Source organism: Capsicum annuum, chromosome 12 (assembly GCF_002878395.1).
Source record: "Capsicum annuum cultivar UCD-10X-F1 chromosome 12, UCD10Xv1.1, whole genome shotgun sequence".
Lineage (NCBI taxonomy): Eukaryota > Viridiplantae > Streptophyta > Magnoliopsida > Solanales > Solanaceae > Capsicum > Capsicum annuum.
In genome coordinates this window covers 31,821,820-31,938,007 of record NC_061122.1, presented here as the reverse complement: position 1 = coordinate 31,938,007, position 116,188 = coordinate 31,821,820, and the positions used below count along the sequence as shown (strand labels likewise).

At 35.3% G+C, this 116,188-nt stretch overlaps 1 protein-coding gene and 1 pseudogene across 1 annotated transcript; both read left to right on the top strand.

Annotated features, from left to right (window-relative positions):
- Positions 1-24,110: 24,110 nt before the first annotated feature.
- Positions 24,111-27,319, top strand: LOC107851475 (probable pectinesterase/pectinesterase inhibitor 51). The gene is made up of 2 exons (XM_016696510.2): positions 24,111-25,311; positions 26,411-27,319. The coding sequence occupies exons 1-2, from the start codon at positions 24,255-24,257 to the stop codon at positions 27,094-27,096; spliced, it is 1,743 nt and encodes a 580-aa protein (XP_016551996.1). The 5' UTR covers positions 24,111-24,254; the 3' UTR covers positions 27,097-27,319.
- An 812-nt stretch (positions 27,320-28,131) lies between these two features.
- On the top strand, positions 28,132-97,822 carry LOC107849322 (annotated as a pseudogene).
- The last annotated feature ends 18,366 nt before the right edge of the window (positions 97,823-116,188 follow it).

Here is a 116,188-nt window from a genome sequence, read left to right as displayed (position 1 = left end):
CCACCCATACCAAGAGAAAATTGCCCCTCTAGAGATTAGGAATGAAATTTTGGAGTTTGGGGACTGAAACCCGTCAAAAATGAATCATAAACTAATGTAAATGTATCTATAGCAACCTGACCTGCTACAACACCCTTAGTTTTTCAACACAGATAGTGTTCAATAAAACAATCATAACTTCTTACTCAAGAAGTGGATTAATAAACGGTGAGTTATGTTAGAAAGAAAAATTAGAGATATTTTATTTGGTGGGTATTGGATCCCTTAACTCTTTATATTCTAGGAGAAATTCTCATTTGAATTTGACCCTAGTTTAAAATTAATCCAAAACTAAATCGGTAAAGATACTTTAACTTAATTTTGTGCTAGGAGTATTGTATGACCTTAGTGCATAAAATGAACTCTCATACTAAAGAATTGATCCAAACACTTATGACTAATGAGAAGCATATGCCTTTATCACATTTTCAGTAACTACAGAATCGGTCTTTACATTATAGGTCCTTACCAAACTAATTTATTAAAAAATAGATAAGCTGTTGGCAACATTATTGTTATTCAAGAAATCATTAATCATTTAGGAGAATGAAAGGGACAAAAAGAAACTTTCTAATGAAAATTGATCTTGAAAAAACTTTCGACAAATTAGAATGGTCCTTTATAAGTAATACTCTCAACTATTTTAATTTCTCTCCAAACATTGTCAACCTTATTATGTCTTGCAGTTGCATTAGTTCCATTTCCATACTCATTGGGATCAAAATCAATTTTTTTTAATCCCTTTAGGGATATACACCAAGGAGATCCCATGTCATCCTATCTTTTTGTTCTTTGTATCAAACTTCTTTCTTATAATATTAATGATACCGTAACCTCTGAGACTTGGAAACTTATTAAAATCTCCAGGCATGGGCTTTATATTTCTCATTTCTTCTTTGCAGATGGCTTTATCCTTATGTCTAATCAAGACCTCACTAGTTGTAGAAATATTCAGTCAACCCTTTGCAATTTTTGCTCTTTGTTAGGACAAAATATCAATCACAGCAAATCAAAAATCTTTTTCTCTCAGAATTTCTCTGAATCTATTCAACTAAGAACCTCCACCCTTTTCAATATTAAGATTAGTTAAACTTTCGGTAAGTATCTATGCTTTCTCGTTAAAGATCCTACCAACAATGATTATCATTTCATACTGGATAGTCTCAAATTCAAATTAATTGGGTGAAAATCAAGTTTCTTAATATCGCGGGGAGAACAACTTCGTAAAAATCTTCTCTTAATAGTATCCCTACTCATATTATGCATTATATCAAACACCTAAGCCATATTAATAAATTAATAGATCAAATTCAACGAAAATTTATTTCAAGCACTATATACACGAAACAAAAGATCAATCTCCTTAAGTGGAAGGGGGATTAAATATTCAAAAATGCAGCCAAAAACCAAAGGTCTCAAATCTAAGCTTGCCTGGAGACTCAATCAATACCAAAATTCCCTCTAGGCTAGTCTTATCTAATAAGTACACTAATGGGACAAGTGTATCCGCGACTAACAATTATATTATCTCTACTAGCTCTATCTAGAAGAATACTATGGAAGGTTGGGATCTATGCAAAGAGTGTATCCAGTGGAAGCTAAGGACGGGAAAAATCAGTTATGGATTAATAAATGGATCCCCAATAGTGAGCCCTTCTTCTCTTTAATTATGGACCCCTCAATATCTATAACCTAAAAATGAGAGTTCATGATATCATTGTTAATGAGTCATTGAATTTAAATAGGCTCTCTTATAAGATTCCTCTAAACCTTGAACTTAAGATAAAATCTATACCCATTCCTCAAACTAATAATTCTATAGGTTTCCAATAATGGGCTCTCACACTTCATATGTTGTTCTCTATGAAGAGTGCTTACCTTCATCTTATGGAACCTTACTTAAACATTAGCTCTACTAGGAAAAATTTCTCTTGGTGGATTTGGAAGCTTCAATGCCTTAACAAATATAAAGTTTTTCATTTAGTTGTGTCATCATGATAGGGTTCCTACTTTCTATTACCTTAGCTCGATTGGCATTGATTGAACCAAATTGTTCATATGTAATTAACCTAAAATTGCTATCCACATTTTTCTTAAATCTAAACATATCCACATATTTTAGAAAAAGTCAAATATGACTCTCCCGATCCACCATGTAACTCAAATGTTCAATGAAAATTGTTATGATTCAGACAGAATAATCAAACCAAAACTAAAAGAAAATAATAACAACACATAGATTTACATGAAAACCTTTGCGAAAAAAACCACGGGCAGAGGCTGAGGAGATTTCACTATAATAGAGAGAGAGTACAATATGGAGAAGGCTGAAATTTTTTGAATACCCAAAACAACTCACTAAATGCACTTATATAATATGTGCATACAAATAAGTCCTAAGGTCCATATCGAACCTATCGGCCCGATCCCTATGCTACCACCACAGATCTATTGAAAATCACCAACATGGGTTGCACCGCGAAACTTTCTGGGCCAAATCAACAAAATTTGGGTCACAACTCTAACAATCTCTACCTTGACACGAATTCTAATTTAGAACTCAAATCTATTTCAAAATAAACTCTTCATCTCTTCCACCAAAGCCTCTAAGGGCACATCTTAGCAGCTAACACTAACCAAGTCCAACCAATGCTCAAACTTCGCACTTGGTAGTGTCTTGGTCATCATATCAGCAGGATTATCATGAGTATTAATTTTGCTCACCACAATATCACTACGAATAATAATTTCATGCACAAAATGATACCGAACATTGATGTGCTTTGTCCTCTCATGAAATATCTGATCTTTCGTAAGGAAGATAGCACTCTGACTGTCGCAAAAGATCGTAGTAATCTATAAGTCTTTGCTAAGTTCACCAAATAGACCCCTCAACCAAATAATATCCTTGAAAACCTCTGTAATAGCCATATACTCTGCCTCAGTAGTTGACAAAGCAACCGTAGTCTGTAAGGTAGCATTCCAACTAATAGCACAACTACCAATGGTGAAAATATAGCTTGTACGGGATCTCTTTTTATCATGATATCCTGCAAAATTAGAATCAACATACCCGATTGCTCCATCTCTGTTTCACCCAAACTGTAAACAAATATCAGCAAATCCATATAAGTATTTGAAAATCCACTAAACTACTTTATAATGTTATTTACCAGGATTTTCCATATATCTGCTAACTGCACTGACATCATAAGATAAATCTGGTTGGGAACACACCATCACATACATAAGAGACCCGACGATACTAGAGTATGGAATTCGAGACATACAGTCACGCTCATCATCTATCTTTGGAGATAAAGTGTCCAAGAGTTTGAAGTGAGCTGCCAATAAAGTACTAACAGGCTTGGCATTTTTCATAGTGAACCTGTGAAGCACTTTTTTAATATATCTTTTCTGACTCAAATAACTTACAATTCTTTCTATCCCTCAGAATCTCCATGCCAAGAATCTTCTTTGCTGCTCCTAGATCCTTCATATCAAACTCCTTACTAAGTTGGGATTTGACTTTTATCATTTCTCTTATATCCTTTGCTGCAATCAACATATCATCAACATACAAGAGAAGATACATGAATGAACCATCACTTACTTCTTTGAAGTAGACACAACTATCATAGTTGCTCCTCTGAAATATATGAGAGATCATAAAAGATTCAAACCTCTTATAACACTGCCTGGGTGACTGCTTTAAGCCATAAAGAGACTTTTTCAGCAAGCATACATAGTCCTCCTTTCCTGAGACTACAAAGCCCTCTGGTTACTGCATATAGATGTCCTCCTCAAGTTCTTCATGTAAGAATGCAATCTTGACATCCAAATGCTCAAGCTCAAGATTATGCATGGCCACAATACTAAGCAATGCTCGAATTGAACTATGCTTTACAACTGGAGAAAACATATCTGTGAAGTCAATACGTGGAACCTGACTGTAACCTTTAGCAACTAGTCTTGCTTTGTACCTAGCATCTTCAACTCTCGATGTTCCTTTTTTCTTTTTGAATACCTACTAACAACAGATAGCTTTATTATCTTAAGGCAATCTCACCATATACCATGTGCTATTCTTATGAAGTGATTTTATCTCTTCATGTATAGCAATCATCCATCGGCCAGAATCATCACAACTAACTGTCTTTGAGTAAGAAGAAGAATCTTCATCGAAATCAATACCTTCTGCTACACTCAATGCATAAGTAACCAAATCAGCTTCAGGATACTTCTTAGGAGGTCTAATATCTCTTCTAGGACTGTCTTTAGTAATAGAATATTGTGGCACCACTGGTGGTGAAGAAGAAATAGTATCACTGTATATCTCTGAGATAGATTGAGAGGTAGGCACTGGTGTAGACTCTTCTCCAATCTACAATTCAACATGGGTGCTTGACTTTTGCTAATTCATGTCACTAAACTCATCTGAGGGCGAAGCACTAGATTCGGAGGAAGCCCGAAGCATGGCAGTTTAATCAAACACAACATCTCTGCTAATTATAACCTTTCTGTTTTCTGGACACCAAAGCTTATAACCTTTAACACCAGGCTTATAACCCAAAAATAAACAGTTGACAGATCTAGGCTCCAACTCTCTATTATCAACATGAGAATACGCAGGACATCCAAATATCCTCAAATCAGAATAACTAGCAGAAGTACTAGACCATACCTCTTGTTGAGTCTTTTTATCAATCGCGACTGAGGGAAAGCGTTTAATAAGAAGACAAGCTATGAAAGCAGCTTCAGCCCAAAAAGACTTAGGTAAACCAGCATTAGAGAGCATATAATGCACTTTCTTCATTATAGTCCTATTCATTTGTTCAGCCACACCATTCTGCTGCGGAGTATGAAGAAATGCCAAGTGCCTCATAATTCCTTCTGACTTGCACAGTGCATTAAATTTATTAGAATAGAACTCTAAACCATTATCAGTCTGAAGGTATTTTACTTGCTTCCCTATTTGTTTTTAAATCATAATATTTCACTCCTTGAAAGTAGGAAATACATCATTCTTTTGCTTCGTGAAGAACATCCAACTTTCTTGGAATAGTCATCAATAATAGTAAACAAATAATTTGCACCTCCTCTAGAAGGTAGTCTAGAAGGATCCCAGAGATCAGAATGAAGGTAATCAAGTGTGCCTTTAGTTGAGTGGATGCCTTAGTGATCTCTTTTGCTCCCCAAAAATGCAATGCTCACAGAACTCCAATTTGGTAATACTCTGCCCATCAAAAAGCCATCTCCTGCTTAGTTCAGCCATCCTATTTTCACTTATATGCCCCAGGCACATATGCCAAAATTTAGCAACGTCACTTTCTGATAGAGAAGAGGTAGAAAATGTTGCATCTCCTATAACTATAGAGCCTTGTAAGACATATAAATTTGTAGAATTTCTCTGTCCCTTCATTAAAACAAGAGCACATTTAGTTACCTTTAAGACTCTACCTTCACCAGTGTACCTATATCCATTCGAATCAAGGGTAATCAAGGAAATAAGATTTTTCTTCAGGTCTGTGACATACCGCAAATCACCAAGTGTCCTCTTAACCCCATCAAACATCTTAATTCTAATTGTTCCAATACCATCTATCTTGCAAAGTAAGTTATTTCCCATCAACACAACACCTTTAGAGACTAATTCATATGTAGTAAACCAATCCCGATTGTGACACATATTAAACGTGCAAGCTAAATCAAGAATCTACTCCTCATAGAGTTTGGAGTTACTATCAGAAACAACCAAGAGTTCTCCATCACTACCACCATCTGCAACAAAACTATCTTCATCGAACTTATCTGGTTGGTTTCTGTTTTGTTTTGGAGCTTCTCTTCACTCTTTATTCTGTAACTTCCAACACTCAGATTTGATGTGACCCTTTTTCTTGCAGTAATTACAGGTTTTGTTTCTATTTTTGGATTTTGATCTGTTTCTATCAACACCCCCAGAGTTCCTCTCATGATTCCTTCCTCGAACAAGGAGACCATCTCCTTGAGTCTCCGACCTATTCACAAAATGCTTCATCTTCTCCTTAGTGAACAACGCATCATAGACTTCATCTATGGTCAAGGTATCACGACTATATAAAATCGTATCCCTAAAGGTCGTGTATGATGCAGGCAGCGAACACAACAGAATCAACCCTAAATCTTTCTCATCGTACTTAACCCCCAGAGTCTCTAGATTAGAGATGATTTCTTTAAAGACAGATAGGTGATCTTCCAAAGACATACCCTTGACATACGATGGGAATAAAGTCACTATTTGAGATGCAACTTACTTGTCAGGATCTTCGTCATACACAATGATTCCAATTTCAACCACAACACAACGGCAGTGGTCTCCTTCAAAATATCCTGTAGAATCTGGTTGGATAAATAAAGGTGGATATGAGATAAAGCCTTCCAATCCTTTCATTATTTGTCCTTGTCCATCCACGATGAGTGCATCTTGTCAAACCCTAATAGATCATCATCCAAATCCATCTACGCGAGCACAGCCCGCATCTTAACCTGCCATAATAAAAATTTGGTGTTGCGATCTAACAGCGAAATACCACATTTTATGGTTTCCATCCCTGAGAAAATAATTGAATAGGCTTTGATACCAGTTTGTTATGATTCAGATAGAATAAGAAAACCACAAGTAAAAAAAACAAGAACAACACACAAATTTACGTGGAAACCCTTGCGGGAAAAATCACGGGCAGAGGAGATTTCACTATAATGGACAAAGAGTACAATGTGGAGAAGACTGAATTTTCTGAATACCAAAAATAACCCACTAAATGCACTTATATAATATGTGCATACAAATAAGTCCTAGGCCCAAAAACATAAAGGTTCATATCAGGCCTGTCGATCTGATCCCTATGCTATCACCACAGACCCTATTGAAAATCACCAACATGAGTTGCACCGCAAAACTTTCTGGGTCGAATCAATAAAATTTGGGTTACAACTCTAACAAATTGGTTGATCTATTAAAATATTAGTACGTCTAAGATTAATAGACTCCTTCATTGGAAAAAAGCCTTTTCTTTTTCTCTATGGATTATCTGGCTTACACGAAATCACAACTACCATAGCAAAAATAAGATTGATATTCTTATTTACACTCTCTTTGAGTGTGCAATAGAATTCATACACTAGACTAAGAACAATTATATTTTAAAAAAATCATGAGAAACAATCTTGGATTCCGCCTAAAAGGGGCCTAAAACTTAACATAGATGGGTCCTTTAACAATATTTCTAAATTTGGAGAAGCGAGTGGAGTAATTTGAAACAGCGATGGACAATGGGGAAAGAATTTAGTGCTAGTATTAATGTCTCATTCCTTTTGAAAGTTAAATTGATTGCTCTATTTTTTGGTCTTCTGTTGGCTAACAAACTGCAATTTACACCCTTATAGATTGCTACAAATTAACTTGAGGTGATAAATGTGCTTAATCATGGCCTAGTGACTAACAACATGGTTTTATCTTGCAAGGATATTTTCCATAGGATGAGGAACCTTCTGATGAAGCATGAGCATAGACTCCTCAAAAGAGTAGCAGACAAGCTAGCTAAAGAGGTTCAGACGTTTGATGTTGATCACCTTTTTGAAGAATGGATGATTTTTTTGATGTTTTATAGGAACTTGCTAAACACAGAGATTGAAGGAACTTCTTTTGTAGGGCATGTATATAGACACATAATTTTGTCCCTCCAAATGTCAAATTTCACCCATTTACCCTTACCATACCATGTACCTTACCCCCCGTGTGATGATTCCTCAACTAAAAACAAAACAACAAATTCTTAATAAGAAAATAACAACCTACCCTAACTAATTTGGAAATATCACCGCCTCACCCGCCTTACCCCACCATCTCTACCCATATGCCCCTCCTACCTCTACCCCTTTTTCATATTTTTCGGCCTTCCTCTTGAACAAAATACAAACCCAGTGGAATACAGATCGATACTCACAATATATATCCACACATGGAGACTTCTCCAGGGAGAGAATACTCATTTATTATTGAGATATATACACACATAGAAAACTATGGAGTGAATTTAGAGAGGAAACAGAGGGAATTAGGCGAGAAAAACAAGCAGCGAAGGGATGGAAGAGATTAAGATTTTGAAATGAGAGAGAAAAAAAGAGAGAATAATGAAAACTAATAGATAATTGGAGAGAATAGAGAGAATATAGAGTAGGAAGAGAGAAAACAGGTAAAGGAAAAGAGTTTGAGATTTTCCAGCAAAGTTTCACCAAAAACGACACTTTCCACTGTCTATTCGTGTCAATTTTAGTGAATTTCTTCCAGAAAATGCTTTCCTAAATCATCAACTTCGATTTATCCCCAAACTCTCCTAAAATTAGTAATCAAATAATCCCATTCATGAAAACAAAATACCATTAATTCACCAATCGAACCCATTCCAAAATAAACTCGTTTCTATCAAAATCCACCAAAAAATAGTCCACCAAACACACAACAGTTCTGGCCAGCATCTGTCACCGCAAAACATTATAAAATCGGAGAGAGTCACCGGGTTTAAGGCAAAATAAGGGAATTTGAGTTCCACCGTTTAAGCCTCATTTTAAAATCTGGATTTGGTTTTTTTTTTTGAAGTTTCTTCAATGATTCAAATTTTATCGATTTAGGGTTCGTATTGAGGCTTGATTCAAGGTTTTTAGGTGTGATCTCGTCTTTTAATCACATAATTTGCTGCAATAAAAGCTTCAATTGAAGTCCCACTCTATTCTTTCCCTCTTTTTATTTCATTGTTTATTATATTTGGTGCATTGAATTGAACATTGTGTGTTGATTGATCCTTGTTGGTGGTGAACTGTTGCTTGGTGTTGATTCGTTGGTTTTTCCCTTGGTTATGGATTGTGTGATGGGATGATATTTTATTTAAGAATTAAAATCGGTGGTTTGAGGCTGGAATTGACCTTGATAAAAGTGAATATGGATTAACTTGATTAATTTCGATGTTGGTAAACGTGATAGTATCATGATAGATTGAAATTGGTAGGAAAACGATAGATTGGGTAGGCAAATTTAGGGATTGTGGATTGTTGAATGATTTTATCTATCGCATTTGAATTAATTGTAATCATTTGACCAGGGAATGCTCATAGAAAACTTGTATTCATCCACCAGAGAATTTTTCAAAGTATCATGTACGTAAAAAAGGCTCGTGATCAAGGCCCGAGGCATCAAGTAAAGAATAGCTAGGCAATTAGAACAGTTTATATTTTTATTTTAGCATTATTATTTTTGGTTTTAATAAATTGGACTGGACATTATGTTTTTAGACTTTTGATTGTTTTGGTTTCTTGTTTTCTTGTTTATGTGTTTTGTTGGTTTATACATTTCATAGTGTCGAACTAGCCGATATACTCCATAAAGCAATCGTAGTTGAAACATGGGACTGAGGGGTTTCTAAAACCTTCCCCTCAGTCAATAAATTCCTTAATCAGAATCTCTGTTCGTGGATCAATTTTAAAGAGTCAAAAATAATTTTAAAAAAGAATTTTCATAGGTGACTTGGCACACTAGATTTATGTCAAGTGACGACTTTGAATTTGATTGTAAAAGTCTTTTTTGAAATAAATTTTTATTTTTTTCACTTTAATAATATAAGAACTTTTAAAATAAAATTCTTCTTTTTAGTAAAAAAAAAGGGGTGTGACAGCTCTGGCAACTCTACTGGGGATTTTTCAGAATTCGAGCTTATTTTTTTGAGTTGTATCAGCTTAGTTTGACACTTTAGGTGTATATAAATTATGTTTGTGTTATTGTTTTATCATTCTTGGATGCGTATGTGCTACGTGTTTATAATTTTTTCTTATGTGTTACCGCTTTATATCTGACATCATATGCATTACCCCAAGTCAGTTCTTTCGCAACAATTCTCGAAATACACGTCATGTACACGAATTCTAGTTGAGTCATCCTTATTTTAGGAGGGTGAACCGTCGGATGTATGGAGTAGGTAGAAAGCAATCGCAGCCACTATCGATCATATGCTCCCCTGAACAATCTTGTTAGTGGACCCCAGCCTAGATCAACCTTTAGGTCATACTTATCTTCATCATATTGAGACCTAGCGGGACCCACTTGGTCCTTTGTAGGAGAATCACCTCTGAAACATCCTAATATGCAAATTATTGCATCCTTAAGGGTAACAGGGTCATTTGACGGATTGATTTGGGGGAAAGCATTTGTTTAGACAAGGAAAAGTTTGAAAAAAAGAAAAGAGTCATGGTTTTTAGGAGTTTTTATGGATTTTGTTTTCTACAATAAAAAATTCAAAAAACAAATTACCTTTGGCACGCCATTTTCTCAAAAAAAAAAAAATCAAAAAGATTTTTCCTTTGTTTCCTTTAGCAAACATTCATAATTCGTAAAATTTAAAAATAGAGAGATTTTTTTTAATAGGAGTTTAATGGTAGAAGTTTTGTATATTTTATATAACGACAATACCAAAAAAAATTTTCTTTCATAGTTGTTGGTGTCAGTTTTATGTGAAGTGTCAAATTAAAAACTCAAAAAAGATTTATTGAAGTTTTTCATCATTTGTCTTTATTCGTATCTCTCAAGTAAGAGCTCAGTTTGTTATTTAATATTTTATTACACAATCTGGAAGAACTACGCACACCTGATTCTCCTTTTTTGAAAGTGAGATACGTAGGCAGTCCTTCTAGGGTTCGGTGATCTTATTTAAAAATTTCAAAAAGATTTTCTTCTTTCTGCATTTAGAGTAGGTGTTTCATATTTGCCTTGAAAAGAAAAGTATAAAATTATGTTCCTTAATAGTCTTAGGTTTCATTCTGGGATCAAATTCAAAGTTGAAAATCCAAAAAGATTTTTTGTTAGTATTTTTTTGAAAATAGTGATAAAAGAAAAAGGAAAAAAAGATGACTTTCTCTTCATTTTAGATTAGTTGTATGCACATGTTGCTTCATCTAAAAAATACGAAAAAAAAATTCTTTGATAATTTTAGGTTTCATTCAAAAAGATTGTGTAAATATCTTTCGAAAAAAGAAGAATTCATTTGGTAATAGATTAGTTGAGTCATGCATTTCTCCGTATGAAAATACAAAAGATTTTTCTTGGTAATCACAGGTTTCATTTTTGCATAGAAAATTTAAACCTGAAAAATTCAAAAAAGATTTTCGTCAATTCTTTTTAGGGTTGGGCGTTCGGTATTTCGATTCAGATTTGTTTTTTTTTATTTCATTTTTTTTGTTTTGGGCTATGAAATTAGGTGTACCAAAAACCAAATCGAATTATTTTGGTTCGGTTCGATTTATGTAAATTTTGGTTTGGTTCTATTACAGTTTAATAATTTTAATTTTTTAATTTTGGACCTATTTAAGGGGCTAAATTATATTTGTAAATTGGACTAGTTTAACTATCTTACGTTAAAGAAAAATTAATATAAACTTATTGTAATACCCCATATATTTCTAAGCTAGAAAATGAACCATTGTTCCTACGTATGAAACTTCCTATCCTGTGATTCATATTTGAGTACATGACTTACAATGAGTATCCTAGTGAGAAGACAGCTTATGATGTGTTAAGCATGTTCATAAGAGTCACTTAGAGTAAGGCAAGCTAAGAGATTTTGAATCCATCAAGTTTTAGTGTTTGATTTTGTAAGAGTCATCTATGAACGAGCATAACTTGATGTATATATGGTATTTTAGCAAATTTAGACCCACCAAATTGTATAGGATTAAATTATCTTTCCAATATACCAATTTTACCAAGATCCAATTCCCGAGCAAGAAGTTATAGCTTTGCAAAGTAGAGTGCGTCGCCTAACAAATTGCCTAAGGCTACTGAAATGGTTATGCCATAAGTTGTGTGATGCGCAACCTAACTTATGCCATAAGTTGTGCAATGCACAACCTAGCTTACGCGATAAGTTGTGTGCCGCATATCTTATGGCCCAAGTGACGTAAACACCCTATTTTTGAGTTATTTTAAGGGTAGAATGGGTATTTTCCACCTCTATATAAGACTACAACACGGTATTTAGCCCCAAATCAACCAAAATATAGTCACTTCTCTCAAAATTCTCTCAAGAACAAGTTAATATTCTCAATTGGGGATTCAAATTCAAGAAAATTCCACCGTAAATCTTTGCGGAATCAAGAACTATGGTATTCATAGTGTTCATTCATGGATTTCTTTCGTCCATGAAGCCCAAGAATCAAGTTTTAAACTATGGATTATGATATTCATAAAATGGGTTGATTATGTTCATATGGTTGTTGGGGTATGATTCCCAAGTTGGAATCTTTATGTGTTTTTAGGAAAATATGTTAGCATGTGAGTTGAAAACCATGAATTTTAGTTGGTTATGGTATGTTAGTTTGAGGATTACGCCATGCCTTAAGTCATGCAACCTAAGTGTTTGATAAAATGCATAAGAGACTAGAAATTATGTAATATAGCTCAATTGTGATTTATATGATGGATTCATATTTTATCCTTATGTTCAAATGACTCCCATGCTATTGATGTGCAATGTAGATGTTTGTTGGAACACTCATGATGTTAGAATATGAAATTTTGACATTGAGTATATGCATTCCTACCATGTACAAGATTATGATAACCATGTACTTCATAAAATCCCCAACTTATTGTATTATGGATTGCTGATATTGGTAATGTATTCAAGAATGTCATGCCTTGTCAGTTTTCTTTTATCGAGTTCTAGGGGTACTTGTACCTGATAATTTAGTTGTGTGCCTAGAGCCAGTGTCATATTTTCACGATATCCCCAGTCAAGCTATGTTCAGTAGAATTCAGTCAGTCATATGACTCAGGAACACTCAGTAAATTCAGTAATCCCAATAATCTTAGAAAGCTCAAAAATTCAGTAATCTCAGTAGTATATCGTTAGTCAATGAAACTCAATAAACTCAGTACAGTTCACTTCAGTTAATTATGTTCAGTGTCTATTCAGATGGGAGTAGGATTTAGCACCGAGTGAACCCAAGGATGAGGACACACACTGATAGTTGAGGGTATAATCCTTAGAAGCAATCCTTGCGTTCTAGAACTATGCAGCCAGCATAGGTTGAGACATCAACACTGACAGATGAGGGTTAATGAGGTGGATAAACACTGTCAGATGAGGGTCCCACTGTTCTCTTTTGGGAAAACTGCCAGATGAGGATCACCCACAGCTTGTCTTTACCAGTGGAGCAGTATTGACACCCTTCCAATTGGGGTTATAGATTGAACCCCAACTCAGCTATAATGCATTATTTGGGGCATTTCAGTTAGATGACTACTTCCCACAGTCTCAATCTCAGTAAAAGAACTCAGATAGTCCTTCAAATTTTAGGACTGTCAGATACAGTCAACTCAACATAGTATGGAACTCAGCTAGTTCCATCAGAACCTAGACTATCAGATACAATCGCTCAGTATCAGTTATATCAGTCATCAGTAACTTATGTTATCAGTAATCAGACTTAGTAGTCAGTACCATCACGAATTCAGTTACAGTTACTTATTCATCCATGTATTCTCACGTTCATGTTATACAGACAGTTAGCATTGTTCATACATTTGAACCCTTTGCATTCATCCTACCTCACATGCATACCAGTACATGCAGTCGTACTAACGCATTTACGCTATGGTGTTTTATTCTATATTATAGGTTCAAAGGCATGAGCTACAGAGCATCAATAGCATTCCAGTTTCAATAGTCAGAGTTAGCAGTAAGTCCTCATCCTTTGAGGATATGAAAATTACTTTATTTCTTCATTACTTAGTTTTTTCAGTAGTTGTAGTTAGTTGGGGACATGTCCCATCAACTCCTTATTTAGACAGTTTAGTTTTAGAGACTTTTTAGACTACAATATGTTTAGACAGTTTTGTTTCAGTTTGATTTGGTATTGATATACCGTACTTTCAGATGTTATGTTTTATCAGTTTTAAACCTTATGGCCTTTCAGACTTTATTTTCACATTTATACAATATATTATGCAGTGTTTAGGTACATATATCAGTCATGGGTTAGCTTGTGGTCCTTTGGGGTCATGAGCATCATGTAGCGCTCCGGGTACCAGATTCGGGGCGTTACACTTATAAAGTCTTCTAGGTGACAAATGTTAATAATCACCTCCAATGCAAAAATAACCATGCAAAAATCAGATGGACGACTATATATTAATTTTTGATTGCTAAAAGTAACTTTCGGTTTCAGTTGCTGGATGTATTTGGATTTTGGGGCTTTGGGTTGTAGGTAGCAGTGGGCTGTAGCTAAAATTTAAATAGCTAATGGTCTTAGATATTATAAATATTAAATAATAAATATATATATTATATATATTAATATATATGTATATATATATATATGTACGTAATATATATATGTATATATATACTATATATATATATGTATATATATATATAATAATTAAAAAGTATATTAAAATTTTTGGTTTATTTTGGTTTAAACCAAAAATTAAATTATGTCAACCTAAAAATTGAAAATCGAACTGAAATATAGAATTTATAAAAAAATAAACCAAAATTGAATCGAAAAACCAAAGAATAGAAACTGAAAAACCAAAATAATTCAATTCGGTTCGGTATTTGGGTTTTTCGGTATTTATACCCACCCTTAATTCTTTTGATACTTTGTTATTTTCTTTTCTTCTAAAGTTTCAAGAAAAAAAAGCATTTGACTGTCCATTTTGTGGTCAAATTTTACGAACTGCGCATACCTGATTCTTTCCGCTCGAGGGTGGGATACGTAGGCGCCCTTCTTGGGCTCGGTGATCTTTTCAAAAGAAAAAATAGAAAAAGAGTTTGAGAAAGTGTTGAACTCTAACGCATTTGTTATCTCTTATTCAGTTAGTTTAAGGTGGTTGGTTTGTGGCATTCTGGCTGGTCCTCTATATTATACCAAAGTCAAAATGGGGTTAGTTGGGCCCAAAAAAGATATAAAAAGTGACATCATGGATCAAACAAAGAGCTAGGAAAATGAGAGTTTAAAGCAAAAGATTGTGAGACTAAGGCAATAAATGATGAAAATGTATCGAGCTTGGGCCATTGGGTTGCCTCCTCCTTCGTTCCCCACTATTGACCCTACGAATACCTTGAGTTTTCCATCATAATTGCAAAGTTATTTTCTACTATTGTTGATGCACCACAATGCCAACAAGATCCAAACCATTCAACCAATCATACTCTAGCTCCTCAGTATAAGCCTACCACATTCACAACACCACATACTGTTTGTACTTTTGTTGCCCAGCCTTCTACTGAGGCTTCTTTTTTGTCTATCTACCAAACGGGTGAGCTTCCTGAATCTGTTAATAAGTTTATGTTCAACATTCTTGATGATTATTTCTATACTCCTGGGCCTACATTTAAGTTAACTGGACCACTAAAATTTCTTACCAAGAAGCCTGGCATGCCAAAAGACCAAGAGAAAATGGTTAGGAAATAAATAGTGTAGAAAATGATATGAAAAGTTCTCTAGGACTTGAGGGTTATGAAGATGTTTCATATAAAAATTGGGGCATGTCTTCAAGTTTTAACCTTCCTCCAAGATTTGAGATGTCGAAATTTAAGGAGCTTGATGGACATGAGGATTCTGTCAAACATTTGGGATGATATTGCAATCAATTAAGGGAAACTGAATAAAAGAAGAAGAAAAATGCACCCATTGTTGTGCCAGGGCCAAAGCAGAGCTCGAGAGGTCCAACTCACCAATACTGTTAGTCTCAATCTCGATCTTACACATCAGATCCATATACTCACTTGCAACAAGGTTTCTTTTTTTCAAAATCCAAGATATTACATTCTACATCCTCAATATCCTTTGAACAATGCAGAACTGTATACTCATTCATCTTTTTATCCACAATGGCATGCATCGGTCCCTCAATATCATCCTCGATCCCAACAAATTTACGAAGAAACCTCTAAATTCATATTTTAAGCTAGGCCGGAGTTCGCAAAGAGGAGGAAGTCAAAGGATAATTTTACACTAATTAGAGAATCGTTTGCCTTTTTATTTCAGAGATTGAGATAGTTAGGCATGATAACTCCTCTCCTTGGGTACAGTCCTGACTAATATTTAAGAAATTTTGATCCTCATGTATATTATACTTATCATTCTGATGTTCAGGGTCACAATATTGAGGATTGTTGTGCTTTGAAAAGAGAAATAGAAAGGATGATTCAAGAAAAAATTATCACAATGAAAAATATTGACAATACAAGTGTCACACGAAATCCTTCACCAACATACGGTAATGCACAATACATGGGAAACAATGAGTTAAGTAGGGGGATTCAGAACTTATTTGTTGAAAAAAATATGTTGGACAATAGTGGAGACTATAATCATCCTTATATGCAAACTGGTGGCTAAGATGTCAAGCTCAGCAATTGGGAAGACACTTATCTCCTTACTATGAAGGTGGATTTGTATGTTTGACAAGTGTAGAAAAAGAAGTAAAACACATGCTTAAGTAAAGTTAGTGCTGTAAAAATGTCATAAAAGATCATTTATCTTCCACTTTCATATTGTATGTTATGTACATATATTTTTAAGGATTGATATGACAAAGATATTCTATTCTGCTATACGAACATTGTGTCATCCTTTGTTTATCCCATTTAAGCTTTAGTGTTTTTTTGCTTTCATACCCCTCTTTTGAAATCAAGATAAAGTTAGCAAAGTTAAAAAAAGTGTCAAGTAAAAGGATATTAGAAAGTTTCCAAAAAAAAGAAGAGAGAAAAAAAGTGTTAAGAATAAAAAAATGAGATGAGTGTCAAGAAAAATAAAATCAGAAAAAGTTTCCAAGAGAAAAAGAGTCAATAAAAGAAATCAGAATCAAGAAAAACAACAAAATTTCAGAACTACGTGTGACCTGATTCTCATCTCTTGAGGGTGAGTTACATAGGTAGTCCTACTCTGGACTCAGTCCAAGCAAATGAAAAATTTAGAATTACCTAGTCAAAAAAACTGGGGCATGAGTCGATCTTCGTTGTTTGAGTCAATTCCAAAAGTTGTAAGTCCAACCTCACTTCAATTTTCATTTGAGCCTTATGGGATCCTTTCTTTCTAACCCTATCCAAAAGTCAAGTTATAACCAAAGAAAGACCTTTAGATCAATCTTTGAGAATGTTAAGGCTAAGCATACAATGGATATGATAACGCATTCTGGGTACTACTTGTCTTCCTCAGCATAAGAAATCAGGAGAGAAATAAAAATGAGAGAGTCTTATCAGTGAAAATTCTCACGGGCACCGTAAGGTGATGGTAAGTTGAGAAGATAAAAATGAGAGAGTCTTATTGATGAAAAACCTCATGGGCACCGTAAGACAATTGTGAGTTAAGAGAAATGAAAATAAGAAAGTTTCATAGATTCCTATTGGTGAAATTATCATGAACACTGCAAAACGATGGTGAGCTGAGAGAAATGAAAATAAGAGTCTCATTGATGAAAATCCTCACAGGAACTGAGATTAAGAGAAATGAAAATCCTCACGGACATCATAAGGTAATAATGAGCTGAGATAAAGAAAAATGAGAGAGGCCTGTTGGCAAAAACTCTTCAAGGTGTCACTAAAAGAATGAGGTCTATAAGTGCATTTGACCTAAGGAAGCAACTCAGTTTCAGGGATATTGATTCAATAACAATTGGTGAGAGTTTGGATTAAAAGATCAGACAATTTAATCCAAATGTATGCCATAATCATTAGAGTTGACTACCATTTTTAGATAATTTTTTCTTCTATCCTTTTTTTTAAAAAATGACATACATCATCTCTTCTTTCTTCTCTATTTTTCTATTTTGTGCTTTTAATCGGTTATTCAAATAGAAAATTATTGTCATTTTCCTCGTGTCTTTCAGTCAAGTCTATGTCAAAACAAGTGAGAAAGAATTTCAAAATTTGTTGCCAACTTCTTTAATTGCACAAAGCAAGACAAAAGGCCAGCACAAGAAAGAAACATGATTGTAAGCCAAAATAAGTCAAGCACAAAGTTTTGTTAGAAAACAAGTTTGGGGAATCAGGGAATACCAAGGTTCGATGAATTTATATAAGAAACTTAGCAAAATAGACATATTGTGTTTGTTTCAAGAGTCAATCTTAATAACCTGAATTTGGATCAATGGTGCTGCAAGACAATGGCACATGCCATTAGTTAAAAGCAAAATTGAATGGGACAACTGCAATAGCAATCACCTTAAAAGACAAAACCGCAAGCCAACCACCATATTTTAAACTTACAAGTTTTCTTTGTGTGATCAAACAGGAACACTTGCTACCATCGAATCAAAGGCTTTAAAGCGTAAATATTCATAGATGCATTTCCTCATTTTTACAAATGCAAGAGGCAGTGTTGCTGTACAAGTTTGGTAATCACAATTATGATAAAACTCATCATCTTGTAGCCTCCAAGAGACACACTCTCTAATTTGTGTCTTTCATGTCTCATGGCTAGGAGGTGTACTTTCTAATTTGAGTTCTTAATCCTAAAGATGAACTTTTAGTCAAAATTTCTCACTTTAATCTTAAGATATGAACTTGTTGGTCTTGATCATTTAATTTTATGCTCGGGAGGTGCATTTATTAATTAGAGTCTTGATTCACCTTTGCATTATGCATTGTTGCAAGTAGTTATGATTGGGTTTGAGACCCGCAAAATTAAGCTTTTTGATGACAAATTGGGGCTAAAAGAAAATTTAATCCAGTTGTTTGGAACTTCACTTTTGGACCATCCTAGAAAATGAGACTTTATTTTTCTGGAAAATGGAATCTTTCTTTATGAAATTATAAGTTGGGATCTCACCCGTAGAATAGAGTGATGAAATTAAAAGTTAGGAGCCCACCTGAAGAATAGGGTGATAAAATAGAAAGTCCGAAATCCACTCGAAGAACAGGATGATGAATTTGTAAGTCGGCAGCCCGCCTGGAGAACAGAATGATGAAATTCCAAGTTGGGAGCTCGCCCATAGAACAGAGTGATAAAATTAAAAGTCAGGAGCCCGCCTGAAGAACAGGGTGATGAACTAGCAAGTCGGGAGCCCGCCCATAGAACAGGGTGATAAAATTATAACTTGGGAGTTTGCTCGGAGAACAGGATGATAAAATTGAAAGTCGGGAGTCCAACTGGAAAACAGGGTGATGAAATTACAAGTTAAAATCTCACCCGTAGAACAGAGTGATGAAATTGAAAGTAAGGAGCCTATCTGAAGAACAGGATAATGAAATTGTAACTCGGGAGTCTGCTCGGAGAATAGGATAATAAAATTAAAAGTTAGGAGCCCGCTTAGATAACGGGGTAAGGAAATTGAAATTCAGGAGCTTACCTGAAGAACAGGGTGATGAAATAGTAATTGAAGAGCTCGTCCAGAGAATAGGGTGATGATATTGTAAGTCGGGAGTCCACCTGAAGAACATAATGATAAAATTATAAGTCGAGAGCCCGCTCGAAGAATAGTGTAATGAAATTCAAAGTCAGGAGCCCGCCTGAAGAATTGGGTGAGGAGATTGCAAGTCAGGAGTCTGTCTGATGAATAGGATGATGAAATTACAAGTCGGGAGACCACCCAAAAATAAGGTGATGAAATTGAAAGTCAACAGATTAAAAAATAACAAGTCAAAAGCCCACCTAGAGAACAAGGTGAAGAAATTAAAATTCAAGCAACAAGGTGAAGAATTTTAAAGTCAAGCAATAAGGTGAAGAAATTGAAAGTCAAGCAACAAGAAGAGGAAATGGAAGGTCAACAGATTGAAGAAATAGCAAGTTAGGATTCTGCTTAGAGAACAAGGGGAAAAAAAATTAAAAGTCAAGCAATAATGTGAAGAAATTGTAAGTCAGGAGCCCACCTGGAGAATAGAGTGAAGATTTTCAAATTCAAGTTCAAATTCAGAAGTACCGCTAACAGAACACAGTCAATTTTCTAGTTCATCTCCAACACCAAATTTTATATGGGGAAAGAATTTGTTCTCATGTTCAACCCAAAGAAGATCAGACCATTTGTCACTTTTGAAAGCATCGGAGACTCAAGTCAAGAGTCAAAAAAAACTGCATAGATAGGACTTTTGTAATACAGTTGTCTTTTTAACTTGTAATTTTTATTTTTCTGTAATGACAGAGTCGTGGACGAGAACCTCAACAAGGCCTTACTCGGCTCTCTAACTTAGTATGGTCCCTCTCCTTTTCAACCTTGGAAATACATTTGCCTTGACTCTCACATAACTTGAGACAAGTAGAATACCCAAAATCAGGACTCGGTTGCCCTTCTTCCTTCTATTTCTTTCTTTTGAATAATGATCGAGATAAAATACTATCTCGTTCATTACTTCTTTGTTTGAAAACACATTGTGTTTACATCCAAAGAAGGGCATGATGTAGACACATAATTTTGTCCTTTCAAAAGTCAACTTTCACCTATTTACCCTTATTGTACCATATACCTCACCCCCGTGTGATGATTCCTCCACTAAAAATAAAATAGCAAATTCTTAACAAAAAATAACAACTTACCCTAACTAATTTGGACACCTCACCACCTCATCCACCTCATCCCACCTCCTCTACCCATGTGCTCTCCTATCCTTATCCTTTTTAACGTTTTGGGGGGCGTTCTTCTTGAATGTACCCTTACCCATTTTAATGTTTTTTGGGGCCTTTCTCTTGAACATAATACACACTCACTGGAATACGGACTGATACTTATAATAAATATGCACACACAGATACTCCTCCAAGGAGAGAATACTCATTTGCCATTGAGATATATGTACATAGAGAAAACTATAGAGTGAATTGAAAAAGGAAATAGAGGGAATTGGAAGAGAAAAACAAGCAGTAAAAGAGGGAAGAGATTGGGATTTTGACATGAGAGAAAAAAAAAGTAAGAACAGTGAAAACTAATAGAGGATTGAAGAGAATAGGGAGAATACAAAGGAAGAAGAGAGAAAAACGGGTAGAAGAAAAGAGTTTGAGATTTTCTGGCAAAGTTTCGCCGGCAACGACACCTTCCACCATTGATTTGCGTCAATTCTGGTGAATTATTATCGGAAAATGCTTTCCTAAATTGTCAACTCTGATTTTTTGCCAAACCCCCTAAAATTATTAACCAAATCGTTCCATTTGTGAAAACAAATTACCATCAATTCACCCACCGAAACCCACCCCAAAATAAACCCGTTCCGATTAAAATCCACTGAAAAACTGCCCACCAGAAAGACAGCAGCTTCGGCTAGAAACTGTCACCGCAAAACACCATAAAAATCAGAGAGAGTCACCGGGTTTGAGGCAAAACAGGGAATTTGAGTTCCACCATTTAAGCCTTGTTTTGAAATCTAGATTTGGGTTTCATTTTGAAGTTTCTCTATTGGTTCAGATTTTATCGATTTGGGGTTCGTATTGAGGCTTGATTCAAGGTTTTTGGGTGTGGTCTCATCTTTCATTCACATATTTGGCATAATAAAAGCTTTAATTGAAGTCTCACTCTATTCTTTCCCTCTTTTTATTTCATTGTTTATTATATTGGTGCATTATTGAATTGAACAGTATGTGTTGATTGATCCTTGTTGGTGGTGAATAGTTGCTTGGTGTTGATTTATTATTGGTTCCCTTTGTTATGGATTGTATGAAGATGATATTTCATTTGAGAATTAAAATCGGTTGTTTGGGGGCGGGAATTGACCTTGATAAAAGTGAATATGGATTAAATTGATTAATTTTGATGTTGTTGAACGTGATACTACCATGATAGATTGAAATTGGTAGGCAAACGATAGGTTGGGTAGGCAGATTTAGGGATTGTGGATTGTTGAATGTTTGAATGTTTGTTGAATGATTTTATTTTATTGCATTTGAATAAATTGTACTTAGTTGGCCGGGAAATGCCTCGAGAAAACTTGTATTCATTCACTGGGGAATGCCCCGAAGTATCATGTACGTAAAGGAGGCTCGTGATCAAGGCCCGAGGCATCGGTTAAAGAATAGCTAGGGCAATTAGAATAGTTTAGGGTTTTATTTCAGCAATTTTATTTTTGGTTTGTAGTAAATTGGACTGGACATTATGTTTTCGGACTTTTGATTGTTTCGGTTGTTTGTTTTCTTGTTTATGTGTTTTGTTAGTTTATCATTTCATAGTGTCGTACTAACCGATATACTCCATGAAGTGATCGTGGTCGAACCACGGGATCGAGGGGTGCCCAACACCAATTCCTCGGTCAACATAATTCCTTAATTGGAGTCTCCGTTCGTGGATCACTTTTAAAGAGTCAAAATTTTTTTGAAAAAGAATTTCTAAAGGTATCTCGACACAACAGATTTATACCAAGTGGCGATTCTAGAATTTCATTGTAAAAAGTGTTTTTTGAAACAAATTTTCATTTCTGTCACTTTAATAATATAACTCTTTTAAAAAAAAAAAATCTTCTTTCTGATAAAAAAAAAAGGTGTGACAATGTACCTTCGTCCCCTACCCCCACTCCCCACCTGCCTGTGGATGTATTAGTAGCACTAGCCCAATACTATATCTTGTGTAACTACTACTATTTCTTATGATGCATAATATAAATAAATAAATAAATCTCTTTTTTTTTTTAAAAAAACAAAAGTTATTAAAAAGGAATTTTTCAGACGAACTAAAATAAGCGAGACAGACGAACTAAAATAAGCGAGACAAACAAATTGAAAAAGAGAAAGTAATTTTATCTAATGAGAAGAAGTCAAACATAGTTTGCTACAGTTGTATACATTATAAGTAACAGGTCATGACAGTACTTACAATTGAGAAGATTGTCTGCATGTTCGAATAAGGTTAAAAAAGATAGAAAATAATTTCCGTTTGCCAGAATAACATTTAAAGTACTAGAGCCGACAGCTTTGAGAAGAAGAATAAACACCACCTTCCAAAACCTCTATTACGTCCCGTGAAACTTCCTGCTTGCCCACCTCTCACTCCAAACCGTGACTTGTAATTGATTGTTTAATTTGGAAATAAGTTATTTCCGAATAACTTATGTTAAAATGGTTATTTTATTTTTAATTTGATATAAAGTAATATTATAATTTTAAAAAAAGTTATTTTGTAATTTTATTTTTATTAAACATTGAATAAATTCATCTCAAAAGTAATTTTAAAATTAGTTATACTTTATTCCTCGTACCAAACAAGTCCTAAGGTTTTGGCATTATTTTGTTTCACTGCTCAAAGTTTATATAATTTGAAGTTTCGTAATTTATATGTCATGATGTTTTTTAGTAGTAACAATATATGAAGAGTAGAAGCAAATTTTGAAATAAGAAAATGAAATGAGAAATATCGTTTTTCGGAACAAACGAGTAAGGAAATTAGTGCAACATAAATATGTATATATCCATCTATTTAATTTCATATGTTATAATTTGGTTGGACACAAAATGTAAAAGATAAAGTAAGACTTTTGAATTTATAATAAGTATCGAATATATTGTAACTTTTTTGTGGTTATAAAATCTTACTATTAAAATCATATAAAATGAAAAGTTTAAATCAAATTGCATAAAATTTTCAAAAATTATCTAAAGAAAATACTGTCAAAAAGGCATCTCGGTGCACTAAAGTTATCGCTATGTGCGACGTTTGAGGAAGGGTCCCACCACAAGAATGTATTGTACGCTGTCTTATCTTGCATTTCTGTCTGAGTCTGTTTTTAAGGCTTGAACTCGTAACCTCCTGATCACATGACAACAACTTTACCAATTACTCTAAGGCTACCCTTCGAAAGAAAATATTGTCATACAAATTAAATTGAGATGGAGAAAGTATGTGTATACACATGACTTATTATATTGTTTGGTAGGGATGATAATAAAATTAATTTTGAAATATCTCATGACATTATTTCCTTTCAAATTTGCTAATGAGTATTATTGAGTTCCAGAATTAACTTATCTCACACCATTTCAGCATAAAGTTATCCCACAAAAATATTTTAAATTCATAAAATATTCTTATTTATCCTATCTTACCACCGAGAACCGGCCCATACTATCTTATATTCCATACGTAATTACTTAATGGCATACTATCTTCTGTCATTCAATAAATTTATTGCTTACCATATTTGAAACTAACCCCAACGGCCAACTCACCTAAACCATGCACCAGAGAAGAAAACGTTATCCCATTTAAAATGGCTATACATACCAATTCTCCAATCACATGTTATAACTTCACAAAAATATCTCCTCATTTCAACTCAATGACATCTCAATATTTTCCTCTAGCAACATTCTTCTCCATTTTCCTCTTCTTTTCTTTTTCTTCCTCCGAACGCTCTTGGTCGAAAAATTCACTTACATCTATTTCCGTACCTCCTTCTCCTTCTCCATCTCCGTACCCGAATGCTCCTTTTGAAATTCAAGAAGCTTGTAAAGCCTCACGGGACCCACCAACATGCCAATCCGCATTAACGGAACCTCCATACCTACCGTCAAATCTAACGGCCGTACAAATCATCCTCTCCGCATTAAGCATTTCATCCCAAAACCTTACTAATGCTCAAATAACGGTGAAGAAACTCCTCGATACCGCCACGGGCAATGTCAATGTCACCGTGGCCTCGAAAAACTGCCTCCTGGGATTGAGTTATTCTGCATACAGATACAATAAAACGGCTGATGCAATGCGGCGTGGTGAAATAAAGAATGTTCGCGCATGGATGAGCGCGGCTCTAGGCTACCAAATTAGTTGTTCGTCGAACTTACTTAGAGTAAATGGAACCCTTCGAGTGGTAAAGACATTAGAGTTAATGAACACGTTAATAGGGTTTACTACTAATGCTTTATGGATGATGGTGAATTATGATATTCACGGAAATGAAATCGAGTCGTGGGGCCCACCAGAAACAGAGCGAGACGGGTTTTGGGAAGTCGGGTCAGGGTCAGGATCCGGGTTTGGGTTTAAAGGTGGGTTGCCATTGGGTTTGAAACCGAATGTGACGGTGTGTAAAGAGGGTGGGTGTGATTATAAAATGGTGCAAGAAGCGGTGAATGCGACCCCGGATAATTTGGGACCCGGAAAGTTTGTGATATGGATTAAAGCCGGGTCGTATGGTGAGATAGTTCGGATTCCCTTGGAAAAGAGAAATGTGGTATTTTTGGGTGATGGCATGGGCAAAACCATCATTACAGGATCACAAAGTGTTGGCCTAATGCCTGGAATGACCACTTATGAATCTGCCACCGTTGGTAAGTGAATTATCGTTTGACACTTTACTATTCCCTTAAATTAATTTAATTTTAAATTTCTTATTTTATTTGAGATAATATAAATTCGCAGCAAGAGAAATGTGTTGGTCATAGTTTTAAATAAAGGTTTCGATTAGATATCGTCACATAAATTGAAATAGGAGGAAATTATAATTTCTTTGGACGGCAAGAAAATTTTTAGAAGCAGCCAATTTGTACTTATTATCTCGTCTCCTTGTTATTGTCGTACTGTTTTTGTTACATTCAGAAGGAATCAAAGCTGATAAGCTTTGAATGGCTGGCTAAGAAATTAAATTATTCGTACCTTTTCATAAACAAATTGTTTTGCACAGTTGACTAATTTGAGGAAATGTTTATTGTTTTATGGTCTAACAAAAGACTTAATTGAAGCTTAATATTATTTTCATAGTTTACCACTACTAATTATATAATAGTCTAAAAGGTAAATTGCCTTTAAATACACTCAAATATTTTAATATACGCATGTGCCGACTGTTCCTGCATGTTAAAGAAATGGATATTTGGTCTAACTCAACCTCAAAAGCTAGCTCATGAGAGGAGGATTGCCCAAGACCTTATAAGGAGATCAGAGACCCTTTAACCCACCGATGTGGGACTCAAACACTTTTAACTTTCGTAAATGAGAAATTAAAGAAATAATACGCTAGATGCTGTTGCTTACAATATCGAGAAAAATTATGTATCACCTATGTTAAAGTGGTTTTTCGAGACTACTGTGTGTTCGCGCCAATGATCCAACAAAGAGGCAAAGTAATGGTATCTTTCTTTCCATTACATTCTCTGCTCCCCTCGGAAAACTCCATTACAAAACATGCTAGGAAGATGCTAGTTACAATATCAAGAAAAGATGTATCACTTTCTAGCTCTGCCCCGACTTGATGGTGGGAGAAAAAATTATTTTTACTTTGGTCATAAAATTAGTGTTTATCATGTAATTATACTTTATAAATAATCTGATTATATAAATTATCTTTTATACTGTCAGTACATAAAAGCTAAATCAGTTTTTTTATGGCTGAGTTCTTGATCTGGCCTTCATTTTTTCTTTCTAAAATAGGAGTAAGTGGTGATGGATTCATGGCTAGTGGCCTAACAATCCAAAACACAGCCGGTGTTGATGCTGGACAAGCAGTAGCCTTCCGGTCCGATAGCGACCTCTCGGTGATCGAAAACTGTGAGTTCCTAGGCAATCAAGACACGCTTTATACCCAATCATTACGCCAATACTTCAAATCATGTCGCGTTCAGGGGAACGTAGATTTTATTTTTGGTGACGCGGCTGCATTTTTCAAGGACTGTCACATTCTAGTCACACCTCGGTTGGTTGATCCCGTAAAAGGTGAAACTAATGCAGTAACGGCTCATGGTAGGTTAGACCCTGGACAATCAACTGGATTCGTCTTCCAAAATTGTTCCATCAATGGAACGAAAGAGTACATGAATTTGTATCATAGTAACCCGAACGTGCATAAAAATTACCTTGGAAGGCCTTGGAAAGAGTACTCGAGGACAGTTTTTGTGAACTGTAATTTGGAGATTTTGGTCCGCCCTGAGGGATGGATGCCATGGAGTGGTGATTTTGCGTTGAAGACGCTTTATTATGGTGAATTTAATAGTAGTGGTGCTGGGGCTAATGTAACAGGGAGAGTGCCATGGAGTAGCCAAATTCCAGCTGAACATGTTCATTCTTATTCACTGAAGAATTTTATTCAAGGTGATAAGTGGATACCTTCAACTTCTTAGAATGCTGCTATCCAGGCTTACTATTTGTTACAAATTTAGTGAGATTTTTATCGGAAAAAATTACACAGATAGAATAATTTAATAATTACGTGGTATGATTAATGTTTTAAAAAATTACAATTCATAGTTAATAATTTTTAATAATTACATCGTATGGTTAATGTATATATTAAAGGCAAGTAAAACTTTCTCTCTCGTAATTAATTTTTTGTTTTATCTCTTAGCTAATTGGAGTGTTTAGCAACAATAGGTCATTCTTTTATTAAACGTTTTTAGCGGCAGTTTCCTCCTAATTCAACAGGTCTCAAAGTTTATTCTAATATATATCAAAGAATATTTTTCTTTCTATTTCTTCTTCCAAATTTTCTAGTATTTTGTGTTTTTTCCTACACATTGTTATATTTTTTTCATAGAAGATTTTCTTAATTCAACTAAATCGTTATCAATTGTATATTATGTGTCAATTATACATGCTTATATGTATAAGTTGTATATTAATTGTATATATGATGTAATTGTATAAGTCGTATGTGTATAAGTCAATTGTCTAAGTCGTCTATGTATAAGTCATACATGTCAACTGTATATATCAATTACATAAGTCTTATATGCATAAGTTGTTAATTGTATATGTACATATATGTCGATTGTATATGTCAATTATATAAGTCATATATGTATACGTTGTTAATTGTATATGTACATCTAATTTCTGTTTTTTTTTTCAATTGTATATATGAATGTTTGTATATTATCATAGTGTATATTAAATAATATATATCTGTATATATACATTTGCAGAATGTATATTGAGTGTGTATATATACATTTTGCACAGTATATATACAAATATACAATTCTTGAAATTATAAAAAATAAAAGAATGAGAAAGAGGGGGGGAGCGAGATAGAGGGATGAGAATGGAGGAAGGAAAGAGAGAAGGAGGAGAGAGGAGAGAAAGGGGGAGAGAAAGGGAGGAATTTAAGGTATATGTATGTTTTGTAATTATACAAACTTTAATTATACTTTGTAATTATGGACAAAAAGTTACCTATATCTGAAGGGAAGCGAGATAGAGGGATGAGAATGGAGGAAGGGGAGAAAGATGAGAGAGAGACCGAGGAGAGAGGTGAGAAAGAGGGAGAGAAAGATAGGAGTTTAAGGTATATCTATGTTTTGTAATTAGCTAATTATGCGAACTTTAACCATGCCTTGTAATTATGGACTAAAAGTTATCTACATTTAAATTTTTGCCTTTTTAGAGTATATTAGTATCCAAAGTACTAGACTTTGATGAATTTAGTACTTGAAAAAAAGAAAGAAAGACAAGTATTTTAGGCCCCAAATTTGAGGGACTCATTTTCTTTTTAGCAATAATAGATTTTATAGATTATTTTGAAGAAAAATATTAGGTACTATTTGTAGAAAAGTAAATTTATATATAAAAGGAAAATTTTTTTAGAAGAAATTTGTCATATCTGGAGCAGTGTTTTTAAAGGCGGAGGCGTAAAGAGAGACGTTTTACCTGGACGGAGCGAGGCGTAAGCCCCAAGGCGATGAGGTGTAAGCCCCATAGATCCTTTATTTTTTTAATAATTTATAAATTAATATTATTACAAATAAATATTTTTTTAAAAGAGATAAATCATCCAAAAAGATAAAATATATATCAAAATAATAAAAAGAAATAAGTGGAAGATGCATCTAAAACTGTTTCAACAAAAAAATAATCAAAATCACATAAACAACTAATATATAAAGTCACCTAAGAAAATTGAAGGAAAGGTGTCATTTAAGTCTTGAATGAAGGATTTGTGACATTGACCAACTTAAAAAGTCAAACATAGTTAGAAAACTTGATTAAGTTAATTGTGGACTTAATTAATATTTTCAAACCTTTCTAATTTTTCAAAAATACAAATTAACTCACACCCCTCTCATTTCTAAATCAACCGTCTCTCTCTCCTCTCTCTCTCGACAGTCTCTCTCAACTCTCTCCCAACCAACAGTTTTGCAAAATTTCTTTCTTCAATCCCCGACGTCTTCAAGTTCCGGCGACAAATAGTTGGGCGAGTTCTTTTCAACTTTCAACTGTCAATCGACGTGACAAGCAGTGTTCTCCGGCGACAACAACTTTGTGTTCTTCTTCGTCCCATTTCTTCTTTCACAGGTAAAAAATTATGTCTTCTTAGTTATAAAGAAACAGAGGAACTTAAACCAACTTCTATTCTAGTATTGGTTAAAAATTTCAATATTTTTTGCTTAAATTTGAAATATGGACTGAATAAAATCCTAATTTCTAGTATTTCTTCTCTACTCTTTTCGGTGTGAAATATAATTTTTTGTTGTTATTGTAGTTCTTATTGTCGAACTGTTGATTTAATTTGTTGTTATTTTTTTTTATCACCGTTGATGTTCTTAGTGTGTGTGTGTGTTGTATTGGTGTTACTGGGTTGATTTGTTGTTTTTCTTGGTAAAAATAGTGTTGAAATAGATGAATCATCTGACGCAATAGATGAACTATCTGGTGCAATAGATGAAACACCTGATGCAACAGATGAAATATCTGATGCAACAGATTAGACATCTGATGCAACAGATTAAACATATGATGTAACAAATTAAATATCTGATGTAACCGATGCAAATCTGATGAAATAATAAAAATTTGATGCAACAGATGAAATATCTGATGCAACAAATTAGATATCTGATGCAACAAATTAAACATCTGATGTAACATACGCAAATCTGATGAAACAATAAAAATCTGATGGAACAGATAAATAATCTAACAGATCATTCATCTATTGCGACAGATGACTCTTCTGTTTGGAAGAAATCTAAATAATATTGATCCAATAAATAACTCATTTTACAAAAGATGAGTGATCTATTTAAACAGATGAGTGATTTATTTTTATTATTTCCAACGGATTACTCATCTGCTGCAACAGGTTGGTTATAGGTTGCAACAAATAACCTACCTGCTACAACTGATGAGTGATCTATTTTTACCGTTTCCAATGAATTACTCATTCGCAGCAACAGGTTGATTATAGGTTGCAATAGATAATCTACCTAGTGCAACAAATTAGTGATTTGTTTTTATTGTTTCCAACGAATTACTCATCCACTGCATTAAGTTGGTTATAAGTTGCGATAGATAACCTGCTTGGTGCAACAGATGAGTGATCTATTTTTATTGTTTCCAACGGATTACTCATCCGCTGGAATAGGTTGGTTATAAGTTGCGACAGATAACCTACTTGGTGCAGTAAATGAGTGATCTATTTTTATTATTTCCATTGGATTACTCATTCATTGTAATAGGTTGGTTATAAGTTGCAACAGATAACCTACCTGGTGCAACAAATATGTGATCTATTGGAACTATTATTTTACTGTTGTACATGTTAGATATACTGTTATCCCTTTTTAATGATGCATTATTCAATTATCATCTATTTTATATTCCTGTTATTTTTAGATTATATGGCTCATAAAAGTCCAAGTAAAGGAACAAGTGAAGCAGCTAGGCTACATCCATCACTCTATGAGTTTACTTTACAATTGTTATCTCAATTAGGAGCAAAATACGATGAACATGGGGGGAGGAATGTTTCAAAAGAGATGATCCAAATGATAATAGCCCTTCTATCAAAGAGTTAGTCCAAACCTTCAGCATTGATCTTTATCCTGTTAGAATGCAGTACGATGGTGCCACAGATTTAATGAGTGATTTCGTGGTTAAGTCAGCCATGAAAAAATCTTTTGACACCTTCAGAAAAATACTTTGAGAATAAAAATTAGATGCTTATTTCAGGGACAACTGCTTTGGGTAATATCTTGATTTGCCAGAGGACAACAGTGCTTGTTTCCAAAGAAAAATGGTATATGATTTTCTCAAGCGTAGGTTTATGTATGAAAATAAAGATAAGATGAATGAGGTGTGGATAAATTACTATGGCATGCCTGTTTGTTTTGGTTGGAAGGAGTTTGCCATAGTTACTGGACTAAAATATTATCCTCCATCTCCTTCTCAAGTTATACCTATTCTAACCTAAAAAAGCACTCCACACACCCAAAAAAGACAAAGGCAAGTCGAGTGATTGTGACGACTTGGTGTCCATTGTTGGTCCAAGCTTCAAAAATAAAAATTGATAAAAACGTTGAAAGGTAAAAGAGTTTCAAAGAAGCACAAGCAATCATTGTGCTTGGTTTGGTTTTTTACATAATATTCTTTGGGCGAGAGACGTTAACAACAACATACCACTTGGTTTGATAAAAATCTCCGAGGATCTTGAGGCATTTAAAAACTATCTTTGGGGTTATGAAAACTTTAAAATAACTGTCAAATATTTGTTGACTCCGTTAACGCCAAAGACAGTCAACTTATATGGCTTTCCATATGCTTTCATGGTAAATGTTTCTTTTATTATGATATAATTCATTTTTTATTCAATAATGGTTTTGATTTATTAGCGTTATTTTATAGGCTTGGGCGTTTGAAGCCACTCCTTATTTGAGACAACAAGTGAACTACCAGGAAGAAGTTTTCTGTCCAAGAACCTTGAGATGGTTGTTGGCCAAAACTGATGAAAATGCAAAATTTCTTAATCTCTTCAACCCCCCGAAGGATGCAGTAAATATAATTATAATTAAGTTTTTATTTTAATTAATATTTTTTTGAATGATCTAATTATCATTCTAATATATGTAATGATTTATATTAGATTGTGCATCCGCCGCTTGTTCCGACCAATTGAGAGTTGAAGATGTCATTTTTTCTTACTCTTAGGTCTGTGCAAGCATTATCGGACCCTAAGGTCATTAAAAAAATAAAAATGAATTGTTTAGAGCAACAACCATCATAAGAAAAATAATTTTGGAGGGTGGGCTTGTTGTTGTTGATGGCTATAGTGGTGATGGAGCGGTTGGTGGTGGTAGTGGTGCTACTATTGTGTTAATGATAATCCTCTTACAGTTTTTAGAACAAACCATTATGAGTATGATCATACTGGTTATACAGATTTTGTTTCTCCTAGCGAATGTTCTGCATACAAATGTCAAGACTGCAAGGCGAAATATGATGTAGTGATTAATGCTATTAATGCTTTAATTGCTTCTGCAAAGGAATTGATAATGAAGAGGGGTGTCATTCCATCAAATAGAATTTTATATCCATCCACTCTATTAAAGATTAAGGCTAAAAGGAGAAGGAAAGTAATTTCCAAGGCATTATCAAGCATCCAAAAAAGCGAAATTGCAACTCATCTGTCCGTGTGTTGCACTATTGAGCAATGTACAAGGGCCACAATAGAGCAGCACGAGCTGAAGAAGGTGAATATATATAGTCTATTCCAACTAACAAACAGACACATATCTGTTTCAACAGATGACACATCTGCTGAAAATTATCAAATAGATATATACATTTATTACAACAGTTGACTAACCTGTTGCATCAGATACATTATCTGTTGAAACATATGTCTTGTTTGTTTTAGAAAATCAAACACCTCTACATACTATTTTTATTTGTACCAAAAGATGACCTATCTGATACAACGGATGGGTCATCTGTTGGGACAAATTAAATCAAGACTTCCCACTATTTCAGTTTTTCCAAATAGATGAGTTATATGTTGCAACAGACGGTTCATCCATTGGAAATTATCATACAGGTCTTCCTCATGTTATAATTTATCCCAACAGTTAATCCATCTGTTGCAACAACAATACAATCTGTTTGAGACTATTTAAAACAGGAGGAGGACCTGTCTGATTTGCTAAAACAGACGAGTTATCCTTTTCTTTTTTTTTATCTGTGATTAGCATTGACCAATTCTGGCTTTTCAGGTGGATGTCACTGTACAAGCTACTTCTGACCAACATTGATAACATGCGACTCTTTTTATGAAAATACGGAGAAGCGAAAGCGTAAAATCCATATGCAAGCAACATTAAAGATCCACGATGACCAAAGCCAAATTTCATAGCACTGGATGAACAACAACTTATCCATATTGAGTAGATTTTTATAGCTTGAGTCTGTAAAAGTAATAACCTCACCCCTCTTCAAGAATTGTTGGCATCAAAACTTAAATTCTTGATTTATTTGTTGAGATCTGTACCCATAATAATTTTTTTATATTTCATTTATTTGTTGATTTATTTCATGTAATTTCCATGGGCTTTGATTTATTTTTTGCCTACGAATTTTATTTTATCATTAGATTTGAACGTATTAATTGAAATAGAATACTAGATTCCAATATTGCAACAGATAAGGTATTTATTGCAACGGGCAACATATCTGTTGAAAAATATCAAACAGATTTATACATATGCTGCAACATGTAGGTAATCTATTGGAAATTATCAAACAGGTCTTCCCACTATTGCAATAGATAGACTTAGATAGAAACATCAATATAATGCAACAGATGACCAACCTGTTGCAACAAATAAACTATCTGTCAGAACAGGTAGAATATCTGTTACAACAGATGGACAATCTGTTGCATTATAAAAAATTTAATTTTCAGCAGACATAAAAAATTATCACTACATGTAAAGTGAAGTGACTTGAAATAAAAAAGGGGAAACCCATCGACAGACACCTAAAGTTGTAGCGACCTTTCACTTTGGCAGCTCACATGTAATTCACGCAACCAAGGCTCGTTGAACCCCCATTTTTGCTGACTTAGCGTCTAATTTGGCCCCCAATGATTATTTTTTCCTCTTCTATATTCATCTTCTTCCTAAAATTTAATCCTAAATTCTCAAATCTTCTTCTTCATCATTTTTTTCTCTATCCAAATTCTTAAAATTATTTGTATTTTTTTTTCGCATATTTTTTTTTATTTTTTCCAATTGAGCTTGAAAATGTCGAGCTCATCTTCCACTATTTTTTATGATAAAGATTTTTGATATTGTAAGTATGGTCATGAATATCTATTGAAGACTTCTTGAACTCAACAAAATCCAAGTCATAGGTTTTTTACTTGTAAGATTTTAAAGGTAATATTTTTTTATTTAATTAGTTTATTAATTATTCACTTGTAATTAATTTGTAATTGTGGTCTTATTTTTATAGAAGTTGGGTGGATGTGATTACTTTGATTGGTAGGAAGAATGACACCCTTCACAAGAAAATCGTGTAATCTGAAGTTTATTGAAGAAAGTCAAGGCTTTTGAAGAGAAACAAAATCGAGTAAGAAGATACTACATGGTTGGTGTTATTGCTACTGGTTTGGTGTTGTTGGGCACATGAATATTCAAGCCTAATTACTGAAATTTTTATGGTGGTGTATTCGTATTTTCTACTAGTTTGGTGTTGTTGAGCACATGGATATTCAAGCGTAATTGTTGTAAAATATCAAAAAATTGCCACTACATGTAAAGTTATGTATGTAAAGTGAAGTGACGAAATAAAAAATCATTATTTCTGAGGCTCTTCTTTATACACAGGCTCCAAGCATCCAGTTAGTACCCCATAAGCCTAGACCTCTTGCATGTTTTCCACAACGTTATCGCATAGAAAGATCGTTGGCTCAGCACTTTTTGTGTCAGTTAGCAAACATTTGATGTGTGCAAGCGCGTGTGACCCGCACGTGGCACCGATTTTTATTTTTTGGAAGGTTCATGTCTTTGTTTCGACCTTCAAAATCCCATGGTTTCTTGATCAACAAATTCACTGGCAAATTGCTACATGATCTTCTTTATACACAGGCTCCAAGCGTCCAATTAGTACCCCATAAGCCTAGACCTCTTGCATGTTTTTCACAGCGTTGTATCACAGAAAGGTTGTTGGCTCGACAATTTTTATGTCAGTCAGCAAACATTCGATATGTGCAAGCACGTGTGACCCACACGCGACATCGATTTTATTTTTTGGAAGGTCCATGTCCTTGTTTCAACCTTCAAAATCCCATGGTTTCTTCGTCAACAAATTCACCGGCAATTGATCCATCAGTTTATTCTTCTTCAACAAGATGGGGAACAACTCCAATAGTAGCTGCATGTGGGTAAAAAAATCGGCCTCGTCCAAGGCAGGTAAGTTTCAGTCATAAACCTTGATCTTTCTCTCCTTGAGTAGTATCTCAAAAGCCCGATAATGTATGTCGTCCATGTTCATGACTCCAAGAATCCTCTTTGCCCCATTCCAGATCTTGCCATGTGGATTTGACCTCTTCCCTCTAACATATTTATCATTTTTTAAGTCCATTGGAACCCAAAAACTAACGAATAAAATCCCGTACCACCAGGAGTTGGCGCTCACTTACTAAGATCATCGTACCTATTCTTGAAATTCTTGTAGAAGTCGAGGTCCATTATCCTATCGACAACATCATAAGCCTCCGAGTATGCTAATTGCCTGCCCCTCATGAGGCAAAGAATTTCTTCAACATACTGTGATATAAGAAGTCAATTTTAAATAGGTTAGTAATTTTAAAGGAGGAAAACATAGTGGAAAGATGCAAGGTATGGTCCATCTGTTGCAGAGGGTTCTCTGAATCTGTTTACAGATTATCCATCTAATGCAACTTATGCAAGAGATGAGTAATATGTTGCAATAGAACTACCACAAGTTGCAGCAGAATACATAGCTGTTGCAATATATAATACATCTATTACGTAGTTTCTTCTTCATGGAGTAGATTAGAAGGCTAGGTTAGGAAAAGTAAACTTACCCTGTCCACGTACTGCGTACATATATTTGTCATACTCTTGAAGTCTTAGGCGAAAAAGGTATAGATGGGGTAATCTTGTGAGCCTTTCTTGGTATTCTTGGCCCATCGCAGACTCATCTTCTGTTTGCCCCAAGTTCCGCGTATATGTCCACCTTCTTGAATGACTGCTGAACTTTAGCAAATTTTGGAGAGGGAGGAGTAGTAATTTTTTTTTTTCTATTGGAAAGTACTTGGCTGATTACTCTTTTTTTTCTCCCAATCTCCACTGTAGGAGTGTATGGCTCCCTTACCTTCTTGGATGGTATGACACCTCTCCTGGATTTCAATTCCTCAATAGCTTTAGCGATAACCTCTATTTTTTCAAAGAGTTTATCCTAGCTGTCCTTGTACTCTTTGCATTTGCAACGAGAACATGAGGATAAAGAGGGTGAGAGGGACTGATGTAAGGGTGAGAGGGGCCTTTGGTAAGGGTAAGAGGGACCTGTGAAAGGGATATTTTCAAACATATTTATTTTTTCTCGAGCATCAACATGCTCATTATCACGAATGGCATTAGCATAAGCATGCCTGCCACTAATATCAACAACTACACCAGCAACACCCCCTGAAAAACACCCAGATCTATTGTAGTAGGTTGGTCATAAAGAGCCTCAACATTAGGCTGACCTTGCCTAACTGCTCTTCTTATGGCTGTTGTTCCAAACTATTCCTTTTTTATTAACTCCACCGTTGGTTATGCTATTGTATTAATAAGACCTAGAGTAATAATAGAAGTCATCCCCAAATATTTCTCAGTAGGCACGATCAATGGATGCACAACCTATAAAAAAGACAGATACATTTAAATCATATAATAATTTGCAGTTAGTTGAGTTACATGTTAACACGAATAACTTATGCAACAGATGATCTTTCTGTTGCAATAGATAATCTTTCTATTGCAATAAATTAATAATATGTTGCATCAAATTACCCATCTGTTGCATAATTTGCTATAGATAGGTAATCTGTTGAGTCGGGTTCAGAGAACCAAAGCAACAGATAGGTAATCTAATGTGAAATATGAATCATCTATCGTTACCTATCTGTTGTACCAGTTGCAGTGGATGGGTACTCTATTGCAATAGATAACCTATCTGTCGCAACAGATGGCACATATTATGCTATAAATGATGTTTTTACCACAATAGCTAATTTGTCTGTCGTAATGGATTAGCAATATATTGTATTAGATTACCTATTTATTGCATAATTTGCAGTAGATGGCTAATCTGTTGAGTTGGGTTCAGAGAACCAAAGCAATGGATAGGTAATCTAATGTGAAATCTAAATTGTCTATCATAATAGATTACCTACATGTTGTACCAGTTGCAGTGGATCGGTAATCTATTGCAACAGATAACCCATCTGTCATAATATATGGCACATATGTTTCAATATCTTTCTTTGAGTCAAATTATTTCACTTGAAATAAGACGTACTACCTCATCTGAAGGGTTAAAGATATCAACCTCCTTAATTCTTATGTTGCTCTTTGTAGCCAACTACCTAAGGATCCTTGAATGAGAAACCTCATTCGAGTAATCGTTGACCTACTTTCGAAGGTGAGGAATGGCTTCAAATTCCCAAGCCTAAAAAATACAAACAGGAGGCAAACAAATAATTATTCAATATAAATTAATGTATAAGTAAACAATAGTGATCAAATTTACCATGAAAGCCCAATGAAAGACGTATAATGTGATCGTCTTTGGGGATAGCTTTGTCGGTAAATATTTAACAGTCAAGTAGTAGTTGTCATATCCCAGGGATAATTGTTGAATTTGCCAAAATCCTCAGCAAGCTTTAATAAATCATCTTCTATGACTTTGTAGACGTCTCTCGCCAATATAACGGAATGAGCAAACTAAACTAAGCATAATTTCTCCTTGGAATTCTTTGATATGGTTTTATTCTTGAGATGTTCTCTCAAATTATTGTCTTTGTACCTACGTTCAGCAATGTCTAACAACCCATCTATTTTTTTGTTGCATTTGTTGGTTTTGGTGGGTGGTCGCTGGGATAATGCCTTCCTTGTATTTGATGGTGGTGGTTTTGCTATGTTGTTTGCCTTGGACCTTTTGCATGGTGTTTTCTTAGTGAGAGGTTCTTCTGGATGATCATATCTCAAGCCCTTCACTATGGCAAACTCTTTCAAGCCAAAAGAAACCGGCATGCTGCAGTAGTTGATCCAGATTTCATCTATTTTTTTTGCCCTCCTTCGAATCTTCATCATCCCCCACGTACTTGATCGTGTGATTGAGAAGACCATATAACATACTTATTTGGTAAGGGGCAGTATGGTCCTCAGGCAGCTCAAGAAATGTCTAAAGCAGCTCTTCTTAAAAAGTCCGTCTATGTTTTCGTTCTTCATAATATTCCTAAATTCATCAAAAGTTTTCCCCTACTGACATTTAAGTACAAGATCACCTGTTAGTTTTGCAAGGTCATCTATCAATATCGTAACTTGAAACCTATTAATACTAATAGTTTTGACAGCCTCATGCTGGGATTTCTATCTTAATTCATGCCCTATTGGTGATGTATTATCTTCATGTTGATCATCAACCTCTTTCTCACTTTCTACTTCCTCCTCTTCTTGTTTATCTTCTTCTTCTTTCTCCTCACTTTCATTTTCCTCATCACCATCTATAGACCCTTGTCCATCTCCCTCAACGTCATTTTCATATCTTTCCTCAGCTTCACTATTCCCTGGCTGAGATTGTTCAAAAAGCTCCTCTGAATACCTCTGTACTGTAGCCTTTTTTGTTAGGTGGTCAGAAGTTGATCCACATTCACTTTCTTTTCTTTTAGGAGACATGTTTTACCTACACACAACAGAAAAACAAAAATTACATTACAATTGATGTATGCAGAGATTTTAAAAAATACATTACAAACACCACCAATAGCCACCACAAACACCACCAACCAATGCCACCAACAACACCACCAACAGCCACCACAAAAACACCACCATTGCCACCACCACTACCACCAACATCCACCACCACCAATGCTACGATAGTCAACAGAACATTGCGACAAAAACTTGGGTTTTCTCGGGTTCTTCCTTGGATTTTACCATCAAAACTCTAAACTGTAAACCCATTCTCGAAGAAAATACAACTAAAAATTTTATTTTTCATCATTAACTTAAAAACTGTAATTTAAAAAAAAAAATATAGAACTCTTCTTGAACTCTGTTACCTACGAAGATAGACAAAACAATGGATACAAGCAAGAATGAAGTAAAAAATAACACCTATGTGGTCGAAAATGGGAAGAAAATTAATCTGTTGTTAATGGTTGAGCAATTTGTTGAGTAGTTGTTGTCTATATTGTTGAGAGAGAAAAAAAAGTGAGAACTCAAGATTTGAAATGATAAAATATTTTTTGCTGCAAATGAATGATTTATAATTTGGAAAAGAATGACAAGTTTCGAAAATGTTAATTTTGTCCGAATTGATCTTAATTATTTTTTTAGATACTAAAAGATATACTTAGTTTTTAACCATCTCATCATAATAAAGTGTATTAAGTTCAACTCGAACACTGATGAATTTTAGGGATTAGCTTGATAATGAGGTAATAAGAATCGTTTCAACTGGAGTAATTGATCGACGACTCAGGTCGGGAGGAACGCAATACCAACATCATGCAATTGCCAAAGACTCAATTAAAGTTGTAGTTGATCGTAGATCTAGCTAAATAAATTTAGGTATTACCTTGATAATTAGTTAAGTTAATAAGAATTGTTTCAACTTAGAGTGATCGATCGGCGACTCAGGTCGGAAGGAACTCAATAAAAACATCATGCAATTGCCAAAGACTCAATTGAACTTGTAGTTGACCCCATGAACTCACCCCTAGTTCTAGATAAATCAATTTAGGTATTAGCTTGATAATGATTTTATAAGAATCATTTCAACTCGGAGTGATCGATCAGCGACTTAGGTCGGGAGAAACGCAATACCAACATCATGAAATTGCCAAAGACTCAGTTGAAGCTGTAGTTGACCCCATGAACTCACCCCTAGTTCTAGATAAATCAATTTAGATATTACCTTGATAATTAATTAAGTTAATAAGAATCGTTTCAACTCAGAGTGATCGATCGACGACTTAGGTCGGGAGAAACTCAATACCAATATCATCCAATTGCCAAAGACTCAATTAAAGTTGTAGTTGACCCCATAAAATCACCCCTAGTTCAACATAAATCAATCTAGGTATTATCTTCATAATGATTTTATAAGAATCATTTCAACTCGGAGTGATCAATCGATGACTTAGGTCGGGAGGAACTCAATACAAACAAATGCAATTACCAAAGAAACAATTGAAGCTGTAGTTGACCCTATGAACTCACCCCTAATTAAGTTAATAAGAATTGTTTCAACTCGTAGTGATCAATTGACGACTCAGGTCGGGAGGAACTCAATAACAACATCATGCAATTGCCAAAGACTCAATTAAAGTTGCAGTTGACCCCATGAAATCACCACCTAGTTCTAGCTAAATTTATTTAGGTATTATCTTGATAATTTTTATAAGAATCATTTCAGCTCGGAGTGATCGATCGACAAATCCGTTCGGAAGAAACGCAATACCAACATCATACAATTGCCAAAGACTCAATTGAAGTTGTAGTTGACCCCATGAACTCACCCCTAATTCTAGATAAATTAATTTAGGTATTAACTTGATAATGAGTTAGTAAGAATCGTTTCAACTCAGAGTTATAGATCGATGACTCAGGTTGGAAGGAATGAAATACCAACATTATGCAATTGCAAAGACTCTATTGAAGTTATAGTTGACCCTATCAACTTATCCTTAGCTGTAGCGAAATCAATTGAAATTGTATTTGAACATATAAACTCAATCAAAATTGTAGAAAAATAAATGTTGATCCTGTTGCAACAGATAACTTATCTGTTGGAATTTACCACTCAAATTAAGTCATCTATTACAACAGATTAACAATATATTGTAAATTATCAAATAGGTGTTGCTATCTATTACGACAGATGACTTGTCTGTTGGAATTTATTTAACATATTAAGTCATCTGCTGCAACAGATTAACTATCTATTGTAAATTATCAAATAGGTGTTGCATCTTTACGATAGATGACTGAGCCATTGGAAAATTTCAAATAGAAATTGTCATATGTTGCAACAGATGACTGAGCCATTGGAGATTTTCAAACAGAAATTATCATCTATTGAAACAGATGACTTATTTCTTTTAAGATCTTTTTTTTATCTTAAAGCAATTTCCTAATTTCCTATCCGAGTAAAAATATATTACTTGGATAACTCAAAAATCTCCTCATTGAGTAGTCTTATCTTGTCTTTTTAATGTCACCATCTCCTCATGCCCTTCAAAAGTTATTAATTAATATTTAAAACCCATCTCTAGAATTCTCTCTCCTTCAGTCATAAATTAACTCAACTTATCTTTCTTCTTTATTTTGATTCAGAATTCTCTTTATCTCCTATTTAGGGTAAACACAATTATCTCCCTTTTTCCTCTCTTTTATCTTTTCTTTCGCATGAGGATCCTTTTGAATCTCAATCGATCCCCCTAATATCTTTGATAGACTGAAATGGATGTTCTGATCCCTTTGCTTTTTTGACATTGCAGGTATGGTTCAATTTTACTCTTTCCTTCTCGTCTTTTTCTTTGTATGTTATTTAAATTAGATATTAAATCTATTATTATTATTGTTGATTACCTATTATGAGTTTTCTATTTATTATGAAATGGGTGTTGGTGTTGTTGGAATATGTGGTATTTGTGTTATTGATGGTGTTGGATAATATGGTATTATTTCTTTGTTGTTGATGTTGTTAGTGGTATTGCAACAGTTTCCTTAACTATTGCAATTGATAAATCAGCTGTTGGAACAGACGAAGTAACTGTTGAAAGAAATCAAACCAGTAGTAAGGCTGGTTTGATTTATGCCAACATTTGACCCATCTGTTGCAATATGTCATCCATCTGTTGCCACAGATGCATCGCCTGTTGCAGCGAATGACTCATCTGTTGAATAGATAGAGAATTTATTGCATAAGATGGTTCATTTATTGAATCATTCAATTTTGTGTTACCCTTTTGTAATTTTCATTTTGTTCTTATCTTGTTTGACATCAAATGTTTTTCTCTTGTTTGTTGATAAAAGAAAGTAAAATTGGATAAACTTTTTCCTGACCAACATTAAAGGCTAGAGTAAATATGGGTTCAGAGGAATAAGCTTCGTGCATATGGAACTATTTCATATGTGGGAGGTATGTATTACTGATCAACCTATCATAAAAATATACATGCAGTACACTAATTTTGTGAATGTTTGTTCTTTACCTATTAGGCGTTAAATATTTTAAACAAGACATGACATTTTACAGTTCAGATTGTTAGGTTTGAACTGGTAAGGATGAGGGACCTAGTAGGTGGTGTCGATGCCTTGTTATGGTTCAATGAAGATTTTGATAATGTTTATGTATCAAGTTTGGATAAGGGTTTAAGTTTTTGGTAGCGGTATAAACATTCAAATAGTGATTGGACTGATTTTAAGGTTCAATGGACTTTTGAAAGGCCTCCGAAGCCTTACGCTGCTGCAAACAAGAATGGAAATAAATAAAGTTATTGCTCTGGTCCAAATTTATATGGATGGGTTACTTGAGGAGACTATTATATAGCAGAAGGTGATTGGAAGAATACCTGTGTGGGAAGAGGGAGACTAAGAAGACCATAGATCAACTCAGACCTTATTTAAGAAGAAACAGAGGGTTGGAAGAAAAGTGTAGCAAAACTGGCTGATGAAATTGACAAGAAAAATAAAAAAATTGAAAGAGCTGCAAATGTGAAAGTGTATCCAAAAATGAAAATCCATCAGTCCATTTTGAAAAGAAAAATTCTTAAGTGGACTGGAGCTATGCACTTTGTTAGGGGACTGATACTAGCTAGTGTGGCCTGATTGAAGACCAACAAAATGCAGGACCAGAACTCTAAGGTTGCTGCTTTGTGAGCACCGATGATGGTAAGATTGTTGGTCAGGATTGAAACCTGAACCAACAACTCCTAAAGTAAAAATAAGGGATCAAGCCAAGGTGGCGATTTTTGAAGTTACACTTGAATCCCAAACCTTCTGCTTGCGGTTTTGGTCTGGTCAAAGGCAGTGGAAGCAACAAGGCATAGGATTTTTTTCCAAGTTCAGACCTTTTTATTTCTACTGCCATTGACCTGATCATAACCATAAACATAAGTCATAGGATGCAAGTTAGACTTCAGAAATTGATGCCTTGGCTTTTCTTATTTTTACTTCTGGAGTTGTTGTCTTAGGTTTTATTCATGACTGAAAATCTTACCAATCCTCTGTGCTCACCAAGATGCTTTCTTAGTGTTCTGATCCTGCTCTTTGTGTCTTCATCGAGATCATGCTCTCTAGTCGCAGTCCCTAGCAAAGTATCCCCAGCTCCAGTCCTCTTCAACATTTTTCTTTTTCAAGATTGACTGACGGATTTTAATATTTGGATAGACTTTCACATTTGTAGCTCATTCAGTTTTTTTGTATTTTAAGTCAATTTTATTTTCCCCGTGTTTTCTCTTAAACGAGGTCTGAGATGATATATGGTCTTCTCCACCTCCTATTTTACGCATAGGTATTCTTCCAAGCACTTTCTGTTGTATAATAGTCTCCTTAACCAACCCATCTATATAAATTTGGACCAGGGGAATTTCTATTGGTTTTCTATTCTTGTTTGCTGCAGTGTGAGGCTTTGGAGGCCTTACAAAAGTCCATTGCACCATTAAAATTGGTCCAATCACTATTGGATATTTACACTGCAGACAAAAACTTGAACCTTTCTCCAAACTTGACACATAAATATGGGCAAAACCGTCATTAAATTTTAACAGGGTATTTGATGTTGGGTGTATTTATGCATTCTAGCGTTGCTATTCTAGCTTATTTAGCCTTGTTTTGAGGATGATTCATGGGAGATATATGTTGATAATTATATAAATAATCATATCAGTTTCCAAGTATGTGTTTACAAAGTTTAATGGTGTTTTCACATGAATTTTGATTCAAATTGTTCATTTAGAGTTCAACCGAGAAAGCTAGTGTGACTAGCTTGAGCTAGGTGTTTGTCTAGTCTATCGTGTTGGGTTATAATGTGTTTAATGAGTTCCTAAGGTTTTTATTGTGTATTTATATGTGAAAAAACTTGGTTAAAATGTTCAATGGTCAATTGGATCAAGACAAGAGTCAAAACAATAAGCTTAAGCTCAATGTGAATTTAGCCTATGCTTAGCTCGTGTTTCAAGTTCACAGTCTTGAATGTTGTGTTGTTGTAAGCTCTAAATTATTGTGTTTAATTCTATAGGATTCTTCTTGAATGGATTATGATGATATATTAAGTATATATAAGCTTCAAATCAAGTTGAAACAACTTTAAAAGGCTAGGAATGGCTTAATGAAAGCACAATACACAACTTGGACTCAATTTGGACACCTGGAATGTCCAGGGAGAGTGTGGGCGTGTACAAAGCTCTATGGGGGCATTCTACATACCAAAATACTTAGAAGACAGCCAAAATAGTGTAACCTCGCGATGAGGTGGCCTCACGACCCCTACCTAAGTCAAATTATCCTCGCGACGCGACCCTATTTCAAATACGCGCAAAAGTGCAGATTTTAATCCTACACAGCTTGGGACTTGTTCTTTACTATAAATACATCTCTGTACTCATTATTATTCACTTTTGGACATCTTACAGGATTAAGGAGGCTACCACAACTTCTTTTTAGGGTTTATATCTATTTAATTTTAATTTCTTTAATGGTTTGTATCATCAATCCAAGGGATTGGATGATGAATATTTTCATTAAAGGCTAAAACTCACTTTCTGGGGTTAAGGCAAAGATCATGACTACTTTTATTTTAAATTAAGTTTGTTGATTTGCTTAACATTATTGGTTGTTTGTTTATTCTTGTTTTACTATTTTAAGGAGTAGCTAACCTTAGGAATACATCAATTTTCAACCTTTTGATATCGGGAGAGGGAATAGGGCAATAGAACACAGAAATAAGCAAGGTAAGGTTCGTAGTCTTTTTATAAAATAAAGATTTCAAATTAGTGTCTAGGACAGGGATGTACCTAAAAGCCTTACTTGAATCTAATGTAGGATGTTAGATTAATACACTTAATTGGATCATTACATCCCCGCTCAACAATGTAGGTGTGAGGTCCAAATTAGGTAAAAGGATTAGAGGTTGGGAAACCATGATCATGCAACTAACCCTACAAATCAACAACCACGATAAGCAACTTAATGAATAAAGTTCCATAACGTAGTATGATTGTTCATAAGCCTTAACCCTGGGCTTCTATCCATTTGATTGTCCGGAGTCATTAAATTTCTGCATTTGTTTAGTTTCTTTTCAGTTTTCAATTCTAAATCTTTTTTGTTTATTGTATCTCAATTGTTAAACTCGAATTGGGTAGTTGTCAGCACAAGTTCCTATGGGATCGATACTTGGCTTCTTGAAGGCCATTTTACTACTTGATAAGACCACGTACACTTGCGTGTGCGCTTGAGCGCTGTCAAGTTTTTGGCGCCGTTGCCGGGGACTTGAATTGGCAACTATCTTATTTTTAGATTTTCTATATTGAGTTATAAGTAGTTTTGATTTTTTTTAATTTCTTTGTATTTTATTTTATTTCTATTTTTCTCACACTCTTCTTGAGATGTCAGTCTTGGATAGATGGTTTTCGAGGGATGATGATTCTTGTCATTATTGTGGAGGACCCCACCATGAGGCTTATTGACCTGATTTTGATCCAAGAGTTTGGAGGGGACCTGCTTGTTTCCAACCTATCGAGCAACCAAAAAGCTGTTATATGGTTTGTTACAGTCTGTATCACTCTAAAGATATGTGTGATTTTAAACCTAATTCAGTCATGTTTTTGGGCAATGCTCAATAGACAACTAAGGAAGTAGATGCAAAGTTGACTTCCCAGCCGGTTGCAGACAAAGTTGCTGATAATTTGAGGAAGTCTAAGTACTTGAAAACTAAATATGTTGAACAGGTTAAGAGGATACAACCACCACTACAAGAATCGCAACCACTCAGTTGTCATATTTATTTTGAGACTGAAATTAAGAAGGTGAATATGAGTGAGGGTGTTGAAAATAGTGTAAATTGTGAAGTGGGATTTGTTGGGCCTCACTCGAAGCACTTTTCTACATTATGTTTAGATGATGTATTGTCTGTGGAATCATCTTAAGTAGTGGAAGAGTGTGAAGATGAGGAACAAAAATCCTATGTTCTTGATTTTACACCGGTAAACAACATAAGAACAGACCTTACTTTAAGGACGAGTGGTTTACTATGCATATTCTATTACTCGGTTCCTTAATTTTTGTACCACCTCCCTATGATCAAGGCAAGAAGATAGATGTGAAGTTGGGAGTGAAATTCATATCCTCAAAATGGAGGAAAAAGTTGATGTGGGTCATGGCGCGACACTAAAATAGGTGCTTCTTGGGAGGCAACCCAAGCTAAGGTATGTTTTCTTTTTCTTTTTTAGTTTTTACTTCACATAGTTTTTGTTTTTGTTGAGTCACAGGTTTATGAGAAGGCTGAGTACTGGAAATCTGAGCTAAAGAGCATGGCAAAGACTGAATGTGGGGTCCCCTAACCTTCTTGATGCAAAAATATACCATTAGCTAGGACTAGAGACCTCAGGGAGTATTTCTATCTCTTACTCTTAAATTTACTTTGGGGAAAAAATAGATTTTTAAGTGTGGGGTGGGGAAAATTTCTATTTTTTTGGATCAATTTAAATTTTTTTTGAATTGGAATAAGTGAGATATTCTTGTTGGTGCTCTTTTTTATTGCATGATACAAGTGTTTTATTTGGTAAAAGCATGTTGATTGAGGAAATTTCTACTTTTGAGACTCTTAGGCTCATGTTTGTGACTCTTGTTCTTGTTGGCTTAAAATTGAATTCATGGTATTTTTTGTTTAATAGTCTATGATGATCCTATTGAGTTGAGCATATGCCATATGTATGTGAGATTTTTGTATATTCCTTGTTGCATGTAATGTATAGAACTTGCCCGGTGTGTGTGTGAAGCAAAATAAAGAATGTGGGTTTGGGAGATGATTTAGGCATTTCTTTGATAGCCTTATTTTATACCTTCTTTTACCTACCCTTGTGTTTTATCCTAGTTAACCCCCATTGAGCCTTCAGCTTTTCTTTGGCAACCTCATATGTAGCCTAATCCCTTCTTTGATAGACCATAATTTTTTCTAAAAAACTCCTAAGTTCTTCAATAAAAAATTGATTTAGTAAAGATTTTGAGAAATTGAAGGAGAAAAAGGCAAAATTCATGCCTAAGGTAATAGTTATTGGTGTTTATATTTGATGTGTGGTGGATCGGTGTGATATAATTTATACTAGAAATATTGTCATGGTTGTGAAAAAAGAGAAAAATCGATTCATGTGGTAGTAAACTATACGCCCACTAAGTGTTTATGAAAATGCTTAAAAGAGATGGGGCAAAACAAAAGATATGGATGCATGAAAAAGTGTAATTTGGTTGTTGAAGATTGGTTTTAAATGTATAATGTAGTGTATTAAAGTGCTTAGAGAGGTTAGTCACTATTCTTGGCCAAAATAGTTCCTACCCATCCCTTAGCCTACATTACAACCCAAAAAAGACCTATTTGATCCTAAATTTCACATTCTAATATTAGTGGAGTATGATTCTAAGGGCAAGCCTATGGTTTATAATGTGTAACTCGTGAATTCTTTGTGAGAGTGAGTGTAATTTGATTTATATACCCATTGTTATAAATTACATTATTATGAGTGATTATGGGTAACTCTCTTGTTGTGAGGGCACATGTTTGATGAATGTGGATGATTTGTATGATATCCTTGATTGAACAAGAAGCATGAGTTTTCCAACTAGGTGAGTCAATTTTTGAGGCTAGGTTGTTTTGGAGTAGTGTTCTTGATTTTTCAATTGTGTTGTAAGATGCTTAGTGTAGTAACTTGCATTCTGTGTAGTCATTGTAGTACTAGCTTGAGTATCTTTCATGTATTGGAAGTGTGGAGTCTCCTCAGCTCATGATTCTTAGAGTTAAGAGTTGTTCGAGGACGAATAAGGCTTTAACTGTAGGGTAGTGATGTCGGGTGTATTTATGCATTCTAGCGTTGCTATTATAGCTTGTTTAGCCTTATTTTAAGGATGATTCATGTGCTATATATGCTGATAATGATATAAATAAGCATGTAAGTGTCCAACTAGGTGTTTACAATATTTAATGGTATTTTCATATGAGTTTTGATTCAAATTGTTCATTTAGAGTTCAATCGAGAAAACTAGTGTGACTAGCTTGAGCTAGGTGTTTGTCTAGTCTATCGTGTTGGGTTCTAATGTATTTAATGAGTTACTAAGATTGTTATTGTGTATTTATATGTGAAAAAACTTTTTTATAATGTTCAAGGGTCAATTGGATTAATACAAGAGTCAAAACAATAAGCTTAAGCTCTATGTGAATTTAGCCTATGCTTAGCTCATGTTTCAAGTTCACCGTCTTGAATGTTGTGTTGTTTTGATCACTAAATTGTTGTGTTTAATGTTATAGTATGCTTATTTAATGGATTATAATGATATATGAAGATATATAAGCTTCAAATCAAGTCAAAACAACTCAAAAAGGCTCGGAATGGCTTAACGAAAGAACAATACACAACTTGGACTCAATTTGGACACCTGGAATGTCCAGGGAGAGTGTCAGCGCGTGAGAATCTCTATGGGCGCGTGCTACATACCAAAATACTCAGAAGACAGCCAAAACAGTGTATCCTCTAGATGAGGCTGTGTCAAGACCCCTACTGAAGTAAAATGACCCTCGCAATACGACCCTATTTCAAATACGGGCAAAAGTGCTGATTTGAATCCTATACGACTTGGGACTTGTTATTTACTATAAATACATAGTTTTACTCATTATTATTCATTTTTGGACGTCTTGGAGGATTAATGAGGCTACAAAAACTTCTTTTTAGGGTTTATATCTCTTTAATTTTAGTTTCTTTCGTGGTTTGTATCATCAATCCAAGGGATTGGATGATGAATATTTCCATTAAAGGCTAAAACTCCCTTTTCGGGGTTAAGGCCAAGATCATGACTACTTTCATTTTGAATTAAGTTTATTGATTTGATTATCATTATTGGTTGTTTGTTTATTCTTGTTTTAACTATTTTATAGAGTAGCTACCCATCGAATACATCAATTGTCAATCTTTTGATCTCGGGAGAGGAAATAGGGCGATAGAACATAGGAATAAGCAAGGTAAGGTTCGTAGTCTTTTATAAAATAAGAATTTCAAATTAGCATCTAGGACAGGTATGTACCTAGAAGCCTTACTTGATTCTAACGTAGGATGATAGCTTAATACACTTAATTAGATCATTACATCCCCGTTCAACGATGTAGATGTGAGGTCCAAATTCAGTAAAACGATTAGAGTTCCATAACGTAGTATGATTGTTCATAAGCCTTAACCCTGGGCTTCTATCCATTGATTGTCCGGAGTCATTACTTTTCCACATTAGTTTAGTTTTCTTTGTAGTTTTCAATTCTAAATCATTATTGTTTATTTTTTCTCAATTGTTAAACTCGAATTGGGTAGTTGTCGACACAAGTCCCTGTGGGATCGATACTTAGCTTCTTGAAGGCCACTTTACTACTTGATAAGATCACGTACACTTGTGTGTGCGCTTGAGAGCTGTTAGTATCGACACCACCGTCTTGGAACCCTTCGGCCTTATTAGTTCGCACCTACCAAGCTAAACTATAAAATACAGGATCTTATTTGAAAGATCAATGACTAATCGGTAAAAACTACATTCACAAGATCATTGAACTTTATGTGTGTCTATCATAATAGCCTGATCAATAATACAGAACTCACACGCATGAAAGTGGATCCATTCATCTGCATGCACCTTATTTTTCCTACCCCATCAATGTCAGACAATGTTATTCATCTGCACGCAAGTGATAATTATTAAAAAAGAGGTAAACAGTCGTGACTTTTTGTCTAACATATTTAAAATAGCTGATGAATTAAATTTCCCATCTATTGCAACTGATGAATCAACATCTGTTGCACACACAGACCATTTATTACAATAGATGGTAAATATGTTACGATAGTGGGTTAGATGTTGTGATAGATGGACGATTTGTTTCAACATCTTAACAATAACAGTTGTTATTAAGTATCAAACCATTTTAAAAAGGTGAGAAGTTTGAATGTAAAATAAAAAGTCTTAATTTTTCACCGAAAAGAAAAATCCAGCAGTTTGAATGTAATTAATACAATGGAGTTGAACAGTAGTGCCTTTTTGCCTCACATTCAGATTCAATCCTCTATAAATAGGTCCTTCCTAAATCTTTATTCTACTCCACTTTTGTTTATTTCTTGCATTTTTTCTTTTTGAATTACATCTTCAACTACTTCTATTCAAAGAGCATATTCCTTTCTCGTTGAGGTAAGTTTTTTTTGGTGTAAATCTACCAGTTGGTATAATATGCTGTATTACATCTAGACTCTTTTCTTTACTTTTGAGTTTACGTTTTTTGTAAATTCATGCTTGTTCTAGATATGGATGATTCTTTTTAGGACATTGCTATTCTACACGACACCGTGTGGGAACTTCAGAGGCAGGTTAACAACCTGCAGAGAGAGTTGGTCACCGTGAGAACAAGGATGTTCAGAGAGATGTAGAGGCTGATGAGGGCCCTGCTTGTAACACCCCAAATTCTCAACCCTGGATGGTACACGGTTCTTATAATTCTGAAGGACCACAAGCTAACCCTTTTCTGGAACTTGTAACTGAGAACTGCATAATATACTATAAAAATGCAGAAAACAACTGGCGGAAACTTAAAATAGGGTTAAAAACTAAAATACAACATAATAAAGTATCAAAAATACTAAAGCAACTATCTAAACATCTAGTCTAAAAGCCTCTAAATTGTATGAATAAGGACTTGACGGGATAATCCCCTAACTAACTCCATCTACTAAAATACTTATTCTAGAAATATAATGAAATAATAGAACATCCTCGAATGATGAGGACTCACTGCTAAGTCTACTACTTCTGGCTGAATCTAAACTGCTAAGGGTAATCTGGATCTCGTGTTTCTGAACCTATGGTATAAAACACCATAGCGCAAAAAAGTATGTGTCAGTACGTAAGAATGTACTGGTATGCTAGATGAGGTAAGGCTAAATTCAAGGGTTCATATGCATGAATAATACTGACTAAATAATCTGAGTATACTAAATGAGGATACATGCATGGATGCATAAACCATAATTGAAATCATAGTGACACTGAATACTAAGTTTCAAGTGCTGCTTTACTGACATATGATCTTACTAATTCTGGGAAACTAAATAACTGAAACTACTGATGTTGATAACTGAGGATTGAGGTTGAGATTAGTCCTATCTGGCGGGTGATCTTTGAATCTAATGATAATAAGAATAATTAACTAAATCTGAGATCAGTCCTATCTAATGGGTGATCTCTGAATATACTGATAATGAATATGATCTGACTAAATCTGAGATAAATCCTATCTAGCGGGTGATAACTGAGTTTAATGTTAATAATACTGATCGACTGTATCTAACAGTCCTGAACCTGTACTATTGAGCTGAGTTTTTTTACTGAGACTGATTCTGAAACTGAGACTATGGGAGGTAGTCATCTAACCGACATGACCCCAATATGAACTAGTAGAGTCCAACCAAGTAAGACCCCGCAAAGTTACCTCATAGTCTGAGCCTTAGAGCGTATCAAGTGAAGTGTAATTCCAGTCCTAAAAGTTTGAGAAGTGAATTCCAAAGTGAATAATGTTTTAATATTGTTGAATTTTCCTAAAAAAGACTTTTTATCATGTGGGAAATTAAACTATATTTCCAACGATACATATTTCATTAAAATCCAATGTCAGAGTAAGAAGATATGGAAAAATTACAGATGGCAATTTGAACCACCCAGGTGCGACGGAAGGGGTCGACGGACCATCAAACAAGCGACGGACCGTCACCCAGACCATCACAATGAGGAAGAAGACCGACTCACTAGCAAAGTGCGATAGAGAGGGCCGATGGACCGTCGAGCTAGGGACGAACCATCGCACCCCATCATCGCAGTTGAGACAAAAAGTAATTTTCTGGCCCAGGTTCGACGATCAAGACCGATGGACTGTCAGGCCTCTGACGGACCATCATACCCTGCTTAGTCCTCAGTATGTTGGCTCGTATAGAGTTTTGAGCCGTGTTAGGAAAGTAGCCTATGAAGTAGAGTTGACACAGAATTGTCAGCTATTCATCCTATTTTTCATGTCTCCATGCTTAAAAAGCATATTGCTGATTCCCCTGTAGTAGATCCGTCAAAGAGTGCTGATATTCAGAATAGTCTTTCATTTGATGAGGTTCCTGTTGAGAGTCTAGATTTCAAGATCCATAGACTGAGGAACAAAGAGTTTCCCTTGATAATATTTTTGTGGCGGAACCAGTCAGTTGAGGGCGCTACTTGGGAGGCAGAAGCTGATATGTGAGCCAAGTACCCACACCTATTTTTCGTGAGTTTATATCAAGCCGAAGCTATTATTCTTCCTTAATTCAACCCTTCTAATCTAAACTTCAGCTATGTATCTATTCTTACACGAGTTTTTGCAATTTCCGAAGTATTCAAGATTTTAGAAAGATTTTGAGCCCGTTTAGCAAATTTCTTCAGCTATGTGTACTCAGTTTTTCCTGTATTCCTAGTCTAACTAGTGACATTCGAGGAAGAATGTTTCAAAGGGGGAGATATTATAAAACCCCACAAATTTCCCTCGTAGTCTGAGCCTTAGAGTGTGTCAAGTGAAGTATAATTTCATCCCTAAAAGATTGAGAAGTGACTTCTAAAGTGAATAATGTTTTAACCTTGTTGAATTTTCCTAAAAATAACATTCTATCATGTGGAAAATTGAATTATCTTTCCAACGATACCCATTTTGTCAAAGTTTGATGTCAGAGTAAGAAGATATAGCCAAATTAAAGAAGGCAGTCTGAACCGTCCAAGTGCAATAGAAGGGGCCGACGGACCGTTGGAGAAGAGACGGACCGTCGCCTAGACCATCGTAATGAGGCAGAAGACTGACTCACTGGCCAAGTGTAATGGATAGGGCTGATGTACTGTCAGGCTAGCAACGGACCATCGCACCCCATCATCGCAGTCGAGATAGAAAGTAAGTTTCTGGCCTAGGTACGACGATCAAGACCGACGGATTATCGGGCCTCCGATGGACTGTCACACCCTGCAGTCACATATCCCGTTTAATATTTTCAATTCATTTTTAAAAGGGCTTGTTGGTCTTTTCCCACCCTTTTTACAATCAGATATATCCAAAATGAGGCAGATGGCTTCATTATTTTCCAAAACATCCAAAGGCTAGGGTTTCTTCATCAAGAAAAAACCCAAAATCCTTCTCCAATAAATTCATGAACTCAATATAGATTTTACAAATTGAGTTGAGATTTGAGTTCCCCAAGTCAAAGGCTTTAAGAACCTCTCTCAAGAGTAAGAAGAAGAGTTTCAAACAAGCTTATTCATTTAATTTCCCAATCTAAGGTATGTGGGGTTTTGAACAAGGGTAATCCTTTTAACCTTGTGCCCAAATGCTTATTTTAGACTACAAGTTTCTGCAATTTATGAGATTTTACATGAATTGAATCAAGGTTTTTCACCCATTTTCATAAATTGCAAGATTTTGATGTTTCCCATGAATTGAAAGTCAAATAACATGATTTTACTTGTTTTCTTAAGAAATTGAAGCTGGGTTTATACCCTATGTTGTTATTCCTTGAGATTTTAATAGTTCTAATGTTGTAGAAATTGAAGTACATGAGTATGTAGAGATTTCAAGGCAAATTGCTAAAAGTTCTAGATTTCTATATGATTTATGAACCGTTATGACATCTAGTATGCATTTTGATGAGTCTTAACTTGAGATTTAATTATGGGTCATTAAGCCGCACTTGAGGTTTACAATTTTATGAAATTTTGTGCTATAAGCACCCATGAATTGAGTACTTTGATATTATGGAGACTGATTTGGCCTTTTTGGTCATAATGGAGTTGAAATCCACATTGAGTATGATTTAAATCAAATAGAATTATGTTTTGGTATTCATTATAGACCCTCGAGTTATTTTGAGGTGGATTTCCTAAGAGTTCTGAGCTGAATCTGGAGTAGTATTTAGCACCAAGTTGGGTATGATTCCAAGGTCTCAAACCCCAAAACTATGTTCCATCGTAGGTTTGAGATTCATGGGCCCAAGTTCGAGATAGTGATCACTAAATATGAGGTTCTACTCTGATGGTAAGGATAGAATAGCTCACCCCAACGTGGGGGAGACGTTGGACTCTATGTAGCTTACATGGTTTATCTCGGTTTAAAGAAAATCCTGAGTTTCAAGTATCCCGAGTCTAAAAGGGTCCTAGAGTTCCCAAAGTTATGCAATTCCAAGAGTCACAGAGTTCCCAAGTATTAAAGTTTCTTAAAGTCCTGAGTTCTTAAGTATTCAAAAAGTTTTACTCTTCATGAGATAAAAGTATGAATTTGAAAACATTGTTTAAAGTTTCCTTTAGTCTATGAGTACTAAGAATAAGAGGAGAGTATAGATTTTAAAGCTAAAGTATAATGACTCATGAGATTTGTGATACATGCTTCACTATCCATGATTTATGAGTTTTACATTTTGGACTTATTCAGGCTATGTGAGTCATTCCTAATTGCATGCATGATTTTATTAAAGAGTATTGATATTGTTTTATGTAAATTCATACACCCCCATATACTCAATATATTCCCAAAGTGCTGATCCACATATACGTTTATGTGCTATATTATCTTATAATGTAGGTCTAGGTTCTCAAATTTAGCAGTGACTATGATTCTCGAGTGCATTTGCCTACATCCCACAGTTGGTGAGTCCTCATGGTTTGAGGACCTACTTTTCTTAGATTATCAGTTGTTATTGCTTTTATATCAGTCTGAGTCAGCTGGGGGTTTGTCCTAATGAATATTCAGTTTGAGTAGTAGAGGCTTTGTCAGACTAGACTACCATTTGTGTTTTAGACTTCCAGTATTGATATTTCAGACTATGTTCCCAGTTATTTCAGTTCGTGAGATGATAAATATATATTATAGTTTTATTTCTTGACATGATGTCCTAAAGCGGGAGATAGAGGTAATAATATGCATGAAGGGTTAGCTTGGGGCTACCTTTAGCCTTAAGCAACGTGTGATGCTTCAAGATGAGATTTCGGATCGTTACAAACTTGGTATTAGAGACTAAGGTTTTAGGAGTCCTAGGGAGTCTGACAAGCCACGTTAAGTAGAGTCTTGATCATCGGTGTGTAGTGCGCCACATCTATAAGCAAGGGGATACAAGACGTTTTAGGAAAAAGTTGTTTCTTTCTTTTAGATTCTATTGTGCCTACAGTTGTCCCTATCATCCAATAATTTGTGCTCTCCTATTTTCAGAAAATGCCTCCCTGAAGAGCGAACGCCCACAGAAACAACAATGAGCAACCTCAGCCTGTTGATCCCTTGACTGAGACTGTGTCTCATGCCGAGTTTCAGGTGGCCTTTCAGGCGTTAGCCCAAGCAGTCACCGCTAATGTTCAAGCCAATAACTAGGCCATAGTTTCCAATCAATAGGGAGGTGATTTAGCAGCTGCTAGCATTCGTGATTTCGTGCGGATGAATCCGCCAGAGTTTTATGGGTCTAAAACTCAAAGACCCCCATTTATACCTTGAGGTGGTGAGGAAGATCACATAGGTTGAAAGACATTGCTTATGACTGGGTTGTAGCATGAAAGAAGGGTAGAGGTAAGGGTGTTGCTTCTATGACTTGGCATGTATTTCAAGATGCATTATTGGATAAGTTCTTTCCACTTGAGATGAGGGAAGCAAAGATTGAGGAGTTTATGAACTTAAGGTAGGGTTCCATGACTATTAATGAGTACTGCTTAAAGTTTAACCAGTTAGCTAAGTATTCTCCTAATTTGATTGCTGACACCCGAGCTAGTATGAGCAAGTTCGTGATAGGTGTTCCGATTTGGTGCTGAAAGAGTGTAGGATTGAGATGCTGAATAGGGATATGGAGGATCTAGGTTGATGATACATGCATAACATATAGAGGTAGATAAGATAAGGGAGAGAGATAGAGTGAGGGGTAACAAGAGGGCTAGATCTGAGTAGCATGAGTATAGTCAGGCTAGGTCCCATGGAAGGAACCGCCCACAGTTCCAGAGTTGTACGTCTATGCTAGCGCCTTCATCAGCTATGCTCTCATGCCTAGAGACAGGCAGGAGCAAGGGAACAGGTCTTCTATGTCTAGGTTGCAGAACAGTATAAGTAACAGACCCCACTATTCTCCTTGTGCTAAGTGTGATAGGGACTATCCCGATGAGTGTTTAGCAGATCAGAAGGGTTATTTTGGTTGTGGAAAGCTGGGCCACAGACTTAGAGATTGTCCGCATGCTAGGCAAGGGAACAGAGATGCCCAACCTCAGACATAGACTACTAGTGCTCTAGCTCCTGTAGCCCGTCCTGCCTCTGCTCAGGGCGCTTTATCTAGCACTGCTGGCGATTAGCGCCAGAACAGAGTCTATGCCTTACCATTCCATCAGGAGTAGGAGGATTCTCCCGATGTTGTTACTGGTATGCTCCATGTCTTTTGCTTTGATGTTTATGTGTTGTTGGATCCCGGGTTAAGTTTCTCTTATATGCCCCCACTTATAGCTATGAATTTGAAATGAGTCCCATGAAGATTCCTGAGCCTTTCCTAGTTTCTACTCCAGTAGGGGAGTCAGTTATTTCTAAGCAAGTGTATAGAAATTGTCCTGTTACTTTTTTTCATAGAGTCATGCTTGCCGATTTGATAGAGTTAGACATGGTCGATTTTGACCTTATTCTTGGTATGGATTGGCTCCATTCTTGTTATGCATCTATAGACTGGCGTACCCGTATGGTCAAGTTTCAGTTTCTTGATGAACCAATTTTTGAGTGGTCCGGGAGTCCAGTATCTCCCAAAAGTCATTTTATCTCCTATCTTAAAGCCAAAAAGCTAATGTCCAAAGGTTGCATCTATCACCTAGTTAGAGTTAAAGACACTAAGCTCGAGGCTCCAACTATTCAGTCGGTCAACATTGTTAATGAGTTTCCTAATGTGTTTTTAGAAGATCTCCCAGGGTACCTCTAGATAGAGAGATAGAATTCAGGATTTACTATCTTCCCAGCACTCAGCCTATTTCTATCCTGCCATACCATATGGCACCTGTGGAGCTTAAAGAGTTGAAAGAGGAACTTAAAGATCTTTTAGATAAAGGTTTCATAAGGCCTAGTATTTCTCCTTGGGGCACACGTATTCTATTTATGCAAAAGAAAGATGGTTCTTCGCGTATGTGTATTGACTATCGTCAGCTTAACAAGGTCACAGTAAAAAATAAGTGTTCTCTTTCGAGAATTGATGACCTGTTTTATTTGTTGCAAGGTGCAAGTTATTTCTTCAAGATAGACCTCAGATCTGGCTATTATCAACTTAAAGTGAGGGAAAGTGATGTTCCTAAAATAGCCTTCCGAACCAGCTATGGTCACTTTGAATTTCTAGTCATGTCTTTTGGGCTAACCAATTCTCCAACACCTTTATGGATCTCATGAATAGAGTGTTTAAGCAATATCTTGATATGTTTGTCATAGTGTTCTTAGTTTATATTCTTGTTTACTCCCGTACTGAGGATGACCATGCAAATCATATTAGAATTATCTTGCAAACTCTTAGAGATCACCAATTGTTCCCCAAATTCAACAAGTATGAATTTTGGCTAAGATTAGTAGCCTTTCTGGGTCATATCATTTCAGCTGAAGGCATTAGAGTTGATCCCCAAAAGATAGAAGCTATAAAAAATTGGCCTAGACTTACTTCCCCATCTGAAATTAGGAGTTTCTTTGGTCTAGTTGGCTACTACTGCTATTTTGTTGAAGGTTTCTCTTCTATTGCATCTCCCATGACCCCGTTGAACCAAAACAAAGTTAAATTCCAGTGGTCAGATTCCTGTGAGAAGAGTTTTCAAGATTTGAAGACTTGACTTACTTTAGCCCCTGTGTTGACTTTGCCTGATAGTACAGATAGTTTTGTGGTGTATTGTGATGCCTCTAGAGTTGGTTTGGGTTGTGTGTTGATGCAAAGAGGTTAAGTTATAGCCTATGCCTCTAGACAGCTGAAGCCGTATGAAAAAAACTACCCAATCCATGATCTTGAGTTAGCTGTTGTGGTCTTTGCTTTGAAAATGTAGAGACACTATTTGTATGATGTTCATATTGATGTGTTTACGGATCATAAGATCCTGCAGTATGTGTTTACTTAGAGGGAGTTGAATCTTATGTAGAGGAGGTGGTTACAATTGTTAAAGAGCTATGATTTGAGTGTGTTGTATCACCCAAGCAAGACTAATATAGTGGCAGATGCCCTTAGTAGATTGTCTATAGGTAGTGTTATTCATGTAGAGAAAGGTAAGAAAGAGTTGGCTCATGATGTGCATCGTTTGTCTAGACTGGATGTTAGGTTGCTTGATTCAGTTGAGGGGAGTATCTTGGTGCAGAGTAGTTCATAATTCTCTTTAGTTTCGGAAGTGAAGGAGAAGCAAGACAGGGATCCTAGTTTGGCCAGACTGAAGAAGTTAGTTAAGGACCAAAAGGTAGAGGTTTTGTCCCAAGGAGGAGATAGTGTATTGAGATTGCAGGGTAGATTGTGTGTTCCGTGTGTTGATAATCTGAGGCAGAGGATTATGGCTGAAGCACATGGCGTGAGGTATTCTATTCATCTCGGCACTACCAAGATGTACCGCAACTTATGGGAAATCTATTGGTAGAGTGTTATGAAGAAGGATATAGGTGAGTTTGTAGTGAAGTGTGCAATGTTCCAACAGGTTAAGGTAGAGCACCATATACCTGGTGGTGTGATGAAAGAGTTTGGTATACCCACTTGGATATTGGAAGAGGTGAATATGGATTATGTAACTGGTTTACCTCTTTCACGACATCATTATGATTCGATTTGGGTTATTGTAGACAGGCTGACTAAGTCCGTGCATTTCTTTCTTGTGCATACATCTTATACAACTGAGGATTATGCTAGATTGTATATCTGAGGGTTAGTCAGGCTGTATGGAGTTCTCTTTTCTATCATTTTGGATAGGGGTACTCAGTTTACTTTGCAGTTTTGGAGAACGTTTCAGAAGGGTCTTGGTACCCAAGATTATTTGAGTTCTGCTTTTCATCCACAGATAAATGGTCAAGCTAAGAGGACCATCCAGACTTTGGAGGATATTCTGAGAGAATGTGCTCTTTACTTTAAAGGTAGTTGGCATGAGCATTTTCCATTGATAGAGTTTGCTTATAGCAACAGTTATCATGCTAGCATTGAGATGGCATCAGTTGAGGATTTGTATGGTAGAAGATGTAGATTACCCATAGGTTGGTTTGAAATGACTGAAGCTTTTTTGGTTGGACTTGATGTAGTATTTGAGGCCATAGAGAAGGTAAAGTTGATTAGAGAAAGGTTGAAGACAACTCAGAGTCATCAAAAGTCATACGCCTATGTGAGGAGAAAATATCTTGAGTTTGAGGTAGATGACTTGGTGTACTTGAAGGTTTCACCCATGAAAGGGATGAAGAGGTTTGGGAAAAAAAGGAAGCTTAGTCCCCGTTATGTTGGCTCGTATAGAGTTTTAAGTCGTTTTAGGAAAGTAGCCTATGAAGTTGAGTTGCCCGCAGAATTGTCAGCTATTCATCCTATTTTTCATGTCTCCATGCTTAAAAAGTATATTGCTGATTCCGCTATAGTAGATCCATCAAAGAGTGCTGATATTCAGAATAGTCTTTCATTTGATGAGGTTCCTGTTGAGAGTCTAGATTTCAAGATCAATAGACTGAGGAACAAAGAGGTTCCCTTGATAATATTTTTGTGGCAGAACCAGTCAGTTGAGGGCGCTACTTGGGAGGCAAAAGCAGACATGTGAGCCAAGTACCCACACCTATTTTTCGTGAGTTTATATCAAGCCGAAGCTATTATTCTTCCTTAATTCAACCCTTCTAATCTAAACTTCAACTATGTATCTATTCTTACACGAGTTCTTGCGATTTCCAAAGTATTCAAGATTTTAGAAAGATTTTGAGCCCGTTTAGCAAATTTATTCAGCTATGTGTACTCAGTTTTTCTGTATCCCTAGTCTAACTAGCGATATTCTAGGACGAATGTTTCAAAGGGGGAGATATTGTAAAACCCCGCAAATTATAGCCTTAGAGTGTGTCAAGTGAAGTATAATTTCATCCCTAAAAGATTGAGAAGTGACTTCTAAAGTGAATAATGTTTTAACCTTGTTGAATTTTCCTAAAAATGACTTTTTATCATATGGAAAATTGAATTATCTTTCCAACGATACCCATTTTGTCAAATTTTGATGTCAGAGTAAGAAGATATAGCCAAATTAAAGAAGGCAGTCTGAACCGCCCAAGTGCAATGGAAGGGGCTGACGGACCGTTGGACAAGAGATGGACCATCGCCCAGACCGTCGCAATGAGGCAGAAAACTAACTCACTGGCGAAGTGCAATGGATAAGGCCAACGTATTGTCAGGATAGAAATGGACCATCGCACTCGATCATCGCAGTCGAGATAGAAATTAAGTTTCTGGCCTAGGTACGACAGTCAGGATCGAGGATTGTCGGGCCTCCAGCGGACCGTCACACCCTGCAGTCACATATCTCGTTTAGTATTTTCAATTCATTTTTTAAAAGGGCTTTCTGGTCTTTTCCCACCCTTTTTACAATCAGATATATCCAAAATGAGGAAGATGGCTTTATTATCTCCCAAAACATCCAAAGGCTAAGGTTTCTTCATCAACAACAAACCCAAAATCCTTCTCCAATAAATTCATGAACTCAATATAGATTTTACAAATTGAGTTGAGATTTGAGTTCCCCAAGTCAAAGGCTTCAAGAACCCCTCTTAAGATTAAGAAGAAGAGTTTCAAACAAGCTTGTTCATCTAATTTCACAATCTAAGGTATGTGGGGTTTTGAACAAGGGTAATCCTTTCAACCTTGTGCCCAAAGGCTTATTTTAGACTACAAGTTTCTGCAATTTATAAGATTTTACATGTATTGAGTCAGGGTTTTTCACCCATTTTCATAAATTGCAAGATTTTGATGTTTCCCATGAATTGAAAGTCAAATAGCATGATTTTACTTGTTTTCTTAAGAAATTGAAGCTGGGTTTATACCCTATGTTGTTATTCCTTGAGATTTTAATAGTTCTAATGTTCTAGAAATTGAAGTACATGAGTATGTATATATTTCAAGGCAAATTGCTAAAAGTTCTAGATTTCTATATGATTTATGAACCCTTATGACATCTAGTATGCATTTTGATGAGTCTTAACTTGGGATTTGATTATGGGTCATTAAGCCGCACTTAAGGTTTACAATTTTATGAAATTTTGTGCTATAAGCACCCATGAATTGAGTACTTTGATATTATGGAGACTGATTTGGCCTTTTTGGTCATAATGGAGTTGAAATCCACATTGAGTATGATTTAAATCAAATAGAATTATGTTTTGGTATTCATTATAGACCCTCGAGTTATTTTGAGGTGAATTTCCTAAGATTTTTGAGTTGAGTATGGGAGTAGTATTTAGCATCAATTTGGGTATGATTCCAAGGTCTCATGCACCAGAACTCGTGCCACCGTAGGTTCGAGATTTATAGGCCCAAGGCCGAGATAGTGATTACTAAATATGAAGTTCTACTCCGATGGCAAGGATACAGTAGCTCTCCCCAAAGTGGGCGAGATATTGAACTCCATGTAGCTCACATCGTTTATCTCAGTTTGAAGAAACTCCCGAGTTCCAAGTATCCCGATTCTAAAAGGGTTCTAGAGTTCCCAAAGTTATGTAATTCAAAGAGTCACAGAGTTCCCAAGTCTTAAAGTTTCTTAAAGTCCTGAGTTCTTAAGTATTCAAAAAGTTTTACTCTTCATGAGATAAAAGTATGAGTTTGAAAGGATTGTTTAAAGTTTCCTTTAGTTTATGAGTACTGGGAATAAGAGAAGAGTACAGATTTTAAAGATAAAGTATAATGACTTATGAGATTTGTGAAACATGGTTCATAATTCATAATTTATGAGTTTTACATTTTGGACTTATTCAAGCTATGTGGGTCATTCCTAATTGCAAGCATGATATTATTAAAGAGTATTGATATTGTTTTATGTAAATGCATACACCCCCATATACTCAGTACATTCCCAAAGTGTTGATCCATATATATGTCTATGTGCTACATTGTCTTATAATGTAGGTCCAGGTGCTTAGACTTAGCAATGACTGTGATTCTCGAGGTCCTTTGCCTACATCCCACAGTTGGTGAGTCCTCTTGGTTTGAGGACCTAATTTTCTTACATTCTCAGTTTTTATTGCTTTTATACCAGTCTGAGTCAGTTGAGGGTTTGTCCCAATGGCTCTTCAGTTTGAGTAGTAGAGACTTTTTCAGACTAGACTACCAGTTGTGTTTTAGACTTTCAGTATTGATATTTCGGACTATGTTCCTAGATATTTTAGTTCGTGAGATGATATATATAGATATTATAGTTTTATTGCTTGCATTGATGTCCCAAAGAGATAGAGGTAGTAATAGGCTCGAAGGGTTAGCTTGGAGCTACTTGTAGCCTTAAGCACCGTGTGACTCTTCGAGATGAGATTTTGGGTCATTACATATAGGAAGGCATGCTATTGTCTCATAACTCATTCAAGAAGGAATGTACCAAACACTTAACATGCATTCAAGTGCACATAATTTGGGGATTTCTTGTCAACATGCTATAATGACTCTAATTTCTTCACATAAGCAATTTATCAAACATATGGGGAGCATGCTTTGGTTATTCAACAATTTCTACACCTAATTATCATGGATACATCAATCAACATGCAACTTGAAGAGGGTTTATCATGAACATCACACAATTTATCACATACTAGAATCAATTCTAGAAACTTGTAGTCTAATTCATAAATTTAATCTCAACAATACATAATCATGAACTTTAATTCACATAAATCATGAAAGCTCATAAATACATAAACTTTAAAATTTTGAGAAGGATTCCTGAACTTCTTGGGTGGAAGGAACCCAAGAATCAACATCTAACATACCTCAAAATCTTGAATCTTGAAAGATTACTAATGTTCTTTGAATGTTCTTGGATTGGTAAACACAGATCTTGATGTTTTCTTGATGGTTTTTGAGCTTGAAGAACTTGAATTTCTTAGTTTCTTGAAGAAGGGTTTGAATATTTTTCTTGGGTTTTGATCTTGAAAGAAACCCTAATTTTGATGTTATGGATGAATGAGGAGTTATGTGATTTGATTTGATGTAATTAGGGGTTAAAAATGGTGGAAAAAAAAAATCCCAAAAAGCCCTTTAAAACATCATTTCAGCGCTGTTTCGGACAAAGTTGATGGTCTGGGCAATGGACCGTCACTCTAGTGACTGAACGTCACTTCAACCATCATTTCTGGGCCAGAAAATGGCCTTAATGCCTTAGTTGCAACAAGAAAAGTGACGGTCCATCGCTGACTTGACGGTCCGTCAGCTTGCCCGTCGCTCCTGGGCAGCTTGAATAACTCTCAGTAAAACGGCTATAACTTTTTACTCTGATAGTGGAATTTGGTAAAATTGGTATCGTTGGAAAGTTAATTCAATTATATATCTATTGGTAGGTCATGAGATCAAAAATTCATAGTATAATATTAGATATTCTCATTTGAATTTGACTATACCAAAATCCTTCTCTAGAATTCAATCAGTAAGGGATGTTTTGATTCTTCTAATAGCTAGGACGTATTTAAGGAATTAATACGCATCAAACTTGATCATAAAACTACCAAAACACTAAGATTTATTTTTCATCTGCTTGAAGCATGGTTATACTATCGGTTGGGATTCTTGGGGTATTACAATATCTCCCCCTTGGGAACATTCATCCTCGAATGAGGTTGGTTAGGCTAAGAATAATAGCAGGCTGAACTTACTTACTGGACATGAGCATCTGAAACATGACTATATGATTGGAACTACTGACATTTTGAGTTTTTATACTGAATATGCATATCTGATGCGTGATTGAGTTATTTTCATAAAAGCCTTTCTGAAATTTCTGATAAGATGAGCTTCTTCTACTGAACATGCATATCTAATGCATGAATGTCTGACTGAACTGACTCTTGAAAGAATAACTGACTATGTAATGATATTTGATGTAAATCTTGTAATGAGGATCTGAGCATAAAACTGAATAGGTTTAAGGAATGAAAACCATCGGGGAGTTATAGGGTATCTCCCCCTTGGGACACTATGTCCCTCTAAGAACACTTACTTCAATGACATACTTGATAAAACTGAGGCGATGCACAAGGAACCTACGACCTGTATCATAACTGAACCTCGAGAATCTGAAACTAATGCATGACTCATGAACTGAACTTATCTTGCAACTACTAGGACTTTCTACCTTGAAATAGCTATCTTTTCTTGAGATTTCAGATAGAATTATTAGATGAAAAGATGAGAAAACAAACTATACGAATCTGACTGTCTGACTGCTAAATTGCTAAGCATAAATATAAAGGACTTATAACGTACCCGAATCTATGTTAGGGGAACCTTTCAGATCATGACAGGTCTGCAGTGGATAAAATCTATTCTGACGCTGACCACTATTGGTGCCTTGCTGACGTAAATATTTTCCCTTCTATGCTAGCACTCTTACTCCCGAATCCTATGGCCTGGCTTACCACATCCAAAACATACCTTGCTTCCTGCTTTACACACACCTAGGTGATTCTTGCCACATTCTTCACAAAGCAGATAGGTATGCTTACTTCTCATGCTACTTTAGGCTTTGGAGCCTGGCGCTTCATCATAATTGAAATCCCTGAAGTTTTGTATAGGTACACTAGCTGAGGATGGAGATGGGAATAAAAACTTCTGACTATGTTGAGAATGGTTACCACCCTGTGATCCTGCCTAAGAGAAAATATACCTACTTGTTCTGGCTTTCTTATTCACTCTTTTTTTTTCTTTCGATTTATCAGCCTCAATCTACTGAGCATGCATCATTAGTCTAGCAAGATCCATATCTCTATTAAGCATAGCAGTCCTACACTCCTTCAACACCAACCCGGATACACCAATCACAAACTTGCTCATGCTAGATCTAGGGTTAGCCATCAATTCAGGAGCATACTTAGCTAACTGGTTGAACTTAAGGAAATAATCCTTCACTATCATGGAGCCTTGCCTTAGGTTCATGAACTCTTCTACCTTATCTTCTCTAATATCAAGTGGGAAAAACTTATCTAAAAATGCATCTTAAAACACCTGCCAACTCATGGAAGCTACATCCTTCCCCTTCCCCTTCTTCCACATCGCTACCCAATTATGAGAAACATCTTTCAACCTATAGGATGTTAATTCTACACTCTCCTTCTCAGACATATGTATAATTTGGGTGATCTTCTTCACCTCATTAAGATAAAGTTGTGGGTCCTCACTTACTACTAATCCAAAGAATTTTGGCGGGTTTATTTTCATGAAATCTCTGATTCTGGCTGCAGTTAAACCCTTATTTTGTAGAGGTGGGGCTACAGCCTAATGGTTTCCCTGACCACTAGTTGTCACAGCTTGAGCTAGCACCTGAAAAGCTGCCCAAAACTCTACATGTGACACATTCTCATTCTCAGGATCTACAGGCTGAGGTGGATGACTAACATCCATATTTTTCGGAACCAGAATGCCACACGGTGCTCATGATATCGAAGGACCACAAGATAACCCTCTACTGGTACCTGTAACCAAGCACTGCATAATATACTGAAATAAATGCAAAAAACTAGCGGAAACTTTCCATAAGGTTCAGAATGTCTAAAATACTCAAAATTGAAAACTGAATACTGATACATCTATCTGAAAAGCCTCTAAACTATCAGAACTATGGAGTTGATGGGACATGTCCCCAACTAACTCTATCTGCTGAAAATAAATCAAATCTAATTCAATAATAAAATATGAATCAACCTCGAATGAAGAGGACTCACTGCTATGTCTACTGTTGCTGACTGAGTCTGGACGGCTATGGCTGCTCTGGATCTCGTACGTCTGAACCTATGGTATAAGACATCATAGTGCAGGAAAGTATGTGTCAGTACTTTGAATGTACTGATATGCTAGATAAGGTAAGGCTAAATGCAAGGGCTTATGCATGAATATAACTCTACTGAATAACATGAGAGTACTGAATGGGGATATATGCATGAACGCACAAACCAAAACTAGAATCACAGTAACATTGAATATGAATTCTGAATACTAGTTTTTGAATACTGACTTACTGATGACTGGGTCTACTAATACTAATATCTGAGTTTAATAACTCTAGAATACTAAATAACTGAATCTACTCATATCAATAACTGAGTTCTGAGTTTTCTACTATCGACTGACTAAATTTGAGATCAAACTCTCTAACAGATGATCTTTGAATCCACTAATAATGATAAGGAATGATTGTATCTGGGATCAAACCTATCTAGCGGAAGATTTCTAAATCTTTTAATAATAGAAATGATGGACTGAGTTTGAGATCAGGCTTATCTAATGGGTGATCTATGGATCTATTAGTACTGATACTGATTAACATTATGTGAAACCAGGCCTATCTAGCGGGTGGTCTATGAATCTATGGAACTATCTAAGTTCCTTACTGAGATAGGTGACTGTATCTGATAGTCCTAATTTCTGAGTTCTACTCTGAAGACTGCTTCTAAAACTGCAAATGTGGGAGTTCTCAGTTAACCGACATGCCCCAAATCTGAACTAGTAGGGTCCAACCTGTAACCCCAGCTGGAAAGGTGTCAATATCGTGCCATGGGTAAAGACCTCTACTGTGGTCAAGCCTCTCTAACGGGTAACCCTGAACAGGAAGTCAAGCCTAAGACAGTATGATAGTCAATCCTTAATCTAATGGGTGACTCCTAGTCCTACACTGGCTACGCAGTTCTGGAGTTCAGGGACTATTACTAATGACTTTACCTCTCTAATGGGGAAGCCTCCATCCCTGCACTCGCTCGGTGCTAGTTTCTACTCCCAATTGAAGGACTCTAAACTGATTCTTAACTGAACTTAGACTGAGCTGAATCTATTACTGTTCATATTTCTTGACTGGTTTGACTGAGTTCACTTGGTTCCATTATTTGATGAAATGATACTTGGATTCTACTATCTGGATAAAAGCTACTAAATTCTTATTAACATACTGAGTCTCACTGAAGTCTGAGTTGAATACTGAATACTACTGAGTACTACTGAATACTGATTACTTCTGAATATTATTGAGTCAGAACTAAATACTAAGTTGGATTTGACTGATACTGAGGCTGGATTGCACTTATACTGAGATCACTGAATTTCATTAAGTTTTGTAACTGTCTGAATTCTACTGATCATAGCATAATTAAGATTATCTTGAGACTGACTCAGCTCTAGAAAAGCAACTAAATTTGGGTATTAAATACCTCCAGGACTCGATAACATAAATATCATAAAATAGGACAACTCGTACATGAATTGACAATAGGCTAGCATCCACAACATAATCACTGCGACATCTCACCAATCACTTGAATATCATGAACATGTAATGGTATAGGAAGTGCATACCAATATCTCAAGGTTCACTCAATAAGGAATACACGTGAATGGGAATGCATACAACCTATCATAAATTATTCAATAAGGCTTTTTAACAAACACTTGGCTTAAACAAACTTATACATAATTGGGGATTTCTTGCTAACCATGCTATATTGATTCTATTTCCTTCACATAAGCATTTTGTCAAACATGTGGGAAGAATGATTTAGTTATACAACAATTTCTACACCTAATTATCATGGATACATCAATCAACATGCAACTTGAAGAGGGTTTATCATGAACATCACACAATTCATCACATACTAGAATCAATTCTTGAAACTTTTAGTCTAAATCATGAATTAAATCTCAACAATACATAATCATGAACTTCAATTCACATAAATCATGAAAGCTCATAAATACACAAACTTTAAAATTTTAAAAAGGATTCTTGAACTTCTTGAGTGGAAGGAACCCAAGAATCAACATGTAACATACCTAAAAAACTTGAATCTTGAAAGATAACTAACATTTTTTGAATTTTCTTGGATTGGAAAAACACAGATCTTGATGTTTTCTTGATGGTTCTTGAACTTGAAGAACTTGAATTTATTAGTTTCTTGAAGAAGAGTTTGAATCTTGTTCTTGGGTTTTGATCTTCAAACAAACCCTAACTTTGATGTTATGGATGAATGAGGAGTTATGTGCTTTGATTTGATGTAATTAGGGGTTAAAAATGGTGGAAAAAAAAATCCCAAAAAGCCCTTTAAAACGTCATTTCAGTGCTGTTTCGAACAAAGTTAACGGTTTGGGTGACAGATCGCTACTCTGGTGACTGACCATCACTCCAACCATCATTTTTGTGCCAGAAAATGGCCTTACTGCCTCATTTGCAACTGCCAAAGAGACATTTCGTCGCTGACTCTCAGTAAAACAACCATAACTTTTTACTCCGATACCAGATTTTGGCAAAATTGGTATAGTTGGAAATATAATTCAATTATCTATCTGTTGGTGGGTCATGTGATCAAAAATTCATAGTATAAAAAAAGATATACTTGTTTGAAGTTGACTATACTAAAATCCTTCTCAAGAATTCAATTGGTAAGAGATGTTTTGATTCGTCTAATAGATAGGACGTATTTAAGGCATTAATATACATCAACCTTGATCATAAAACTACCAAATCACTAAGATTTATTTCTCATGATCTTGAAGCATGGTTCTACTATCAGTTAAGATTCTCGGGGTATTACACTGCTGCTGCCGGTTGATTGGCCGGCTGGCAATAATAATGATGATGATAATAATAATTAGAATGTGTTTTTTTTAGTGTATGTATTTTAATTTTTCTATATTGGATCTATACCTAATGTGTTTTATTTTTTGTTTAATGAAAAAAATATTTTTAGTCGACTTTGGCTTTCTAATTCTTATTTAATTTTCATTCGGTCTAATTTTTCTTCTAAACATACATGTTAACATATCAAAGGTCAGAGATAAGGAGAAATTTTGAATTCAATAGCAATAACAATTTTGGCTTTTGAGTTATTTCAATAGATTGACCATGTGTTGGAATAGATTGGTCACCGATTGGATTTCTGTCAACAGATTATCCATCTATTACCACAGATTTGTCATCTGTTGGAGGAAAACATTCCAATTTGATGAAATGTATTGTGTTCTTCTAGCTAATGTCTATCTGTTGCAACAAATGGGTAATCTATTGAACATAATTTTGTGGTCTGATGTATTTGGTTCATGTTTTACCTGTTTTTATTGATGTACAAGTTTGTAAAAAAGATATTTTATATATAATAAATGATAATATTTACTTTCACAACAATGAGTTAAATATATAAAAGTCCACAACAAACAGCAACTCAAGTTTTTGCAATTACAAAGATCATGATGGATTACGATCCGGGCATATAGTTCTTTTTTGGCCAACACTCTTACATAAGGAGCACTTGTTTCTTCTTGATGGAAATGATTCTCCGACTTCACTCCTCCTCTTATATGGACTTCTTCCAGTTTGATAGTGCTTGGTTTAATATATAGGGGAGGTATTAATCTCCCCATAAGCTCTGCAAGAACAACCCAAGATTCTTCGAGAGGCACCAGAGTAATATGCCCACTATAGGCCATTGTATATTTTTCTATCGAATAATATGGAGAGGAGTACTCATAAATTTTAGTTCGACATTTTGCACCGTATTGAGATCAAAGCGCTTCCATAGCATGTGGACAGGGTATTTTGTCCAAGTCAAAAACTCTTCACTTACAAGATCTTGTTTGAAGATCAACCATGGCAACATCACCACGACCGTTGATACTAAACTTGTAATCTGCTTTTTGATGAGATAATAACCTATTTCCAAGACTGATGTTCGTTGATATTATTTTTTCTTCTTCTATAACAAATGGGGTTCCTGCGTCCTTGAACTCCACACTCCTTTTGTTAAGAAATTGGCCATACATCTTGTTTATTATTTCAAACAGAGCCTTGATGGAAAATTCTCTTTCAGCACCAAACAATGAATTCACCGATTCAGCTATGTTTAACGTCATAATATTGTATCTATACAAAAGAATCACTTAGTATGACATCATACTAAACTTGTAACTCAAACAAGACATTAAATTTATACGAATGTACCTATTTACCGGATAGAATGCCCAACTCCATCTCTCAAAATTGACACGTATGAGATGTTCTACTGCCTTGGGATGTATATTCGCTATTTGATTGAAATGGTCTAAAAACTCCTCTCTACTATATGCTTTAGCTTCTCCATAAAAAAGGATCACGACCCTTTCATTGTGATAGTGGGCCCGAATGTTCTCTCCAAGATGCCTGATACAACAACCAAAGTAAGTTGAAGTGAAGAAAATTGAACCCATCTTTGGAATACTTGGATACCTATCCGAAACAAAACACAACTCTTCGGTATCTTCGACATAGCTTCATAGTTGTTCAAAAACATCCATAAGAAGCATCACATTCCTTGTTCGCTACACAAAAAGTGACAGGAAAGATGTGATTCTCCACATCCTGCGCCACCCCGCTAGCAAAACTCCATTATACCTGCTCCTCAAGAAGGCACCGTTGATGGCTACTCCTTTTCTCAAATGTCAAAAACTGTGAATCCAAGCACCATAGGATACAAAAAAGTACTTGAACCTTTCATTTTCAACAACATGCAACGCCATCTTACTTTCGGAATTTGTGGACTCAAGCATGTAACGGTAGGCATTGAGGACTGCATACCCATGCTCGGTTTTGCCCCTAACCAAGTCATTGGCAATCTCCATGGCCATATATATCTTCCAATAACTGACCGAGACACCCAATTCCATAAGGAGTCGATTGGCCATAACCCCTGTATAAGGGGCTTTGCCATCGGGGAATCCATTCTTGAAATTGTACAACTGTCTATTTGGGCCAAAGTCTGTTGTAGTTTCTATTGTTGTTGTGGACTAATTTAATCGGCTCAATCTGTGATGAAGGCCCAATGTATTGTTTCTCAAATAACTCGTGGCTCTTCTTCTTGTTAGTGATAGAAGATAAAATCTTAACTCTATCAGGTAGGCCTAAATTCACATGGAAGAAAGTCTTCCCATATAAACTACAAACCTTTGGTGTCAATTCAGTATTAAGACAGAATACAAGAAAGCTCCATATATGTGATATCTAGTTATCTACTAGTTGGGAATTGATTTTTAAACTTGTTAGACCTTCGACTATGTATATATATACACACAAAATGCCCTTTAATTTTGTGCTCCTAGTATGTCACATGGAAAGTTAAAATTAAAGACTTGCCAAAAAGGAAAGACATTCTTTTTGAAACGGACTAAAAAAAAAGTAGACAAACAAATTGTAAGACTAGCCGAAAGGTTGAAAACCAAAATAGTTTCATTGAATGTGCTTTTGAACAACTTATGTTCAAACTTTAGCTTGTAGCTTTATCATTGGCATACTCTAGTATTAGTTCTAGATTTGGCTCTCTTAAGAGAGTGAAGCGTGAATGTCCTTATCTCGTGGCTTTACCATGTCATATTCGGTCAAGATCTCTTGGTAACTTAAAATGCTGATATCCTTAATTATCTTACAGACGCTTCTCGTCACTATCTGGCGTTGCCTGTGATATTGAAGGTCATTGATTTTAGAGACGGATCTAGAATTTTAAACTAGTGGTTCCTAGTAAAATTAGCTACTATGTAGTAATAATAAAAAAACAACTCTCATTAGGGATCAATCCCATGTTAACGGGAAACCATAAGTAATTCAAGGATCACTTCTATGCCATCAAGCCAACCTTTAATTTGTGTATGAGTTACCATCTATAAAATTTTATTGACTTCTACTTTTTAATATTTTTACGGGCTACAGTAGCCGGTGAGGATTCCTGGGAACTCCCACTGTAGATCCGCTCCTGATTGATTCGATGGCTTATGCAAAATTGGTATAGTAACACTCTGGCTAAATATAATGTACTAATTTTCTAGACCTCTTGATAATCTTTTACTTCATCTCTCTCTCTCTCTATATATATATATTGCTTATCCTAAATATTGTTTGAAAGTTCACCAAATAAAACTTGCTAAAAATTAAGAAAGTTAATATATGTCTTACAGTTATATATAATTCTCAAAAATAAAGTTCACCAATTTGAAAAAGATGTGCCTTGCTCAACTTTGTGTGGGACATGGGTGGTGTATCTTCCTGTTATTCAAGTTCTTATTACAAGAATAATAACATACCCAGCGTAATCCCACAAATTGGGTTTGGGAGGGTAGGATGTAGGCTAACCTTACCCTACCTTTGCGATGTAGAGAGGTTGTTTCCGATAGACCCTCGGCTCAAAAGACATGTTTCCGAAGAAGAACTGCAAGAATAATATGACAATAAAAAAGAAAGATACAAAGCAAATGAGACAACAAGTAGTAATACACACTAAAGAATAAGAGACTTCACGCCTACTAAATATCAACCTACCTCTCGCACATTAAGTACGACCACACTCGAATGCTTATTGAATTAGCAATTTGATGATGTCTCTGGAAACATTCCTAAGTCTGCCAGCAGCACTTCACAAATGAAATGCATACATCTTACTTCTTGTTGATTACATTACGACTACACTCGAATGCTTATTGAATTAGCAATTTGATGATGTCTCTGGAAACATTCCTAAGTCTGCCAGCAGCACTTCACAAAATGAAATGCATACATCTTACTTCTTGTTGATTACAAGACTCTGATCCTCAAAATGAAATGCATACATCTTACTTCTTGTGGATTACAAGACTCTGGTCCTCACAATTTGCTCTATTCAGAATGTGCTGCACTGGCACATTGTAGATACGTAATCGTTCCCACTTGAGATACCTTCATATCCGGAACTGTGGGATGGTTCTTACTCAAGTTCAGAACGGTATGCTGTGGCTGATGCTGCTGAGATTGTCAGGCAAGTTATTTCTTACATGCTTCTTCGTTATTCTTTCCTTGGCTTTTGATGTGCAAATGACGTTTTGCTGACCATATGACATTTAAGAGTTGCAGATATGTAGGAAGACGTGGAATCAATGTATTAGCTGAACTACACGTTCCGGGACATGCTAAATCATGGTATGGGGTGGCGAAATCACATTCTATTTGGATATTAGCTAGTTGAGTGAAATTTCAACAAGATTTTTTTTTCATCGTTATTTAGCCAATCTAACAATTATTCAATTTCACAGGTATTGGTTATCCTTCTTTATGGCCGTCAAAATACTGTCAAGAACCACTTGACGTGAGCAATGGTTTCACTTTCAAATTGATAGATGGGATTCTCTCAGGTAATGCTCAGTTGCATATCACTTTATGACCTGATCCTCATGAGTCAAAATAATAGTCCATTCATGGTTTTGAAACTTTCCCGTGTTTCAGATTTTAGCAAGATATTTAAGTACAGATTTGTTCACCTAGGAGGTGATGAAGTGGATACAAGTAAGTTTCGATGTTCAGACAACTGTCGTTTTTGCTTTAATAAATATTGTTCTCTGATGATATATGATTTCATCTAGTGTGAACATAAAAGCAGGCTGTTACATTTGATAGTGAACAGATTAGTGTTTGTGTCTACTTAACTGACAAGTCCTTGAGTTGTGATATACTTCTAGTTGGTAGCATGTTGATTTTAACTTCTAACATAGTCCAAAGGAAAAAACTTAAACCTCATATTAGATTCTGAAAGCGTAGGGGTTTAGTTGATATTTGTTATTCGCTGTCAATGTATAGGTAAAGAGATTGATTCTGTTATTTCAGCAACTTGAAGGTAATATTTACTGAACGTGCAATTGGATGTTTCCTGCAGGTTGCTGGACGTTAACTCCTCATATAAGCAAGTGGTAAAAAAAAATTGCGATTTTATTTTCAATGCTGTACTAGCTATATTGCATATCTTCCACAATCATTTTTCCTAGTTAATCCTCCTTTGAAGCTTTTATTATTTTCTTTCCTTTGAAACTTCGTCCATCTCTTAATTTTATCATTTTTTCATAAATTCTATTCTTCAATGCTTTAGTCATATGAACTTTGCGTTACGCTCAGATAATGTAGACTCTCGAGAAAATTGAAGGAAAGGTGTTTTTTAAATTTTGAACGAAGGATTGGTGACATTGATCAACTTAAAGGGTCAAACATAATTAGAAAACTTGATTAAGTTAATTATGGACTTGATTAATATTTTCAAAACTTTTTAATCTTTTCAAAAATACAAATCAACCCGCACCCCTTTTCAATCTAGATCAACCGTCTCTCTCCTCTCTCTCTCGACAGCTTCTCTCAACTCTCTCCCAACCAACAGTTCTGCAAAAAATTTTCCTTCAATCCCCGGTGACTTCAACCTCCAGCGAAAAATAGTCGAGCGAGTTCCTTTTCGACTTTCAACCGTCAATCGACGTGAAGACTTCTTCGGCGACAATAACTTCGAGTTCTTCGTCGTCCCATTTCTTTTTTCACAGGTAAAAAATTATGAAGAAACAGAGGAACTTGAGCCAACTGCTCTTCTAGTATTGATTAACAATTTCAATATTTCTTGCTTAAATTTGAAATGTGGACTGAATAAAATCCTAATTTCTGGCGTTTCTTCTTCTTGTTGTCAAACTGTTGATTTGAATTTGTTGGTGATTTTTGGTCACCGTTGATGTTCTTAGTGTGTGTGTGTGTGATGTGGTGGTGTTGCTTGGTTGATTTGTTAGTTGTCTTGGTAAAAATAGTGTTGCAACAGATGAAACATCTGATGTAATAGATTAAACATCTAATGTGACAGATGAAACATCTGATGCAAAGATGCAAATCTGATGCAAATATGAAAATCTAATGCAACAGATGAATAATCTATTAGATCATTCATCTGTTGCGACAGAAGACTCTTCTTTTTGGAAGAAATCAAAACAATATTGATCCAACAGATAACTCATTTTGCAATAGATGAGTGATATATTTCAACAAATTAGTGATCCATTATATTGTTTTCAACAGATTACTCATCCGTTGTAATAAGCTGGTTATATGTTGCAACAGATAACCTTCCTGGTGCAACAGATAAGTGATCTATTTTTACTGTTTAATGAATTACTCATCTATTGCAACAGGTTGGTTATATGTTGCAACAGATAACCTACTCGGTGCAATAGATCAGTGATCAGTTTTTACTGTTTCCAACGGATTACTCATTCATTGCAACAAGTTGGTTATATATTACAGCAGATAAATAACATGGTGTAACAAATGTGATCTGTTTTTACTATTTCCAATGGATTACTCATCGATTACAACTGGTTGGTTATATGTTGTAATAGATAAACTACTTGGTGCAATAGTTTAGTGATCTGTTTTTACTATTTCCAATAGATCACTTATCCATTGTAGCAGGTTGGTTATATGTTGCAACAGATAACCTTTCTGGTGCAACAGATGAGTGATCTGTTTTTACTATTTCCAACAAATTACTCATCCATTGCAACAGGTTGGTTATATGTTATAATAGATAAACTACCTGGTGCAACAGATTAGTGATCTATTTTATGGTTTCCAATGGTTTACTCATCCGTTTCAACGGTCGGTTATATGTTACATCAGATAAACTACCTGGTGCAATAGATTAGTGATCTATTTTTATTATTTCCAATGGTTTACTCATCCATTGTAATAGGTTGGTTATATGTTGCAACAGATAATATACCTGGTGCAATAGATGTGTGGTCTGTTGGAACTATGATTTTACTGTTGTGCACGTTAGATTTACTGTTATTCTTTTTTAACGATGCATTGATCAATTATAATCTATTTTATGTTTCTGTTAATTTAAAATAATATGGCTTCCAAAAGAAAAGAAACTAAATCAAGTCCAAGTAAATGAACAATTAAAGCAGCTCGGCAATATCCACCACTATATGAGCTTGCTTTACAAGCGTTATCTCAATCAGGTGCAGAAGATAATGAACATGAGAAGGACAAATATTTCAAAAGAGATAATCCAAATTCTTCCGCTGAAGAGTTGGTCAAAACCTTCAGCATTGATCGTTATCCTGTGAGAATGTAATGCGATGGTGCCACAGATTTAATGGGTGATTTCGTGGTTAAGTCAGCCATAGGAAAATCTTTCGACGCTTTCAGAAAAATACTTTGAGAATAAAAATTAGATTCTTATTTCAGGAAAAGCTGCTTTGGGCAATATCTTGATTTGTTGGAGGACAACAATGCTCGTTTCTAGATGAAAATGGTATATGATCTTCTGAAGCGCAGATTTATGTATGAAAATAAAGATAAGATGGATTAGGTGTTGATAAATTACTATGGCATACATGTTTGTTTTTGTAAGACCTCGTAAAAATTGCATGTCATCTTCAGCTCATAAAGCTCTATGAGAGATTCCAACACTCATAAAAATTTTTCCAAGTATTCAAGTTCAACACTTAATCTCATTTTAGACCTCCTAACTTTGGGAATTTATTTGACGACCTTCCCAACCTCCATTTTTTGATTTTCAAGTTGCGTTACGATGGGGAAAGCCCCTAGTATGTATTGGACACATTCCGGGCGCATTTTGGGCTCATTTCAGTGTCTAACTCACTGGTTTGAAATGCTCCCACATTTCGGGCGCATTTCAGGTCAAAATTTTAGTCAACTTCAAAAGATCATAACTTCCTATATATAATGAACTGTGAGAGATGCTATATATCAATAGAAATATATTTGAGTCTTCTTTCCAATTCAATTGGTTTCATCCAATTTAAGCATTGGAGTAAAAGGTTATGATCAATTTACTTCAGCCTGTCAGACAGTCAACAGAGGAACAACTGCGTCTTTCTCTCTTTCTTTAGAGGTATTTTGGTCACCTTCCACCCCTATATATACTCCATAACACGGGATTAATGACATTTGAGACCAGAATATACTCCTTTTGCTCAATTTCTCTCCAAGATTATCAAGAAAAAGTAAAGGTTCAATTGAGGATTTCAAGATTCAAGCCAAGATCACCGTAAATTTCCACGGATTCTTAATCTAAGGTATGCGTAGTGTTGATTTATGGATCCCTTACATCCATAAAACTGAACAACCCTCTTTTAAATTAAGAACCATGAATTTATGTTGTTGAAGTTGGATGATGCCCAAGATGGGATCTTTGTATGTTTGTGTGAAACCATGGTGGTATATGATGTATAAATATATGAAATTAGTGGTTGAATACTTGTAATCTTGATGAATCCACCTATGCCTAAGATGTGCATGTAAGGTGTTTGTGAAAATACTTAAGAGACTAAAACTCATGCTTTTATGGCATAATAGGTCCTAAATGACTAGTCCATGCTCCATGCTAATGTTCAACATAATTTCCATGCTATTGTCTTGAATTAAAGATGTTGTATGAGATGCTCATGATATGGTTGTGAATGTTGATGGGATGATCATGAAACTAGATTGATGAACTCATGGCATGCTGATTATATGAAATACCTCTCATTTATAGGATTTACAAGAACCATGCATAGTATGAAATCTTCAAGTTATGATGTTATGAAATGTGCACTTTAGTCCAATGATCAAGAATTGTTATGTTGTGTCAATTTTCTTCCATTGAGTCCTGGGGGTACTTGTACCCGAAAAATATAATTGTGTGCCTAGAGCCATGTCATGTTTTCACGATATCCACAGTCAAGCCATGTTCCATAGAACTTAGTCAGTCATGTGACTCAGGAAAAATACAGTAACTCAGTATTCTCAGAAATCTCATGAACTCAGTAAGTCGTAAGTAGTATTCCGTCAATGGAACTTAGTAACTCAGCTCAGTATTCATGTTCAGTATCTATTCAAATGGGAGTAGAATTCAACACCAAACGAACCCAAGGATGGGAATCCACACTACCAAATTGAGGGTGAGATTCCTAGAAGCAATCCTTGTGTTACAAAACTATGTAGCCAGCATAGGTTGAGACATCAACACTACTAACTTTAGAGTTGATGAGGTGGATACCCGCCGTTCTCTTATGGGGACACCGCCAGATTTGAGAGTCACTCACAGCTTGTCTTTACCCATGGCACGGTATTGGTATCCTTCCAATCAGGATACAGATTGGACCCAGATTTAGCTATTGAAGCACATTCAAAGCATGTCGATTAGATGAATTCTCCTACAGTTTCAGTTATAGAATCAGGACTGTCAGATATAGTCATTTAGGCTCAGTTATAGAACTCAGATAGTTCTTCAGTTTTTAGGACTGTCAAATACAGTCAACTCAGATACAGTATGAAACTCAGATAGTTCCATCAGATTCAGGACTGTTAGATACAGTCATTCATGTTATCAGTTATATCAGTTTTAAGAACTTACTTATCAGTCATGCTAGATATCGGTAAACCATGTTATCAGTATTCAGTTTCAGGACTATCAGATACAGTCAATCATACCAGTTCTTTATAATCAGAACTGCCAAAAACAATCATTCACTTATCAGTAATATAATATCAGTCTCTCAATATTCCATAATATTGTATCAGTTCCTCACTTATTAGTGACCCAAATATCAATATCAGTAAACTCAATCATTTAGTATCTCAGTATCGTTAAACTCATATGTAAGCATTCAGACTCAGTAGTCAGTATCACTACGAGGTCAGTTACAGTTATCTATGCATGTATGTATTCTCACATTCGTATTAGTCAGCATTGTTCATGCATATAAACCCTTTGCATATAGCCTACCTCACTCATGTACTCAGTACATTTAGTCGTACTGATGCATTTGCGCTATTGTATTTTCTTTTAATATTACACCATAGGTTTAGAGGCACGAGTTTCAGAGCAGCAGTAGTATTGTAGATTTCAGCAGTCAGTGTCAGCAGTGAGTCCTCTTCATTAGAGGATGATATGATTATTACTTTATTTATCATTTCAGTTTAGTTTTCAGTTGATGGAGTTAATTGGAGACATGTTCCTTCAACTCCTTATTTAGTACAGTTAGAGGCTTTCAGACTACAGCATATCAGACAGTTATTTCAGATTTGTGTTGGTATTGTTATACCATTTTTAGACATTATTTTATTAGATATTTATTCATATTTGAACCTTATGGCCTTATAGTATTATGTTTCCGCATATTTTACAGTATGGTTATTCAGTGCTCAGGTACAGATATTAGTTATAGATTAGCTTGTGGTCCTTCGGGGTTATGAGAACCGTGTAAAGTTTCAATTCAAAAAATTGGGGTGTTACAGTTTTGGTTGGAAGGATTTTTCTATAGTTACCGGACTAAAATCTTATCCTCCTTCTCCTTCTCAAGTTATGCCTACTGTAACCAAAAAGAAACACCTCTCTCACCCAAAAAAGGCAAAGGCTAGTCGAGTGATCGTGATAACCTGGTGTCCATTGTTGGTCCAACCTTAAAAAACAAAAATTTAATAGAAACGTTGAAAGGTAAAGGAATTTTCAAAGAAGCACAAGCAATCATTGTGCTTGATTTGATTTGTCCATAATATTCTTTGGGAGAGAGACGTTAACAACAACATAAGCCTCAGTTTAATAAATCTCTCTGAGGATCTTGAGGTATTTAACAACTATCCTTGGGGTCATTAAAGCTTCAAAATGACTTTCAAATATTTATTGACTCCGTTAACGCCAAAGACAGTCAACATAAATAGCTTTCCATGGATCTTCATGGTAAATATTTTTTTATCATAATATGATTCGTTAATTTTTATTCAATAATGCTTTTAAGTTGTTGGTGTTATGTTATAGGCTTGGGCATTTGAAGTCATTCCTTATTTGAGACAACAAGTGAACTACCAGGAAGAAGTTTCTTGTCCAAGAATCCTGAGACGATTGTCGGCCAAAAATGATAAAAATGCAAAATTTCTTGATCCTTTCAATCCCCTGAAGGAAGCAGTAAGTCTATTTATAATCAAGTTTTTATTTTAATTAATGATTATTTTTAATGATTTTATCATCATTCTAATATATGTACTGATTTATTTTAGATTGTCCATCCGTGGCTTGTTCCGACCAATCAAGAGTTGAAGATGCCATTTTTTCTTACTTTACGGTCTGTACAAACTTTATCGGATCCTAAGGTCATTGACGGATTAAAAATGAAATTGTTTAGAGCAACAACCGTTATAAGAAAAATAATTTTGAAGGGTGGTCTTGTTGTTATTGATGATGTTAGTGGTATTGGTGTTGCTATTTGGGTTAATGATGCTCCTCTTGTAGTTTTTGAAACAACAAGCTATTATGATTATGAACATACTAGTTGTATAAATTTTTTTCTCCAGATTGTGCCACATATTTTGAATGTTCTTCATACAAATGTCAAGACTGCAAGGCGAAACATAATGGGGTGATTAATATTATTAATGCACTAACTGCTTCTGTAAAGAAAATGACATGTAAGAGAGGTGTCATTCCATCAAAGAGGATTTCATATCTATGTAATCCACTAGAGATCAAGGTGGATAAGAGGAGAAGGAAAGATATTTCCAAGGCATCATCAAGCATAAAAAAAACAAAATTGCAATGACTTTGTCTTTGTCTTGCACCATTGTTCAGTGTGCAAAGGCCACAGGAGAGCAACATGAGCTGAAGAAAGAGAATGTACATCATCTATTCCAACAAACAAACATGCACATACTATTTCAACAGATGATACATCTGTTAGAAATTATCAAATAGATATATATATCTGTTGTAACACATGTCCGTCTGTTTGAGTAAATCAAATAGGTTTTCATAATGTTTTAATTTCTACCAACAGATGAGTCTTATGTTGCCATATATGGGTCATCTGTTTGAAATTATCGTACTGCTCTGTTTTACTTAGTTGAATGTATCCCAATAGATGATCGATCTGTTATAACTTAAGACTTATCTGTTGCAACAAATAGAAAATTTGTTGTATATCTATAATTAGCATTGACAACTCTGGCTTTCTAGGTAGATATCACAACAGAAGCTATTGCTGAAGAGTATAACATCACAGTTGATAATCCATCATCTGCTTCTAAAGAAGTAAAAAGTGGAGCCTGTTAGTAAGAGAAAATGAAAGAATTACCCATTTGAAGGGTTCAACATCTCAGATGAGGCTCCAAAAAAACTAACAAAGTTGATCAACGACAACGACTATTCAGAATGTATTACCAATGGGCTGTTAAAGCATTATGCCGGTAGGTACATAAATCAACTTTAAAGATATTGATTTATACAATTCTTGTTGTAAGAACATGTCATTAACACATATAAGTCATCATGTAGAAAACAAAATGGCGAACACTACCAAGTGAACGAATTGAGTCTTGGTTTTGATATGTTCAACTTTGTTGTTGCACATTCCGGAATGAAGACTTGGTTCTATTTGATGCCACAGCCCCAAACTTGCTGGAATGATAAAGTTTAAATGCCATACATATTACTATTAATTAATACTTATTTAATTGCATCTGCGTATTAATTTTTTCTTCTCGTAATCTAAAATATTTGATAATATGTGCAACAATGTAATTTTTTACTACCTCAAAAAGAAGGCCAAGTTGCAAATACCAAAATAATACAGATACACAACAGATAATTATTTGTACAAAGTTTACATCAATAATGCCTATGATAGGTATTGTCAACAATAGTCGGAAGTTTTCCAAAATGTGGAATGTTTAATCAACATCATCAAAGGTTTTAGCATTCCAACTGGCTTACCTTGTCATTTGGTCAACGAAGTGTACATCCCAATCAATTATGGTGATGAATTCTATTGGGTGTTGGTTGTCGTCGTTCTAAAAGAGAGGCGCATCCGAGTTTATGACTCGATATCATGAAAGAGACATTTCGGGCCGTCATCTGAGATTCACAAGCTGGCTAAAATATTTCCTACTTACCTTGATGTGAGTGGCTTTTTGGACCAAAAGGTTTGTACTGATTGGTCGACGATTGAAGCATATTGGGATAAAATGGGTAATCCATTTGATGTACAATATGCTGAAGTAATTGCTCAACAAACTATTGGTAGTCTGTAAGTATTAGTATCATGATTTAGTTTCATTTCATAAATTTTAGAACGCTTGAATGAACTGCAAGATATGGATTATCTATTTTTTTAAAACGTAGGAATTGCGGTCCTTTTGTTGCCGCTTATGTCGAGTATTTGAGCAATGAATTACAAGTACCAAATGATGGCCTCAATGCTGGATTACTCCGCAAAAGATATACTATTTTTTTATGGAAATACAGAGAAGCAAAAGCTCAGAAGCCATACGCAAGCGACATTAAAGATCCACGACGACCAAATCTGAATTATGTATCACCGGATGAAGAACAACTTGTCCATATTAGTTAGATCTTTATAGATTGAGTCCATCAATGTAATAACTTATCCTCCTTGGTTTAACTTGTTGATTTATTTTTAGAGTAGATCATTTGTACCCATAGGATTCTTTTTATATTTCATTTATTTGTTGAGTTATTTTATGTAATTTTCAAGGGCTTCAATTTATTTTATACTATCTATGAATATAATTTAATCCTTTGTTTTGAACATGTTAATTAAAATGGAATACTAGATTCAAATATCGCAATAGATAATACATCTGCTGCAACAAACGACATATCTTATCAAATAGATTTAGACATATGTTGCAACATGTAGGTCATCTGCTTAAAATTATATAATAGGTTTTCCTACTTTTTTGATTTGTTCCAACAGATTACCTATTAGTTGTAACAGATAGATATATGTTGCAACAGATTATATATCTGTTGCGACAAATAGGACTGGAAAACATCTGCATGATGCAACAGATGACCAACCTATTCCAATAGATAATCTACCTATCACAACAGGTATTATATCTGTTACAACAGATATACAATCTGTTGCATTATAAAACTTCAACTTTCGTCAGACATAAAAATTATTGCCACTACATGTAAAGTGAAGTGGCTTGAAATAAAAAATTATTATTGTGTTCGTCTCTGTCTTTGTACATATTCTTCATTACACACGGGCTCCAACCATTTAGTTAGTACCCCATAAGGCCAGATGTCTTGTATCTTTTCCACAACGGCGTCGCACATACCAGTTATTTCTGTGCAGGTCAGCAAACACTCGATGTATGCAAGCGAGTACGACCTGCACGCCGCATTGGTTTTATTTTTTTGGAGCTGGTTGTTCATATTTCAACCTTTAAAATACCATGATTCCTTCCTTAAGACTTTCACTGGCAAATAATCCATCAACTTACTCTATGTCAACAACTTGGGGAACAACTTCAAGAGTAGCCTCACGGGGGTTAAAGTATGTCTTCGTTGAGGGTAGGTAAGTTGCAGTCATGAACCTTAATCTTTCCCTTGTGGAGTAGTATCTCAACAGCGAGAAAATGTTTGACTTCCACGTTCAATGACTGCAAGGATTCTCTTTGCCTTGGTCCAGCTCTTGCCGTATGGATATGGCCTCTTCCCTCTAACATATTTAATTACGTCTTCATCCTATTGGAATGTAGAAACTAACTTATCAAATCTCTGGCCATTGGGACCATCCTGCCCACGGAGATCATCATACCTACTCTTGAAATTATTGTAGAAGTTGAGGTCCATTATCCTATCAGCAGCATCATAAGCATCCGGGTATGATAATTTCCTGCCCCTCATGAGGAAGAGAATTTCATCAACATACTGTAGTATAAGAAGACAATTTTAAAATAGGTTAGTAATTTTAAAGAATAAAAACACAGTAAAAAGATTCTATTGCAGAGGGTTCTCTAAATCAGTTCATAAATTACCCAGCTAACGCAACTTATACAACAGATGTGTATTATGTTGCAAGAGAATACCCAGCTGTTGCAACAAATTACACATCTGCTACGTAATTTCTTCTTCATGGATTAGATTAGAAGGCTAGGTTAGAAAAAATAAGCTTACATTATCCACATACCACACTTGTATATTTGTCATACTCTTGAAGTCTTGGGTGTCAAATGAATGCATGGTGTATTCTTCTGGAGGTTTCATCTCATCAATCATGATTTCTTCTTGTTCCTTCTTTGCCCCGTTGCCAAGTGTCGTATATATGTCCACCTTCTTCAGCGGGCCCTGAACTTCAACAACTCTTAGAGTGGAAGGAGTTGCAATTTTTTTTTCACAATGGAGAGTATTTGTCTAATGTTTCTTGTCTTCCTCCTAACCGCCACTGTAGGAGTGTATATCTCCCTCACCTTCTTGGATGGTATGACACCCCTCTTGGATTTCAACTCCTCGGTAGCTTCAGAAATAACCTCTAGTTTTCAAGGATTTTATTCTCTCTGTCCTTGTATACTTTGCATTTGTAATGAGAACATGAGGGTGAAGAGAGGTGAGAGGGACCATTGTAAGGGTGGGAGGGACCGGTGTAGTGGTAAGAGGGAACTGTCAAGGGGTGTTTTCAAATGTATTTATGTTTTCTTAAGAACCAACATGCTCATAATCACGACTAGCAGCAGCAGCAGCAGGAGGATGGACACATCATCATCAACAACTCCACCAGCAACACCCCCAGAAGAAGCACCCAGATCTGTTACAGTAGGTTGGCCGTGAAAAGCTTTAACAATAGGATAACCTTTCCTAACTACTCTTCTTATGGCTGTTATTCCAGCCAATTCCTTCTTTATTAACTCCACCGTTGGTTCTGCTTTTGTATCAACAAGACATAGAGTAATAAAAGAAGTCATACCCAACTCCTAGCCAGTAGGCACGATCCAAGGATGCACAACCTATAAAAAAAGACATAAGGCATTTAAATCATATAAAAATAACTTGCAGTAAGTTGGGTTACATGTTAACATAGCCAACTTATTCAACAGTCAATTTAGCTACCGCAATAGCTGATCTGTATGTCACAACAAATTTATAATATATTGCATCAGATTACCCATCTGTTGCATAATTTGCGGTAGATGGGTAATCTGTTGAGCCAGGTTCAGAGAACCAGAGCAACATATCATTAATTTGTTGCAAAATATAGATCGTCTATTGCAATAGATTACCCATCTATTACACAAGTTACAGTTCACGGGTAATCTATTGCAACAGATGACCCATATGTCATAACAGATGGCACATTTGTTTCAATATCTTTCTTTAAGGCAAATCATTTTAGTTGAAAGAAGACGTACTACATCATCCAGAGGGTTAAAGAGATCAGCCTCCTTAATATTTTTTTGTTTCCCTTTACAGCCAACCACCTAAGGATCCTTGGATGAGAAACCTCATCCGGGTAATCCTTGAACGGATTTCGGAGGGGAGGAATGGCTTCACATGCCCAAGCCTAAAAAATGTAAACTAGTGGCAAGCAAAAAAAAATCATAATAACTATATTCAATATAAATTAATGGATGAGTAAAAATAGTGATCAATTTTACTATGAAAGCCCAAGGAAAGCCCAAGGAAAGCCGTATAATCTGGTTGTCTTTTGGGATAGATTTGTCAGTAAATATTCAATAGTTAAGTAGTAGTTATTATATCCCCAGGTATAATCATTGAATTTCTCAAAATCATCAGCAAGTAACAACAAATCATCTTTTATGACTTTCCTGATGTCTCTTGCCAATCAAACGGAATGGACAAACCAAATAAAGCACAATTCTCCTTGTAGCGCTTTGGTATGTTTTTATCCTCGAGATCTGCCATCAAATCATCCGCTTTGTAGCTACGTCCAACAATGCCCAACAACCCATCTTTTTTACCTTGCGTTTGTTAAATCCTTTGTGGAGTATTTCCTTGATGAGAGGTTCTTTTGGATGATCGGATCTCAAGCCCGTCACTATATCAAACTCTTTCAATCCAAAATAAACTGGCATGCCACATTAATTAATCCAGATTTCATCCATTTTTTTTCTCCCTCCTTCAAATCTTTATCATCCCCCGTGTACTTGATCATGTGCTTGTGAAAATCATATACCATGCTCATTGGGAAACAGAGAGTGCGGTCCTCCGGCAGCTCAAGAAAGTATGCAAAGCAGCTCTTGTTAAAAAGTTTGTCTATCTTTTCATTCTTCATAATACTCCTGAGTTCATAAAAATGTTTCCCCAACTGAAATTTAAGTACAAGATCACCAGTTACTTTGTTAGGTCTATCTATCGACATCGCAACTCGAAACCTGTTGATACTAATGGTTTTGACAAGATAATGCTGGGATTTCGATATTAATTCATGCCCCATTGGTCAGAAGGAGTTATTACTTTTCTCAGCTTCATTTTTCCCTGACTGAGATTGTTTAGGAAGTTCCTCCAATTCTATCTGTACTCTAGCATTTTTCGTTGGGTAGTCAGAAGTTGATCCACTTTCAGTTTTTTTTGGGAGACATCTTTTAACTACAAACAATAGAAAAATAAAAAATACATTGCACTTGATGTCTGCATATTTTTTAAGAAAATGGTAAGAAAAATTTTAATAAATTATTCTCCGCCATATTACAAAAAAAATACTCCAAAGGATAACCCATCAGTTGGAACAGATGGAGAATTTGTTTGAAAGACCTATTTAATATCTCCCAACAAATCTTTCACCTGTTGCAACAGATGGACCATCAACACCATAACCAATGCCACCAAGACCAACACCAAGACCATCGACACCACCACCCAAAACAAAAATACCGACACCACCAACAACCATCAACAACACCACAAACACCATCTAATAATACCACGATAGTAACCAAAACACTGAGATAAAAACTAGGGTTTTCTCGGGTGCTTCCTACTTTTTTAGTATCAAAACTAAAAATTGTTAACTCATTCTCGAAGATAATACAACTAAAAGTCTTCTTTTACATAATTAACAAAAAATCTCATGTTTTTAGAATAAAGAAAAAATGTAGAACTCTTCTCAAACTCTGTTACCTCTGAAGACAGAGAAAACAACGAATACAAGCGAGAATGAAGTAAAAAATAACAACTATGTGGTTGAAAATGGAAAGAAAATTGATCTATTTTGAAGGGTTGAGCAATATGTTGAGTAGTTGTTGTCTGTATTTTGTGTGAGAAAGAGAGAGAGAATAAGAGCGAGAACTCCAAATTTGAAATGAGGAAAAGTTTTTCACGAAAATGAATGATTTGTATGGGTTGATTTATAATTTTAGAAAAGAATGACAAGTTTTGAAATAGTTAAGTTAGTCCAAATTGATATTAATTAACTTTTAAAATTTTAAAATATATAGTTTTTAATACATTAAGTTAATGATAACTCATTTCAACTCAGAGTGATCGATCGATGACTCGGATCGGGATGAACGCAATACCAATACCATGTAATTACAATGATTCAATTAAAGTTGTAGTTGACCCTATGAGCTCATTCATCCCTAGTTCTACCTAAATCAATTAAGGTACTATCTTAACATTAAGTTAATGAGAACTCATTTTAACTCAGATTGATCAATCGATGACTCGTGTCGGGATGAACGAAATACTAACACCATGCAATTGAAAGACTCAATTGAAGTTGTAGTTGACCCTATGGACTCATTCATCCCTAGTTCCACCTAAATCAATTAAGGTTCTATCTTAACATTAAGTTAATGAGAACTTATTTCAACTCAGAGTGATCAATCGATGACTCGGATCGGGATGAACGCAATACCAATACCATGTAATTACAATGATTCAATTAAAGTTGTCGTTGACCCTATGAGCTCATTCATCCCTAGTTCCACCTAAATCAATTAAGGTGCTACATTAACATTAAGTTGATGAGAACTCATTTCAACTCAGAGTGATCGATCGACGACTCAGGTCGGGATAAATACAATACCAGCACCATGCAATTGCAACGACTTAACTGAAGTTGTATTTGACCCTATGAGCTCTTTCATTCCTAGTTCCACCTAAATCAATTAAGGTAATATCTTAACATCAAGTTAATGAGAACTTATTTCAACTCAGAGTGATCGATCAATGACTCGGGGCGGGATGAATGCAATACCAACACCATGTAATTGCAAAGACTCACTTAAAGTTGTAGTTGACCCTATAAGCTCATTAATCCCTAGTTTCACCTAAATTAATTAAGGTACTATCTTAAAATTAAGTTAATAAGAACTCATTTCAACTCAGAGTGATTGATCATGAATTGGGTTAGGATGAATGCAACACCAACACCATGCAATTGCAAAGATTCAATTCAAGTTGTAGGTGACCCTATGAACTCATTCATTCATCCCTAGTTCCACCTAAATCAATTTAGGTACTATCTTAACATTAAGTTAATGAGAACTCATTCATAACTAGTTCCACCTAAATCAATTTAGGTACTAGCTTAACATTAAGTTACTGAGAATCTTTTCAACTCAGAGTGATCAATCGTTGACTCGGGTCGAGTGAACACAATACCAACACCGTGCAATTGAAAAGACTAAATTAAAGTTGTAGTTGACCCTATGAACTCATTCATTTATCCCTAGTTCCACCTAAATCAATTATAATAAAACCTGTTGTAACAAATGATTGAGCTGTTAGAAATTTCCAAATAGATATTCATATCTGTTGTAACAGATGACATATCTGATTTAATTATCAAATAGATATTTGCATCTGTTGTGATAGATGATTGAGCTATAGGAAATTTTCAAACAGATATTGATATCTGTTGTAAAAGATGACATATCTTATTTAATTATCAAATGAACATTTGCATCTGTTGTTACAGATGACTGAGCTGTTGGGATTTTTAAACAGATACTTCTATCTATTGCAATAACACATGACATATCTGTTTGAAAATCTATTTTTTTTTAATTTTAAAGCAATCTTCTATCCGAGTAGATAAAGGAGTACTACTACTAAAGGTGGTAGAAAACATTTCTTGGATAACTCAAAAATAAGTTCATTGAGTAGTCTTATCTTATCTTTTCAATGTCACTAGTCTTCCTCGTGCCCCTCAAATTATTAATGAATATTAATTAATGATTATTGAAACCCACGTCTAGTACACATACATCTAGAATTATCTTATCTCTCCTTCAGCTTCATCCTTAAATTTATTTTATTCATCTCTCATTTTTTTCTTTCTCTACTCTTTAGGGTTATCGCAGCCTTTTTTCTTTCTTTTCTCTTCTCTTTCTCATAAAGATCCTTTCAGATCTAAACCGATCCATATCTTTTCTCGACTAAAATTGCTATTTTGATCCCTTTTTAACATTAAGGTATGGTTCACTATTGCTCTTTCATTCGCGTATTTTTCTTTGCAAGTTATTTACATCCATTTTTATTTAATTACCATTTACCCATATCATATTTATTTAAAATAAGTGTTGAATGAAAGAACCGAGAATTTTTATTATAATCTACGAAAAAAGTCATCTGTTTGGAGAAGTTTAAAAGCCTTGTCGGCAGTATTATTTTTTGTATGTATTTTATTTGTTTCTTTGTTGTTGATGCTCAACAATGCACGACAGAGGAGTTGAAATTTTTTTTTTGAATACTTGAGCAAGATAGAGGAGTTGATAATTTTTCTTTTGTGGCCCTTGTACATTACTAATAATGCCTTCTGAAGACTTTCGTACTTACAAGAATTTCTGATGATAGTGTAGACTTTTGCATGAAGGATATCTTATCATTAACAGAAATTCTTGTCATAGCGAAAGTCTTGGGATGGTATGACTAGGAATCTCTCAATATCACTTGATATTGAGATATTACTGTTGATGCCTTCTGAAGACTTGCGCCCTGGCAAGAATTTCTGGCGACGGTGTAGACTTTTACATGGCGGATATCTTGTTATCTATATTGGAGAAGAGAGATTGGCAGAAAAGCTAAGAGATTGAGCTCGTTTGATTTGTCTACTAACTCGGGAAAAGTTTTTTGATACGGTAATGAGCCTGGAGTTATGTAACAGTTTATAGGCTTGGTAGAGTCAGTTTAGATCAAATGTTATGTAACTCCTTGCTCATTAATTTATCAAATCCCTTGAAGGTTGGTTGAGCAAGCTTCATTAAGCAATGCTGGATAAAAGTGAGCTATTCAATGGTTGGGACCACATCTTGAGTATGCATCAACACCTTTTGACCTAAAACAAACACAACAACCTTCCATGTATCCTTTAAGGCTTCTGAAGAAAGTGTTCTGAAGGCCTTCTTCAATGCCATAACTTTGAAGGATAAAGTATTCCTGATCGATCTCACAAGAGATCAAGAACTCTATACCAACTACAAAGACGACAACAAAAAGCTTGGATACCAAATCATCAAGCTGGAGGCAAGCTTGAAAATTATCGAGATTCACATACTACAACAAGCCTCTGATCTTCTCCAAGAAATGTTGAAAGCATGCTAAGGCAAGAAAACACAATCAATTAATCCATATTGCTAAGGAAGTAATGACACTCAATCTATATTTCAATCTTGTTTGAGGTTCTGATCAGGTCAACAGCAGTGTACCTAATCGAAACCACAAACAAGAAGGCATGGGATGTAATTTAAAATTCAAAAATTATCGCCTTTTCTTAGATTTCTTATTTTAACTTCTGTTGTTGTTGGCGCAAGTTTTCTAGACTTACTGTACATCATTTCAACCCTTGATGCTCATAAGGCTGCTTTCTTGGTATTTTGCTATTTTTTATCTAGGTGATAATCCCGACCACTCTACCTAGATACAACTCCCTAGAAAAGTGTCCATCTGCATCATTTTTCTTTCAGAGAGACAACAGATGAATTTACATTACCAGATACACTTTCATATTTGCACTTGATTCAGATTACTCATGTTTTAAGATAATTTCATCGGTCAGATTCTCTAGAAGTTCCTTGCTACCCTTTGTCTCTTTTTCAATTAGCTTTCAGATGATATAGTCTTTCATCACCTCCTCTTTCCCTCACAGACATTCTCTTTCAGCTCCTTCTGGCATATAATCATCTTCTGGAATAACCCATCCATATAAATTTGGGCCAGGGGAATTTCTATTTGTTTTTCATTCTTGTTTGATATAATGCTAAGCTTTAAAGGCCTTCTTAGAGTCCAATGCACACTTAAAGTTAAGTCTAATCGCTATTGGATCTCTGCAATGACACCAAATATTGATCTCTTCTCAAAACTTGACACGCATAAACATGAGCAACAACCGTCAGTAATTTGTAACAGGGTATCTACACCATCTTTTTGGGGACCTCGGCCTTATCAATTTGAACCCATCAAACTTAATTGTATAATGCAGGATCTTGTTTGAATGATTAGTGCCTAATTGATTAAAAACTGCATTCACAAAAATATTGTACTTTGTGTGTTATCCCGATGACCTTATCACTAATACTTAACTCCCACACATTATAGTGGATCCATCCATCTGCATGCACCTTATTCTTCCTAGCCAATCTATGGCATAAATTGAATAAACAGATAACTAACAAGTTACAACAGATGCCACATCTGTTTAAATTATCAAATAATTACAGACATTTATTAGGACAAATGATCAATCTGTTACAACATATGACATATCTATTATAAAATCAAATAGATATATCTATCTGTTGCAACAGATTGTTAATATGTTGTAAGTTATCTAACTGATGAAATATATTTTGCAATAGATTACCCATCTATTAGATTTATTTTAAACCAATTTTCCTTTCTTTCTGAAATACAATAAAAGATAAAATGTTGTATTTAGATCCATTTTTTTAATTTACATATTCGAAAAGTCACCAGTTTTATTTAATTAAGGGATGTAAACAGCTGTGGCTTTTTGACTAACCCATTCCAATTCAATCATTTATAAATAGGTCTATCCTTACTCGTTCATTCTACTACACCTACAACTATTGTTGATCCAGATTCTATAAGAAGATTCATATCGAGTCCTTACGAGAACTTCAAAGGTAGTTTGATGAACTCCAGAGGGATTTGGCTAACTTCGGAGTAAGGCTGAGGAGGGCCCTGCTGCTGCCGGATGAAAATTGTCTGATTAACAATAATAATAGTAATAATAATAATAATTGTAATGATAATAATAATAGTAGTAATAATAATTAGGTTATATTTTTTCTTTTAGGGTATGTATTTTCCTCCTTTTGTATATCGGATCTACCCAAGGGATTCAAAAATCTATGTTTGATGGTCGACTTTGAATTTTTAATTCTTGTTTAGTATTTAATTATCATTCTATTTATTCCTTATTCTCAACATGTCAACGATTGGTGGTAGGAATTGAGCATTTGTGGCAACTGAGGTTAATCTAAAGCGATCGATTGATCATATGTTACAACAGGTGGTTATTAATAAAAAAGGGATATTGTTGTTATTGAGAGGGTGAAAAGATATGACTTTTCGACTATTTAATATGAAAAATGATTCGTAAATAAATAATAAGGAAATAAATGATAAACACAATTTATAATTGTAAAAGAATGGTAATTTAATACTGATCGTGACTTTTTACCATTTTTGTTTTTAAATTTATTTTTTAAAATTATTTATTTATTATGTAATAAAAAATACCATAATATTGGATTAATTATCTTATATGACGATTGTTAAGAAAAAGGTAAAAAGTCGTGACTTTTTGTCTAAAACACATCATTTCAACAATGTTACTGGTGCATAAAATTCCTCATCTGTTGTGACTGATGTATCAGTTGTTAGAAGAAATTAAAAAAAGCTATTAAAACAGATTGTTGATTTGTTGCAATAGATGGTATACCTGTTGTAACTGATGGTTTATCTGATGCAACTGATATACAATCTATTGTCAGAACTCAATAAAAATGATTATCATTATTTTATTAAAGAAATGGTTAACGAAGAGGTATTTTTTAGATTTATATAATAAAAAAGTCAACAAATTTGGATTAATGATATGATGATAATTTTTTTATAAAAGATAGATTATATGTTGCAACAGATAGATTATCTGATGCAACAGAAATAGAATTTGTTCTTATAACTCAATAAAAAGGGGGAAAGAACTAATTAATAATAATAATAATCTAAAAAGTCATGACTTCGCACAATATTTCTTAATTTAATTAAGTCATCACTTTTTACAGTAATAAAAAATGTAATTAATAAATAGAGGTGAACAGTTAGATTATATGTTGTAACAGATAAATTATCTAATGCAACAGGTTTTCTATTTGTTGCAATAGATGATATATCTGTTGTCACGGATGAGTTATTTGATGCAACAAAAATAGAATCTGTTGTCACAACTCAATAAAAATGGTTCTTGGAAAGAACTAATTAATAATAATAATAATCTTAAAAGACATGACTTATCACAATATTTCTTAATTTAATTAAGTCATAACTTTTTACAATAATAAAAAATATAATTAATAAATGGAGGTGAATATTTAGATTATATGTTGCAATAAATAAATTATCTGATGCAATAGGTTTTCTATTTGTTGCAACAGATAATATATTTGTTGTTCCAGATGAGTTATTTGATGCAACAAAAATAGAATCTGTTGTCACAACTCAATAAAAATGGTTCTTGGAAAGAACTAATTAATAATAATAATCTGAAAAGTTATGACTTATCACAATATTTCTTAATTTAATTAAGTCATAACTTTTGACAGTAATAAAAATGTAATTAAAAATGTAGGTGAACAGTCGCGCCTTTTTGTCACTCATTCAAATTCAATTCTCTATAAATAGATCCCTTCTTACTCAATCGTTCATTCAACTACACTCTATTTATTTATTGCATCTTGTCTTTCATTTTACACGTTCCACCACTTTCTCATCCCTGAATTAGGTAAGTTTTTTGCTTACCAATTTGTAGTATACGTTGTATTATATTCGGATATTCTTTTCTTTACTTTTGGTTTTACGTTTTTTGTCAATTCATATGTGTTTTAGATATGGACGATCTAGTGCAGGACGTTGCTTTTCTGCAAGACGTCATGAATGAACTTCGAATGCAGGTTCGTGACCTGTAATGGGAACTGGGAGCAATTAGAGCAAGGATGCTCCGTGAGATCTGTAGGCTGAGGAGGGCCTTGCTGCTACCGGTTGAAGATTGACCGACTGGCAATAATAATAATAATAATGGTGATAATAATAATAATTAGATTATTTTTTTCTTTTAATCTATGTATATGTATTTTTATTTATTTTTGTTTAATAAAAAAATTATGTTTGATCAACTTTGACATTTTAATTCATATTTAATTTTCATTTTGTCTATTATCTTCTCAACAAATATGTCCACGATTGGACGTAAGGAATAATTTTGAATCCAATAGCAATAGCAAGAGCTGAATGTAACCTTATTGGTTATCTGTTGGGTTTGTGGCAGGGGTTGATTTGTGTTGTTCTAAATAGATTACTCATATGTTGCAACAGATAAGCAATCTGATGCAACAGATAATCAGTCTGATGCAACAGAGAACTAGTCTGTTGCACGGCTTTGACGTTTTAATTCATACTTCCTCCGTCTCAAATTACCCATCCCAAATTGAGATGAAATACCGATTAAAAAATAATTAATAACATGCGTAGTTTACCATAATACCTTATTAAATGATGTTTACATTTTAATTTGAAGAAAAAGTAATTAATGCAAAGGGTAAATTATGAAATTTTTTAATCTCTTCTTGATTAATGAAAAAAGACGTAAAATGAGAAATCAAATTAGGAAATTTGGGACGAGTAATTTGAGACGGAGGAAGTATTTAATTTTCATTATGTTTATTATCTTCTCAACAAACAGGTCTATGATTGGACGTAAGGAATAATTTTGAATCCAGTAGCAATAACAAGAGTTGAAACATATTGGTTATCTGTTGGGCATGTGGCAGAGGCTGATTTTGTGTTGTTCCAAATAGTTTAATCATCTGTTGCAACAGATAAGCAGTCTAATACAATAGATAATTAGTCTGATGCAACAGATAATTAGTCTGATGCAACAGATAATCAGTCTGATGCAACAAATAAATATTTTATTGCAATAGATTACTCATCTGATACACCAGATGAGTGATATGTTTAAATTGTGGGCACTTATATTGGATTCATGATCGAATTCTATCCATTATTGAAAAAAATAGCAGTAACTGTGTACCCAAATGACAAATTCGAATAAAAATCATAATTTTACTTACCAAAGTCATCTATGAAGTAATGCCAAAGTGGAAAGTGATGTAGAAAATAAAATTTAACCTAAGAAATTGGTCAGATAACAGTAGTAGCGGTAACAACAATAACAATGATCGACAAGAAGAAGATGAAGATGAAAATCAAGTAGAAGATGATAATGAAGGAGAAGATGATGAATAAAGCAGCAACAACAATAATCGTGAAGAGAAAGAAAACAACAACGGATGAGAAGAGAGAGAAACGTGCCTTTTTTCCCTCTGTTTCCTGTTATATTAACTTACATTTGGATCAAAGTATAAATTTAAAAACTTGTGGGTTATTTTTAAATTTTTCTAACTTTCTTAATTCATAATAAATTGTCACCTCCGCTCAATAATTATATCACCTACACCTCATTTTAAAACTCTTTTTTTACGTACATCCCAAAGCCCCTGGACGCTCTCCATTCAATATTCCTCTGATAAGTTTGTCTGACCATTAAAACAACAAATATTTTCTATTTGACAGGCTAAAGCAACACCGGTTGAATGGAACCACCGCTTTATCAGTACTTTGTCTAGCGAGCACGAAAGATAGCTTTATCCCATGGATATGAAATTATAAACTGGTAGGAAAACCTTTTGTTATGGAATTTTTTTGACAGTAACTGGTTTTTAACTTTTTATATTTAAATTTTCAGGGAAGAGACGTTCAATGATTTTGGAAATAAGTTGAGCCCAAAACCTATAGTTCACAACTGGTACGTCCTATTATCGCTTGGTATAAGCTCGAAGCTCCATATTAGTTCATATATCTGCTGTCTTTTTTCATTTCCTTTATTCTTATCCATATTATATTATTGTATCTTGAAACTTAACTGACATGGGCATTAAGAAGATTCAAAAAGTGAGAAATTAGGCGATACCAAATTGCTTGGAAAACTTTTCATAAAACCTGTTGATGGACTAACCTTGTATTTGCATTATATCTGGCAGGCTTGGTGGTGGTGTTGCTCAGAAAGTAACTGCAACTGGATTGCGCCTCATTGCGGTGCATCTTTAGCAACCAGGACAAGTGGTGTTTGGACCATATAGATACCCCATGGCAGGAATTCTATTCAAATGAGCCACTAACTAAAATTACAAATTCTGATCAATAAGATCTGGTTACGTGGGGTGAGCATATTGATGGATCAAACATCGAAACAACCATATGGCCTCATACAGTAGCAACTACACGTACTCGCCCCTCTCTCTTATTGAATCTGTCTTTCTGAAATCTAGCTCCGATTAGGCCATAAATTTTGAGGTTGATGAAACTTGAAAATTTGAGTTTTCAAAGCTGAAATTTTTGGAACAAAAAGTTGTGTTTGGACATGCATTTTATTTGAATTTTTTTCTCAAACATTGTTAAGTAGCACATAGGCTAGATTATTTCGTGCTGATCTCAGATGAACTAAAGCTTGTTTGTGTACTCCTGTTCCTTGATACTTCTACTATTCTGGCCCTTTCATGTGCATTAGACTCTAAGTTATGATATGTCTCCGTATATGGTTCCAGAACAGGATGCCCTTTGAACAACATGGTAAATACAATAGTCTTTCTCACCGTAACATCTCTTCTTTGCTATTGCTGGTGTACCTTTTGCATTAAAGAGAGGCTATGGACCGCTTATGACAACATTGCCAAGAATCCAAATCAAGCTACTCGCAGGCTGGCATATTTTAGGTGCATATTGAATCAAAGAGGAGTGGCTTCTGGTCCATTAACCGGAGGTGGGCGAGCTGCCCCAGAAGAACCAGGTTTTTGCTATGAGCAATAGTTACCTAAAGTGTTCTTTTGCGTCTCATTCTTTAATCAATCCCTGTAGAATAAATAAAATTCATAATGGTGCTTCTGAGTATTAGGAGGTGCTTATGCATCAGAAGTTGTCGATATCCATTGTAAGGCAACACTGTTGCAATTCTTTCAAATGAATATATGTGGAAGTTTTATCAGCCTTATTGTAAGTTCATTGGTAGTCAATTGTTGTCTCACAACAAACCTCATTACATGTTTTCTTCAAGGCAAAACTCCTTAAGTTTTATGAAACTGTACACAGTATTGTCAAAGGCGCGCTTAAGCCCTGAAGTGAGGCTCAAAATGCGTTGAGTACTTTGTCTCTCTTAATGTGTGTTGTAGTCAGTCATCAAGGCTGCAAGACATTCTTTCCTTTCCAATGAGCCTCTTCCAAACTCTCATAATTTTTTTTTAAAAAATTCTTTCTTCATATGTTTGTCATTCATGCTTATAATTATGTCTTAGACTAACCACATAAATTTGTATTTCTTCTCCCTTTGCACCTTTTTCCATTAAAGTTCACGCTTAATTTGTACTTTGTGTTTCAAGCCCTAACAAATCTTAGAGTTCTTTTGCACGTTTTGCTTTTGATAACACTAACTGTGCATAAACCTAGGTCTTTTTAGATTGGAAGAAGTATACGAAAAGTAGATTTTATGTTTTACGAGAAGCTATTTATGATAAATGTGAAGAATTTCTAGTTCTTCTTCTTATGAGTTCAAGTATGAACTTAGACTATAGAATTGGATAAGAAGAAGAACATGATACAGACAGAGAAGACAAAAATTCAGAGAGAATGTAATGTACAGAGAAGAGGAAATAGGAGAGAATGATCATTTGAATAATCTGTAATCTTACTTCAATATACAAGGTGTTATATATATATATATATATATATATACAAGTTGATAAAGAGACTTAGCGATAGGTGAGTAACTGCGTAGTCATCATAACTAACTAACTACTTGATTAGTTAAGTTAGTTAACTGTGAACTTTAACTAACTATGTGAAGATATGTAATTATCTTGTATGGGTTATTTTAACATTCCCCCTCAAGTTAGGTTCCTTGAAATATATTAAGTACACCTAACTTGGAGCAAAGATGTTGATACTGAACTCTGGAAAGGGCCTTAGTTAGAATATCTGCAGGTTGGTTGGTAGTTGTAATGTATTGTGTTTGAACTTCTCCTTTTTGAATTTTTTCCCTGATGAAATGACATGACAGTCAATGTCGATGTGTTTTGTACTTTCATGGAACACTGTATTGGCTGCAATCTATATAGCTGCTTTGCTATCACTGAAGATCTAAGTTGGTAGAGTAACATTAACATTGAGTTCCTTTAATATACCAAGTATCCAAGTTAGTTTAGAGACTGTAGATGCCATGCTTATGTATTTTGCTTCTGCAAAAATCCTTGAGATGGTAGTTTGTTTCTTGGATTTCCAGGATAAAGTAGAATCTCCAAGCTTAATTAAGAACCCTGACACTAATCTTCTAGAATGAGCATAGGCAGCCCAGTAAGCATCACAAAAGACTGTCACTTTGTTAATAGGTTTACTTGATATTAGTACTCCTAAACAAAGTTGAGCCTTAACATACCTAACAATCCTAAGAGCAGCATCCAGATGGGACTTCTTGGGATGTTGTATGTATTGGCTTAGTGTTTGAATATTGTAGGAAACATCAGGTCTTGTAACTATTAGGTATAGAAGTTTATTTGTCAATCTTTGATATGAGCTCTTGTTTGGAATTAGTGGATCTTCTTCACAACTTCTATTTTTGTGTTCATCATATTCCCTTGTGGTCAGCTTTACACTTGTTTCAAAAGGAGTACAAGCAGGTTTAGAGGCTGCTAAACCAAGTTTTGAGATCAGCTCTAATGAGTACTTCCTTCGATGCACGATAATACCTTTTTCTGATCTTGCAAACTCAATCAAAGAAAATATTTTAGTTCACCAAGATCTTTCATCTTAAAAATCTGTTGTAGGGATATTTTTGCTTCTTCAATCAGATTTAAAATATCTCTTGTGATAAGCATATCATCAACATATACCAAGAAAATCACAATGCCTTTTTCAGATTCTCTTACAAACAGGGAATAATCATATTGAATTTGAACAAACTTTAGTTGAAGTAGAGCCTCAGTTAACTTGGCATTCTATTTCCTAGGTGCTTGCTTCAACCCATATTGGGATTTAACTAATCTACACACTTGTGTTTGTTCCCCCTGATTGGTAAATCCCTGCGAAAGGTCCATATACAACTCATCTGTGAGATCTCCTTGTAAAAATGCATTGTATACATCCATTTGGTGGATGTGCCAATGTTTGGATGTTATAATAGCTAAGATTATTCTCACAGTAACCGTCTTGACTATAGGAGAAAAAGTTTCTTGGTAGTCTATTCCTTCTTATTGACTGTACCCCTTAGCTACAAGCCTAGCCTTAAACCTTTTTATCTCTCCATTGGCTTTGTATTTGATCTTGTAGATCCATTTATAACCAATGGGCTTCTTTTCTGCAGGAAGTGTGATACAAGAATAATCAAGGATATGAACTTATAAGGGTGCGCGTTGGTCTCGAGACTTGGTGTGTGAAATTTAACTGTAGAAGAGGCCTAAAACACACCAAAATCAGCCCATAACTTACACTTGATGGGTCGCCTACTCTTTGAAGGCCTTTTGGTCATTTTAACTTATATCTTGTAATATTTATATAAAGAACAATGTAGGGTTTTATTTACTTAGATTATTATGGATGTTGAAGTGAGAAACACTTGAAAAACACAAAGTCCTCTCTTCTCTTGATGAGGCAAAACCGAAACTAGGAAATAAGAATAGGGTGGATTTTCTTTGTTGTTGATTGCTTGAAAACATTGATGCTAGAGAGGTGGATTCCGATCTTGTATCTTTGTAAGAGATATGTTTATTGTTGTATGTAGTTTTAATGGTCCAATATTTACCATTATTGGGTTCTTAACATTATACCTTCATGTGATCTATCTATCTATCCTTTTCCTTTTGTAATCTTGTATCCATTTTGTATCTTGTATTGTGAAGCCGTTTTTGTGGTTGTGGTTGTTGTTGTTGTTCTCATTGTGGTTTAATCTTGTGTTGTTAACTTAGTTTGTTGTTTGCTGCAAAGGTGTCAAACACCTAGTAATATTATTGCATTCTTGAATCCGAGAGTGGTCTCCAAAAGGGTTATCAATTCTTTGAATTAGTGGACTGTTTTTGGAGTGTGTTTGGACTGTTTTGAGCCAATTTCGTGTCTTCCAAATTTTTACCGTATCATTTTGTATCAAATAATGTCTTGATCTTGTTCCTACAAAATCAATCTTGGGCTTTCTTGTTAGAAAATAAAAAAAAAATTATTGAAAAGCTAAAAATTTCAGAAAAATTACAATCTGTCCATTGTTGTTGTCTTGGCCGAAATTGTGTTCTTGGCCGAGATTTGTTATTGATTCTAGGTCTAGGAGTCTTTTACTTGTATTATGTGTTTGTAGTGTTAGTTTTGTTCCTCACTAACACTTTGAGTCGATCCAAACTTAAGCTTGAATTGTTAATATTGTTGTTGTGAACAAAGTGTGGCTGATTGGGTGTTGTTGTTGTTCTAGCCTTGACCGATTTGAAGGCCTTGTGTTGTGGTGTTGTTTTAGATCTTGAAATATTATTGTTGTGTTCTTTTTTTTTATCACAACCTTCACCTTTTGTAAAACCGAAAACACAACACAAAGGGGACTTAGCCGATTGTTGTTGCTATCCTTGTGGTCTTGGCCGTGAGATTGTTGTTGGTTGTTCTTGTTGTGGTTGTTGTGTTCTTGAAGTTCTTCACCATATTCATCACCTTGTTAATATTAAAGTGAACTTAGATCTTAAAATGGTGAAAGACAAGGTGTAGTATTTGTTGAATCTTGAAAGAGCCCCAACCACCAAAAAGACTTTACATCACATCTCAACCTTTTTCCATAAAACAAGGGTCCATGTTTTAAGGAGAAGTACCAGTCTAGTCAAAGACTTTTAATTCTTGAAATTTGAATTGAAAAATGATCTCCAAAGACTAGTTTGTATTTTCCTCCATTGAACAATTTCCACCAAAGTCCAAATTGTGAAATTAAAATTTGTCAAGAACGAACCACTAGTGGACTGCCACGTGGATGGCCACATCACCAAATACATTGTTCATGCAAAAATTTTGGCTCAAACTTTGATCTCTTAGTTTCATTGTGTTGTTCCATTAGTTTCATTTGTTGATTCCATTACTAACTTACAAGCTAGTACAAGATTGTAAGTTAGTTTTGAAATCGTCCTTCGTGCATACATTCCTTTGTGTGTCTTGTTCTTTTGAGTCATTGTAATACTTGGTACATCTCTCAATGACTCACGGAGTACAAGCAAGGTTACGACACTTGTGAACCAAAGTTAAAAAAAATTGAGAGACAAAACAATAGAGAGGGAGTGTGAGGACCATTTTTGTACATCTGAATTGTTTGTTGTTTTGTAGGTAACTTCTTGGGCATAATGGAAACCATATTGGCCCTCCTTGATACTTTTTCCCAAGACCTTGCTAGGGCAAATGTGGGTCTTGAAAAAATTGACTCGGATGTGGTAACTATGAGTGAGAGGTTGGATCAAATAGAGAGTCGAAGGAACTCCCGTGCTTTTACTCCCGAAACTTTACTTCCAATGACCAATCCTCCAGGACCACAACATAATGCCACAAGCCAAGCTCCAAATAACCCTCAAAACCGAGAACAATATAGACCACTTCCCCCGCAAGTTGATCAATTCCAATAAGGAGGACTTGGAAGCCAATTTCCTCCCATCCAAGCTCCACAACCGAAGCTCCATGTTACCAAATAAATCCACTCAACTGAAACTTCCCTTTTCCAAAACTGACACATCCAAAAAGAGGAACATGATAGAGAGAGACATTAAGGATAAGGAGTCTACGACGATTCTTATATGATAGAAAGAGACTTTATTCGGATGAGATTGAAGGCCAATCTCAAGAGGGAGAGGAAGTCGAGGGTCAAAATGAAGATGTTGGATCCGAGACTTTTTGTCATTATGCTCTTGGGTTTGGCTAGCTTATGGACTATTTTTTGTGCATCTCTTGTGGGATATTTTTAGCTTGTTTTTGATACATCCCTTTTTATTATTGAGCTTTCAGGATTTTATGTTTTGCGGACTGTTTTGAGTGGTTTCTTTTGAAGTGGCCAATTGAATGAGATGAAGCTGCGAATTTGTGGGCAAATTCCTCTCAAGATGGAGAGGATGATACAAGAATAATCATGGATATGGACTTATAAGGGTATGCATTGGTCTCGAGACTTGGTGTATGCAATTTAAGTGTAGAAAAGGCCCAAAACACACCAAAATCAGCCCATAACTTACACTTGATGGGCAGCCCACTCTTTGAAGGCCTTTTGGTCATTTTAACTTATATATTGTAATAGTTATATAAAGAATAATGTAGGGTTTTATTTACTTAGATTATTATGGATGTTGAAGTGAGAAACACTTGAAAAACACAAAGTCCTATCTTTTTTTGATGAGGAAAAACCGAAACTAGGAGACAACAATAGGGTGGATTCTCTTTGTTGTTGATTGCTTGAAAACATTTATGCTAGAGAGGTGGATTCTGATTTTGTGTCTTTGTAAGAGATAGGTTTATTGTTGTATGTAGTGTTAACGGTCCAAGATTTACCATTATTGGGTTCTTAACATTATACCTTCATGTGATCTATCTATCTATCCTTTTTCTTTTATAATCTTGTATCCATTCTGTATCTTGTATTGTGAAGCCGTTTTTTTTGTTGTTGTTCTCATTGTGGTTTAATCTTGTGTTGTTAACTTAGTTTGTTGTTGTCTGCAAAGGTGTCAAACACCTAGTAATATTGTCCTTCTTGTATTGCATTCTTGAATCCAAGAGTGGTCTCCAAAAGGGTCCTCAGTTCTTTGAATTAGTGGACTATTTTTGGAGTATGTTTGGACTGTTTTGAGCCAAATTCGTTTCTTCCAAGTTTTACCATTTCAAAGTGGTACCAACTCCCAAGTTTTATTATCTTGTAGATCCTTGATCTCATCTTGAATAGCTATTGCCCATCTAGGGTCCTTTATTGCCTCTAAGTGTGTGTTAGGTTCTGCATCAGAAAAGAAATTAGTTAAGTAGGCTTGATATTTGTTAGAAACATAGTTAGAGATAGCATAGGGAGTGTCCTTCTTAAGTGTGCTCATAGACACAAAGTCTTTTATCTAAATAGGAGGATGTTTATCCCTTATGGATATTCTAACAGCGACAGGTGCAGGTTGAGATTGTTGAACTTGTAGTGCTTGAAATGCTATTACATGTGGTTGCACTATTGAACCAGTATACAGATCTGGATCATTCATAGTAGTTTCTTGACCTGCACTACTAGAACTATTGTTGTTATCATTGTTAGTCGGAATAAGATTAAAAATATAAGTACTATGTTGATTATCAAACAATGGAATAGTGTTCAGAAAGGGAGGGGACACTATTTTATTGTCCTTAAATAGGAACACAGATTCTATAAAGTGTACATCTCTATTTACAAAGAAAGTGTGAGTGTGTGTGTATAAGTCATATAATATGTATCCTTTTTGAACTTTTGAATAACCCATAAGCATAGCTGGTTTACTTCTTTACTGAAGTTTGTCAGTTTGAGTCAAAAATTTTGCATAGCATAGACAATCAAATACTTTAAGATAAGATAGGGAAGGTTTTCTATCATATAGTTTTTGATAAGGAGACATGCCAACCACAGAAGATGATAATCTATCATTATATACACAACAGTTTGAACACAAAGATTCCAGAATTTCACTGGTATATTCGCTTGAAGTCTCAAAGCTCTAGTTATCTTTCGTATGTACCTATGTTTCCTCTCAGATACACCATTCTACTAAGAAGAATAGGCACATGATATTTGATGGATAATGCCTAGTTGTTTGAAGATAGCACTACACTCCTCATTCACAAATTAGTACCATTGTCAGTTCTACATACTTAGATGGTTTTATTAAACTGAGTTTGTAAAAGCTTTAAGAACTGTTGAATAACCATGCATACATTAGACTTTAACATAAAAAAATACACCTAAGTCATTCTTGTAAAATCATCCACTATTGTTTAAAAATATTTTGAACCATCAACAGCTGGGATTTTATAAGGTCCCCACACATTCATATGGACTAAATCAAACTTATTAGTTTTTTGATATTACTAACAGGAAATGATGTTCTAGTTTGTTTGGCACATGGACAAATACCATATTTATTAACAACATTAGTTATGTGTTCTAGCTTATTTGGAATAAGAGATTGTAACACATGAGTAGATACATGTCCAAATCTCTTGTGCCATAGACCAATATCCACAGAACTAGAAGTACAGACATGAGCAGAATTATCAGACATAGAAGCAGTAGATTTTTCAATTGTTTGTTGGTTAAGCATATAGAGTCTATCTTGTAATCTACCAATCTCCTTTACCTTCCCACTGGAGAGGTCCTGAAAAATACAAAAGTCAGGATAAAATTCCCTTGTGGCTTTAGACACAGATTGTAAGTTATACAAAAAATCAGGAAGTAAGAACACATTTTTCAGTGTACTCCCGGGAGATATAATACTTGAGCCAGTGTGTGTCACTAGTGATGTATTTCCATTAGGTAAATACACCTTATGTGAAGCTTAATTTTCAGTTATTGTGTCTTGATTAAGTAACTTATCATTAGAGACCATGTTATTGGTAGCTCCAGTGTCAATAATCCAATCAAATGAGAAAGTAGGAACACCACAAGCTTTAAATGTACCTGAGCCTGATGTGTTAACAGTAGTTGATGCAGTAGTAGCATGTATTCCAGCTGACAAAGACATAATATTTTATTGAGGCATCTATAATATCCAATTGTATTGGTCTTGGGTAAACATATAGGCACCTGTTTGTGTACTAGCATGTCACGACCTGAACCAAGGCCCTGTCCATGATGAGCATCCCGAACCATGAAGGCCCAGAAACCCTTCTATATTAAAATTATATACACCATTCATACATAAATAAGGAAATATGGAAATTATAGCAAGACAAAATCATGGTCATAAATCTGATATGAATTTAGCGTTGGAGAACGAAATCCAAAACTAACTAGCAACATCTGCAAACTGTCTGTGAAATCTCTACTACATACTCTAACACAATCTGAAAGCTGGGACAAGGCCCCCAGTAGACCAAAACCGTAACCACTAATAATTGTCTGAAAATAAATAGGCCTTCCAGATATAGAAGGTTCACCAACTGGACACTGCAACTCTGTCTGATGAAATCTACTACTTATCTGGACCCCTAGACTGAGCCTCAGAACCTGAGAGGTAGGGGGAGGGGATTCAATACAATGTATTGGTATGTAAAGTAATCCAAAATAAAACTTTTATATAAGTAAAATAGTGGAGAGAAAGTTGTTAAAACATCATGCATAAACAGTTCTCAAAACACATGGGCACTTTTTGAAAATCATAAGTCCTTCTTGTCAATGCACTGTCTGTTCTTTTTATTACTTCTAAGTTAGGTGGCACTCTCCTACAACTCTGATATTCCACGGTCTATATGAAATCCGTCATTGACTCGGCGGGGAAGCTCTCAACCCTAGTATTCCGCAAGGGTTGGTGTCTCTGATTCTGATATGTCATACAGCACTAGGCCAGCGTAATATAATATACCTGGATCGGTAAATCATGATTTTGGGAAAAGAGTTATCTGAACCTGTTCCCTCTTCAGGGAACCACCTAACATCTCTTTATGCCTAATTTTAGCCTTTTCTAAACATGCATCATTCTGGATTTTTAAAATAGAAAAGTCTGATTTCTGTATTAGTCGGTGCCTGTTATGGCATTATCTGAGTTGGTATCCTCATACCAAGACTTGCAAGTCGTTATTTTGAGCCATATATGATTATTTCATTCTAAAACAATGTTTACGCCACTTGATCATGCATATAGTGTAAGAAGAGTCATATCTTAAATCATAAGTCAAAAATCATGCAAAGTCTTTCTATTCATTCAACAATTTCAATAAGTAGTGGGCAACTTCTCAAAAACATTCCTGAAGTTTCTTTGTTTATCAATCTCAACATTTAAAATCATTAAAACATTCCTCTCTCCCATTATTAATCATCATGAATTTCTCATAAGACAAATAGTATCTTGAATCATTCTGTAAACCATCAAATGTAAGGATTCATAGCTTGTAAATCAAATAATAAAGTAACGGGAGAGGGAGATTTTATATTTCATGCTCTCGATTCATAATTCACGATTTTAAATACATATAAATATATATATACACAATTCAAATCAATTTGGGGGAAGGCCTAAAGACCAAAACAATACCATCAAAACTTCTAAAACATGAATTTATTCATAAATCCGAAAACCCTTTTCTTAAAAACATGATTTCTATGCCCATGAGATTTTAGGAAAACCCCGCATACCTCAATTATGAAGAATAATGGCGGATCCTTGAAGCCTATGGTTTAGGGATTCCAAATCTCTGATCAATTTCAAAAATCCACGGTTGAGTCTGGAGTTTCTTGGAGAAGAAGTATATGAACTAGGGTTTTTGTTTTGAGGGAAATCTTGAGAATGTTGTATATTATTATTGTAGAGGTCTTAATCTCCTATTTGGACGTTTTAAGAGACTTGGAAAAAGTCCAAACTACCCTTGTTAACTTCTGAAAGAAACAGGAAAAATTTAAAATGGGAACGCGATCTTATGGGCCACCGCGATGCTCCACTATCGCGGTGGGTCACTAGAAATTGACGAATGGGAATTTGGCCTACTCCGCGATGCGCCACCATCACAAAGTCTCACTAAAAATTGACCATCGTCATTTACACCCTCTCCGCAACGTGCCAAGGACAGGAATGATGGTGTTTTACGACTAGGACTTAAATTAACCATAACTCCTTCACCGAGTGTCCGCTTTGGATGAATCTTATGTCGATGAAAAACTTATTCGATCATCTACGTAATGAAAAGTTGAAATATAAGGAATTACATAGGAAAATAAGTATAAATCTTTCTAGTAGCCAACGTTTGATACTTTTGCGACAAAAATTTAGCTAGGAAAAACTTCAGGGCATTACAATATCCCCCCTTGGGAACATTCGTCCCCGAATGTTGACGCGGGACACAGATAAGCATAATTTCAAGCATACTAAGGCCAAGAAAGAATAAGGCAAGGATTTTACTTTCCATTTTGTCATCCACTGGATAAAAAAGGTTTGGGTATCTAGCTCTCATGTCAACTTCTGATTCCCAAGTTGCTTGTTTAATTTTCTAGTTTCTCGACAACACTTTAACTGAGGCTATCTCTTTGCTTCTCAATCTTCTAACTTGGCGATCCAAAATTTATACCGGCTCTTCTTCATAGGATAAGAAGTCTGTCACTTTGATTTCTTCAACAGGCAACACTAAAGAATGGTCTCCAATGTATTCTTCAACATAGATATATGCAATACCGGATGAACAGAACCCAAACTGGCAGACAATTCTAACTCATACGCAACACCACCTATCCTTCTCACAATCTGGCATGGCCCTGCATAGCGAGGACTCAGCTTACCTTTCTTCTCAAATTGCATGACTCCCTTATGGGAGAAACCTTAAGAAACACCTAATCTACAACCTCAAACTGTAGATCTCTTCTCCTAATATCGACGTAGGATTTCTGACGACTCTGAGCTGTCTTAAGTTAGGATTTCTGACGACTCTGAGCTGTCTTAAGTCATTCTATAATGAATTTCACATCCTTCATTTCCTGATGAACAAGATCAGGCCCAAATATCTACATCTCACCTACTTCATACCATCCTATCGGAGACCTACATCTCCTCCCATACAATGCCTTAAATGGTGCCATATTAATAGTGGAATGGAAACTGTTATTATATGAGAACTCTATCAATGGCAAGTGCTCTACCCAACTACCTTTAAAATCAATTACGCAGGCCCTCAACATATTCTCAAGGGTCTGGATGGTGCGCTCAGCTTGCTCGTCTGTCTGAGGGTGGAAAGTCATGCTCAAATTCACTTGGGTACCTAAATCCTTTTGAAACGATCTCCAAAATTGTGAAGAAAACTGTGTACCTCGGTAAGATATGATGGACACAGGTGTCCCATGCAAATGAATTATTTCTGCAATGAACAGTCTGGTATAATCTTCTCCCGAATAATTAGTCCTGACAGGTAGAAAGTGAGCTGACTTGGTCAGCCTATCTACAATCACCCAATTAGAATCATATTGGTTTTGGACCTCGAAAGTCCTGTAATGAAGTCCATATTAATCATCTCCCATTTCCACAAAGGCAAAGCTATCTCTTGAGAAGAATTACCTGGCCTCATATACTCCACTTTAACTTGTTGACAATTCAAACACTTGGCAACATAGTTAGCCACATCACGCTTCATATTATTCCACCAATAAATGGTTTTTAAATTATGATACATCTTAGTAAAGCCAGGGTGAACAACATACCTCGATGTGTGAGCTTTGTCAAGGATTCTCTTCCTCATACCATCTATATCTGGCACACACAACCTACCCTAGTATCTCAAAATAACATCACCACCAATTTCAAATGACATTACCTTTTATTTACCCACATCTTTCTTGATCTGCATCAATATGGGATCTTCAACTTGCTTCTCTTTAACTTCTGCACAAAGGGAAGATTTAGCTATCTCATGAATAACCCCTTCTCCATCCTCAGAATCCAAAAGTCGCACTCCTAGATTTGCAAGTCGGTGAATATCCTTTACCATCTCCCTTTTTTCTTTCCCCACATAAGAAAGACTTCCCATAGATAACCTACTGAGGGCATCGGCTACCATATTCGCCTTGCCCGGATGATAGTGTAGGCTCATGTTATAGTCTTTTAAAAGTTCCAACCATCGCCTCTGCCTGAGATTTAATTCTTTCTGCGAGAAAACATACTGTAAACTCTTGTGGTCGGTAAATATATCAACATGTACCCCATACAAATAGTGCCACCAGATCTTAAGTACAAAAACCACAACTACTAACTCCAAGTCATGAGTAGGGTAGTTCCGCTCATGCACCTTCAACTGCCTAGATACATACTACCTTACCGTGTTGTATAAAAACACACCCAAGTCCTACTCGGGATGCATCACAGTATACAACAAAACCTTTTGTACCCTCCAGAAGAGTCAAAATAGGACAATAGTTAACTTATCTTTCAACTTCTCAAAACTATTCTCACAAGATTCAGACCACAAAAACTTCACCTTTTTCTGAGTCAACTTAGTAAGTGGTGCAGCTATTGAAGAAAAACTCTCTATGAACCTTCTGTAATAACCCGCTAAACCCAAAAAGCTTCGAATGTCGGTTGGAGTCGTGGGTCTGGGCCATTTCCTCATTGCCTCAACCTTTTGGGGATCAACCTTAATCCACTCACTAGACACAATATGCCCCAAAAAAGCAATAGCATTTAACCAGAATTAACACTTGGAGAACATTGCATACAACCTATGATCTTTAAGAGTCTTGAGGATAATTCGAAGGTGATTGGTATGGTCCTCCTCACTTTTGGAATAAATCAAGATATCATCAATGAAAACTATGACAAACAAGTCTAAAAACTGTTGGAAGACCCTATTAATTAGGTCCATTAAGGTTGCAGGGGAATTAGTCAACCCGAAGGACATGACTAAGAATTCATAATGACCATATCTGGTTTGAAAAACTGTCTTGGGAATGTCTAACTCCTTAACTTTCAATTGATGAAATCCTCAACGTAGATCTATTTTAGAAAAGCACTTGGCACCCTGAAGTTGGTCAAACAGATTATCAATCCTAGGAAGTGGATACTTATTTTGATAGTGACCTTGTTTAACTGGCGGTAATCTATGCACATACGCAGGGAACCATCTTTCTTTTGCACAAAAAGTACAGGTGCGCCCTAGGAGGAAACACTAGGATGGATGAAACCTTTATCTAGGAGGTCTACTAGCGGTTCTTTCAACTCTTTCAACTCTGCTGGAGCCATTCTATATGGCAGAATAGAGATGAGATAGGGTGTATGAAAATATATCTATACAAAAATCTATCTCCTTATCAGGTGGTATTCCTGGGAGATCATCTGGAAAGACTTCCGAGAATTTATTTACTACAGGGATAGACTGAAGAGGAAGACTTTCGGTGTTAGAATCTTTAACCTGAATAAGATGATACAAGCAACCTTTGGAAATGAGTTTATGGGCCCTGACATAAGATATGAAGTGCCATCTAGGTGCTAAAGAGTGCCCTTCCCATTTTATTGCTGGCTTATTCAGAAAAAAAAGTAACCTTTCGGGTTCTACAGTCTAGAGTGGCATAACATGAATGGAGCTAGTCCATCCCTAGGATAGCATCAAAATCAACTATATAAAGCTCTATGAGATCTGCCACAGTATCCTGGCTGAGAATAGACACAACACAATTTTTTATTTATCCTCCTAGCCACAACAAAATCACCCACCAAAGTGGAAACAGAGAAAGAGTCAGTAATGACTTCGGGCTCAAACCTAAAACCAATATCCACATATGGGGTCACATAAGACAAGGTAGACCTGAGATCAAGTAGCGTATAAATATCACGGGAAAAGATTTGTAACATACCAGTGACAACATCTGGTGAGGCCTCTGCCTCCTGGCGGTTAGTCAAAGCATACATCCGATTATGACCGCTTCTGACAGCTGAAGTGGCACCCTTTTGAGGCGGTGATGGTGCGGAAGAATTTGCCTGAGATTTTGCACCACCAACATTCCTTCAAGCAGATGGACAATCCCTCTGTAAGTGACCCGGCTGACCACATGAATAACATACAAATGCCCCCCACTGACACCTTTCTTGATAATTCCTACCACAAGTCTCACACCGCAGAAAAGTACGATACTGCGGATCCATACTACCCTGTGACTGAGTATCCTGAGCTTTGGATCCCCAATTAGTCTGGAAACTCTGAGGTCTTTTGTTAACTGGGGGTCTGGGTGCTGGGGAACTGCCTGTGGACTATGCATTACCCTAATTCTTTTTCTTTTGCCATTTATTACCCCACTTACCACTTTGTGGCTAACTGTGATGCTGATTTGTTGTTCTGGCTGTCTTTGCCTGCCTGTCCTTCTCTCTAGACTCAGCGATTTTCTTTTTCTTTTCTTCTACCTATTGCATATGGATTAACAACCTAGAAAAGTCCATATCCTTATTTAGCATCGCCCCTTGACATTTAAGAGATAGATCATCTGAAAGTCCAGATGGAAACTTCCTCATCCGGGCTCTCATATTGCTAGTCATCTATGGTGTATAGTGGTATAATTGGTTAAACTTTAAAGTGTACTCCTAGACACTCATATTTCCCTGCTTCAGATTCATAAATCCTCAGCTTTGGCCTCCTTCAACTCTAAAGGAAAGAACCGATCAAGAAAGGCTTCCAAAAATTTGCCACAAACTGTGGGCTCAGCACTCTCTCCCTTACCATTCTCCCACTCGTTATACTAATGATTTGCAACATCCTTGAGCTGATAAGTTGCCAAATCTACCCCTTCTACCTCCTACACATGCATCACCTTAAAGATCTTCTCCATCTCATCCACAAACTCCTGTGGATCTTCTTCTGCCTTGGTGCTAGTAAACTTAGACGGGTTCATTCTCATGAACTGACCCACCCTAGTAGCCTCAGATGTAACAGATATAGACCTAATATCTTCTGATCATTGATCCTAATTGGCCACCAACTGTGTCAGCATATGAATAGACTGTTTGAATTCTGCATTAGAAATATCCCTCTGAGAAGTTCGGGGATGGATAACATTGGTATGTAGAGCCCGAGGTGGACTATTCGAGATTGGAGGTACTCTCGAAGTAGGAACAGGTTCCAGGGTGAGAGCTGTGTTATGGGTCCACATCCTGTGAGACGGATGGACCTTATCTGTCTGTACATTCTGATCAATAGTGCGACGAGAAGGCATGATCAATTTTTCTGAAAAGTAAGAGAGCATTGATTAAAGGCAGATTAGACTCCAAAGCACGAACTAGATCACAAAGAGGGGAAATATTCCTAAACTCCTAGTAGCCCCCTGCTTATAAGTATGGCGCGCTATACACCCATAAACAAGACTCTACCCGACGTGATTTTGCAGACACCCTGGGACCATAAATCGTGCTCTGATACTAAGTTTTTCATGACCTAAACCGAGGCCCTGGCCGTGACAAGCATCCCAAACCATGAAGGCTCGGACACCCTTATAGCTTGAAATCATATACATCATTCATATGTAAATAAGAAAATACGAAAATTATAGCAAGACGGAATCATGGTCATAAATCTGATATGAATTTAGCATTGGAGAACAAAATCTAAAACTAACTAGCAACATCTGCAAACTGTCTGTGAAATATTAACTACATACTCTGTAACACAATCTAAAATATGGGACAAGGCCCCCAGTAGACCAAAACCGTAACCACTAATAATTGTCTAAAAATAAACAGGCCTTCCAAAATATAAAAGGCTCACCAACTGGACACTGCAACTTTATCTGAAGAAATCTACTGCTTATCTGGACCCCTAGACCGAGCCTCAGAACCTGAGAGGTAGGGGGTCAATACAATGTACTGGTACACAAAGTAATCCAAAATAAAACTTTTATATAAGTAAAATAGTGAAGAGAAAGTTGTTAAAACATCATGCATAAACAGTTCTCAAAACACATGGGCATTTTCTGAAAATCATAAGGTATTCTTGTCAATGCACTATCTATTCTTTGTATTACTTCTGAGTTAGGTGGAACTCCCCTACAACTCTGAAATTCCATGGGCTATATGGAATCCTCCTTTGACTCGGTAGGAAAGCCCCTAACCCAAGTATACCGTAAGGGTTGGAGTCTCTGATTCTGATACGCCACACGACACTAGGCCAGTGTAATATAATATACTTGGATCGGCAAATCACGGTTTTAGGTAATGAGTTATCTGAACTCATGCCCTTTTCAGGGATCCACCTAGCATCTCTTTATGCCCTATTTTAGCCTTTTCTAAACATGCATCATTCTGAAATTCTAAAACAGAAAAGTCTGATTTCTCTATTAGTCTGTGTCTGTTATGGTATTTTCTGAGTTGGTATAGTCATATCAATACTTGTAAGTCATTATTCTGAGTCATATATGATTATTTCATTCTAAAATAATGTTTAGGCCACTTGATCATGCATATAGTGTAAGAATAGTCATATCTCAAATCATAAGTCAAAAATCTTGTAAACGCTTTCCATTCATTCAACTTCTATTGATTCGTGTGCTACTCCATAATTCTCCATTTATGAATTATTCTTGAGAAAACACAATTAGTAAGTTCCAATTCCTCCCAGGATAATGCTCTCGAATTTATTATCAGTAATTTCAGAAATCACACAAGGGGCTTGAGAGAAGCTCGCTAGTGTGTTATAAGTTTCTTAAGTCGAAAGTTATCATATGAGTTGTTCAATTAAGACAGAATAAGATATCTATTCAGATTCCTTCATTACAGATATCGCTTATGAAAAGAGAGAGCATGTGCCTTGAGTATTAAATATAGTTTTTATTAGGCAAAGTGTAACTCAGGGTGTTATGATTCATAAGTAATAGAACATCCTTAAAGTTTGAAGTATGGATTTAGAAGTGTAGTACTAAGAAAAGTTGGGGTTAACATTTGATTGAGGGTAAAAATTAATAGATCTATGTTTTTTACTAAGTAAGATGGGGGTGATTTGTCCTTGTGTGCTAAGTAAGGGTTAGTGAAAATGGTGTAAATTTCATGGTGAAAGGTAGAGAAGAAGTTATTAGTTAAGGTAAATTATTGTATGTTTAAAGTAGGAAAGAAGTTTTTGATGATATTTCATTGTGTTATAAAAGTATAGGTTATTAACGAAAGTAATATGTTGATAAGAATTGTTAATATGGGTTCTTCTTATGGTTGTGAAAAAAAATTGGTTGATGTTTGTAGAGATAGGGGTAGAGTTTAGATATATGGATGGATAAGTACTAGAGATGTGCGGAAGAGGGATGTGCTTATAGACTGTAATTAGATAGACTGTGATGGGAACTTGGACCACTCTTCGACGCACCACCATCGCGGAGTCTCACTGGAAATTGACCATCGTCATTTACACCCTCTTCGCGATGCGCCAAGGACAGGAATGATGATGTTTTACGACTAGTACTTAAATTAACCATAACTCCTTCATCGAGTGTCCGTTTTGGATGAATCTTATGTTAACGAAAAACTTATTCAATCATCTACGTAATGAAAAGTTGAAATCTAAGGAATTCCATAGGGAAATAAGTATAAATCATTCTAGAAGACAATGCTTGATACTTTAGGGACAAAAATTTAGCTAGGAAAAACTTCGGGGCATTACATAGCAGTAGTTCCTTGAGGTAGTTTTCCATGCTCTATGGCTTGATATAATCCAATCACATTTACAGCAATTTGAGGTTGAGAGGTTCCAGACTTCATATCAGCATTGTTGGAAGGGGGTGACCCCTAATGGTTGTGACAATAAGAAGATTGTCCTCCTCCTATAACAATATTTGCAATAGCTCCATCATTTCCTAAAGCTAACTTCTTCTTCTTGAAATTGGGAGGATACCCAATTAGCTTCCAATAATTCTCTTTCAGGTGTCCCTTAAGTTTGCAATAGTCATACTAAAGGCTATAGTCTTTCTTGTTTTTTTGTGTACTCATCCTTGAGTAAAGAACTGTAGGATTATAAGTAACATGGGGAGCATCTCCTAGTAAACCAGGAGAGGTACAAGCGATAGATTTTTGTCCTTCATTATTAAGGATTATAGCATAGGCTTGATTAACCTATGGAAGAGGTGTTAGTAGAATCTGACTCCTTGCTTGCAGATAAGAATCATTTTATCCCATCAGAAATTGATACAATTTTTGTCTTTGTAGATAAAGAACAAATTCTCTAGACTTGTCACATTCACAAGAAGGAGAAGGCACTAATGCCTTAAATTCATTCCACAAGCCTTGTAGTCAAGTAAAATAAACAGAAACAGAAGAGGTTTCTTGAGTCAGAGAAGCAATTTCTTTATGCAAGTTAAATGTTCTTGATCTATTAAATCTTCCCAAACGGACCAAGAATTATATGCATAGACAATTCCACTAAGTAAATTGTTAGTCATAGAATTCACCATCCAAGATAAAACTATAACATTCACTCTTTCTCATTGACCCCGCAGTTCTTCCCTAAATGCCACTCTTTTGCAGGTTCCATCTACTAAACCTCATTTGTTCCTTCCTAATAGGGAAAGACGCATAGACCCACTCTAAAGGGAGTAGTTCTCAATCCCAGACAACTGAAAAGATACTAGAAATGCCACTTACATCAGATGCATTCAAGAAGAGAGGGTGGTTATGATCAATGGTATGAGTTGTTGTTGATGAGTTGTGAATGCCTGCCGGATTGTCATTCATTGTTGATGGTGGAACCCCAAGATTATTAGTGTTATTATTGTTGATTGACATTCTTGATCAACTTGATTACTATGCAGAATTGCAAATTCCAGAATTAAGGTGAGCTCTTCTTAATTTGTCATCAAGTTTCCCAGAATCTTTCAAGAACACTGTGTGATCTTCACAATGATGGGCTCTGATACCATGAAGAATTTCTAATTCTTCTTCTTATGAGTTCAAGTATGAACTTAGACTATTGAATTGGAGAAGAAGAAGAAGAAGAACAAGAACAAGATACAGACAGAGAAGACAGAAATGCAAAGAGAATATAACTGCTTAGTCATCATAACTAACTAGCTACTTGATTAGTTAAGTTAGTTAACTCTGAACTTTAACTAACTATGTGAAGAGATGTAATTATACTGTATGGGTTATTTTAACAAAATGTAAACATGGTTTCAATCAGAATTCAAGC

Coding starts and splice junctions, on each gene's coding strand:
- LOC107851475 (XM_016696510.2), top strand. CDS start 24,255: ATGGCTATACATACCAATTCTCCAATCACATGTTATAACTTCACAAAA. Junction 25,312..26,410: donor TTATGAATCTGCCACCGTTG/GTAAGTGAATTA, acceptor TTTCTAAAATAG/GAGTAAGTGGTGATGGATTC.